Source organism: Bos indicus x Bos taurus, chromosome 5 (assembly GCF_003369695.1).
Source record: "Bos indicus x Bos taurus breed Angus x Brahman F1 hybrid chromosome 5, Bos_hybrid_MaternalHap_v2.0, whole genome shotgun sequence".
Classification (NCBI taxonomy): Eukaryota; Metazoa; Chordata; class Mammalia; order Artiodactyla; family Bovidae; genus Bos; species Bos indicus x Bos taurus.
Genome location: NC_040080.1, coordinates 7715093 through 7859271, shown reverse-complemented (window position 1 = coordinate 7859271; position 144179 = coordinate 7715093). Strand labels below are relative to the sequence as shown.

Genomic DNA, 144179 nt, shown 5'->3' with positions numbered 1-144179 from the left:
TGTTTAGCCAACACACATTTATGAGAGCTTCCTTTGGGCGGGACCCTCTGCCAGGCGCTGGGGGGCCTGAGGGGTCCTGGGGGAAGCTAGAAAGGTGACTGCTAACCACATTGCAGCCACAGGCGGGGGCAGGGTGGCTCTGGGGCCCCCAAGGAGCTCCTGATGCAGCCTGGAAGGCAGGGACACTGCCTAGAGAAACAGGCGAAGGACAAGCTCTGAAGTGGAGCTCAGGAATAGAACTTAAGTGCCCAAATGCAGGGGACACTGTCCTTCAGTCTGGAGGCCCCTGGGATGGACCTGGGCAGTTGTTCCCTGTCTGGAATCAAGTCCAGGTCTCCCTTGCAAGGGAGGCCTGGGCAACAGAGTGAATATTCTGTCCTTGAAACTACAGCTGGGAGGTGGAAAGCGTGCTCCCATTATAGAGAGGGGCAAACTGAGTCACAGGGCTGTGTTTGCACACTCCCCTAGATCACAGGTTGCCTTGGAGGTGGGAAATCAGGCTTGACTCTGCAGCACCCAGGGTAAAAAAGACATAAAAATTATCCACGGGTAGGGTATTTACTGGTACAGCAGTGTGATTTTATGTCATATGATCCAAATTTTATAAAATACACAGGTACATACACACTTACATTTTTTTAATTGACACTGGTAGACTACAAAATGTTAATAGTTGTTATTTCTAGGTTGTAGATTGCAGATGTTTTTAAAAGACTTTTTATCATGCTGAAATATGCTGGAATAGTATGGAAATATGCGAAAAATAAAATAGGATAATGAACCATTGTTGTTGTTCAGTTGCTCAGTCGTGTTCGACTCTTTGAGACCCCATGGACTGCAGCACGCCAGGCATCCCTGTCCTTCACCATCTCCCAGAGCCTGCTCAAACTCATGTCCACTGAGTCAGTGATGCCATCCAACCTTGTCGTCCTCTGTCATCCCCTTCTTCTCCTGCCTTCAATCCTTCCCAGCATCAGGGCCTTTCCTGATGAATAGGCTCTTCACATCAGGTGGCTTCAGCTTCAGCATCAGTCCTTCCAATGAATACTCAGGATTGATTTCCTTTAGGATGGACTGGTTTGATCTCCTTGCTGTGTAAGGGACTCTCAAGAATCTTCTCCAACACCACAGCTCAAAAGCATCAGTTCTTGGTGTTCAGCCTTATTTATGGTCCAACTCTCACATCTGTACATGACTACTGGAAAAACTATAGCTTTGACTATATCAACCTTTGTCAGCAAAGTGATGTCTCTGCTTTTTAATATGCTGTCTAGGTTTGTCAGTCGGTAGCTCAGTCGGTGAAGAGTCTGGTAGCTCAGTCGGTGAAGAGTCTGCTTGCAGTGCAGGAGACCCGGGTTCAATCCCTAAGTCAGGAGGATCCCCTGGAGAAGGAGATGGCAACCGACTCCAGTATTCTTGCCTGGAAAATCCCATGGCCAGAGGAGCCTGGCAGGCTACAGTCCACGGGGTCGCAAGAGTCAGACACGACTGAGCAACTAAACCACCACCAGGTTTGTCATAGCTTTTCTTCCAAGGAGCAAGCGTCTTTTAATTTCATGGCTGCAGTCACCATCTGCAGTGATTTTGGAGCCCCCCAAAAATAAAGTCTGCTACTGTTTCCACTGTCTCCCCGTCTATTTGCCATGAAGTGATGGGACTGGATGCCATGATCTTAGTTTTCTGAATATTGAGTTTTAAACCAACTTTTTCACTCTCCTCTTTCACTTTCATCAAGAGGCTCTTTAGTTCCTCTTCACTTTCTGCCATAAGGGGGGTGTCATCTGCATATCTAAGGTTATTGATATTTCTCCCTGCAATCTTGATTCCAGCTTGTGCTTCATCCAGCTCGGCATTTCTCATGATGTACTCTGCATGTAAGTTAAATAAGCAGGGTGACAATATACAGCCTTGATGCATTCCTTTCCCAATTTGGAACCAGTCCTTTTGTTCTATGTCTGGTTTTAACTGTTGCTTCTTGACCTGAATACTGGTTTCTCAGGAGGCAGGTATGATGGTCTGGTATTCCCATCTCTAAGAATTTTCCACAGTTTGTTGTGATCCACACAGTCAAAAGCTTTAGTGAACTGTTGTCAGCCCAGTAACCAACCACCCATGCCTGACCATGCTCCATCCACCCCTCTGTGATGTACTCCATGGCAGTAAATCCTATAGATCATATTATCTCTTCTCCAAATAGTTCAGTGTGTATCTCTCAAAAGAAGACCTTTAAATATATGTGTGTGTGTGTTAGTAGCTCAGTCGTGTCTGAGTCTTTGCGACTCTATGGACTGTAGCCTACCAGGCTCCTCTGTCCATTGGATTCTCCAGGTAAGACACTGAAGTGGGTTGCCATGCCCTCCTCCAGGGGATCTTCCTGACCCAGGAATCGAAATCGAATCTCCTGCATCTCCAGCATCGAAGGTGGATTCTTTACCGCTGAGCCACCTGGGATCCCCCCAAATATATGCACATATATATGGCAACCACGATACCATTACATCTAAGAAGATATACAATTATTCCTTAATATTATCAAATGGCCAGTCGGTGTTCAGATTTCCAACAGTGTCACATATGCATAGGTGTTTCCAATTTACAGCTGCTTTAAAGAAAATCAGGATGAAAATCATGACCGCTTTATGTAATTAGCTGATATACTGTTTAGGTATCTTTTATCTACAGTGTCCCCCTTCATCTCTTTTTATGTTCTTCCAAAACACATTATTTATCCTAAAATAGCTGACAGTTTGCTGATTGCATCTCTGCGGTCTAATTTAACAAATTTCTCTGTTCTTTGTATTTCTCGTAAAGGGATAGTTTCACCTAAAGCCTGATTCGATTCAAATTAGAGTTTTTTAGGCAAGACTAATTCAGAAGAGGTGTTGTGTGATTTCACTAGGAGGCAAAAAAATGTCTGGCTGTCTTCTTTGGTGTGACATGAGCAGCCTTGTCGTTCAGTGTTGAGGTCCCTAAATTCATGAGGAGTTGCAAGATGAAAATCATCTAATTGATCATTCTCTGGAATGATCAATTCCAGAATACCTCTGTGAAGTGAAATTCCTCTCACCACCTGTCTGATTCATCTGAGGTATAGATTTTAAAGGAAGGGCCTGAAAAACGCTTCAATCTCACCCTTTATTTACCAGTCTTCAAAATACTGAGTTTGTTCACCAGCATCCACCAAAGGCCTTTGGAAACCTCAACTCAGCTCCTGAGTCCTTTGTCTTTTTTTTTTTTTAGCAAAAACATATACATATGTATGGGTTTTTTTTAATATATATTTTTAAAATTTTATTTGCATATTTACTTTTGTCTGTGCTGAGTCTTCGTTGCTGTGAGAGCTCTTCTCCAGTTGCGGCGGTCCGGGGCTACTCTCTAGTCGCAGTGAACAGCCTTCTCATTGCGGAGAACGAGAAGCAGTGGCTTCTCTTACTGCGAGCACAGGCTCTAGGGTTTCAGCTGCACGGGCTTCAGCAGTTGCAGCTCGTGGGCTCGTAGTTGAGGTTCCTGGACTCCAGAACACAGGCTTAGTAGCTGCAGCTCCTGGAACTCCAGAACACAGGCTCAGTATATGTGGCACATGGGTTTAACTACTCCGAGGCATGTGGATCTTCTCAGATCAGGGATTAAACCTGTGTCTCTTGCACTGGCAGGTGGATTCTTGACCACTGAGCCATGAGAGAAGCCCATGTATGTATGGTTTTGTTTGTTTTGACTTTTTGGCCAAGCTGCATGTGGGATCAAACCACTGGACCACCAGAGAAGTCCCACACCCTGTAAGTCTTGATAGCCTCTTTGCTAGCTGGTGTTTCCAGATCTTCCAGAATTCTCTGGGGTTCAGATCTAGAATCAGCCACTCTCTAAGGAGTTCTGGTTCCTCTTGAAGGCTATCATGTTTAGAGACCATAAGCTGGGTCCTAGGGGTATAATTGGTTTCTTAAATTTTTTTCTCTTTTTACTTTTTATTTTGAAATAATTTTAGACATACAGAAAAGTTGCAAAAATAGCACCGAGAGTTCCCCTATATCCTCTTGCCCAGCTTCCTCTCAAGTTAACATCTTACATAACCACAGTATCATGATCAAAACCAAGAAAATACCATGGGGACAATACTATTAAATAAAATTAACTGCAGACTTTATTCAGATTTCAGCAATTTTTCCACCAATGTTCTCCCACCCCCACTCCATTTCTAGGATCCCATTGGATGGTACGTTAAATCTACCCATCATGTAACCTTAGTCTCCCCTCGCCCATAAGGGTCCCTCAGTCCTTCCTTACATAAATCGTGATCTTGACACTTTTGAAGGGTACTGGTCAAGTGTTTTGTAGAACGTCCTTCCCTTTGGGTTTATCTCATGTTTTTTCATCATTTGAGGGAGATTGTGCCTTCTGGGGAAGCATAACGGAAGAAGAGGCCTTCTTTTCACTACATTAGGGATACCTGATGTTCATATGTCTTCTTCCTGAGATATGCAGTTTAATCACTTGGTTAAGATGGTGTCTGCCATATTTTTCCACTGTTCAGTTATTATTTTTCTTTTTGTAGTTAATAAATACCTTTTAGACAACGCACACACGCTCCTCCTCCTTAAACTTTTCCCACTAATTTTCCATCCATCAGTGGATGCTGGCTGCCGTGAGTACTATTATGGTGTTCTAATGGTGAGCCCCTGTTTCCCTCATTCCTTCTCACTTATTAATTGGAATCCTTCTGTAAAACAGAGCTGTTCTTTCCTCTCCCATGTTTCCTCATTTATGTATTCATTTATTCATTCACCCACGTACATCAGTATGGATTTGTGGATATTTTATTCCATGAGTTATAATCCAGTTCTGTAGCTAGTATAATAGGCTTTGAATAAATGTTTCTGGAAGAAAGCAAGGCAAGCATGGAAAGAGAAAGAAGAAGAAATTGATAGGGAACTTGTCTTAATCACCTGTATGTAATAAACCTTCATCAGAACACAGCATACAGGTCAAGTAAAGTGTTCCAGTCCATCCGTGTGTGCTGGTCGGAGGGCCTGTTCTACAATGCAGGTATGAGTTGGCTGGGGGACACTGCACTGCCCTGGGAGCCCCTGGGAGGAGGGCTGTTTTTCTCTCTGTCCTCAGGACTCTGCCTGGCCAGGGCAGGTGTAGTGAATGCTGGTTCCTTTAGTTTGCCATCTCACTCAGAGTAAAAGCCTAAGGTCTTGCAAAGGTCTCAGAGTCTACGTACTCTGGGGCCCCCTTGTCCCTCCCCGCCTTTCTCCTCTCTGTCCCTCATTCGTCCGGTTCCACTTGCACTGGCTGTGCTCCCTGAGGCAGGCTCTCTGCACTGACCTGGCCTGCTCTCCCCCAGGTGTCGCTTGACCCTCTCCTCCGGCAGGTCTTCTCCCGGGAACTCCCCTGACCGCCCCCGACCCACCCCAAACTGCCACCTCTCTTCCCACACTGCCTCCCTCCTCCTGCCATTGCACTACATATTTTTTTCCTATTTGTTCTTTCCTTTTCTGTCTCCCTCCCCTTGGATCTAAGCGCCTGGAGGAGCAGGGGGACTGACTTCAGTGAGGCAATAGGAGGGGGGACAAATCAACACGGTGTGGAAGCCCTGAGGAGTGGTCAGGGAGGGCTTCTCGGAAGAGGAAGCCTCCAAGCCACGGAGCCAAGGGTTGTTCAGGTATTAGTGAGGTGAATGGAAGCGTGTCAGGAAGAGTCTTTTAGGAAACAGGTGAGACGGAGCAGGTCACTCGGGGTATGGTGGGTGCTGCAGACGGCTGGCACGGGGAACCTCAGCATGTGTGTGCACAGGGTCCCCCATGTGGCAGGTCGTGGAGCCCCTCGGGGTCCTGGGGGTGGGGGCAGTGGCAAGCAAACTCGCTCCTGCTGTCGCCAGGGAGACGGGAACGACTTGGGAGAAGGGAACGACTTGGGAGAAGGGAGAGGAGGTGGTCCTGAGGACAAGCTGTCTGCTCCACAGGAATATTCCTGGACCATTCTCGGGTGAGAAAAGCTAGGCAGCAAAAGCCAGACATCAGAGAGATTGAGGTGGAATGTGGGGCCCAGTTTTGCTAGAAAACATGGAATTTGGTCTTTATCCCCAGGAGAGAGAGCCACGGGGGCATTTTAAGCCTAGAAATGACACCATCCAACTTGTATTTTGGGAAAGATTCCATCTACTCCTTTCTGAAGAAGCCTCGACTCCACTCAACAATGTCTACTTTGCTTCTTTTTAGTAACCTTTCTTCCTTCACCATGAATCTCCTTGTCCCTAATTCCTACTGTTGTTGTTTTTTTAAGATTTTTTTCTTTAATGTGGACCATTTTTAAAGTCTTTATTGAATTTGTTACAATATTGCTTCTGTTTTCTGTTTTGGTTTCCTGGCCAAGGGATCTTAGCTCCTCAAGTGAAAGTGAAGGTCACTCAGTCATGTCCTGCTCTTTGTGAGCCCATGGACTGTATAGTCCATGGAATTCTCCAGGCCGGAATACTGGAGTGGGTAGCCTTTCCCTTCTCCAGGGGAATCTTCCTGACCCAGGGATCCAACCCAGGTCTCCCGCATTGTGGGCAGATTCTTTACCAGTTGAGCCACAAGGGAAGCCCAAGAATACTGGAGTGGGCAGTATTGAAGTGCCTATCCCTTCTCTAGCGGATCTTCCCGATCCAGGAATCGACCAGGGATCAAACCCAGAGCCCCCTGCACTGGAAGGGAAAGTCTTAATCACCGGACCACCAGAAGTCCCTCCCTTTCCCTAATTCCTGAGTACTGAATACTCGTGGCCTGGGTAGGAGACCCCAAAGCTTTCACCCTCTCTTTATTTTACTGGCTCCCACACTTGTCCTTCAGGTCCATTTTCTTGCTTTGCATTTATCGTAATTAATAACTTCATATTTGTGCTGAGTGTTTACATGTTTATGGGCTTCCCTGGTGGCTCAGACAGTAAAGAATCTGCCTACTAATGCAGGAGACCCAGGTTCGATCCCTGGGTCAGATCCCTGGGTCAGGAAGACCTCTTGGTAAGTTCTGGGCCACCAACCACTGTTTTGACTGTGGAGTACACACTTCCAATGGTTTTCAACATAATTTCAAGGTGTTAGGAAAGGCAATGGCACCCCACTCCAGTACTCTTGCTTGGAAAATCCCATGGACGGAGGAGCCTGGTAGGCTGCAGTCCATGGGGTCGCTGAGGGTCGGACACGACTGAGTGACTTCACTTTCACTTTTCACTTTCATGCATTGGAGAAGGAAATGGCAACCCACTCCAGTGTTCTTGCCTGGAGAATCCCAGGGACGGGGGAGCCTGGTGGGCTGCCGTCTATGGGGTCGCACAGAGTTGGACGTGACTGAAGTGACTCAGCAGCAGGAAGAATGCCTAACATCTATTGAGTGATTACCTTGTTACAGGCATCGTTCCCATCATAGGAGCAGAAACTCATTTCATCCTCACAACTGGCTTGTGAGGTCACACTATTTTATATTCTCATTTTACAGATTAAAAAAAAGTGAGACCTTACAGACTTAGAAAACAAACTTATGGTTGCCAGGGAGAAGGGATAGTTAGGGAGTTTGGGAAACCGCTATTCAAAATAGGTAGGTAACCAACCTGTGGCACCTACTACGTAGCACATGGAACTATTCAATCTTATATGCCAGCCTGGATGGGAAGAGGTTTGGGGGAGAATGGGTACATGTATATGTATGGCTGAGTCCCATGTATGACGGTCTCACCCAGTCCTCCCTTTTTACAAAGAAGACCTAGGCTGGAAGGTGTTATCTGGAATCTGGTCTGTCCTGGTAAGCCATGGTGGGGTAGCCAGGTTAGGACTAGGACAAAGTTGGGACTTCCCTGGCCGTCCAGTGCTTAGGCATCTGTGCTTCCATTGCAGGGGGCACGGGTTCGATCCCTGGTCCCTAAGATTCTGAATACCTTGAGGTGTGACCAAAAAAAAAAAAAAAAGAACCTGGACAAAGTTGTTACCTCTCCCTGTTGCCCTCAGTGGGCCCCACAGTCCATTGCCTGCAGTGTAATGTGTATGACACCCTCTGGGCTCCCACTCTGCCCAGCCCTCAAGCTTCCCCTCCCATCTCTCTGCCCATCACCCCGTTCCTCCCCTAGCTTCCCTTTTTCCTTCTGGGCATTTAGGGGACCCCTGAACCCAGCACGACTGGTCTTGATAATGGCTAATTGTTGGTGTTGCCTGCATTGCTAGACCACCAGCTCCAGGAGAAGAGGGGCAGGCCTACTTTGTGGAGCCCCCAATTCCCAGCACAGCCTCCAGCTAAGACATACATGTTGAGCAAATGGATGCTTGTAGTGGGAGAATAAGGGAGAAATTACTGCAGTGGTCAAGATGAAAATTAAAGTAGGTCTGTGCTACCTGCGTGTGTGGGTGTGCTCAGTCGCTCAGTCCTGTCTGACTCTTTGCGGTGCCATGGGACTGTTGCCCGCCAGGCTTTTCTGCAATTTTCCAGGCAGGAATACTGGAGAGGTTGCCATTTTCTACTCCAGAAGATCCTTTGTGACCCAGGGATCGAACCTGCATCTCTTGTGTCTCCTGCAGTGGCAGGTGGATTCCTTACCACTAGCACCATGTGGGAAGCCCGTGTGGTGGGGGCAGGGGTTGTCAGGAGAGGGAGAGGAACAAGCCCAGATGGGAAAGGATTTACAGAGCTAGAATCTAGATATTTCGTTTTTTTTGTTTGTTTGTTTGCTGCTGTTGTTTTTGATGTGGATCATTTTTAACGTCTTTACTGAATTTGTTACATATTGCTTCTGGTTTTTTCTTTTTTTATTGCTTCTGTTTTACGGTTTTGGGGTTTTTTTGGTGGGGGGGGTGCTGGCGGCTGGGAGGCACATGGGATCTCATCTCCCCTACCAGGGTTCAAACCTGCACTCCCTGCATTGGAAGGCGAAGTCTCAACCACTGGACCACCAGGGAAGTCCCACAGACGTTTGTTTTTAATGGTGAGAAAACATTATTGCCAGTCCACACCCTACTCATTCCAAAGGGGTAAATCACGGCAAATTATCTGGAGCCACTGAAGGCTTTTGAGTAGAAAAGCGATTGTTTCACAACAGGCACTGTTCTATATCAGGCATGTTTTATATCTTGTAAGTTGCCTCAGTCTGACACAGTCAAAGGGCCCCTCGTCTCTGGGCCCACCCTCTGAGGCTGGCCCCACTCGCTGCCCCGGAACCCTAGCAGGTGCGGCCACTGGAGTGCTGCCTGAACTTCCTGGGCGATATGTGTGCTGGTAAGGCTGATAGCCTATCGGCGACATCTGGGTTGCTGCGACAGGGCTCTTGTCATGCTAACAAGGTCATGCGTCCGCAGGTTCCCTCAGTTGCTGCTTCTCAGCCGCACTGAGAGGGAAAGAAAGCCAGCTTATCACCAGGTAGCCCATGGCCCCTGCAAGCCAGTGAGCAGAGAAAGGCCCACCTGTTGATCCTAAATTCAAATCATCCTGGAGCGAGACAACCTACAATTAAATCCCAGTGCTGACACTCTGCGTCCTCACAAGTTACTTGGTTCATTTCCCCAACTGTACGATGGCTATGTGAGGAGTAAATGAAATACACATGGAAAGCCTTTCGACATCCCTGGCAGGTGGTAAAGGTTAGTTAATATTAAATCCCATCCCTCCCATCCCTCCCATCCTCTATGGAAAAATCCGACAGGAAGCCCAGAGACCGCCTCACACAGCAGAACTGGGTGGCCTGAGGTGGGGGAGGGGCATACTGGCCCTCCTACTTGGCCTTCGGCAGTGCCCTGTGGCAAGGCCTAGGGCTCCCCGGATTCACAGCTCCCACCCTAGACCCGCCCTTGGTATTCTCTGTTGGGTGGAATGTAACCAGGTTAGGGTTATTTGCTTGAAGTGTGTCTTGGAAACTCACTGGAGCCCATGGGGACAGGCTGGTCCCATCTGCAGCCCCTTTGTTCACTTAATTCTTTTTTTTTTGGCTGTGCCAGGCCTTAATTATAGCATGAAAGATCTTTAACTGCAGCATGGGGGATCTACTTCCTTGACCAGGGATTGAACCCAGGACCCCCTGCATTGGGAGAGCAGAGTCTTAGCCACTGGATCACCATGGAAGTCCCTCATTCGCTTATTCTATTATTCATTTGCCTCAGCACACACTGTGCTGTGCTTCCCAGGTGGAGCCAGTGATACAGTCAATGCAGGAAAAGCAAGACACAGAGGTTCAATCCCTGGGTCGGAAAGACCCCCTAGAGTAGGAAATGGCAACCCACTCCAGTATTCTTGCCTGGGAAATATCATGGACAGAGGAGCCTAGCAGGCTACAGTCCATGGGGTCTTAAAGGGTCAGACATGGCTGAGCAATTGCACACACACACACACACACACACACATACACACACACTGTGCTGGACATTAGGGAGTCTGTGACGTCTAAGCTCCCTCTAGGGAGTCCTGTCTCCCTCTAGCAGCTCACAGTCTTTACAGAGGAATCAAAAGAGCCAAGAGGCAGCTTCGATCTGGCAGCATCCAGACCACTGGGCCCTGCCTGGCGATGCAGGTGTGGATGGTGGGAGCCCAGATGGAAGGCCCAGCTGAAGCCAGGCAGGGAAGTGAGAACTGGTTTGTTCTGCTGTATTGGAAAGCCTGCAGTGGGGTGGCTGGAGAATAGGTTAAAAATATGGCCCAGAGCCTCATAAACTTCCCTCCAAAATGTGGCAAAAGGCCTGCTCCCTGGGGTTGTGTGTGTTACTCACTCAGTCGTGTCTGACTCTTTTCGACCCCATGGTCTGTAGCTCACTAGGCTCCTCTGTCCATGGGATTTCCCAGGCAAGAATATTGGAGTGGGTTGCCATGTTCCTCCTCCAGGGGATCTTCTGGACCTAGGTATTGAACCCAGGTCTCCTGCTTGGCAAGCAGATTCTTTACCATCCGAGCCACCAGAGAAGCAAGAATGGAATTTGCTTTTTCCAGAAGATGGAGGGTCAGGATAGGTTAAAAAGGGAGAACTGGCAATCAGAGGGAAGGGTGCCTTGGATGATGGTCTGGGGACTAATGGAGACCCAGGCAGATGGGAGGGACACTGAGGGGTAGAATCAGTAGGACCTGGACCCTGGCTGACCTGACAGTCCTGCAAGCTTCCAGAATGGCAGCACAGGCCCCCGAACTGACTTCAGTCCCTGCATGGGGAATGCCAGGCCGCTCTGACAATGGAGTTGTGCAAGTCTGTGCAGCTCAGCTGAACAGGCGGAGCAGCCCATTGCCTCCAGAATCTGTCCCATGCCAGCATCCAGCTTTGGTGTGGCTGAACTACCCAAGTGATCCTTCCATGCCCCCTCATAGGAAAGCATGAACTCAGCACTTAGCATAGAACCTGGCACAGCACAGACACTCAGTAAATGGTAGGTGGGATTATTTATTAAGCCTCTGCAGGGAGCACTTGGGGCTTCCCTGGTGGCTCAGTGGTAAAGAACCTGCCTGCCAACGCAAGACACATGAGTTCAATCCCTGGATTGGGACGATCCTCTGGAGAAGGAAATGGCAACCCACTCCAGTATTCTTATCTGGGAAATTTCATGGACAGAGGAGCCTGTCAGGCTACAGACCATGGGGCCACAAAAGAGTTGGACAAGTCTTTCTTCCGTTCACTCAGTATTCACCTACTGAACAGTCTGGGGACAGGCCCTGAACAAGACCAGCTAAGGCGCTGTGTTGAAACTAACTGAGGGATGGCCTGAGGCCCTAAGCACTGCGGGATGGGGAAAAGCTGAGAAAAGGGGGTTCCTTCAGAACTCTTCCTAATGCAGAGGTGGCAAGAGAAAAGGATCTTTCAGCCTACTGAAGGGTCGGGGTCTGGCTTCTGAGAGTCTACACCTAGTATCTTATCTAGAAGCAGTGTTCAGGTCACATGGCCTTTCTAAAAACAGGCCAAGGGGCAAGCAAGTACTCTAAGTGGCTGGCACTACCTGGAGAGCCTAGGCCTGGCACACAGAAGGGCCCTGGGCTGGCTGACTTCTTGCAGCTTCAAGGGCCCACCTTCTGGCCGGAGGGAAAGTCTCCTTTATGGGCTTCTCCAGGCCCAGCCCGCTGCCTTTATCACTGCACCCTCCCGCCCAGCACGGGCTCGGTGCCAGAAGCCTCAGAATATTTAATGGGCTGTTGTGTGTCGGATTCTTTGCAACCCCCATGGACCGCAGCAGCCAGGCTTCCCTGTCCTTCACCATCTCCTGAAGTTTGCTCAAACACATTGAGTCGGTGATGCCATCCAACCCTCTGGTCCTCTGCCGACCTCTGTTTTAATGGGAAGTGAAAGTGAAAGTCGCTCAATCGTGTCTGACTCTTTGCGACCCCATGGACTATACAGTCCATGGAATTCTCCAGGCCAAGGAGTGGGTAGCCTTTCCCTTCTCCAGGAAATCTTCCTCCACCCAAGGATGGAACCCAGGTCTCCCGCATTGCAGGCGGATTCTTTCCCAGCTGAGCCACAAGGGAATTCCGTTTTAAGGGGAGGAAGGAGCCCAGACCTGTGTAAGTGGGTTTGCCCGGCAGAAGCGGAGGGGCGCTCGGCCCAGCCCTGCAGGTGGCGCGCACAAACGCCATTCCCATTAGACAGACCAGGAAGCCGAGGCCCAGAGAGGCCGCTTGCCGAGGTCACACGCAACCCGTGTGCCCGCGCTGCCTGCCGCTCGGGCCGCGTCCTGTCAATCCCGTCCCCAAGCCTGCGACCCCTGGCCCCCAACAGTGCAGTACCCGCCTCCTGCTCTGCGGGCTTTTTTTGACCCGGGCGCAACCCCGGGGCAGCCCCCCCCCCGCCACCTCCACTCCCACTAAGGCCCTGCCTGCCTGCCCGCCCAGGCCCTCCCACCCCCCGCCCAGCCGCGCCGCCTCGCTGTGGCCCCCAGGGCCGCGCACCTGCCTGGGGTGGGTGGCGGGGACCGGCACTTCCGGAGGCGGGGTAGGGGTGGCGGGGCCCGCGTCTACTTTTTAGCGATGAAGCCTCGGCTGTGGCCTCCCGGCTCCCGGGCGGGGAGCGGGGTGGGGGTGGGGTTGGGGGGAATCTGAAAAGGGAACTCGGACGCGAGAGCAAAACGGTGGCGGTTTCGTTCACCCAGATCCGGACACAAAGGCGCCCGCGGGCAGCTCGGCGCGGGCGGGCCGCCCCGAGACCCCGCGGCCGCCGGGGCCCCGGGGGCTTCCGCGGAGGAGGGAGACCCGGGCGGCGGCGGCCGGCTGGGTCCGGCCACACCCCGACACCTGGGCCCGGGGCGGAGAGAGCCGCGCCCTAGGGCTCCGCTCTTTCCAACCTTTGTTCTGGCTTCAGCGCGCGATCCCCGGGCCCCTCCACCCTGGCCGCAGGGCTCAGTGCGGACCTCGACCCTTAACCTTCGCTGATCCGCGGGCAGTCCCGCCGTCTCGGTCCCGGGCGGGGCGGGGGTGGGCGCGCGCGGGGTCCCGGCGGCTGCACGTGCCGGGCCTCAGGGGGCACGGAGCCCCGTTCTCGCCCCGCTGCCGCCCAGGTGTCCCGGCCGCTGGCACCGAATCGGGGGTTGGGAGCTGCGGAGGCGAGCCCACTGGAGCGCCCTGGACCCCTGCCCTGGTGGAGATTATAGACAGGATCAGGGCCACGCTGATAGTAGTTAGTGACTGTCAGCCCTCACTATATGGGTGAGATCACAGCCTCAAGGGCTGACCCGAAGAGCCGGGCGAGAGTTCCTGTCCTTAAAGTTACAGGAAAGTTGGTAATCTTGGATTTTTTGTTTAATCATATTATGGAGGATTTTTTTATCATAAGCGAAAGTCACGATGGTAAGATGAGTCCCCCAGGTGCGCAGCACTCAGATACAATTATAAGCAGGTGACCATCTGGTTCTGCCTGACCCTCACTCTCCACCCACGGCCCCGACCTGTCATTGTGAAACAGATCCTTGGCATCGGGTCAGATTTCAGTTGTGCCCCCTGAGACACTTACTGGCTTTTGATGAAAAGCCCTTTGTTTGTTTAGAAAACATTTAAAAAGCTGAATAGATTAAAACATTAAGGAGTGGAGATAAACATGAAGATAAAGGAGACTGAACAGAGGAAGGAGTGGAGAGACTGAAATGATGGGTGAAAGCCCAGGCCATGCTTCCCGGGGGTGGGGGGGGGCGGGGTGGGGGTGGGGTATTAAGTTCCCAAAGTGAGAGCTTGAGCAGAGAGGAGCCAGGGAGAAGAGGTGTGATTCCAATCGAAGGTAGAAGTGACTGGATTTGCTGATGGATTAGACAGAAGTCTTGAAGGAGAGAGGCTTCGAGGACGGGAAGCTAGAAGAATGGCAGTGCTTTGAACTGACTTGAGAAGACTAGGGGAAGATTTGGGGGAAACCAAAATGGAGTTTGGTATGTTACACCTGAGCTGCCATTGAGATATCCAAGTGGAGATACCATGGGGAGGTAGGTATTTAAAGAGAATTCCCAGGGATGAGAGCAGGGCTAGAGATTCCAAGAGTGGAGTTTTAACTACTGGACCACCAGGGAAGTCCCAAGGGCTAGAGATTTAAATCCGGAAGTTGAGAACTTGTGCTGCTGCTGTGTTGCTTCAGTCGTGTCCGACTCTGTGCGACCCCATAGACGGCAGCCCACCAGGCCTCCCGTCCCTGGGATTCTCCAGGCAAGAACACTGGAGTGGGTTGCCATTTCCTTCTCCAATGCATGAAACTGAAAAGTGAAAGTAGAGTCGCTCAGTCGTGTCCGACTCTAGCCACCCCATGGACTGCAGCCTACCAGGCTCCTCCATCCATGGGATTTTCTAGGCAAAAGTTCTGGAGTGGGGTGCCATTGCCTTCTCCCTGAGAACCTCTAGTGTATTTAAAATCACAGGACTGGAATAGATAGTGGCCAGTGAAGTTGGAGGGAAATCAGGAGAGTGGTCTCTCAGAAGTCAAGGGCAGAAAGCGTTCCAAAGAAAGAGAGAGGGATTGACAGTGTGGAATATCATGGAGAGGTCAAGGAAAAGGAGGACAAAGAAAAAGTGACCATTTAATCTCATAACTGGGACACCCTTGGTGAAGTTGGTGGGAGTAATTTCAAAAGTGCAACATAGTTGAAAGCCAAACCAGAGAGACCTGAGAGAACATGAGTGAGGGAGTGATTAATCTTTGGAGAAACTGTGATGTGAGCAGAAACTAGAGAAATGAGGCCAAAGGGAGCATAAGGTCAAGATACATTAAAACGAAATGACATTTTAGTACAGAGAATTTAAGACTTACTAGAGAGTAGAATAATATAATGAACCCATACCCGTCATCTAACATCTGTCTTTATCAACATACAATTTTGTTTCATCCATACCTGCCTAGTTACTTTAAAGCAAATCTTAGAATTCATTCTCTTTCAGTCATAAATGGACTTCAGTATGTATCTCTAACAGGGAAGGATTCAATCTTTCATAGTTAAGAACTTAGTTTTTTAACATAACTGCAAAATAATTTTCATATCTAAAAGCAATTAACAGTAATTCCTAAATAATTATCTAATAGCCAGTCACCAGTGTTCACACTTTCCTGATTATCCCATAAGTGATTTTCTAATAATTTGTGTGTTACAGTCAGGATACAAATAAATCCATATATTGCACTTGATTGATTTGTCTCTTAACCCTCTTTTAACCTACAACATTTCCTCTCCTTTAAAAATTTTTTAAGAAACCAGATCATTTGTATTTTAGAATTTTCCACACTGAGTTTTTCTACATTGGCTCTGTGGTAAAGAATCTGCCTGCCAATGCCAGAGACATAGGAAATGAGAGTTCAATCCTGGGTTGGGAAGATCCCCTGGAGAAGGAAATGGCAACCCACTCCAGTATTCTTGCCTGGAGAATCCCAGGGACAGAGGAACCTGGTGGTGCGTCCAGGAGGTTGCACATGACTTTGCAACTAAACAACAAAAGCAACATCTTTCTAATCGTGCTGGGAACTTCCTGATGCATCCCATAAAGCCTCGTTGTCTCTTGGTGATTGATCAGGTGTTTTCAGCCTGATCCTTCTATTATAAGTTCCCCATCAGCCTGTCACCCTACAACCCTAGTCATGAGTGTTCTTGAAAAAGCAATGGTGAAGAGAAATCCTCCCAAGGGGCAAAACTGGAGTAGTGTATGTCATTGTCTACAAGGTCTAGACTTGGGGATGACCTGAAATTAGACTTACAGGCCGTAACTAACAGAGACTTGAAGGGACAGGACTGGAAGACGAGTAACCAGAAAACTGCCACTGCTGAAGTCAATTTAGTCGTGTCCAACTCTGTGCAACACTATGGACTGCAGCCTGCCAGGCTCCTCTGTCCACAGGATTCTCTAGGCAGGAATACTGGAGTGGGTTGCCATGCCCTAACTCCGGGAGATCTTCCCAACCCAGGGATCAAACCCAGGTCTCCTGTATTGCAGGCCGAGTCTTTACCACTGAGCCAGCAGGGGAGTCCAACAGGAAAACTAGGGAAGAGCTATGTAGATGGGGGTGCTCAGAACAGGCAGTGTGGACCTATTTGTGTCATATTTGAATGCTCTTCACAGGATATCTGTTGCAGAGGAGGCTCTCAGTATTATCAAGTGGACAAAATGATACATTCTGCGGCTGTCAGTCAGCCTCTTTCCCTGGCCACCCTGGTTCAAGTGGGTCCATGTGGCGAGGATGAAGATAATATGCACAGCTAACAAGGCCCTCCCCTCAACAAGCTGCCCTGGCTTCTGCCATTCCTGAGTGTATAACCTCCCAAGCAGAGACCAGCACTCACCTCCCCAACCCTGCATGCCATCATCCCCCAGGGACTAGCCACTTGCTTGTAGGCTGGTTACGCTGGACCCCTTCCATCGTGTTGGCAGCAGTTTTCCTCTCTAGAAAAACATACATCCTGTCATCAGTGCTTCTCCCTGCATCACCGTCCATAGTCTCTTAGAATGCCTTTTGCACTTGCATAGTATTCCATGCAACATGTATTTCATAGTATTCCATTGCACATCCAATCAAGGGACTGGCTTCCTAGCAAAAGAACTGTAGGTGTGAGCACGCGTGCATAGAATTCAGTAGTGTTACTATGTACCCCACCACCTAGGGGCAGCTGGCCTGAAAGATGGTGGAGTGACCTACTGGAAGTTCTTTCCTGATGCTGGTTGAGAAGAACACCCTGAAAGGATGGGAGTCTGTCTTACACGTGCTTTCTTGCACGTGTGGTCAATACGTGGTGCTGTTTGAAGGTCTAGACAGGAGCAGCACCTCTCACTGTTAAACCTGCTCAGCTCCTTCTCCCACACCTTTAGCTTGATGGGAGGCCTTAGTTCCCAAAGAAGGAATTTGTCCTAATATTAGGGGACACGGCTATGGTTTCATTCAGTTGGAATCTGGATGTTTGGCACTTCCCATCTGGTAAAGAAAGAGGTTACTCTACTGGCTGGAGTGATTCACCTGAATTCTCAAAGCAAATTGTTACTTACAAATCCATCACATGCTCAGTTGTGTCCAACTGTTTGCCACCCCATGGACTGTAGCCTGCCAGGCCCTCTGTGCTTGGGATTTCCCAGCAAGAACATTGGAGTGGCTTGCCATTTCCTTCTCCAGGGGATCTTCACGACCCAGGGATCAAACCCATGTCTCCTGCATTACAGGCGGATTCTTTACTGCTTGAGCCATGGGGGAAGTATCGTTACTTAAAAAGGGGGCTACAAAACTGTGTCTGGAATCCCAAGGAATCTTCCTTCATTTTCTCTCAGTGAAGGGGAGGAGCCAGTCCTGCTGTCTCTGGTGGTTATGGTGAATCTAGGTGTTTAAGTTTCTCTTAAGGCATCTACTCAATGTCACATCCGGGCCTCAGAGCCTCACTCCTCTTTCTAGTCCCTAGCAGAGGAGACTTGCTGGGCTGCGAGTTCAGCCTTCTTTGTAACTCATAAATAAAATCTTGGATCTGATTTCCAGCACTGTCTGTCCTCTGGGTGCAGGAGATGAGGGTCTCTTTAGATGGTGACTTTCTGGCTTCCACATCATGCTCTGAGTTGATTATTGACTGACTTGAGCCAATTGTTTTCTTCCTTTTGGGTTCTTGTGGCAGTTAAAACAGCCAACTAGGGACCTCCCTAGTGATCCAGTGGCCAAGAGGCCGTGTTCCCAATGCAGGGGGCCCAGGTTCCATCCCTGGTGAGGGAACTAGATCTCACATGCTGCAGCTAAGACCCAGCGCAGCCAAACAAATAAATAAATATATTTTTTAAAAAGCCCCCAGATCCTTATAATCCCTGATCCTGGTGTTTTTCATGCAGTAGCATCGTTGCAGATGCCAATGCAGCATCTTCTACTGGTACTGCATCCCCATCAACCAAAGATGAGAGTCTCAGTCCTTGTGCTGGTCCAGCGTATTTGGGGTCATCTCCATCCCACTCACCATGAATAAGAGTCCTCATTGCCATCTGGCTGGCAAGTGATCCAATTCCAAAATCCCGTTCTGAGAGCTTACTTCCTAGAACCACTTCTGGTAACGTCTTACCTTAGATTTCATCAGATGCAGGTCCTTAGGCAAGAATCTGAGAGCAGGTAGCTTATTTTGAAAATGAAACCGGGAAGTCCCAGTAAATGGAGTGGAAAAGTAAGACAGGAAAGGTAAGGAAGCTGATGCCCAGGATGTGGTTGATATACAGGGTACATTAATGATAGGTTACCCCTGGGGGCTTTCCTGGTGACTCAGATGTTAAAGAATCTGTTTGCAATATGGGAGACCTGGTTCGATTCCTGGGTTGGGATGATCCCCTGGAGAAGGAAACGGCTATCCACTCCAATATTCTTGCCTGGAGAAATCCCATGGACAGAGGAGCCTGTTGGGCTACAGTCCACGGGGTTGCAGAGTCTGACACAACTGAGCGACTAACAACAGCACCACTGTGGGCAGCTAGAGATCATCACAGACTCCCTTTGGAAGTGGTGCAGAGCAGTCCTTGGGATGGTGCTACTCTGGATTAGGGAAGCACGCTATTTATCCACTAACTTCTACTTCCCATCCTTCAGGGCTGCTCCTGGAGTGTTAATTTCCTGGCACTTTCGTACTGCCCACATTCAGTCTGAGTAAGTTCCTGCGGCCCAAGAAAGTCCTTCAGGTAGAGAGTCTTTGGCGCTTGCACTGGGAAGCCTAGGGATGCAGAGGAATAATGGGTGCTTTGAGGAATTGGTGGAGGAGGAGGTGTGGTACTATCATGATGGCCTCATCGGAGTCCAAGCTCCATGGGCCCCTCCTCCAGGTGTCAGGTTCTCCAGCTCTAGCTCTTGCCTTTGTCCTCCGGGGCCCAAGGCAGGTGGTGGCCACCTGCAGTTACTGTCTCTGTGTTAACTCCAGCCTTGCCTTTTCAGTCCTACGATATGTGTTCAGGACTTCCCTGGTGGTACAGTGGATAAAAATTTGCCTGCCAATGCCAGGGACAGGGGTTCAATCCTTGGTCCAGGAAGGTTCCACATACCTCGCAACAAATTAGACTGTGTGCCACAACTACTGAGCTGGAGACCTAGAGCCTGGGAGCCTCAAATACTGAGCCCTGGCGCCAAAAGTACCAAAACTCATGTACCTAGAGCCTGTGCTCTGCTACAAGAGAAGCCACTGCAGTGAGAGGCTTGCACGCTGCAACAAAGAATAGCCCTTGCTTGCCTCAACTAAAGGAAGTCCAAAGAAGACCCAGCGCCACCATAGGTCAATAAAACATATTTAAAAAAATCTGTTTAACCAATTTCCCTCGTTAATTTCTCCCTGCTAAAACAGCTAGTTTTGTCTCTGTTCTCCTGCCTGGAAATGAACAAAGGAATTAATGAATGGAGAACACAGAGCAGCATGGTAAAGAACAGAGTGAGGGGGCAGCACACGACGCGAGTGTGCGCCCAGACCCTGTGTGCCAGCTGCCTTAGGGTTGTTGTTCAGTCGCCCAGTCGTGTCTGACTCTTTGTGACCCCATAAACTGCAGCACGCCAGGCTTCCCTGTCCTTCACATCCCTCTTGGAGCTCACTCAAATTCATGTCCATCGAGTCAGTGATGCCATCCAACCATCTCGTCCTCCGTCATCCCCTTCTCCAGAAGGAAACAGGTACAGTCAGTTCCCTATACATGAATCACAGGCTGTGGACTTTCAAAGATGCAAACGTGTGTGCCAGCCCCTGTATGCCAGCTGTCTACTGTACTACTGTACTTTTTGAGGTACTGTACTGTAAGATTAAAAATGTTTTCTTTATTTTTTGTGTTTGTTTTTTAATGAACATATGATTTGTGTGAAAAGTATTCTAAACCTTGTACAGTACTATAAAGCCAATTGTGTTAGTTGGGTACCTAGGCTAACTTTGTTGGAGTCATGAACAAATTGGACTTACAAACTCACTCTCGGAATGGAACTCATTCGTGTGTAGGGGACTTCTGTAAGAAAGTATTTGGGAAGCACCCAGGAAGCATCTGGGTTTCCCTACTGTCTCAGATGGTAAAGAATCCACCTGCAATGTGGGAGACCTGGGTTCGATCCCTGGGTTGGGAAGATCCCCTCGAGAAGGGAACAGCTATGCGCACTCCAGTATTCTGGCCTGGAGAATTCCATGGACAGAAGAGCCCATGGGGTTGCAAAGACCTGGACATGACTGAGAAGCTTTCACTTTCAGGCAGTGTCTTGGCTGTGCCTGGCGTGTGGATGGTTCCTGTTTTCCCTTCCTGTCTCTGTTTCATCTTCAGTTTTATTCTGCAAACATTCTCCTGACGGGCACAGTCCAGGCCCTGTGCTCAGAGGGGGCTGTGCAGGGATGTGAGTCTACCCTCTTTGTCAAAGGAAACCCCAATCTTATTGTCTGAATGTTGAGACTCGCTTGACCCTTCATGGATGTAGATTTTTCAGAATCTTGGTACATTCTCTGCTCTATTGATATTGATACTTCCCTGTGGCCTCAGACCTGCCATGTGGTTCCACCTGCCTGGAGCCTTCGCCTGTGATATTCCTGTGCCCGGGAATGTGGTTTCTCCTGTTCTTTCTTTCTGTCTCAACAAACTCCTGCCTCTCTTAAGACCTAACTGAACTATTCCATCTTCAGTCTCTGACTTCCCTGTATAGGACTGTTGCTTCCTCTTTGGAATTTACATATGCATACATACATCTATCATGGCCTGTATTACAAATCTTTTTTTTTTTAATCTGTTTTTTCTCCAGAGTCTGACCTCCTTTTGGGCCTCATTCATCCCTGTATCTTCATTCATCCTCACAACCATCTTTTTTGAGTCTCTGCCTATCCAGGGCGTGGGAGCAACTCAGTCAGTGTCTGTTGAAGGGATGAATGAACTGGTGAGCGGTTGCTACCCCACGGATGCTATGTTGCTAGGTGACAAGCTCTAGTGATGATTAGAGAGGAGGGGGTGATGCTGGTGCGTGAGATGAGAGTCTACACATCTTCCCGCAGAATCAGGGAAACTTTGTGGGTGGAATTTCCACACTTCAGCGCTGCCAGCGTGCCAGGGGTGAGGTTGGGCCTCCAAAAGTGATCTTGGAAAAAAAAAAAAAAGTGATCTTGGTTGTGCGTGGGGAGAGGAAGGACGGGGGAAGGAGTTGTGCTAGAATCTTTCTAGTGTGTAAGAGGCCATCTCTCCTGCACCCTTCAAGTTGAGAATCCCTGAATTAAAAGCTTTCTAAATAAGAGTAGTGAGGAAACCCAGGAGCGTGGGTTCAATACAAGAGTCTACACAGCTGCCTTCGAGGATCAGGAAGGAAAGGAGGAGCAAATGACTGAAGGCCAAGGAGGCTCATGCCTGGAGGGAGCCACTGCTGCTCAGCAAAGAGACAGTCACTAGGAAGAATTGTGGGCCCCAGGTTGCAAGATCTTCCAACTTTCCAGGAGAGGCCCCCAAGCCCAGGTTTTAATATGAGATTCCTTAAGTTTTCCATGTTAAAAGTAAATCTGGATTTCTCAAAGCCAGGAATTTTCAGACTCAGTCTCCCCCGGCCCAATACAACTCTTTTCTGTAAGCCCCAGCCTGGAGAACATGTTCCCAGGGGGCCTTTCCCCAGCATCACTGGCTCTTCTGTTCATTCAACACTAACTAAACCCCAGCTGGGTACCAGGAGCTGTGTCTGGTGCTGGAAACGCATGGGTGGAGGTGTCTCTGCTCTTGCCAACTTTCGTGAACCCCCACATTGCAGCGTCTTCCGTAACTCTGTTCTTCCTCGGATTTGTTGGTTTCCATGTCCACAATTGGCTCCCTCTCTCTTCTGTGAGTATCGTGAGAGCAGTAATAGCATTGCGTGCATCTCTGCAAGAGGACAATTTGTTGTTGTTGTTAGGTTGCTAAGCTGTGTCCTGGGACTTCCCAGGCAAGAACACTGGAGTGGGTTGCCATTTCTCATTCTTGTCCTGAGATCATCCACATAGAGAACTTAGCACACCGCCTGGCACATGGGCCTTCAAAAAAATATTAATTGTAGAAAAAAACATTAGCCAACGCTTATCATCATAATCCAAACACATATAATAAATATTAAAATGAAAATACTAACAGTATGCATGCGTGTGAAGTCGCTTCAGTTGTATCCAACTCTTTGCGGTCCAATGGATTGTAGCCGCCAAGCTCCTCTGTCCATGCAGATTCTCCAGGCAAGAATACTGGAGTGGGTTGCCATGCCCTCCTCCAGGGGATCTTCCCTACCCAGGGATCAAACCTTTGTCTCCAGAATCTACCTGCATTGCAAATGGGTTCTTTACCACTAACGCCACCTGAGAAGTCCACTAATAGTATAACAAGCAACAAAGGAAAGATAGCAACCCACCTATACTGAGTACTTATCACGAGTGTATCTTTATCATCCCCATTTTACAGATAAAAAGGATGAAGTTTAGAGGAAGACAATTAATATAGCCAAATTTCTACTAGTGAATTCACAAAGCCAGGTAATCTGGCTTTTCAGAACCGTGCTCTTAAGCACTGTGCTCTACTGATTCACTGATGTTGGGCATTTCACTGGAAATTCACTTCATTTGGGCATTTCACTGGGAATTCACTTCATTTGGGCATTTCATTTCACTTCACCAGGCTTCCCTGGTGGCTCAGACAGTAAAGAATCCGCCTGCAATGCAGGAGACCTGGGTTCGATCCCTGAGTTGGGAAGATCCCCTGGAGAAAGGAATGGCTACTCACTCCAGTATTCTTCCCTGGAGAATCCCATGGACAGAGCCTGGAGGGTTACAGTCAATGAGGTTGCAAGGAGTCCGACATGACTGAGCGATTAACACCTTTACTTCTTTCACTACTGATTCACTGAGGTTGGGCATTTCATTTATGCTAAGAATAATCAGTAACTCTGGCAGTTCTGATCACTGGTAACTCTGGATCCCAGTCAGAAAATATACCTGGCCCTCCTCTTGAGTTGGTGTAGAAACTGGGTGACCAGGTGAAGCCCAGGGGAGGTGTTCTCATAGCGTGGCTGGAAGCACAGGATGGGCAGGGCTCTCCTTTTCCTGACCCTGCTTGTCCCTATTTCTCCTCGAATGTGTGTCTCATTCCTCTGGCCATGGCCAGACCTCCATCTGGTGGGAAAGGCAGCTGCTGACAAACCCCAGCCCCCACCTTTGAAGGTCATAACCTGAAAGTGGAACCCTGTCCCTCCTGATGTCCCTAAGCAAATGGATGGGAAGGAACTGATTGGGCGAGACAGGGCTGCATGTTCCTCTGACCAGTCACTCCGGGTTGACATTGGGCACCTTCATTATCCAAACCCTGACTGCTGGACCCAGTCCCATAGTTAGGTGGCAGTCAAGGCCCTGGGCCATAAAGAAAGTTGAGTGCTGAAGAATTGATGCTTTTGAACTGTGGTGCTGGAGAAGACGAGAGACTCTTGGGCTGCCGAGAGATCAAACTAGTCAATCCTAAAGGGAATCAACCGTGATTATTCATTGGAAGGACTGATGCTGAAGCTGAAGCTCCAATACTTTGGCCACCTGATGGGAAGAGGTGACTCATTGGAAAAGACCATGTTGTTGGGAAAGATTGAAGGCAAAAGGAGAAGGCGGCAGAGGATGGAATGGTTAGATAGCATCAACAACTCAGTGAACATAAATTTAGCAAACTCTGGAAGATAGTGGAGGACAGGGAAGCCTGGCGTGTGCAGTCAAGGGGGTCACAAAGAGTTGGATACAACTTAGTGACTGAACAGCAACAACAAGTCCCTAGGAGTGACCATCCTGCCATGGGATGGGGTAGAGTCAGCCTCCCAGTGGAAAGAGAGATGCTTGGAAAACAAAAGCAGGCATCACTACAAGGAGGCAGGCAAATCACGGACTCATTTCAACACACGGCGGTTGGTACTGGGTTCTGAGTCTGAGTCCAGGAAGCTGGGGTTGAAGGAAGCTGGGCTGGCTGGCATAGCCTGGCACCTGGGGTAGCACAGCTGAGCAGTGACCCCCCCCTACTGTCCCCCATTCTCCCTGGAGACTCACCTCTCCCATGATTCCCTAGATTCTCCCTCTTGGTTGCAGGAAAAAGAGCCACAGATTGGATATGAGAACACTGGAGCTTGTATCTAGATCTGCACCCTGGCTGTGTGACCTCAGGCTGGTGGCACCAGCAAGGGAGGGACCTATTCAGCAGGCTGTGAAGAACAACACAGGAGTGAAGGATCCAGTGGTTAAGACTTCGCCTTCCAGTGCAGGGAGTGTGGGTTCTATCCCTGATCAGGGACCTAGGATCTCACATGTTTCCCAGCCAAAAAACCAGAGCATAAAACAAGTGATATTGTAACAAGTTCCATAAAGACTTTAAAAATGGTCCACATCAAGAAAAAAAAAATCTTAAAAAAAAGTTATTTATTTTTGGTTGTGCTGGGTCTTCATTGCTGAGCAAGGGCCTTCTCCAGTTGTAGCAAGCAGGCGCTACTCTTCCTTGCGGTGCCTGGGCTGCTTACTGCGGTGGCTTCTCTTGCTGTGGAGCCCAGGCTCTAGGTGGGCAGTCTCTGTAGTTGTGGCACACGAGTTTTGCTGCCCCACGAGGCATGTGGAATCTTCCCGGACTGGGGATCAAACTTGTGTCCCCTGCTTTGGCAGGCAGATTCTTATCCGCTGTACCACCAGGGAAGTCCAAGAAAAAAATCTTAAAAAAAAAAAAAAAAAAAAGAATGAAGGACCACTGCTTGGCTCACCACTGAGCCTCTCTGTGGACACACCTCCTCCTTCCCACGCCGGCCCTTCCCTCTGGTGATCTCTGCATTTGTCCAGTAGGCAAGGAGGAAGATAAGGGAGAAAGAACTGGACCTAGAAGTGTGAACCCAGACAGCCACTGGGTGGCCATTTCTATGTGCTTTTTTAAAGTAAAGAAGATTTAATGAAGGCTTCTCTGATAGCTCAGCTGGTAAATAATTTGCCTACAATGCAGGAGACCCCAGTTGGATTCCTAGATCAGGGAGAACCCCTGGAGAAGAGATAGACTACCTACTACAGTAAAAGCCAGCCTAGATGGGTGAGTATCAGGAGACTAAACTGCTGTGTGGTTGCCTTGGCAACCAAAGTTGATAGTGATAAAACCTCAGAGCCACAACACCAAGAAGCTGCAACGTACAACCTGTGTGCAGGTTGGAACAGTCAAGCGGTGTCCTGGGTGTTCTGGGTGGGAACCTCTGGGAAGGAGCTGGGTGATTTCCCTGGATATGAGGAGCTGGGGGTGCTGAGCATCCAGTCACCAGTACAGCAAAGAAATAACCCCACTTGCCAGCCCCGGCCTGTGCTCCAAGGGGCGGGTCACCTCACTCTGGAGTACTGGGGACTGACAGAATTTTGTCTGTCTTGGCTGAACCCATTCAGGTGTGTAGGCAAGAGTTCCAACTTGCCTAAAAGCAGAATTCCTGCCTAAAAGTGGGTCAGATGCCCTTGTGGGCTTGCTGTGTCACAAGGACCCGGGGCAATCCACTCTTTTGGTTTTCCCCTACCCCCACCCTCCCCACCCCTCCTCCCATTTTCTTCCTCAGAATTCCACTCCCCTCTGTCTCCCACCCTGGAAACTCTTCATCTCTTCAGCAGCTCTCCTCACTGCCTACTTTATAACTAAAAAAAAAAAATGCTCCGTAACATGGAAATAGGGAATCATCTATAATCACAACCAATTAATACAACAAGTTTTGGGTAGTGCTGGCTTACCTTATCCCCATAATTATCATTTAGATGTCGGTTCACAGAGCAGATGAACCTTAATCACCAGGGTGGGAAGCTCCTTTCAGATCTGTCTCCACCCACATCTGACATCAGTTCTGCTGTTTTATTCCAAAGCAAAAAGATCCTGCCTAGGCTAAATTCTGAGTTGGCTGTGCATGAGTGAAATCAATCAAGACTCTGCTATGTACTTTGAGGCCTTCCCTGGTGGCTCGGTGGTAAAGAATCTGCCTGTCAGTGCAGGAGACACAGGTTCAATCCCTGGGTTGGGAAGATCCCCTGGAGAAGGAAATGCATGGCAACCCACTTCAGTGTTCTTGCTTGGAAAATCCCATGGACAGAGGAGCTGGACACACGAGTGACGATGCAGGCAAAGTAAGATGCAACTTACAACATCAGTGTAAGAATTGAATTTAATTTAAGAATTTAATTTAATTTAAATACATTTGAAGAGTTTACTTATCAGAAATGATAAAGCAATAGATGCAACTGAAAGTTAACAATTAGAAAACAGCTGATTCCATAATAGGATAGCCACTATCTTGACAGCTTGCTAAGTAGCCATTGCAAGTGAGAGTCATAAAGACAATGTTGCAACATGAAAACCACTCCGGCTGCATTATGTGAAAAAGCAGAACTAGAAATTTCATGTACCCTTAGGACTGTTAGAACAACGCCTGGCAACCAGGAAGTACTCACTAAATGGTTGTTGTTGTTCAGTCACTAAGCCATGTCTGACTCTTTTGCGACCCCATGGACTGTAGCTTGTCAGGCGTCTATCTGTCCATGGAATTCTCCAGGCAAGGATACTGGAATGGGTTACCATTTCCTCCTCCAGGGGATATTTCCCGAACCAGGGATCAAACCTGAGTCTCCTGCATTAGCAGGTGGATTCTTTACCACTGAGCCACCTGGGAAACATCTACTATAATGGTAGATACTGTTAATAGGTTGTAACGGTGTCAAAGCATGTATGCTCCTGGAAGAGACCATGAAAGGAACACACAAAGTATAACTGATTTTTGTGCTGAAGGAGTGTGATTTTTTTTCACTCTACAAATGACATTCCCAAATAAAAATTTGATAATAAAAAGCCAACAACTCAATTTAAAATGGAGTTGAAAATTTTTTAAAAAAAGAATAGAGAAATGGACAGAGGATATGGACAGATGGTTCTCACAGTGAAAAAACAAATGATTCAAACAAATGAAAAAGTGTTCAGTCTGCCTAGAATAAGAGAAACATACATGATAATCAGCCTGACATACCCTTTTGAATTTATCAGATCGGCACCGTCCAAAGAATTTGAAAACACTGTGTCGCAAGAGTAGAGGGAAACAGGTGCTCTGGTACCTTGTTTATGAGATTGTAAGATGACACAGTTTAGGCTAGCAATTTGGCTATATTTAGTAAAATTCTAAGTGGATGAACCCTTGAGCCACCACTGCTTCCAGGAATTTATCCTATGATCTATGTACACTTTTGCCAAATAACATGAAAAATCTATATATTGCAGCATCGATCTAATATCAACTGATTAGAACCAGTCTAAATGTCCACTAATAGAGGATTTGCTTAAATAGTCCGTACAAAGGAGCACTCTATAGCCTTTAAAAGGCAGGGGTGTGGTTGGGCAGCAGCTAAGGGTATTCAAATGAACAGGGTTAGAGCTTCCCTGGTGGCTCAGATGGTAAAATGAACAGGGTTCACTGTGAGTTATGAAGTGATGGAACAAGGTGTAGAATGGTGTGTTCAGTGTGTTCCCTTCGTGTGAATAAGGAAAGCATGTTAATCACACACAGACTGGCTCCATAAAGATGCCCAGAAATCTCTGCAATGGTACCTGGGCTGGGGTGGGACAGAGTCCCTTAGAATGGGACTGACTTTGCAGCATATACTTTTTTTGGTAACTTTTTAAATTTGTAGCTTTTGTACATATAACCAATCCAAAAACTAAAGTAACACCATATTAATTTTTAAACATTGTTAGTATTCTTTTTTTAAAAAATCATGATCCACGAGAAGTTTTCTTAATCCAGGCTTGCAGAGATCACCTGGTTTGGTAGAATAGAAATTGAGGGGGTTTTGAGCTCCCTTTTCTGGTTCAGCCTCTGACTCAAAGGGTCTGGGTGAACAGTTTCATCCTGACTCTTCCTTTCTCATCAGCACAGCAGGGGAATTGGCTTCAGTAATCAATCAATTCCCTTTCACTCTATGAGTACCTTTGAAAATATCTTAGTGTTTACAAATAAGAAAATATCATTCACAATCATTTGTGAAAGCAAACATTCTATTAAAGTAAAATGTACAGGAAAGCACACAAATGGTAAGTGTCCAGCTAGGTGAATAGAGCGAACTTACACAGGTAATCATGGTGTTGGAGAAGACTCTTGAGAGTCCCTTGGAAACCAAGGAGATCAAACCAGTCAATCCTAAAGGAAATCAACCCTGAATACTCATTGGAAGGACTGATGCAGAAGCCAAATCTCCAATACTTTGGCCACCTGATGCGAAGAGCCGACTCATTGGAAAAGACCCCGATGCTGGGAAGGATTGAGGGCCGGAGGAGAAGGGAGCGACAGAGGATGAAATGGTTGGATGGCATCATCAACTCAATGGACATGAGTCTGGGTAAACTCCAGGAGTTGGTGATGGACAGGGGAGCCTGGCGTGTTGCAGTCCATGGGGTCTCTGTCAGACACGACTGAGCAACTGAACAACAGCAACAGCCCAGGTAATAACCTACTTCTGTGTGGACCACAGAACACCACTGACACCCCCAGAAACCCTGCCCAGTCACCACCAGTCACCAGGGCTACCGTCCTCCCCACCCCATAGATTCGTTTTGCCAGGGACAATTAAAAGCAAATCACCCCACCAGCCCAAACAACTCTTTCCATGTTTGCACTTTTCCTTTCAGTCGTTTCAAGACCTGAACAAGCAGGGCAGATTGCCAGAAGGTCCTGCCAACGACCCACGTGTGTTTCCACCACCTGCCAGTTTTTGCTGTGAGGAGTCTAATGGCAAATAATGGTTAACACTCTTCTCCTCTCCGCGGCCTATTACAATGTTCAAGGGAAAATGCCATTACAGACATTTCTAGACAAATCACACAGAAGCAAAGTAAACACGTGGATGAATGGTCTGGAATGCACTCTCATCAGATAATGGAAAAATCCAGGCTGTCTTCTGGTGCCCTGCACTAACATCGCCTGGGGCGTGTGTCCGAGTCCCCTGGGTGGTGGTCTCCCTGCCTCTGCCCGGTGGCCGTGGCGGGGAGCATATATTTGGGCGCATTTGTGGAATCCGCAGGATTAGCTGACTTCCTGTGTGCCCCAGGGTTCACCCGCCAGGACGCAGGCAAGATGCACAGGGCCTCTGGCTGGAAGACGCGTGTAGCCTCCCCGGACGTCCACTCTGCTTCCCCGTGTGCAGAGTCTGTGGTGTCAGAAGACCTCAGTGGATTCAAGGAAAGTTTGCCCAGCAAGCCTATAAAGCCGCCACCCTGGGCTTGAATGGAATGGCTTGGGGGAGGGGGTAAGGGGGAGTGTTTCTGAGCCTCTGCCTGCACCCACATCCCCACCCCCACCCCTGGCAGCCGCCCCGCGGATCGCTCTGGCTGGCTTGTGCCATCGGTGATTTATGGGCCTCGGGGCCCAGCTGTTGGCCGTGCACGCGGCAGCTGCTCAAGGTTAAGGGGGCCTTACTGAGGGACTCGCGTCACAGGATGGCTTCGGTGCAGTTGTTCCCTCCCGGGGTCAAGGTGGTGATCATGTTGCGGGTCTGGGAGCCAATACCGGAGGAGAGGCGACAGTCCCCCCACCCCGCAGGCAGGCACACATCCACCCCTCACCCAGCTCCAGCTAAGGCCCAGCCTCTACCCTTGGTCTCAATCTTCTCCGTGGCCCACTGATGCCAGGCTAGCAGAGCTGAGTGGTTGTCTAGGAGCAGGGAGTCCACTCCTTCAGGAACATCGTTAGTGGGAGTTGCTCCCGGTTGACCCTGACTGTCACCCAGCCTGGGCGTGCATCAGGGCAGGGGCTGAGAGCAGAAGGGAACAACCAGCTCTTCGTGAAGCCCGTACCGTGTCTGGGCCCCTCGCCAAATGCTTTCCTTGCATTTTCTCATCTATCTCCTGCAACAAGCCAGTGAGGTAGTTTTGACTCAGATGTCCCTGAACCTCCTGAAAACTGAGGTTCAAAGTGAAGGAAACGGGCCAAGATCACACAGCTAGCTGCCTGTCTCTGGACCCAGAGCTTTTAACAACTAAAGTGCTGTGTGTCAGGTGGTCTGCAGAGGGTACAGTATTTCATCTCCTCATCAACTCTAAAAGGCCAGCAGTACTAGCCCCATAAAATTAAAAGGTGCTTGCTCCTTGGAAGGAAAGCTATGACAAACCTAGACAGCGTATTAAAAGGCAGTTTGTCGACACGCGTCTGTCTAGTCTAAGCTCTGGTTTTTCCAGGAGTCATGTACGGTTGTGAGTTGGTCCGTAAAGAAGGCTGAGCGCCAAAGAATTGATGCTTTCGAACTGTGGTGCTGGAGAAGACTCTTGAGAGTCCCTCAGACAGCAAAGAGATCAAACCAGTCAATCCTAAAGGAAATCAACTTTGAATATACATTGGAAAGACTGATGCTGAGGCTGAAGCTCCAATACTTTGGCCACTTGATGCAAAGAGCCAACTCACTGAAAAGATGCTGGGAAAGATTAAGAGGAGGAGAAGAGGGAGACTGAGGATGAGATGGTTAGATAGTATCACTGACTCAATGCACATGAATTTGAGCGAACTCCAGGAGATAGTGGAGGACAGAGTTGCCTGGAGTGCTACAGTCCATGGGATCACAAAGAGTTGAATGTGATTTAGCAACTGAACAGCAGCTAGCCCCATCTGGGAGCTGAGGAGTCAGGTCTGCTGTCTTTCTAAGGTCACGTAGGCAATGAGCAGCCAGGCTGAAACTGCCCTAGTGCCCTTCTTCCTACCCCTTCACCTAACTCCATCCTCTACTGCTTCAGGGGGGCTTCAGAGGGGCCCATCATGGACTTTTTGCCAAAGAGGGCAGAGTCTGGGGTTAGCCCTACATCCTGCTTGCTCTTTCCTGCCCACTCGGCTGCCTGGGACATACTCGGCCCTTGCCCCTTCACAAAACACTCCTCTCCCTTGGCCCACATCACATGGGTATCTCCCACCCCGTTATCTGCTCCTATTTGGCCTTCTTTCCTGAACTCCCCTCCTCTCCTCTTTTCCAGCGAGGAAAGGTCCCAGGACTTGATCCCAAAGCTTCTTACCCGCCTACTCATCTCTCCAGTCAGATCTCTCCCGTCCCCATCTGTGGCCCAGTAACTTTCAATTTATTTCTCCTACTCCAGCCTCTCCTCTCAGGAGTCATGCCTGATTGCTTCCTTGCATTTTTTGAACTGTATTGAGATATAATTCACACACCATACCATTTGTTCACTTAGAGCGTACAATTCTATGAATTTCAATATATCCATGGAGTCGTGCAACCATCATCATATAGTCAATTTTAGAACATTTTTATCACCCCCTAAAGAAACCCCATACCCATTAACAGTCGCTCCCCACTTCCCCTCAACTTCAACAGGCCCTAGAAACTAATCTTATTTCTGTCTCTATGAATTTGCTTATTTCTGCACATTTCATAAAATGGGATCATTCATACAGGCAATTCCTTGGATGTCCAGTGGCTAGAACGCCACGCTTTCATTGCCAAGGACTTGGGTTCAATCCCTGGTTGGGGAACTAAAATCCTGCAAGCCAGTGGGGCAGCCAAAAAAAAAAAAAAAAAAAGGGATCATGCAATATGTGACATGCTGTGACTATAATGGTGATGTTTTATGCTTTCAAGTTTTATCCATGTTGTAGTATACATCAGTCCCTCCTTTTTAAAAGCCAAGTAATATTTCACTGTACGGGTGTATTGTATTTTCTCTATCCGTTCATCCAGTGATGGCCATTCATGTTGTTTCCACTATGTTTAACTTTTTGAAGAACCGCTTAGCTGTTTGCCACAGAACCGCATTATTTTACATTTCTACCAGCAGTGTATGAGGATTCCAAGTCCTCCACACCCTCACCAACACATGTCATTGTCTATCTTTGACTGCAGCCAACCTAGTGGAAGGACTATTCACTGGACTGACTGATGTTCCCTGTGAAGGACAGGGAACCCAGGCGTGCTGCAGTTCATGGCATCACAGAGTGGGACACGACTTAGTGACTCAACAAGAACAAACCTAGTGGATGGGAAGTGGGATCTTGTTGTGGTTTTGATTTGCATTTCCCTGATGGCTAATGATGTTGAAAATGTTCTCATGTATTTATTGTTGATTTATACATCTTTAGAGAAGTTATTTGTCCTTTTATTATTGAGTTGTAAATGCTCTTTACATATTCTGGATGAGAGTATCTTTTCACTTTCTTGATAGTTTTCCATAATGGCTGCACCAATTTATATCACCACTAACGATGTAGGAGGCTTCCCTTTTCTCCACACCCTCTCCAGCTTATATATAGATTTTTAAAATAATGGCCATTCAGACCAGTCTCACTCTGGCACCTTATTGTAGTTTTGATTTGCATTTCTCTAATAATTAAAAATATGTGGGTGTCCCTGATGGCTCCGTGGTAAACAATCCACCTACCAATGCTGGAGACACGAGTGCCGTCCCTAATCCAGGGAGATCCCACATGTTTGGAGCTACTAAGCCTGTGGGCCACAAGTATTGAACTTGTGCTCTCGAGTCCAGGAGCTGAAACTACTGAGCCCTCTAGCTGCAGATACTGAAGCCTGAGTGTCCTGGAGACCGTGCTTCGCAACTAGAGGACCCACTGCATTGAGAAGCCCTCACACTGCAGTTGGAAAGTGGTACTTGCTCCCCGCATCTAGAGAAAAGCCCAAGCAGCAACAAAGACCCAGAAGAGCCAAAGATAAATAAATAAATAAATAATCTGGAATGCTTCATGAATTTTTGTGTCATCCTTGCACTGGGGCCATGCAAATATTCTCTGTATCATTCCAATTTTAGTATATGTGCTGCTAAAGTGAGCACCTGGATGAACTTTTTTTCCTTGCCTGATTACCCTATCTAGAACCTCCAAAACAATGTTACATAGAAGTGATGATAGTGGACATTCTTGTCTTGTTCTTGATCTTAGGGGTATATCATGCAGTTCAGTTCAGTCGCTCAGTCGTGTCCAGCTCTTTGCGACCCTATGGACTGCAGCACACCAGGCCTCCCTGTCCATCACCAACTCCCAGAGCTCGCTCAAACTCATGTTCATCAAGTTGGTGATGCCATTCAACCATCTCATTCTCTGTCGTCCCTTTCTCCCACCTTCAATCTTTCCCAGCATCAGGGTCTTTTCCAATGAGTCAGCTCTTCGCATCAGGTGGCCAAAGTATTGGAGCTTCAGCTTCAGCATCAGTCCTTCCAATCAATATTCAGGACTGATTTCCTTTAGGATGGACTGGTTTGATCTCCTGGCAGTCCAAGGGACTCTCAAGAGTATTCTCCAACACCAGTTCAAAAGCATCAATTCTTTGGTGCTCAGCTTTCTTTATGGTCCAACTCTCACATCCATACTGGAAAAACCATAGCTTTGACTAGACGGACCTTTGTCAGCAAAGTAATGTCTCTGCTTTTTAATACGGTGTCTAGGTTGATCATAGCTTTCCTTCCAAGGAAAGAAAAGCTTTTCTTCCATCTTTTAATTTCATGGCTGTAGTCACCATCGGCAGTGATCATATACCATTCAGTCTTTCACAATTATGTTTGTAGTTAATTATGATGGGTTTTTCATAGATTATCTTTGTTAGGTTGTGAGAGTTACCGTCCATTCTTAGTTTGTTGAGTATTTTTATTATTAAACGTTGGATTTTGTCAGATGCTTTTTTCTGTATCTATCGAGATGATCATATGGTTTTTGTCATTTATTTTATCCATGTGCTATATTACATTAATTAATTTTCAAATCCCCAAGACCATCTTCAAGGTCAAGAAGACTCACAGGATTCAGTATGTAGTCATACTCACAGCTAAGTTTTATTATAGTGGAAGGATACAGCACAAAATCAGCAAAGAGAAACAGCATGTGGGGCAAAGTCCAGAGGAAACCAACACAAGCTTTCAGCGTGCTCTTCAAGTGGAAACATACCTAACACCTCCAACAAGTCCTGACAATGCGTGAGATGTTGTTTACCACAGAAACTCATTTGAAATTCAGCATCCAAGGTTTTAAATAAAGACCAGTCATTCAGGCATCCTTTGCCTAGCATGGACCAAAATTCCAGACTCTTAGAAGGAAAGGAGGTATTTAGTTAGCATAAACCACATTATTTGTATACACAGTATAGGCACAGTGAACTGCACTTACCAGTCCTGAAATTCCCATTTCCAGATGCCAGCCAAGGGCCCACCTTGCAAACCAGCATTTCTAAGGATAGCAGTCTTAAATTCCATGTGTTTACTCCTTTCTGCACAAGATATTAAACCAACCTTGTATTTCTGGAATAAATCCCACTTGATCATGGTGTATAATCCTGTTACATATTTTTTATTTTTATTTACTTATTTATTGAAATATAGCTGATTTACAATATTATGCTAATTTCTGCTGTACAGAAAGTGATTCAGTTATACACATATATTCATTCTTTCCTTTTCATATACTTTTGGGTTCATTTTGCTAGTATTTTGTTCAGGATTTTTGTGTCTAAATTTGTGAGGGTTATTGATCTGTAGGTTTCTTTTCTTGTGATGTATTTGCCTAGTTTTGATATCAGAGTAATACTGGCCTCATGCAACGATTGGGAAGTTTTCTCTCCTGTTTTTGGAAGAGTTGGCCCTTCTAGTCTTTGGAAGATTGATGTATTCATTTCCTTTTGCTGCTGTAACATGTTATCACAAACTTAGTGGCTTAAATTGACAAATGTATTCTTCTACAATTCTGGAGATTGAACATCCAAAAATCAAAAAGTGAGGGACTTCCCTGGCAGTCCAGTGGTTAAGACTTCCTACTTCCAATGTCATGGGTTTGACCCCTGGTCAGGGAACTAAGATCCCACACGCTGCAAGGCACGGCCAAAAGAGAATGAAGTTTTTAAAAAAGGTCCAAAAATTGAGGTGTAATGGGACTGCTTCCTTCTGGAGGCTCCAGGAAAGAATCTTTTTTTTTTTTTTTCCTTGCACAAATGTTCACACATTACTTTCTTTTTATTTATTTAGTTTTGGCTTTGCTGAGGCTTTGTTGCTGCACTGGAGCTTGCTTTAGCTGTCGCAAGTGGGGGCTACTCTTCGCTGAGGTGCATGGACTTCTCATTGCAGTGGCTTCTCTCGTTGCAGAGCACGGGCTCTACGTGCACGGGTTTCAGTAGTTTGGCACACGAGCTTAGTTCCTCTGCAGCACGTGGGAGCTTCCTGGATCAGGGATCGAACCCATGTCCCCCGCATTGCAGGTGGATTCTTATCCACTGCATCACCAGGGAAGCCCTCCAGGACAGAATCTTTCTGCTTCTTCCCTTTTCCAGCTTCTAGAAGCTGCTCATGGCTCTTTTCTCCATCATCACAGCCAGTTGAGTAGTAGCTTCTTTTCCAGACTCTTCTTCCCTCTGCTTCCTTCTTGACGTGGCATCCTAACCCTGACTCTTCCATCATCCCTCTTATAAGGACCTTTCTAATTACATCAGGCCTACTCAGAAAATCCGGGATCATCTCCTTATCTCTAGATTCTTGGCTGAATCACATCTGTAAAATTCCTTTTGTCATATAAATTAACATTCACAGGTTCTTTGAATTGCGACAGACAAGGGAATCTTTGGGGAGCCTTTATTCCACCTACCATAATTCTTCTTTGAATGTTTAGTCGAATTTGCCAGTGAAGCTATCTGAGACTGAACTTGTCTTTGTGGGACATTTAAAATTATTAATTGGATATCTTTATTTACAATAGGCGTACTCACATTTTCATCTTCTCCCTCTTTTTATTTTTTTTTTTAAGTCACATCCGACTCTTTGGGACCCCATGGACTGTACAGTTCATGGAATTCTCTAGGCCAGAATACTGGAGTGGGTAGCCTTTCACTTCTCCAGAGCATCTTCCCAACCCAGGGATAGAACCCAGGTATCCTGCATTTCAGGAGGATTCTTTACCAACTGAGCCACAAAGGAAGCCCAGGTTCTTCTTTTTTGGAATAACTGTATTTATTTTTGGTTGGCTGTGCTGGGCTTTGTTGCTTCACGGGCTTTCTCTTGTTGTGGCAAGCAGGGGCTACTCTTTGTTCCAGCACGTGAGCTTCTTACCGTGGCGGCTTCTCCTGTTGCAGAGCACGGGCTCTAGGGCACAGACTCCGTGGTTGTGGCACATAGGCTTAATTGCCCCGAGGCACATGGGATCCTCCCGGACGAGGGATCAAACTCGAGTCTTCTGCACTGGCAGGCAGCTTCTTTACCACTGAGCCGCTAGGGAAGTCCTTAGCTGCTTCTTCAGGGAGTTTCAATCGTCGTGCTTTTCTAGAATTTGCCCATTTGATCTAAATTATCTAATTTGTTGCAGTGCAGTTGCTCATAGTATTCTCCAGCTTTATGGATGTATAATTTACAAATGAAATTGTATACATTAAAGGCGTACAACACGATGATTTAACCTATGTATACTTTGTGAAATGACTACCACAGTCAAGTTAATTAACACATCCATTATCTCAGATAGTTACTTTTTTTGCATGTGTGTGGTGAGGATGAAAAAAAAAATTAAAACTTCTGGTTACTCAGTCATGTATAACTCTTTGCAACCTCACGCTCCTCTGACCCTGGAATTCTCCAGGCAGGAATACTGGAATGGACAGCCATTCCCTTCTCCAGGGGATCTTCCCGACCCAGGGGTCGAACCCGGGTCTCCTGAATTACAGGTAGATTCTTTACCATCTGAGCCATGAGGGAAGTCCAAAGTCTATTCTCTTAGCAAATTTCAAGTACACAGCATAATATTGGGCAGAGTTTCATTCTGTGCATTAGATCCCCAGGACTTAGTCATCTTATAACTGCAGATTAGTACCCTTTGAGCAGCATCTTCCCATATGGTATCCTCTTATAATCTTTCCTATTCCTTAAGTTTAGTTTAATGTCCCTTCTTTTAGTTGTGATTTTAGAAATTTTAATTTTCTTTTTCTCTGATCAGTCTAGCTAAAAGTGTATCACTTTTGTTGACCTTTTCAGAAACCTTTGGGTTTTATTGACGTTCACTCTTGTTTTTCTGCTCTTTAGTTCATTTGTTTTCTGCTCTAGTGTTTATTATTTCCTTCCTTCTCCTTCTTTTGGGTTTTATTTGCTCTTTTTTCTAGTTCCTTAGGGCGGAAGTTTAAGTACTTGATTTAAGATCTTTCTTTGTATTAAAACTAGGCATTTACAGTTATAAGTTGTGCCCTGAGCCCTGCTTCAGCTACATGTTGTGTAGGGGTTAAGGTCATAAGATCAGGACCCACTCCCTAGGTTGAAATTCAGCTCTGCAACTTATTAACCCTTGGCCTTAGGCAACAGCCTCATCTGTAAAATGATATAATATGATAGCAACTGCCTCATAGAATTGTTGTAAGGATTCTATATATATTAATATACTTAAAGGACATAAAACAATGCCCAGAAAATAGAAAGCACTTAATAAGTATAGCTAATATTATTTATTTAACAAATATGCATTGAATCACCACTATGTAGCAGTTTGGTTGTCATGAGAATGATAAACGAGACTAAGGTCCCACTCTCCTGATGCTTATGTTCCAGCTGGGAGAGACAGACAGTAAATTAATTAATTAGTTAATAATAATTTTTAGTCAATTAATTAATTAGTGTGCTAGAGATAAGCTGAGGAACTCTTTTAGATTGGGAAAAGTGGGTTAGGGAAAGTTATATCCAAATGAAATTTGTCAGGGACAGAATATGCCAAGCTGAGGAAAGGGCTCATGTAGAAGTCCCACAACAGGAACAAGAACGGATTGTTTGAGACCCCCTCAGGAAGGCCGGAGGCGGATAGAGGAAGAGTGGTTTCAGAAGAGGTCAATCTGGGACTTTAAATGACTTCATGGGATTCCAGAGTCTGGCTGTTCCGTAGTATTTTTGAATTTTTTGTTGAAGTTATAGTTGGTTTATAATGTCAGGCTTAATTTCTGCTGTACAGTAAAATGATTCATTTATATATGTATATATTCTTTTCATATTCATTTGCATTATGGTTTACCACAAGATATCGAATATAGGTCCCTGTATCTAGGACCTTGTTTATCCATCCTATATATAACAGTTTGCATCTGCTAATCCCAAGCTTCCAGTCCTTCCCTCCCCTCACCCCCTTGGCAGCCACAAGCCTGTTCTCTGTATCTGTAAGTCTGCTTCTGTGTCATAGATATGCTCCTTTGCGTTGTATTTTAGATTCCACACAGAAGTGATATCATACAGTATTTGTCTTTCTCTTCCTGACTTTTAAAATGTTCTCTTCTGAGTGGTTGTTTCCCAATTTGTTACTCTTACAACAATGCAGCACACAGGTTTGTCTCTGCATTCAGCAAGTTTCTAAGATAGATTCCAAAGGTAAAACGATTGGGTTGTATTACTTTTTAATTGGAAACAATGTTATTTAAAAAAATGAATAAATGAGGTACCATACAATGGGGAGTGGGACCCTCTAGGGGCACCACAGCACATTCTGGAAGATTGTCATGTGCTGAGAAGTTAAGCCTTCAGGTAGCAAAGAGCTACTGAATAATAAATTGTTGTTGATCACTTATTAAGTTTATTATGCACCTGGCACTCTGCTTCTTTACATGCAAATTCATATTTCATCCTTGTAAAAATACTCTGCTACAATACTATTGGTCTCCATCATTTTACAGCCAAGGAAACTGAGACGAGGTTAAAATAACTTGCCAGAAAAAGTGGTCCAGCTCATAGGCAGGGTAGTCTGGATTTGAATCTAGGAATCTTGATTCCACTTCTAAGTTTAAGCACTATGTCTGATGGTTGAAGAGTTGGGAATGGGTCAAAGGCAGACCAAAGTGAAGGTGTCTTCTAGCTATGTGAGAACAGCTCTGAGAGTTTTGAAAAAAAATCAATGGTTAAAAAAAAAATGAAATACTTGGTTACCACTCATGACTGAAGTGACTTAGCAGCAGCAGCAGCAGGATACCTTGAATCTACAAGTGAATCCTATTAGTTGCCTTATAATGAACGTGCTCTCTCCCTTTTTCCCCATTGTAATATCACTAAAAGGGCACACAGTCACCAGCATGAAAATAACATCTCTCAGGACTTCCCTGGTAGTACAGTGCATGGCAATCTACCTGCCAATGCAAGGAACACCAGTTAAATCCCTGGTCCAGGAAGACCCCACATGCTGTAGGGCAACTAAGCTCGTGCACCACAACTACTGAGCCCACGCTCTGGAGCCTGTGAGCTGCAACCACAGAAGTCCACATGCCTAGAACCTAGAACTCTACAAACAGGGAAGCTACCGCAATGAGAAGTTCATACCCCGCAGCAGGGAGTCGTCTGCACTTGCCGCAACTGGAGAAAGCCTGAAAGCAACAACGAAGATCCAGTGCAACCAAAAATAATAAATAAATAAAATTACAAAAAATAAATAAATAACATCTCTCACCCTCCTTGCACTAGATGTGACCATGTATCTAAACTCTTGCTGGTGAGCTATAAGTAGAAGTGTTATATGGCAGCTTCTAAGAACAGAAAATAAAACACTGCTGGGGCTCCCTTTGCCTGCTCCTCCATCTTTCCACAAACTTCTGCCTCGTCTGAAGATACTGAATTGGTGCTGAGGTAGGAGGCAGCAGGCCTCTGGACCTGACACCTGGTGTTTGTCAAGTAGAATAAAACCTAGCCTTTGGTCTCACCCAGACATCCCAAGGACAAAGCTCTGGCAAAAGCTGAGCTCTGCTAAAGAGGTCAGGTGCCCACTCCTGAGGTCAAGGAAGACCTCCCTGTCTGCACATGCACAGGAAGGCTTCTTGAGGGTCAAAAAGGGAGGGGGCCCCACCCCATAATAAATGTGGACATGCACTCACAGGCCTCTGCAGTGGGATCCATCTTAGCAAAAAGTTGTGCATGCATCTAGGTGTGAAGAAAGAAACAAGTTAATTGGCCAAAGCAATAAACAAAGACCCGGAAGGACTGTCCCATACAAATGATTTACATCACCTCTTTACTGCACTCCTCCTCACTCAGGGTGTCTGCACTTCCGTCCGGGTGTGCATTTCTGCCTGGTTTCTGACTTACTGTGCTCCTCCTCACTCAGGATGCCCCCCACTCCACTCTGGGCGTATGTCTCTGCCTAGTTTCTGACTTACCGCAGTCTCCCTCATTAGAAAGGATGTCCATACACTTTCTTTCTGAGTGTGTATCTCTGCTGTGCTTCTGAGTTGGATAAATAAACTGTTTTCCGGTGTGCTTTCCCATACATTGTGCTGTGTCTCTAATAATAAACTTTGTACCTGTTTTCACAGTTTTTGTCTCCTTGAAACAATCTTGCTTTCAAACTGGGGAAAGAGCCAGGGCCATTTTGCTTCTGGGCTCTAGCTCCTGGTGGTCTAGTGGCTAGAATTCCTGGTTTTCATTCATGCTACCCAGGTTCAAATTGCCATCTGTTGGATCATAGAAAAAGCAAGGAAATTCCAGAAAAACATCTACCTCTGCTTCATTGACTACATGAAAGTCTTTGACTATGTGGATCACAATAAATTGTGGAAAACTCTTAAAGAAATGGGAATACTAGACCACCTTACCTGCCTCCTGAGAAACCTGTGTGCAGGTCAAGAAGCAACAGTTAGAACTGGACATGGAACAGTGGACTGGTTCAAAATTGGAAAAGGTGTACATCAAGGCTGTATATTATCACCCTGATTATTTAACTTATATGCAGAGTACATCATGCAAAATGCTGGGCTGAAATCAAGATTGCCTGGAAAAATAACAACCTCAGATATATGGATGATACACTCTAATGGCAGAAAGTAAAGAGGACCTAAAGAGCCCCTTGATGAAGGTGAAAGAGGAGAGTGAAAACCTGGCTTAAAACTCAACATCCAAAAAACTGAGATCATGGCATCGGGCCCCATCACTTCAAGGCAAATAGATGGGGAAAAAGTGAAAACAGTGACATTTTATTTTCTTGGGTTCCAAAATCCAAAGACACAAAAATTAAAAGACCCTTACTCCTTGAAAGAAAAGCTATGACAAACCTAAACAGCTTATTAAAAAGCAAGGACATCACTTTGCCAACAAAGGTCTATATAGTCAAAGCTATGGTTTTTCCAGTAGTCATGAATGGATGTGAGAGTTGGACCATATAGAAGGCTAAGTGTAGAAGAATTGGTGCTTTTGAATTGTGATGCTGGAGAAGACTCCTGAGAGTCTGTTGGACTGCCAGGAGATCAAACCAGTCAATCTTAAAGGAAATCAGTCCTGAATATTCATTGGAAGGACTGATGGTGAAGCTGAGGCTCCAATAGTTTGGCCACCTGATGCGAAAAACTGACATTGGAACACTGGAAAAGACCCTGGTACTAAGAAAGATTGAGGGCAGGAGGAGAAGGGGGTGATAGAAGATGAGATGGTGGGATGGCATCACTGACTCAATGGGCATGAGTTTGAGCAAACTCCGGGAGCTAGTAAAGGACAGGAAATCCTGGTGTGGATTCATGGGGTCACAAAGAGTTGGACATGACTTAGTGACTGAACAACATCAACAGCCCAGGTTCAATTCCTGGGCAGGGAACCAAGATCTCCTTGAAGACCGCTCACTGCTCTCCCTCTGAGATCAGTGCCAGAGTCTGAAAGCCACCAGTTAGCCATGGAGGGTGAGCCAAGGCGCTGGAAGCAGCTGAGCAGGGAACTTTGTGGAGTGAAGCTTCTATTCCTGCCCTGAGCTGCAAGCATCTGATATTTTCTATTCTATTCTAACTTATTTAAAAAACAAAAAAACAAAAAAGTTGGCTGTGGCCCACTTGACATCACAACACACTAATGTTCCCAACAGGGCAGGAATACTGGAGAACTGGTAGAGAAAGTTCAGTCTTTGGGTGTGTTGGGTGCTGTTTGCTTTCAAGAGTTCTCAGAGAGCAGGACACAGAAGCGCTCCAGTCTTCAGCAGAGGTACAAAGGAATGTACTCTGCTGGCAGCCCCCAATCCAAATTGTCCAAAAGTTCCATAACACAGAGAAGATTCGGGGCTGAAAGAAGCCATCTGCTTTGGTATTTCAAACCTAAGCAATTACAAGGAGTGGCTTAAAGCAATGAGAGATAAGGCTAACTTTCCCCCAGAGGCCAGGAGCCTGAAGGCAAAAATGGGATTAAGGAATGTGCCTCCCCACCCTGTTTTAGAGGCTTTGAAAGTGGCGGCCATCAGGCTCAGCCCTGGGATTCACTTGTAGACCAAAACGCGTGCTTAGTTCCTCAATCGTGTCCAACTCTGCGACCCCATTAACTGTAGCCCCCAGCTCGTCTGTCCATGGGATTCTCCAGGCAAGAATACTGGAGTGGGTTGCTATTTCCGACTCCAGGGGATCTTCCCAACCCAGGGATCAAACCCACGTCTCCTGCAATGGCAGGCAGATTCTTTACCCCTGAGCCACCAGGGAAGCCCATAGACCAAAGTATCCAGGCCTAAAAGTTATATGTAGGTGAGCTCTTTGGCTGTGGTCACTTCCTTGCACAGGAAGCAAATAATCTGGAGCTGCTCAGAGAAAGAATTAAACAGTAGTTCCAAAAAAAAAAATAAATAAACAGTAGTTCCCACTCGTCCTCGGGGGACACGTTTCAAGACCAGCAGTGGGTGCCTAAAACCACAGATAGTACAGAACCCCATACATACTGTTATTTCTAGCATCACTACTCTTGATCTTTGGGGTCATTATGATGTGAAATGAGTAATCTGAACACAAGCACTGGGACATTGAAATAGTCTATCTGATCACCAAGAAGGGTGCTAAATGTCTTCTCCATGGGAAATATGTGCAGTGTGGATACACTGGACAAACGGATGACTCATGTCCCTGCAGGAGAGAGCTGGACGGGGCAAGATTTCATCACACTTCTCGGAACACTGTGCAATTTAAAACTTATGAATAGTTTGCTCTGGAGTTATCCAATTAATATTTTCTGATGGCGTTTGGCCCTGGCTAACTGAAATGGGGCAAATTGTAAGTGAAACTGAAACCGGGGATAAGAGGGGACTACTGTATTAGCAAAGAAACCACGAACTTGAGAACATCTGTGACTACTCAACCCTGAAGGAAACCCGCCTCAGCAGGAGGCAAGCACTGAAACTATGCGGCCTCAGTAAGCCACCTCCCCAGTGCCCACCTTCCTTGCGTCCTTGGAGAGTAATGGACATTTTCAGAACAGTCATTGTGATTATCTTGTTCTCACTCCACTTACGTGTGTCTGTGCTCGGTTGTATCCAACTCTTTGCCACCCCATGGACTGCAACCCACCAGGCTCCTCTGCCTCAAAAGATCTATTTCCAAACTCCCTCAAATGAGGCTCTGCACAGGACAGCCTTGCTGCATGGCAGCTGGATTTTCCCAGAGTAAACCATCCAAGGGAAAGGGAAAGTTAAGCCCACAAGACAGAAGCACCATCTTTTCATGAGCTAATCTTGAAAGTAACATTCTGCCACTTCTCCTGTATTATCTTCTCTGTACGCACATGCTCAGTCGCTCAGTCAGGTCCAACCCTTTTGTGACCCCATCGACTGCAGCCAGCCAAACTCCTCTGTCCATGATTTCCCAGGCAAGATTACTGGAGTGGCTTGCCATTTCCTTCTCCAGGGATCTTCCTGATCCAGGGATTGAACCTGCGTTTCCTGCATTGGCAGGCAGATACTTTACCACTGAACTACCTGGGAAGCCCCTCTTACTCCACTGCTGCTGCTGCTGCTGCTAAGTCGCTTCAGTCGTGTCTGACTCTGTGCGACCCCATAGACGGCAGCTCACCAGGCTCCCCGGTCCCTGGGACTCTCCAGGCAAGAACACTGGAGTGGGCTGCCATTTCCTTCTCCAATGCATGAAAGTGAAAAGTGAAAGTGAAGTTACTCAGTCGTGTCCGACGCCTAGCGACCCCATGGACTGCAGCCTACTAGGCTCCTCCGTCCATAGGATTTTCCAGGCAAGAGGACTGGAGTGGGGTGCCATTGCCTTCTCCACTAGTATATATTTAAAGATAGTTTGTCTTTTAGTTTTTAGGTTGCACCTTTATCTGAACCAGGACTTCCCTGGTGGCTCAGACGGTAAAGCATCTGCTCACAGTGTGGGAGACCTGGGTTTGATCCCTGGATTGGGAAGATCCTCTGGAGAAGGAAATGGCAACCCACTCTAGTACTCTTGCCTGGAAAATCCCATGGACAGAGGAGCCTGGTAGGCTACAGTCCATGGGGTCGCAGAGTCAGATGCGACTGAGTGACTAAACTTTAAAAACTTTTATCTGAACCCGATAGGTAGTTACAGACTTAGGTTATAGTTTGAGCTGGATACAGTGGGATTTGGAAGTTTCTTTATTGGGGAGCAGGTAAGTATGTTTTATAAGTGGAGAGAAAAATATATAGGGTGATGATTTAATTTACCATCCAAACTAGGACAATTTTTAAAAACTGTTTGTTTTTGAGGGGGGATTCAGGTTGAGCTGTGTGGAATGAGAAATCTTAGCTCCCCAGCCAGAGATCGAGCTTGTGCCACTGCCATGGGAGCGCAGACTCTTAATCATCAGAGTGCCAGCAAAGTCCCTCTCCAAAAAGCCATTTATTTTAATATTATTTATTCAGATGTTAATGTAATTGTGTGTGCATGTTTAATTTAATAGCACATATAAAAACTGTACACATTTAAAGTGTATGAATTAAAAAATTTTGACATATATAAACCATCATCACAATCAGGATAATGAACTTAGCCATCACCTCTTCCAAAGCTTCCTAGTGTTCCTTGGTGATCCTTCCCGCTTAACTTTCTTGTTCAGTCACTCTCAGTCATGTCTGACTCTTTGCAGCCCCATGGACTACAGCACTCCAGGCTTCTCTGTCCTTCACCATCTCTTAGAGTTTGCTCAAACTCATGTCCATTGAGTTGGTGATGCCATCCAACCATCCCATCCTCTGTCATCCCTTTCTCCGCCTTCAATCCTTCCCAGCATCAGGGTCTTTTCCAATGAGTCGGCTCTTCCCATCAGGTGGTCAAAGTGTTGGATACCTCTCTAGGCCACCACTGTATACTCCCACTATACAGTAATGTGCATTTTTTAGAGTGTATATAACTGCTATGTATGAATATGGCATATACTATTTTTTATAATTTTATTTATTTCATTGTTTATCTTATTTTTGTCTGCGCTGGGTCTTTGTTGCTTTGGGCGGGCTTTCTTTAGCTGTGGCAAACAGGGGCTGCTCTTGATTGCAATGCACAGGCTTCTCAGTGTGACAGCTTCTCTTGCTGTGGCACACAGCCTCTAGAGCTGGCGGGCTTCAGTAGTTGTGGCTCCCTGGCTTAGTTGCTCTGAGGCACGTGGAATCCTCCCAGATCAAGGACAGAACCCGTGACCCCTGCACTGGCAGGTAGATTCTTAACTGCTGTGCCACCAGCGAAGTCCCAGCATATACTACTTTACTGGCTTCTTTCACTCAATATAATCATTTTGAGATTCATCTATCTTATTGTAGGTATCATCAACATATTCCTTTTTTACTACCAAACACTATTCCATTGTATGGATATACCAGAGTTTGTTTATCCGTTAACCTCTTAATGTATGTTGGGGTTGTTTCCATTTGGGGGCTATTGCAAATAAAGCTGCTCTGAACTGCCATTATTTATAATGGAAATATATGCTTTCTTTTCTCTTAGGTAGATACCTTAAGCTTTTTTTTCACTTTTTAAAAACTGTGGCAAAATACACATAACATAAGATGCTTCATTTTAACAGTTTTTAAGTGTTCTGTGGCATTAAATACATTCACGTTATTGTGTTACCATCACTCTATACATTTCTAGAACCTCTTCATCATCCCAATAGAAACTCCTGTACCTGTGAAACGATAACTCTCATTTCTCCCACCTCTCAGCCCTGGTAACCACTTTCTGTCCTTATGAATTTGCCTATTCTGGGTAACTCGTATCAATGGAGTAATATAGGATCTGTCCTTTTGTGTCCGGTTTCTTGCACTTAACATAGTGTTTTCAAGGTTCCTCCATGTTGTAGCGTGTCTCAGTATTTCATTCTTTTTAACAGCTGAATAGTATTCCTTTGTAGGTATATTTCACGTTTGTTTATTCTTCAGTCTGTTGATGGACACTTGGTTGTTTCCACCTTTCGGCTATTGTGGATAATGCTTCTATGAGTATATATAGGTATCTGGTATATAGCTATCTGTTTGAGTTCCTACTTTCCGTTATTATTTTTTTAACTTATTTTTAATTAGAGGATAATTGCTTTACAATGTCGTATTGGTTTCTGCTGTATAAGAATGTGACTCAGTCTTAAGTGTATGTATATTCCCTTTCTCTTGAGCCTCTCCCCCACCTCCACCAACCCAGCCCTCTAGGTCATCCCAGAGCAGCAGGCTGAGTTCTCTGCGTTATGCAGCAACTTCCCACTGGCTATCTATTTTCACAAGGGAGTGTATATTTGTTAACGCTACTCTCCATTTGTGCCACCCTCTCCTGCCCCCACTGTGTCCTCAAGTCCATCTTCTATGTCTGTGCCTCTGTCCCTGCCCTACAAATAGGTTCATCAGTACCTTTTTCCTAGATTCTATATATATATATATGCACTAATATACAGTATTTGTTTTTCTCTTTCTAACTTACTTTTCTCTGTATGACAGTCTCTAGGTTCATCCACCTCATTTCAATGGACTCAAATTCATTCCTTTTTATGCCTGAGTAATATTCCATCGTATATATGTATCACAACTTCTTTATACAGTCATCTGTCGATGGACGTCTAGGTTGCTTCCTTGTCCTGGCTGTTGTAAATAGTGCTGCAGTGAACATTGGGGTACACGTGTCTTTTTGAATTATGGTTTTCTCAGGGTATATGCCCAACAGTGGGATTGCACGGTCACATGGTACTTTTATTCTTAGTTTTTTAAGGAATCTCCTTACTGTTCTCCATAATGGTTGTATCATTTGCATTCCCACCAATAGTACAAGACGGTTCCCTTTTCTCCACATCCTCTCTAGCATTTATTGTTTGTAGATTTTTTGATGAGGGCCAGAAGATCAGTGTGAGGTGTTACCTCATTGTAGTTTTGATTTGCATTTCTCTAATAATGAGCAATGTTGAGCATCTTTTCATGTGTTTGTTGGCCACCTGTATGACTTCTGGGGAGAAGTGTCTGATTAGCTCCTCTGCCCATTTTTTGATTGAGTTGTTTGTTTTTCTTTTTAATTCTTTGGGGTATATACCTAGAAGTAGAATTGCTGGATCACATCATTGGAACTACTGATGCTGAAGCTGAAGCTCCAATACTTTGGCCACCTAATGTGAGAAGCCAACTCATTGGAAAAGACCCTGATGCTGGGAAAGATCGAGGGTAGGAGGAGAAGAGGGTGACAGAGGGTGACATGGTTGGATAGCATCATCATCTACTCAATGGATATGAGTTTGAGCAAACTCCAAGAGATAGCGAAGGACAGGGAGGACCCGTGTGCTGCAGTTCATGGGGTTGCAAAGAGTTGGACATGACTTAGTGAATGAACCACAATGGCAATTTTATTTTTAACTTTTTGAGGAACCACCAAACTTTTCCCTTTTCTGCCCTTTTGAGTGAAAAGGAATTCTATTAATACACAGATAATCGTGTAAGCTGTGGCAATCCCATGCAAATTGGGATGTATGGTTGTCTTTTGTGTGTATAGACATACGGAAGAAATGTGGCAGAGAAAATTGTTTCCCTGTATATGTTCTCTGCTTGGCCTATAAAATTTAGGGGTGCATGTGGCTACTCAGAATGAAATCTATATTTCCAAGGCTGCCTTGTGACAAGGCATAACTGTGAAACTAAGTTCTGGCCAGTGGGATATGTAACAGCCGCTACAGTTTCCAGGGAGGGTTCTTACAGGAATCTCTTTCTCCTGACTGGGATGGAAATATCCTGGCTGCTAGATCTCAGAACAGAGATGATTAGGAAAGGAAGATGCACAAGGCAGTGAGATGGGGTTGAAGGAGGCTGGGTCTCTCATGCCCACTGGAATCCCTAATGCCAGCTGTGGACCATCTACCTCTGGACTTACACCAGGGGCAAAATTAAATTTTTGTTTGGTTTGAGGTTTTCTAATTCTAATTCTTCCAGGTATTCTCAGTAGCTAGTTATTGATTGTTTTAGTGCTTGAAATGTGATAGTTATGATCTTGGGGTTAAGTTGGTGGAAACCCAACCTTAAGTCTGACTTTCTTTGATTTGTTCAGCGCTAGACAATTTCAAGCTCCCTCACCCAATACACCTCCTCCTTCCTTTTCTTCTCAGCCCTGTGCTCCCCCTTCTGTGGCAAACAAAGCCCCTCAGCCTGGACCCTCACTTCCAGCAGCTTTCTCTCACTGGCAACCGGAGAAGCTGGCTGTGTCCCAGCAGCTATGGGAAAGAGGCTCCTCCGGGCCCCCTCACCTTCTACTCCCGGAGCTCTAACTCTGCAGTCTCCTCCTGCCAGCCCTTCACTGTTTGTCTCTTCAAGCCACCTCCCGCCACTGTTTACTCATCGAAAACTCGGCACCAGGGCCCCAGGCAGGGGCAGGCAGTGGAAAGCAAAGGGGTCAGAGAGCTGGGCTCATGGTTGACCTCGGGGTCTGAACTGCTGTCATGAGGAGCTTGGCATGAGATTTCTGGGGAAATCTTAGTCCCTAGCATCCCCTCCAGCTGTCCCACATACCCACTTCCCCTGCCTTTTGGAAGCATTCAGCCTCCCCATTTCTCCCCACCCTGAATTTCTTTCTCTTGGCCTCACCGTAAGCAGGCTGTTTTTGTCACTCTCTTGAACAATTTATTGTCTCTCCAGCCTCACCAGCATTTCTGACTCCTGTGCTCCTAACCCTCACCCCTGCCTCCTTGAAGGCAGGAGTCAGCAGACTTTCTGTAAAGGGCAAGACTGCAAATATCTTAGGCTTTGCTGTCCTTTTGCTGTCCCTTGTAGCAAGAAAGCAACCGTAGACAATAGGAAAATGAATAGGTGGGGCTGTGCTCCAATTGAATTTTATTTACAAAAACTGGCAGCTGGAAAAAACAAAACAAAACTGGCAGCTATTCTTTGCCAGCCCCTTCTCTAGGGCATTGTTCTGCCAGGAATCCCTGATTGTCTTCTGGATTTTTCATTTCTTTCCCTGTGTCAATTTCTTCTCCATATTCTATGAATATGTTCAAGTATCTGCCTCTCAATGGGAAAATAGCTGAAAGGGGAGAGAGGATGAGTCAAGGGTGAGGGAACACAGAACAGTCTGGGGCTGAATTTGAAGGAGAGAGCAAGAGATTGAAAGTGATTTCAATGAACATACATCAGGAGCAAGTCCTCGTAATGATTATATCTAAAGCATTAGAATAATAAGAAACTAGCCTTTTAACTAACTGAAGTAGTTTCCAGGGCCACACCAAAGAGAACCTAGATCATTGAGGATTAGCTTTGACTGGCAGAAATTGGAAAATCCAAAAAAAATGATGACTTAAACAAGATAAGAGTTACTCTTTCTCTAAATAAAAACTGAGAGACACACAGCCCATGGAGGGAACGGTTCCTCCACAATGACAGGACTCTGGCCCGCTCAGCCCTTTTACTGTGCCATTTACATCTTCCACTTCCAAGATCACCTCATAATACAAGGTGGCTGCTTGAGTTCCAGCAGTCATCTCTGTCTTCTAGCCAACAGGCAGAAGGAAAGGTAAACAATCACTGAGCACACCTTCCCCCCACACTCCATGGTGTGTGTGTGTACGTGTGCTAAGTCACTTCAGTTGTATCCGACTCTTTGCGACCCCATGGACTACAGCCCACCAGGATCCTCTGTCCATGGGATTCTCCAGGCAAGAATACTGGAGTGGGTTGCCATGCCCTACTCCAGGGATCTTCCCCACCCAGGTATCGAACCCGCGTCTCTCATATCTCCTACGCTGGGAAGCAGTTCTTTACCACTAGCGCCACCTGGGAAGCCCCACTCCAGTATGAGCGGCTTCTGTAATGACTTCCAGGTATCCCTGCCTCCCTGGACTTATTTATTCACTTCTGGGAAAGACATAGGAGACATGGGTTCAATCCCTGGGTCAGGAAGATCAGCTGGAGAAGGAAATGGCAACCCACTCCAGTATTCTTGCCTGGGAAATCTCACGGACAGAGGAGCCTGGTGGGCTACTGTTCATGGCATTGCGAAAGAGTTGGACATGACTGAGTGGCTGAGCACATGCACACAGAGAAGACAATACAGGAGACGTGGTAAAATGTTCCTTTCAAGATTAGTCCATGAAAAGATGGTGGTTCTGTGTTACGTGCTAGCTTTCTCTTTCCCTTGGATGGCTCACTCTGGGAAAATACAGCTGCCATGTTGCAAGGCTGTCCTGTGCAGAGCCTCATTGGAGGGAATTTGGAAATGCATCTTTCAAGGACTGCCGATAGCCACAGGAGTGAGCTCAAATGCAAATCCCCCACTACACACACCCACAGCAGGGTCTTGAGGTGATTGTCGCCCCAGCTGATACCTTGATCACATGAGAAAGAACCACCCAGCTAAGTTGCTTCTGGATCCCTAACCTGCAGAAACTTTAAGAAACAAATGTTTCTTGTTTCCAGGTTTGTAGCTTTGGGATAATTTTTAATGCAGCAATAGATAAAACATTCCCCTTTGAGAATACTTCCCAGAAGTGCCTTCACCAAGCATGTCTATAGATGATTGGTCAAAACTTGCTCCACGACCACATCCAGTTGCAAGTGGTGCTGGAAAACATAGTCTTTATGAGGAGAGTGGCAAATGTCCAGCTAAAAATTGAGACTTCTAAGTGAAGAAGGGGTATTGAGAACTACTGCCCATCCCTAGAACAATGACAGTGACCAGAGATATGGCTTGAGGTGATTACCTTCAATGAAAGTTGTGGAACGGATCACTGGAGAGAGGAATGAGTTGGCCATATTGGCTCAAACGAAACAATCTGGGAATGGGGTCAGATTCCCAAGGTTCTCAGGGGCTGAGTGGTGAGGGGGCAAACACCTGAACAAAACTGAGGCTCTGGTAGGAAGAAGGAAGGGTATGTGAATGCTGGGAAGTCGACCAACAGTGTTCTTGCAGACTGAATACTGTATAAGAGGGTGAAGATTGGTTTTCTTCCTTCTCACTTTCCATAGTCTCCTGTGGAGACACAGACAAAAGACTCTGCTACACATTTCGTCCAACAATTCCAGAGCCACTTTGTCCAGCCCAGCCCAGATCACCCCATGAGGCTGAGACGCACACATCCAACCGTCCACTGCCAACGGGGCACAGTCCATCCACAGGTCCCTCTATTGCAAGGTCCCTCTTCACTGATGGTGAAGGTCCCTCTTCACCATCAGTGTTAACTCACTAGGGCTGCCATGATGACATAGCACAGGTTGGGTGGCTTAAACAACGGAAATGCATTTTGGGGGGACTTCCCTGGCAGTCCAATGGTTAAGACTCCTCCATGCTTCCACTGCAGGGGGTTCAGGTTCAATCCCAGGTCGGGGAACTAAGATCCGGCCTGAAAAGAGAAAGAAAAAACAAAATGTATTTTCTCACTTCTGGAGTCTAGAAGTCCAAGATCAAGATGTCAGCAGGTTTGGTTTCTGCTGAGACCTCGCTCCTTGACTGGCAGATGGCTACCCTGAACTCTTTTTACAATACCACGTGACCACATGTATGGTTCTTCTTCTGTGTGCTCAGTCATTCGGTCATGTCTGACTCCTTGAGACCCCATGGACTTTAGCTCACCAGGCTCCTCTGTCCATGGGATGTTCTAGGCAAGAATACTGGAGAGGGGTGCCATTTCCTTCTTTTCCCACACCAACAACAAATTCTCCAGCTCTTGAGATACCAGCTGCTGCTGCTACTACTGCTAAGTTGCTTCAGTCGTGTCCAACTCTGTGGGACCCCATAGACGGCAGCCCACCAGGCTCCCCCATTCCTGGGGTTCTCCAGGCAAGAACACTGGAGTGGGTTGCCATTTCCGTCTCCAATGCAGGAAAGTGAAAAGTGAAAGTGAAGTCGCTCAGTCGTGTCCGACTCTTAGAGACCCCATAGACTGCAGCCCACCAGGCTCCTCCATCCATGGGATTTTCCAAGCAAGAGTACTGGAGTGGGGTGCCATTGCCTTCTCTGAGATACCAGCTGGGTGCCCAACAATTCAATCAATTCTGACACAAACTGCCCAGAATAGGCACCAGACCGTACAGGTTAGGGCTCAGTCTCACAAGACTGTCCCCTATTTCAGATGCCAATCACCATTCTCAGACTTCTCATATGTGTGTGTGTGTATATATATATATATATATATTTTTTTTTTTTTTTTCCCCCCTTAATCTTTTGACTGCACCACACAGCATGTGGGATCTTAGTTCCCTGACCAGGGATCGAACCTGCATTGACAGTGCTGAGTCTCAACACTGGACAGCCAGGGAAGTCCCAGGCTTCCCACACTTCTGACAGAGGCTCTAAATTAGGGGTTTCCATGACCCTCTCTTCCAGTGCAACTATTTCTTAAGATGGCTCACTCAGGAAGGCCGTTTCCTGACTATTCTCCATTATAAAGGACACACCTGAGGAACAGGGGATGAAGAGACACACCGGGCAGGCAGGATATGGGGGAGGGGGTGAAGCCTCCCAGCACGTCGATGCATTCCCCAACCTGGAAGCTCCATGCTGCTGCTGCTGCTAAGTCGCTTCAGTCGTGTCCGACTCTGTGTGACCCCATAGATGGCAGCCCACCAGGCTTCCCCGTCCCTGAGATTATCCAGGCAAGAACACTGGAGTGGGTTGCCATTAGGGTTTACGAAGATTCCGTCATGGAGGAATGATCAATCCAATCAGGCTCCTCCCTTCTTCCCAGAAGTGAGTGGGTAAAGATGGAGTTGAAAGTTCCATCTCTCTAATCCCAAGGCTTCCTCCTTTGGTAAGGAGCTTCCATCTTGAAGCTATCCAGGGGACCCACCAAGAGTCACCTCATTAGCATAAACTCCAGTATGATTGAAAGGGGCTTATTATGAATAACAAGACGCTCCTCTCACCCCCATCGCTCAGAAAATTACTAGGATTTTAGGAAGTCTTTGCCATGAAGTAGGGCATGTGTGCTAAGTCACTTCAGTCACGTCCCAGTCTTTGTGACCCCATAGACTGTAGCCCTCCAGGCTCCTCTGTCCGTGGGATTCTCCAGGCAAGAATACTAGAGTGGGTTGCCATTTCCTCTTCCCGGGGATCTTCCGGACCCAGGGATCGAACACACATCTCCTATGTCTCCTGCATTGGCAGGCGGGTACTTTACCAGTAATGCCACATAGGAAGCCCATAAAATGGGGACGAAAGACCAAATGTATATTCTTATATCATAACATCACAACCACCTTCTCCCTATGTCCTCACATGGTCTGTTTTCTGTGTGGTCCAATCACTGCTATCTGTTCCTCTTCTTATTAAACACCAGTCTTGCCTGGAAAATTCCATGGAACAAGAATCCTGGTGGGCTACACAGTCCATGGGGTTGTAAAGAGTCAGATATGACTGAGCTCACTTTCATTTACATACACATAGTGGATTAAGGGCCTCATTGTAGCTTAAACGCCTCTTTAAACATCTTATCTTTAAATAAGCTACATTCTGAGGTACTGGGCATTGGGACTTCATGAATTTGTGGGTGGGACATAACTGACCTTTAACATCATCTTGCTCCAGAAATCTTCCCTTTCATTCACACACGATTCATTCAACAAACTTATACTGGACATATATAGAGATGGCACTAAAAGCCTGCCCAGGGGTAGAGAATGGTATTAGAGGGCCAAGAACTAAGCCTTGGGGAGTGCAGCATTTTTTTTTTTTTTTAATTTTTGGCTGCACCACGTAGCTTGCAAGATCTTAGTTCCCTGACTAGGGCTCCTGTGCCCCTGGCAGTGAAAGGATGGAGTCCTAACCACTGAACCACCATGGAATTCCACTCAGCATTTTAAAGACAGAGGAGGGCCCAGAAAAGGAAACTAAGGAGGAGTGAAGGCTGCCCTTTCTGGCATGTGGATCTTCTCATTCTCTCCTCTGGCTCTTTGGCCCTTCCTCACTTTGAGCCCTGCTCCTGCCTCTTGGGGGGCTTCCCAAGTGGCGCTAATGGTAAAGAAACCGCCTGTTAATGAAGGAGACATAAAGAGACACAGGTTGGATCCCTGGATCAGGAAGATCCCCTGGAGAAGGGCATGGCAACCCACTCCAGTATTCTTGCCTGGAGAATCCCATGGACAAACGAGTCTGGTGGGCTGCAGTCCATGGGGTCACAAAGAGTCAGACACCATTGAATGCACACGCACCTCTTCCCCTTGGAACTCCCCATCCCTCCAGGCATGAGAGAAGCCCTTCTGGTGTCATATTTCAGTTGGATGTCAGTGCAGCCCTCTTGCGCTTGGGTGTTTACCACTTTCCAAGAGGATGATGCCCAGATGGGGGTAGAAATGGGGGTTGCCCTGTACTCTTAACAGGGATATAACATCTTAGGTGTTCAGTTTAAACTCGCATCAGCAGAAGCTGTAGCTGTTTCGCCCCTCAGTTCCCAAAAGGCAAACTGATCTTCCCACCACAGAATTCATTTCTTCTAACTCCACACTGTCCAGTCCAATGAAAAACACAATTTCCGGGACTTCCCTTGTGGTCCAGTGGCTAAGACTTTGAGCGCCCAATGCAGCGGGCCCAGGTTCGAACCCTGATCAGGGAACTAGATCCCATGTGCCACAACTAAAGATTCCTGCATGCCACAACTAAGACCCGGAGCAGCCAAATAAATAAATATTTTAAACAAACAAACAAGCACAATTTCTTCTGATAGATAAGATTTTGCTCTGTTCCCTAAGAAATGATAAAAATTCCTTGGGCTTTTTGTCTCCCAAATGCATTTGCTTTCCTCCTGGGGATTTTTTCCATAAAAATGTTATATGGTAATGCCTCCACCTGAGGTACCAGGGAAGGATAGCACTTTCTGGCATAAGTCTTCTCTGATTCCCAAATTCCTCCTCTAATCTAGGAAAGGTTTGGTTCCTTCTGCCACACTGTTGAAACCAGAGAAAGGGTAGGAGTTGTGTTCTGATGCTTTCTCTTTGCCCTGCAAGGTACAACGCAAGGCCATTTACTGAGAGTGAAAGAGGAAGGCAAAGAAGTACATAGTTCAGCGGAAAAAAAAAAAAAAAAAAAAGATTAGCAAGAGTCTTGTGAAGACCAGGAGAGAGAGCTGACCAGAGATGCTGGGTAATGTTCTCAGCAATGTTAGAAGGCCCAGGGAGACGGGTGACCCTGAATTTTAAGCCAGACCAGCCTGCCCATACCACGTACGGCTGCCTGGGTACATCGCTGCCTCCTCTCCCTGTCTCCTCTTCCTGGTTAATAATGCTACTGTCCCCTACCTGGAAACCTCAGCCCCACAAGGAGTCAGCCACTCAACCACCAAGCTTATAGATTCAATTGCTTACATATTCCTCACACCCATCCCCTCTGCAATGTTCTTTCATTGTGTACAACAAATTCTTCATTGGACTCCTACTTCTCTCCTTTCCATTACTCCAGCCAGCTATTACAGTAACTTTTCAGATGCCTTCCAAATTCTCAGAAATTTGGTGATGTCATTCTTTTATTTAAAGCCCACCATGGGTTCCCTGTCACAACCCTATCATCCGTGGGCTTCGTTCTCAGAGCAGTGCAAACCACCGGAGGGCTTTGAGCGTGACATGATTCAATTCACATGTTGGAAACGTCACTCTGGCTTTTACGTGGAGAATGGCTTTGATGGGGCGGGGGTGGGGGGGCGGTGGCGGGAAGAGCAGCTGCAGGAAAGGCCAGTGAGGACATCTTCTGATGCAGGTGAAGTGCTGGCTGAGGCCACATTGCTGGTGGTGGGGATAGAGATACAGGGAGAGATTTCAGCCCGGTGGTCCAGTGGTTAGGACTCCACGCTTTCACTGCCATGAGCCCAGGTTCAGTCCCTGGTTGGGGAACTAGGATCCCATAAGCTTCACAATGCCACCAAAAAATAAATGAATAAAATAAACTATAAAATAAACATGGTGGCTCAGTGGTAAAGAATCTGCCTGCCAATGCAGGAGACTCTGGTTCAATCCCTGGGTCAGGAAGAACCCCTAGAGAAGGAAATGACAACCCACTCCAGTATTCTTGACTGGAGAATTCTATGGATAGTGGAGCTGGTGGGCTATGGTCCACGGGGTCCCAGAGAGTCAGACACGACTGAGCAACTAAGCACGCACTTTGGTCTAAGCATGCCAATAAACTGGGTACAGATTCTGTGGGAGAGGGGGCTGTTAAGAAAGACCCTTTACTTTTGGAGATTCCAAAGTCCTTGTCTGGAGAAGGAAATGGCAACCCACTCCAGTACTCTTGCCTAGAAAATCCCATGGACAGAGGAGCCTGGTAGGCTACAGTCCATGGGGTCATGAAGAGTCGGACATGAATGAATGACTTCACTTTCACTTTTCACTTTCATGCATTGGAGAAGGAAATGGCAACCCACTCCAGTGTTCTTGTCTGGAGAATCCCAGGGACGGGGGAGCCTGGTGCGCTGCCGTCTATGGGGTCGCACAGAGTTGGACACGACTGAAGCGACTTAGCAGCAGCAGCAAGTCCTTGTCTTCTGCAGCACTTCACTCTTCCCCCAAGACGTGACTCTCAGTCTTGCCATTGCTCCACAGTCACTGCCAGCTCCTTAAAGGATATGATTCTTTAAGGCCCATGACCCTCTTCCACTCCAATTTTATTAGCTCTCTCTGGGAAAGCTCAGTTACCCCTTAGCTTCAACTCTTAACTATAGGTGACATTTTCCAAGTCTGCCTCTCCATTCTTGTTTATCATGTTGCAATCAGTCTTTCTGTAGGTGCCTCATTGAACATGCCCAAAACAGAACCTATTCTTTGACCCTCAATCATGCCCCATTTTCTGTGCTCTTGATCTCAATGCTTTCACCATCTCTCCAAATATTCCTCATTATCTACTAGAACATCATTATTGTCTTTCTCTCCTTAATCCATATATGCTGAGCCAACAAATTCCATGGTCCTTAAATACATTTGTCATTCAGTGTTTCTAGCCATTTCCAAAGTCACAGGTTTATTTCCATTCTGCATTATCTCTTGCTTGAACTATCTTACCTCCATGAACCACTTTCTCTAGCTTTTCCCTCTGGGTTTCTGTTGCTTAAAATTAGCATTTCCCTGGGATTGCTCCTCATGTGGCTTGGTCAAAGTTCAGGTGACGTCATCAGGAACCAGTCTCATATCTCCTCCATGCTCTGCTTCCTCCACGATGACTCTTCCTAGGTTCCATTCCCCCTGTGCCACAGATACTCTGGTCTTTCTCATTCAAGTCAGGAAGTAAGACCTAAAATTGAGCCTCACTGGCTCTGATTGGCCAGATTTGCATCATGAACCCCGTCTTGAACCAATGATTGTGTTCAAGAGTATAGAATGTTTTTATTGACTTAAGACTAGCTCACATGCTTCATCCTTGGTAAGGGGCTGGAAGAAGTTTCATCCAGAGCATCATGGTTGAAAGTAGGGGAAGAATGGTTCCCTTAAGGCAAAACCAGGGTACCATTATCTCAAGAAGGCAGACTGGATGCAGATCATCATCTACTGCAAGTTTCCTCTTCCTATATCCCTTTTCTTAGTGAGCAGTACCATCCTTAACCATCTGAGGGAATCCTTGGCACATTCCCCACATCCAGTCAAATCCCACCAAATGCCAAGATTCTAATCAACTTTTCCTTTCTTTCCCCAATGACAGGTTGCAATAAACTGTCTTATATGTTCATAGTCACTCATTCCTTCCAACCCATAACATGGAGCTTCCCAGGTGGCTCAGACGGTAAAGAACCTGCCTGCAATGCGGGAGACCCATGTTCAATCCCTAGATCTAGAAAGATCCCCTGGAAAAGGGAATGGCTACTCACACTAGCATTCCTGCATAGAGAATTCCATGGACAAAGGAACCTGGTGGGCTACAGCCCATGGGGTCGCAAAGAGTTGGACGCAACTGAGAGACTAATACTTTTTTTTTTTTTTTCCACCCTTCACATATCTCCCTGGCCTACTGCTTTGGATCTTGCCACTTGATCTGCTTTGGCCACTGGGATGTGAGTGTAGGCAACCTTTATCACAACTAAGTAGAGCTTTAAACCCAATCGTGTGGCTTGTCTGGGGGGCTTTTGCGCCAACACTCCACTATGAGAACATGTCTCAGAAGGTGGCTGTTCCTTCATCCTGGGTTCCAGGAAGAAAAGATTTGTGCGGCTGCATTTAGAAGGGGCTTCCTAGGTGGCGCTAGTGGTAAAGAACTAGTCTGCCAAGGCAAGAGGCGTAAGAGATGTGGGTTCGATCCCTGGGTCAGGAAGATCCCCTGGAGGAGACAATGGCAGCCCACTCCAGTATTCTTGCCTGGAGAATCCCATGGACAGAGGAACCTGGAAGGCTGCAGTCCATAGCGTTGCAAAGAGTCAGACAAGACTGAAGCCACTTAGTATGCACACATCTAGAGGAAAGATAGCTAAACTACAACCTTCGTGTTTCTTGAGCAAAAAATAAAGTGTATGTGGCCACATGCCATGAGATTTTAAAGTATTTGTTACGTAGCGTAACTTAGAGAAAGCTGAGTATTACATACACCTGAGTTTGAGTCCTTATCATTTCTACCAGGATCACCGCCAGCATTCCCCACTCCCACCGCAGCATCCTCCCCACCATCCTCCTTGCTGGTCATCTGGCCTCCTCCTGCCCATTCTCCACATTGCAGACACAGAGATCTTTCTAAAAGGCATATCTAATCACACGACCTCCCTGCTTACCTCCAAAGCCTCATTTTTCAGATAAAATTCAATCTCCTGGGAATTCCTTGGCAGTCCAGTGGTGAGGATTCCAAGATTCCACTGCCTGGGGCACAGATTCGATCCCTGGTCAGGGACCTAAAATCCCGCTGGCTGAGCAGCGTGGTAAAAAATTTTAATTTAATTTTAAAATTCAATCTCCTTTAAGCACACCCCAGTTTTTCAGGAGCTTATCCAGATCTTCAAGCTTACGCCTTCCCCATACAGGCACCCATTCCCCCAGTCTCACTGAATCCCAGTGAGGTTACTGCATGCAGCCACTCTGCTGGCTCTGCCTACCACGTTCTGCTCCTCGTTCACCTAGGTGTTGCTTAGTTGTTCATCAAGGTCTACCTCTACCCATATCTTCTTTGCCTTTTTTTGGGAGGAGGGGCCATGACTCACGGCTTGCGGGATCTCAGTTCCCCGACCAGGGATTAAACCTGGGCCATGGCAGTGAAAGCACCAAAGCCTAACCGCCAGACCACCAGGAAACCCCCAGCCATACTTTCTATTATGGAAGCCCCAGCCCACAGTGGAATTAGGTCTCTTCTCCTTCCTCTGTGCTCCCATAGCACAGTGTGCCCAACTACTCCTCTTACAGCGCGAGGTTCCCTAATCTCACTCCTTCCTGGCCCCAAAGTCCCACAAGGTCAAGGACAGCGTCTGGTTTACCTCTGTGTTCCCTGGGCTTGGTGATCCCTGGCACAAAGTGTGTGGTGATACTTGGAAGATGACTCAATAAAAACACATGAATATACGTGTCGGATTTTCTACGACCTATTTCTCCAAATCAGTCAATCTTCTACATTGCTGCCAGAGCTGTCTTCCAATAAACAAGATTTGTTCATGTGACTTCCTTGCTAAAAAAATTATTCGGGCTTGTCTTTGCTCTTACTTAACTTGTCCCAGTCTAATTTCATCCACTGTTTTGACCTCAGGCTGTATCCTCATGATGCTCAAATTTTCAGCCCAGAACTTTCTCCAGTTATATATATAAAACTGCCTATTGTACTTAACCTACTCAGGTAGGGTCTCACAGGAACCTCAAATTGGAAGAATCAGATGAACATTTTCTTTCTCGAAACTTCTTCCTCTCTTGTGTTTTCTCTCAATAAGTAGCATCATCGACCACTGAATTGCCCAAACCTGACATCTGGGAGTCGCCCTTAAGAAATGGGTTAAGGGCATGAACTTGGCAGCCAGATAAATGACTTCAGATGCTGGTTCTGCTGCTTAGTACCTAGGTGGCTTCAAGCAAGTTCCTTAACCTTCTTTAAATCTGTACATTCTCATCGTGGTAGACATACCTTCCCGATCACTAAGACCACTGAATGACAGAGTCATGCTGGGCAGGTAATACCACGTGGAAAGTCCTTACCAAATAGTAGCTTTTATTATTATACTGATCTTCTCTCTCCTTCTCCCTGTCATCCAGCCACTAAGTCTGGTGATTCTATTTTCTCAATCTCTGGAATTTGACCCATCCTCACTAGCCTCACTGCCACCCTCTCGGTCTAACCACCTGTCTTCTGTCATCTGATGATGGCAGAAGCTTCCTAACCAGTCTTCTGGACCCCACTTTTGTCCCCTTTCAATCCTTTCCTCACACTTCGACTGTGGCTTTTTCTGAAAACCAGCTCAGTTCATGTCAACTTCCGGCTGGGCCAAACTTCTCTCAGTTCCTCAAATGGCCAGAGCTCTCTGTTCTCCCTCCACAAATGCTGTTTCCTCTTCCGGGCCTGTGGTCTCCAGCTCCACAGGCTGGCCCCCTTGTCCTTCTGCTCCTCATGTAAACATCAGGCTGCCCACCTACAAGGCTCTCTTAGATGACCCTGCTCTGTGTCAGTTTCCTCCAAAGTGCCTCAATGTCCTATATTATAGCACTCATCACGTCACCATAAGGATGGCTTTAGTGACTGTCACCCCTCACTAGACCAGGAACTCCAAAGGTAAAATCTCTGTTTTGTTCAGCACGGTATCGCTAGGATTTAGCACAGGCCTGGCCCATAATTGGATCTCAGTACATTTTAAAATTATTTGGACTTTCCTGGTGGTACAGTGGATAAGAATTTGCCTGCCAATACACGGGACACGAGTCTGATCCCTGGACCGGGAAGATTCCACATGGCACGGAAGAACTACAAATCCCATGGGCCACAGCTACTGAGCCTGCGCCCTAGGGCCTATGAGCTGCAACTACTGAGTCCACGTGCTGAAACTACTGAAGCCCGCGCGCCTAGAGCCTGTGCTCTGCCAAGAGAGGCCACTGCAATTAGAAGCCCAGGCACCGCGACTAGAGAGTAGCCCTGCTTGCCACAACTAGAGAAAGCCCATGCACAGCAACAGAGACCCAGCACAGCCAAAAAATAATAAATAAAATAAAACTGTTTAACTTACATTTAATAGGTGAAATGTACACCTAGTAGAAAACCCAAAAGGTGCAAAGGGAGGTACAGTAAAAAATAAATCTCTTTTCGCCCTGATTACCCAATCATCACTATATCTATTTTCTTAAGGGTCCTTCCAAGATAGTCTGTGCAAATCCAAGCATATATGTACATACTGCAGGTGCAGTAGCATATTATATACAGTATTCTACACCTGGCTATTTTTCCTTTTCTTTTGTTCTTTCTTGTCTTTCGGCTACACTGCGCCACTTTCAAGATCTTAGTTCCCAGACCAGATCTTAGTTCCTAACCACTGGACCATCAGGGAATTCCCTGTATTTTTTTCTTAACAATGTATCTTAAAAGATATTCATTTTCAGCCTGTATAACTTAAAAAATAATCTGCATGTTCCTTTGTAAAGATGTATCTTAAATTACTGAAGCAGTCCCCAGCCCATAGGTATTTGTTTTCCATCTGTGCTATTATAAACAAAGTTACCCTGAAGATCTTTGAATGTATCATTTCACAGATAACTGAATCCATACCTTTCTCAACCTTAAAATGTGGTGACGTCACTAGAAACCCATCATAAGTTGAAAATATTGTAAGTCAAAAGTGCCTTTAGGGCTTCCCTGGTGGCTCAGTGGTAAAGAATCTGCCTGCCAATGCAGGAGACATGGGTTTGATCCCTGATCTTGGAAGACCCCACATGCGGAGAAGTAACTAAGCCCATGGGCCACAACTGCTGAACCCACGTGCAGCAACGATGGAAGCCTGTGTGCCTAGAGCCCGTGCTCTGCAGCAAGAGAAGCCACTGCAACGAGAAGCCTGCACACTGCAACTACAGTGTGACCCCCCCAGGGCTGCAACTGCAGAAGGCCCAAATGCAGCAACAAAGACCCAGCACAGCCATAAATAAGATAAATACAATGAATACATCTTTATAAAAAATGCACTTAATACTCCTTAAAAGCACATCAAGCTTAGCCAAGCCAACCTTAAACATGCTCAGAACACTTACATTAGCCTTCAGCTGGGCAAAACTATGCAACACAAAGCCTATTTAATAATGAAGTGTTGACTACCTCATGTCATTTTTGGAATACTGTACTGAAAGTGAAAAACAGAATGACCGTCTGGGTTCAGAATGATTGTAGCCATATCGGTAGTTAACCCTGGTGACCACGTTTACCCTGGGAGCTGTGGCTGCTGCCCTGACCAATATCCTGAGAGAGTTTTCTCCCAAACACCGCTAGCCTGGGAAAGACCCAAATTCAAAGTCTGAAGTATGCTTTCTGCTAAATGAACTTTGCTTTCACACCGTCCCAAGGTTGAACCACCAGAAGCTGGGGACTGTCTGTGTGTCATGGGGTAAATTCCTAGAAGTGAAACGGCTGGAGTCAAACCACACCTGCATTTCACAGTGTGCTAGATGTGCCACACTAGTCTTCAAGTTCACTAGTTTACACATCTGTGTGTAACGGACTGCTATATATCCTTCACATGCTTGTCAGCACAATATTACCAGACTCCTTGATCTCTGGCTAAGCTGGTAATAGCAAAAACAATGCCGTCATAGTTTTGTCATCTCTTTTTATAACTGAGGGTGAGCATCCCATGTGCAAAGTTAAAAGACAAATGACATAGTGGGAAATTACAAACCATCAATCAGACAAAGACAAACGAACCGACAGAAAACTGAACGAAAACTTGAACTGGGGATTTCTCTGATGCTCCAGTGGTCAGGACGCCCACACTTCCACTCTAGGGCACGGGTTCGTTCCCTGCTTGGGGAACTAGATCCCATATTCTGTGCAGAACAGCAAAAAGAAAAAAAACAGTGTAAAAATAAACAAAACTTGAACTGGCACTTCATAAAAGAAGATATCCAAATGGGCATTAAGGGAAATATGAATTAAAATCACAGCAAGACTGCATTGTATACTCACCCGAGTAGCTCAAATTAAGAAGTCTGACAATACCAAATGTCCCCGATGATGTGGAGAATAGGAACTCTCACAGTCTTCTGGCAGGAGTGTAAACTGATAAACTGCTCAGAAAAGCTGAAGATATGAATGCTTTATATCCCAGAAATTCTACTCTTGGCATCTATGTTCCTTGAGAAAGTCTCGCCCATGTGTACCAGATAAGTTATATAAAGGAATTTCGGGGCAAAACTGTTTCTACTAGGAAAAAAAAATGTAAAACCTTAACTATCCATTCTAGTAAAGTGGAAAATAAATTGTTTACTCATTTTTATGATTTTTTATAAAGATATTTTAATGTTTAATAATTAAAAATAAAAATATATAATATTTTGGAAAAAATAAATCTCCACAACAATGGAAAACCATACAGTAACAGAATGAAGGAATCACGGCTTCATGCATCCACATAGCTGGGTTGCATAAAAATGCAAGCTAAATAAGTCACAAAAGAAGAACATGACTCACCTTATATAAAGGTCAAAAACAGGTGGAGCTACACTTCTGTACAGCGTCTGAGGATGCAAACACAGAAGGAAAAACTACATTAAAAAGATAAAGAAGGGCTTCCATGGTTGCTCGGTGGTAAAGAATCCACCTGCCAATACAGGAGACATGGGTTCAATCCCTGATCTGGGAAGATCCCATACGACACAAAGCAACGAAGCCCGTGCGCCACATCTACTGAGCCTGTGCTCCAGAGACCAAGTGCCACAACTACTGAGTCCTCCGGCTCCAGAGACCGTGCTTTGCAATAAGAGATGCCACTGCAGTGAGAAGCCCAAGCACCGTAACTAGAGAGTAGCCCCCACTCACCGCAAATCGAGAAAAGCCCTGCCGAGATGCTGGCTTTATTTTACTTTACTGTGTGGGTGATAGTTCTGCAAGTGTTGGCTACGTCTTTAAAATGTACGTATATGTTTCATACACTCCTCTGTGGGTATGATAAAAAAATAAAAGAAGTTCAGAATGACATGTGTATAATACCACTTAATTAAAAAGAAAAAAGTTTTTAAAATATAAAGAAATAGACATTTATTTCCTCATCTATGCACTGATCAGCTCTGGGAGCTTATGGAAGAAACTGGTAACAAAGATCATCATTGGAATGAGGCAATGGGTCACTGAGAGGCAGAAGCAGGAAGAAAAAGATACTTCTGGGGACTTCCCTGGTGGTCCAGTGGCTAAGACCCCATGGTCCCAATGCAGGGGGCCCAGGTTTGATCCCTGATCAGGGAACTAGAACCCACATGCCTGAACTAAGACTCAGTACAGCCAAATAAATAAATATTTTTTGAAAAAAAAGAAGAAAAGATACCTTTCACAGTGTTAAATCATGTTAACATACTACTCACTTAAAAATACACTTGCATTAAAGAAAACAAGTTCTGTTGGTATTTTCTTTCTTGATCTATTACTACATAACAAGTAGCAAATTTAGTGGCTTTAAACAATACATACCTTTATTATCTCACAGTTTAGGTGGGTCCATCCTAAAGGAGATCAGTCCTGAGTGTTCATTGGAAGGACTGATGCTGAAGCTGAAACTCCAATACTTTGGCCACCTGATGTGAAGAGCTGACTCATTTGAAAAGACCCTGATGCTGGGAAAGATTGAAGACAGGAGGAGAAGGGGACAACAGAGGATGAGATAGTTGGATGGCATCACTGACTCAATGGACATGAGTTTGAGTAGACTCTGGGCGTTGGTGATGGACAGGGAGGCCTGGCGTGCTGCAGTCTGTAGGGTCACAAAGAGTCGGACATGACTGAGCGACTGAACTGAACTGAATTTAGGTGGGTCAGGAGTGCAGGCATAGCTTAGCTGAGTCCTTGACTCAGGGTCTCCCAGGGCTGCACAAGGACTGGGCAGTATTTTCACTGGGAGGCTCACATGGGGAAGAATCTATTTCCAAGCTCATTCAGATGGTTGGCAGAATTCATTTCTCAGTAGCTATATGACTGAGGGCCCCAGGTTTTTGTCCCAATTCCTTGAGACCACTTTGCCAGGTGGGCTTCCCAGCAGGGCTGCTCTAAATGCAGTCATAGGTAACACAGCATGTTTTGGGAGTGTCCTCCCATTATCTTTGCTGTATTCTACTGGTTACAAGTGAGTCATACATTCTGCCCACACTTAAGGGGAGGGAGTTACACCAAGGCATGGACACCAACCAGGAGGTGGGAATTACTGGGAGTCACCTTAGCGCTTGTCAGCCACAACTGTTTATTATTTGGGAAGATTTTTTCCCCCAATATTTTTCTATTTTATTTTTTCCCTTTATCTATTTGCAAGAGACCTGTGGATAAGTTAACCCTTTGTTTGCCACATGAAGTGCCAATTCAAATCATTTCTGATAAATTAATAAATGACTTCATGAATCTTCTATTTAGCTGGTAAAGAATATGCCTGCAACATGGGAGACCCGGATTCCATCCCTGGGTTGGAACGATCCCCTGGAAAAGGGAAAGGCTATCCACTCCAGTATTCTGGCCTGCAGAATTCCATGTGGTCCCAAAGAAACGGAGAGGACTGAGCAACTTTCACTTTCACACACTGTTAGCTCCGGCAAGAGTGACTTCACTGGGCCTTTGTAGAGTCTGTTTCCCTTACCTGGAAAGCTGAACTGGGTCAAGGCACAGAATTTGATTAAAATCCAAGGACAGGTGAGAAGATTGATTTGGGCCTGACTTGAAGTTTCTCTGACTTTGATTTATGTCAAGATGAACCAAAGAAATAGTGCCAAGAGGAACTTCCCTGGTGGTCCAGTGGCTAAGACTCTGTGCTCCAAAAGCAGGGGGCCTGGGTTCAATCCCTGGGCAGGGAATAAGATCCCCCATGCTGCAGCTAAAGATCCCTTATGTCACAACTAAGACCCAGCACAGCCATAAATAAATACATTTTAAAAAAGAAAAAGAAATAGTGCAAAGACAGTGTGTGCTGTGCCAGTTCTGGGCACTCTTCCCTTACCTGTGCCTGGACTACAGAGCCAAAAAGGAGTTGTTCAACTCTTTCACATAGGCCTCTTCCTTTTTAAACCACAAAAGCAAGGATAACACTCTGAATCATTCCAGATTCAGCTCCTAGGCTGTCTCCTAGAGGGACCTCACAACTTCCAGGCCAAGGTGGTCATACCATCAACCAGTTAGCCTTCACTGCAGAGAATTGTAATAGATCTATTATTAATATATTCACATTTCTAATTCTTTCACTCCATAGCAAGACCCTCCAAGGCAAGGATGGAATTTGCTTTTCATCTGTATGTCCAGCTGTCCACTGGAGATCTCCATACAGGTATCCCGCAAGCAGATCACCCTGTCCAAAGCTGAATTCACTTGATGCACCCTGCCCACTAAGTGTCTAGATAGCACCCAAGCCTCTTTCGTTGCATCTTTTTTCAAAATTTTTATTTATTTATTTTTGGATGTGCTGGGTCTTCGTTGCTGCTCAAGGGTTTTCTCTAGTTGCAGCAAGTGGAGGCTACTCTTCATGGTGGTGCCCAGGTTTCTCATGCAGTGATGTCTCTTGTTGCAGAGTATAGGCTCTAGGTGCTCGGGCTTCAATAGTTGCAGCACAAAGGCTCAGTAGTTGCAACTTGCTGGCTTTATGGTGCACGGGCTTCGGTAGTTGTGGCTCCCTAGCTCTACAGCTCAGGCTTAATAGTTGTGGTGCATGGGCTTAGTTCCTCCATGGCATGTGGAATCTCCCCAGACCAAGGATCGAACCCGTGTCCCCTGCATTGGCGGACAGATTCTTATCCACTGTACCACCAGGGAAGTCCTCATTGCATTTTGCATGTAGGTTGTAGTTTTCTGTTAACAAAACTATCTCTCCCATTAGATAGTGGGAAACTGGGGGCAGAAACCATATGAATTTTATTTATCTTTGTATCCCTGGAGCCCAGCCCAGACCTCCAGTGTAGGAGCTATTGAATAAATGGCCACTAAACTGAACTGGGTGTCTATATCTTCAGGCCCAGGTACCATACGGGTACCTGGGAAATGCTCAGGACATGTTTGTTCCATTAGATTCGAGGAAAGATGCTTCTCCGAGTCCTCTGCCCGCCCTCCTTCTCTAGCAGGCTTGGATTAATACTGAGAGCCAATAGTTTGTCACATAGCAACAATAGTAAAGAATGAGCTACTGCTGCAGAGAGCAGAAGCTTGCCTGCCGCAGAGAGCAGAGCTATTTTGAGATCCTTTAGGTAAAGTCACAGTCTGATAGGCCCACGCGTTGTGGCAAGTTACCCTCAGCTTAGGGGTACAAGGCACTGAAAACATCTTATTTGCATATCTGTCTCTTTTGCCATCCTTTGGAGCACCCTTTTAGAATATGAAGTACCACATTTTAGGTCATGGTTTTTCTTATTGTTCAGTCAATCAGCTTTTCACCTGCAATAATACTAACATATTTTAATATTCCACTGAATTACTGTACAGATGTGCTAATTTAGAGATCAAATGGCCACAAAACCCAAACAAAAAAGCAGGACTTAGGTCTCAGCCCAAACTTCTCGGCATGACACATGGGCCCTTTGTGGCCTGGCCAGGCCTACTTTTTCGGGATCTTCTCCTCCCTGGCTGTTCTCATTAGCATATGCTCCAGCCTTGGTGAGCAACCTCGAGGCACCAATGTGACAAGTGCTTTCGCTCATGAATTATCCATCTTTGTTTGCCTTGAGAGAGCCTCTATTGCTCTGTCCAGGAACTATTTACCTCCATGAGTTTCTTTCCAAATAGACGGTGTGCCCAGTGGACAGGAATAGTGGTTTTTCCCTTGTTGAAATCTACAGTATCCAGCAAAGTGCTGGGCACAGAGAAGAGGACCAGCAAAGGTTGGTTCAGGTATAAAGAATACAAGTTCTTCAGGTACCTTTCAGGCTCTGCTAGTCCACTTCAGTCCTGGTGGTGGGACACCATGCCTAATGACATGGACAATTATTACACATTCTATGGTTGTTTTTGTGGCCTTGGCAGTCTGTGTTCTTATTTTATAGAAAAGACATTGTGACTGTATGTTTACGTATACAACTGTCTTCTTCCTTTATTCATTCATTCATTCAACAAACACGCATTGGCTCTGAATTCTGTGGCAGTTCCTAGAAGCGGTGCTTCCCGCCCCAAAGGTTCAGTGGTAAGAAGCCTGTATGTGGGGTTGGAAGACCTACGGTCAAGCAAGCCTTGCCTTTGCCTCAGTTTGGGGTCCTGAACAGGACATTTCACTTGCCTTAGAGTCCTAGGTTCCTAGATCATCAGTGAATACAAACACTTATTCTCCTTCTGTTGTAATTGTAAATAATTTGGGTCAAGATATTCAAGATGCCAGGAGAGAGGAAGATAGACTGGCATCTTGATGGACAGGAAAAAAGAAACAAAAAAAGACCAAGTCCTTTTCAGGGCCAGAAAGTCCTCCTTGCTGCATTAGAACAGATGAGGGTGGGAAGGGAGACCTGCCCACCCAGACCAGATTCACAAGTCAATGATATCCATTCATTTGTTCAAGAAATTTGAGTTGAGTTCTTGCTTTCCCTTGTAGCTCAGTTGGTAAAAAATGTGCCGGCAATGCAGGAGACCCAGGTTCGATTTCTGGATCAGGAAGATCCCCTGGAGAAGGAAATGGCAACTCACTCCAGTATTCTGGCCTGGAGAATCCCATGGACAGAGGACCCTGGCAGGCTACAGTCCCTGGGGCTGCAAGAGTCGGACACGGCTTAGCGACTAAACCACCACTTGAGTTAGGAGCTGGGGAGAGAGAAATGGACCATATGGTCACCCTTCTCACTGTCACAGGGAAAGACCAACAAGGACTGTAACAGCATGTAATGTGGGGCAATTCAGAAGTATAGGATACTGGCCATGGAGGCCCTGGGAGGAGTCAGGGACTGGGGAGGACTTTAGTGGAAACGGGAGTGTAAGCTGAGATCTGAAGGGTGAATTGGCAATTCGGTGGGGAAAAGGGCTGAGGGTGGTGAGTGTTTCAGACAGAAATAACATTTGTATGACTGTCCCAGGCACAGAGAAACCATGGCTCAAACAGAACAGAAATAATTCCACTTGGCTGCAAGGAGGGAAGTTGAAAGGAATAAGACAGGTGGGCAAGAGCCATTTCCTGAACATGAAACTTTGCCCTCACGATAAAGAGGAACTATTGAAGGCTTTTGAAAAAACACTTTTGGGCTCTGATGTCATACACCACAGAAATTCATATTGCAGAATGAAAGCTCTCACTCTGACACTGGTAACAGTTCAGTGCATATTCACTCCCATTATTATCATTAATAACATTCGTAAACATAGAGCCATTCTTTACCTGCTGTCTTATCATTTTTTCCCTGTCCTTAGTAATATGGATATCTTTCTATGGTAGTACATATCTATCTACTAGTTTTTAAATGACCACATAATATCCCATTATTGTAAGGCTGTTTGATTGCTTTGTATTGTGGTAAAAAAAAAAAAAAATGTATATTCCCTGGTAGCTCAGTTGGTAAAGAATCTGCCTGCAGTGCAGGAGACCCAGTTTGATTCCTGGGTCGGAAAAATCTGCTGGAGAAGGGAGAGGCTACCCACTCCAGTATTCTTGGGCTTCACTTGTGGCTCAGCTGGTAAAGAATCCATCTGCAATGTGGGAGACCTGGGTTTGATCCCTGGGTTGGGAAGATCACCTGGAGAAGGGAAAGGCTATCCACTCCAGTATTCTGGCTTGGAGAATTCTATGGACTGTATAGCCCATGGGGTTGCAAAGAGCTGGACTCGACTGAGTGAATTTCACTTTTACTTTCCCCATCCCTCCTCCCCCCAGCCCCTGGCAATCTCCATTTTGCTTTCTGTCTTTATGCATTTGACTGCTCCAGGTACTTTATATAAGTGGAAACATATCCACAGCATTTTGTTTTGCTTTTTAAAACATTCACATAGAGATAGGCAATTGATTTGTTTCCCCCTTTTGGGTGAGGGATATTCTCATCTCTGTGTACTTGTATAATACATCCTAGAGGTACTGGAATTTTCAAAGTCTGTAAACATTTGGTATGAATCTAAACATTTATACCATGCTCTATCCCCACTAACAGTGTATGAAAGCCACGATTCTCCATATCCTTGCCAATTGTTGTTGTTATTTAGTTGTTAACTTGTGTTCGACTCTGTGACCCCGTGGACTGTAGCCCACCAGGCTCCTCTGTCCATGAAATTTCCCAGACAAGAATATAGAGTGGGTTGCCAGTTCCTCCTCCAGAGGAGCCTCCTGACCCAGGGATCAAACCTGCATGTTCTGTGTCTCTTGCATTGCAGGCAGATTCTTTACGTCTGAGACAGGGAAGCCCATCCTTGCCAAAATCGGCTATCACAAAAAAAATTTTTTTAAGAACAGATCTTATTAAATGAGTAATATAAAAAATGTGTTCTTGCAAATGTGGACAACATTTTACATATAGTATATCAATCGATAATTCCTTGTAATGGGTGTACAGTCACTTTCACCTCCCCGTGAGTGTTCACATTTGCAGGAGCAACCCAAGTTCGTGAACTGTTTTTCCCTTGATGACAAGTGCTTTGGAAAAAACTTTGTTGAGGCCACACCTGTAAGAGTTCGCTTTAATTTTTGTGAATAGGTGATACTTGCACGTGGTTCAACATCCTCAATTTGGAAGATAATTCAGGAAGTAGTATTCATAGGGCTTGATGACTTGGTGTGAGGAAGAAGGAACAGGGAAGAAGACTATGTGGATTCATGGATGGTGCCCAGATATCCATCCACAGATAGAGGGATCGTGGGGTTATTCGTAGGAATAAGAAACACAGAACACAAGGTATAGATCCTGGGGAAAGGGGGCAGGGGTGAACTAAGCTACAGTGCCAGGGGGTCACAGGGGTAGTATCTCAACCAGAGGCAACTGATGGATACACCCTGCGCTAACATCTATCTCCTCCTATTCTTGTGCCCATTATCTATGTGTGTTTGTGCTCACTCATGTCCAACTCTGCAACCCCATGGACCGTAGCTCACCAGGCTCCTCTGTCCATGGAATTCTCCAGGCAAGAATACTGGAGTGGGTTGCCATTTCCTCCTCAAGGAGATCTTCCCAACCCAGGGATTGAACCCTTGTCTCCTGCATCTCCCGCATTGACAGGTGGACTCTTTACCACTGAGCCACCTGGGAATCCCCAATATCTAGATGTCTCTTTTGGCAATCAGGGCATCTGGAAAGCTGAATTAGTGATCAGAGGGTTTCAAGGTGAACTGAGAATGTCTTAAAAGGCGTTGGATGACCCTGTGAGACACTTCCTTCTGACGACGGAGAAGTGAGTGTCGTAGCTCAGGAGCGCTAGCCAGGCCTGAGGTGCAGGCCTAATCACCTTACATGCAGTGATCTCATTTGCATTCTCCCAGCAACTCTCTGAATTAGGTAAGATCTCTTCCCTTTTAGAAGGAATGACCAGAAACTAAGGTGTACTGAGTACTTGCTGTATTCCAGGCACTGTGATAAACACCATTCATAAATTATCATGTTTCGTCTGTGAAACAGTAAAGTAAGTCTAATCAAGAAGTCCACTTTACCAACGAGGAACCAAGTCACACAGCTGCCAAGTGACAGAGTCAGGATTTAAACCCCATCCTGACTGACTTCTTACCTGCCTGTCTCTACTGCCTAGCGTGTGTCCCCCACTCTCCCACCACCCAGCTACCAGCAGGCAATTTCTTCTTTATGAATGTACTCTTCATTTACACATGGCACTCCACATTTGATTAGATTTTCATTTGATTAGGCTAGATATAATCCAAGCTGAAGATTCAATTCCTTGTTTTTGGAAACATGTGAAGTTTTCACCCTGATCGCATTTTGTGTGATAAAATTCCTTCAGTCACTCGCAACATGGCTGACTTCAGTGTCAGATTCTGGGTGAAGACCCAGAGGAGTCAATTGCCTGGAGAGAAGGGCGTCGAATCAGAATTCCCGGTTTACAGCAGAGCCTTCCCTTTGCCAGGTCCATGGCCCCTGACTACTCTCTGCAGAATTTTCCCCTGAGATGTTTCACAGGATCTTCTCTAATAGGTATTCCGTGGTATTTGGGGCTAGGTGGGCCAGGGACGTTTGAATGCTGTTTAGCCTCAAGCTGCACCATCTGCAAACAAGGCAAATCTTTCCCCAGAAGTCATGAACTCTTCAAAAAAAATCAGATGAGAAACCTTTCAGGAGGAAATGATGGGCAAAATTTCCAGGTGTTGTGCATATTTTTTCCCTCTGTCCTCTTTACTTTGAACGTGGATATAAACTACTAAAGAGAACTGAATTATTCCTGAAGGCCAGTTCTGACTGTAGCCCAACAAGGTGAATCCATCCTATAACAACTTTAAGGTAAGTTGGTACTGCCCTTTTCAATTTGCCTGCCTTTCTACTGCTGCTGCTGCTAAGTCGCTTCAGTCGTGTCCGACTCTGTGCGACCCCATAGACGCCAGCCCACCAGGTTCCCCCGTCCCTGGGATTCTCTAGGCAAGAACACTGGAGTGGGTTGCCATTTCCTTCTCCAATGCATGAAAGTGAAAAGTGAAAGTGAAGTCACTCAGTCGTGTCCGACTCTTAGAGACCCCATGGACTGCAGCCCACCAGGCTCCTCCATCCATGGGATTTTCCAGGCAAGAGTACTGGAGTGGGGTGCCATTGCCTTCTCCACCCTTTCTACTGCAGTTTGGGGTAAATAAGGCCTGAAGTCACAGGACGGAATTCATCCCTGTTGGCAACCTGAATTGCTTTATTAAGATTTTCACTTCTAGGTTCTTATTTATTCTCCTAGTTATTCATTTAAAAGGCAATAAACAACATCTACCGAGTCTGATGCTGGGAGGGATTGGGGGCAGGAGGAGAAGGGGATGACAGAGGATGAGATGGCTGGATGGCATCACTGACTCAATGGACATGAGTCTGAGTGAACTCCCGGAGTTGGTGATGGACAGGGAGGCCTGGCGTGCTGCGATTCATGGGGTTGCAAAGAGTCGGACAAGACTGAGCGACTGAACTGAACTGAACAAAAATCAAAGTAGACAGTAAGGAAACATCAACTAAGAAGCATGAGATCTGAAACATGTTTAAAAGCTTTTAACTATCTCCATAGAAACTGGTTTAGGGGTTTCTTTGGGGAGACCTTGCCATCAATTTACCCAAGGCCAAACACAGAGAAATCCTGTAACATGTAGGTACGAATGCTGGTGAGGCCTTCCTCTGCAAAACTGATGTCATAAACACATTTTATTTATATTCAAGCATTTTCCTCCATCATTTCCCCCATAATTACATTATCTTTAAAGCACTGCCTAAACATGGCCTTTTTTTTTTTTTTAAGCTGTTTTATCGAGAGCGAATTAAAAGAAACACCCTAAAATGTCATCAGGTCCTGGATGCGTTCAGAAAAATAATTCAACGCTCCTTTGGTGAGAGTGCCGCCTGGTAGGGGCATGTGCACACGTGGTGGGCAAGAAAAGAGTTTAGTAGATCTGGTCTTAAAAAATCTTCCCACTGCTGTGATTTTTGTTTCCTGATTATCAAAATAAAGTATGTTCATTGTCAAAAAAACCTAACATTAAAAGAAAAAGGAAACAACTCGTAGTTGGTGTGATTTTTGGATGGGAGCCCTGGGAAAGCGACGGAGAGGAACGCACGATCTGTGGCCTGGAATACTGGGCGGCAGGGTACCCCTGCCTAATAAATTAACAGGGCTGGGAAGACTGGCTTCCCAAGGGCCCCGGGCGCAGTGCCATCCCCAAGAAGCTCCTCTTCGGCCACCTGTGTGGCGACTTGTCGCCTTCCCTGAGTAGCTGCGCGGCCCCGTCACCCCGCCACCCAGTTCCCACCGATCTCCTACGCAAAGACCCAACCCAAGCACCTTCCCCCGTAAATGTCCACCGACTGAAAATAGATCCCAAGCCCGCCCCTGACCCCCCCCCCCCCTCCGCAATCCTCCCCTTTAAAGGGAGCCACCGGGTGACGCCGGGGGAGTTTGCGGAAGCGCCAACCGCGTTGGGGCCTTGGGCGGATCCCGTGATTGACCCGGCCCCGCCCCCCGGCTCCTCTTCCCCCATTGTGTGAGCGGCTCGGGCCCAGGCCCCGCCCCCTGCCACCTCCCTCCGGAGGCCCAACCCCTCCCCTTTTTTTCACCCCCCCCCCTTGGCTCATTTCCGGCCGCCGCTGCTACCGCTAGCCTGTAAGGAGGATTCGGCAGAGGGAAGAAACAACAGCCGCCATCTTGTTTGTGTGCTAGGCTTGGGGGGGAGAGAGGGCGAGAGGGAGCGGGCGAGAGTGGGCAAGCGGGACGCCGGGCTGAGTGCGAACTGCGGGAGCGAGAGTGCGGAGGGGAGCTGGGCCGGAGAGAGGCGGCAGGGGGCCGAGACAGTGGCAGGGGGCCCGGGGCGCACGGGCTGAGGCGACCCCCAGCCCCCTCCCGCCCGCACACACCCCCACCGCGGCCCCGGAGCCGGGCCGGCGTCGACGCCTAAGGGGGGACCATTACATAACCCCGCGCCCCGCGGCGCCTTCGCCCGCCGTCGAGGGCGGCCCCGAGCGGAGCCCCGGGGGGCGGGCGCTCCAGGCACCTGGCCGCCGAGGGTGGGGGCCGAAGCGGCGGCCGTATTTATTTTCCGCGGGAGGGGAGGGCGAAGGAGGAGAGAGCGCGGCGCGAGAGGAAGCCGCCTGCGCCGCTCGCCAGAAGCGGGGCCTCCTCGGTGGGCTCGGCGTCGGCGCGGGCAGGCGGCGCTGCTCAGCCCGGCCCCCCTCGGCCCTCTGGGCCGCCGAGCTCCGCGCCCGGCGTCCTCGCCGCGCCTCCGCTGCGCGATGTGAAGCGGCGGCGCCAGCCTGGCTCTCAGCTCGGGCGAGCTCTCTGCGGCCATTAGGGGCCGGTGCGGCGGTGGCGGCGCGGAGCGCGGCGGCAGCAGGAGGAGGAGGGTTCGGAGGGTGGGGGCTCAGGTCCGGGAGGGGGCACCGGGAGGAGGTGAGTGTCTCTTGTCGCCTCCTCCTCTCCCCGCTTTTCGCCCCCGCCTCCTTGTGGCGATGAGAAGGAGGAGGACAGCGCCGAGGAGGAAGAAGCTGATGGCGGCGGCGGAGCTCCGAGAGACCTCGGCTGGGCAGGGGCCGGCCGTGGCGGGCCGGGGACTGCGCCTCTAGAGTCGCGAGTTCTCCGGGATTCGCCGCAGCGGACGCGCTCGGCGCATTTGTGTGCCTGTGCCCTCCTCCGGGCCCAGGCCCGGCCCCTCGCACTTGCCCCTACCTTTTCTCTCGAGTCCACATCCCTCTTCAGCCACCGCGATCCGGCGGAGAGAAAAAGGAACTTCCCCCCACCCCCTTCGGGGGCCGGCGGAGCCCCCTAAGCCCACCCCCGGGATCCGGGCGGGGACCCCGGGCTGAAGAAGAGATTTCCCGAGGATTCTCCTTTTCCTCGCCCGTGTCTCCGAAAGAATTAAAAATGGCCGAGAATGTCGTGGAACCGGGGCCGCCTTCAGCCAAGCGGCCTAAACTCTCATCTCCGGCCCTCTCGGCGTCCGCCAGCGATGGCACAGGTTAGTCTCTGAAGCCCTGGCCTTCCACCTCCTCCTCAGTCTTTTCTGCTCGCTGCACCTTTATTCGTCCATATTTTCTTCTCTCTTCCTAGTTCTCTGCCTCTTGATTGATTTTAAAGGTGTTTGAATGAGCTGATCGAAGGCGTCCAGTAGCCGAACCATTTTCTTTGCTTCCTAAACATTCGTTGCCACACTAGGTCATATCGATGTGTGTTCTGGAATTAGGGCTCTTGAGTGGTGCTGTAAAAATGGCCTTTATTGTCGTTATCATGCAGTTTAATTTTGGAAATGCTAGTGCATTTGAGTTGTAAGGGCTTTTTTTTTTTTTTTTTTTTTTCCACTTTTAGTTGTAATTTGTGGTTAAGTGAGGAATTATGAATTCTTTCTTCCTGATCGTTACTTGTCCTGTTTCTTCTACTTTCTACTACTCTTCATGAATTCCATTTTGCATAAGATTTTCTGTTGAGGATGAAGGTGTAAAAATTCTTGGTTTTACTTGTTTGTGTGTGTGAGATCCAGGATTTCAGGCTTGATGTGAAGTTAAACGTCAAACTTGAAATTTGGTATGAATTATTTTACTAACCATTCCTAGCTCCCTCCGCCCCCTTATTTGCTTTAAAAATCAATATGGAGCGCAGTTCATTTTATCTCTCTCATTTCTTTGGTGCCAGACCAAAATGTCTGAAATTCTGGGGTTTTAGGTTGGAAGAGAGCAGAGGCATTTTCTTTGCAATTTGTAGTTACTTTCTCTCTGGGAAGAGTTGGGGGGTTAACTGATTCTATGGAGTTATATACTTGGAAATCAAGACTAGATATTGAAAGAGTCCCAATCAAGAACTGCCCACATAAACTGATCATAGAAGAATTTAAAATGTGTGTTAAGTTTTGTATTTGTGGGTTTTGTCTTTTTACATTTTAAACAATGTATGGGGATCCAGATTGCAGTTTAAAAAAACTTCAAATTTTTTACTTCACTCAGTTGTGGACCAGCCTTTTGTCAAGAGAAATGAGACTTGTATCATTCCCTTCTCAGAGTGAGTTTGGTGCTATCCTGATGGGCACCGACCTTCTCTTTGGCTTGTCATAGTTGTTTGAGGTGCCAGGATAATGAAGACGAAGAATGGCTGGCCATCTGACAGTCTACAAGATGTTCCCCTTTACTACGGAGCATCTCTTTAACACCCTGAGAAAACAGGCTCGACGTCATCCCTCCATCTGCCAGTGATAGTGCATAATGGAGTTAAATGTACCCTCTGAGTTTGTAGAGAACTTATAAGCGCGGTTCTAAGTAGGTTTCCTTTCAGTGGGTGAAAAGGTAAGGATATGGCAAAATGCTGTGGATTTTTTGCTTTTATAAGATGTATCCTGAGTTTAAGATAACCTGCAAAGATTGAGGATTTTTGCAGAGTTCCTCTGCTTCAGGCTTGTAACATTGACAGTACATGAACTTTGATCTGTCCTCATTCCTTGAAGTTTCTGTAGTCTTCAGGGATTATTTTTTTTAACCTGTTTTTTCCCTCAGAATTCCTACACGTATTGAGTATCGTATTCCTTTGCGCTTATTAAAATGTCGCTCGGGACGACTTTCACCTTAACTTTAGACTCATTTTCCACCTGTAGATTTGTGTGTTGTTTCTTTAGTTTTTGTGTACTGTGGTAGTTTTTGCTGATTAGTTTTTGTGTAATATGGTAATAGATTTGAGTTAGCCAGTGACTGGGGATATTGTAAAGAAAACTTTTTACCTGTACTATTTTGCCAATTCCTCATTTAAGCAGTTTAGTCTTGGGAGTACTGCAAGGCCTGAAAGGAGACTGCTCTGTTGTTCAGATACTTCTGTTCAGGTTGATCTGTGCACTTGGTAACTTTAACTTACTTTGGTAGTGTTTCACCTGACTTATACACAGAAACTGTTTTGCTACTTTAAATACCTGTGAATAATTGTAAGAGTACTAAATGTATCAAGTAGGTTTTTATATAAAAAAAAAATTTCCTCAACATTGAGATTTAACTCAGTCTTAGTATTAAGAGTTTATCTTAATTACTTTACTCTAAATTTTGTAGTGAAGATTGATTTTTGTACCCCTGCCCCGCCCCACTTAAGATTCTAATCCAGGAATTGTTTGGTATCTAATTTTTAATCCTAACCAGTCTGGATTTTTTGATTGGGGCTGGAGGAAGGATATACTGTCCCCCTGTGAACTTCACATTGGGCACCATTGTATTTCTATCGATTGATTGTTTTACATCCAGCACGGTGTAGTTTTAAGTTTGCAGATAACTTTAATAGAAACATTTCACTCTTTAAAACTTTACATTTTAAACTTGTAACTTCTGAATTTTTAGAGTTGCCACCCTAGGTAGTTTATAAATGTGAATGTAAATTATGCCTCAGTACTTACTGATTGATTTTATCTAGAACTGTTCAAAATGATCCCCGAATTCTAGACTCCAGAAACTTTTTTTAAATGGTTGAGGCTTGCAGTTTTAATAGTGTACGTGTACCTGCCAAGAGTGTTTGCATGTGCCAGTTTTATAGGGAAGAAAGTTGGAACACAATTGGGTTGACATGCTAAAGCATTACAAAACAGAATTAGTGCTTTAATCTCCAAATTTGAACTTCTAAGGTTATCCACTGATGCAGAATGAAAATGACTTATTTAATTCTCAGAGATTCTTCTAAAAGATTTTCCAGGTTGATTGTAGTAGCTTGAATTAAGTTCAAGTTTTACATGTCAAAATGAGGAGAAAGAGAACTACAGCTTTTGCATCTTTATGGTCTTGTCTCAATATTCGCACATGATCCATTGAAATTTTTACGTAACTTGGTATGGTTAGATCAGAATTATTTGAGAAATCAAATGACTTTCTGTCCTACCACATCTGTTACCGCCCTACATCATAAAAGCATTTGTAAAAAAAATTGTTTTGGTAAAATTATTGACCAGAATAGTTAATATGTAAGTCCTACAAATATTTCTTGAACCTGTTTTGGTAATACCTTGAGTGGCGGGAAAGATGGGGATGATGCGTTGCCTTCATTGCTCACTGGACGTGTTCTAGCACTGCTTTGTGTACATTGGATGCTGTATGGCCAGAGTCGGGAAAGAGGCATGACAGCATGATCTGGTGTGTTTAGTAGGCTCTTTCTGGTCTTGATACAGTTTTGTGGCTCTGCGTGTACTCTGTGTCAGAATTAGCTTGGATTTTATGCCCATTTTCATTTTGAAGGCAAAGGACAGCTATAGCTGCATTTGAACACTAGATTATGGTACGTAATGGATTTTTTGTGTGTGTGGCAAGGATTTTTTAAATGTCTGTTTTTTTCTCAGGACACCCTTGTGTCTTAGTGGTTTATCATCAAAGAAAATATTTTTGATTGGAGACTCTCCTTTCTAGCTCTTACACCGGTGATACTATGTTTTAATTTTATTTTGGGGGCATGAAGGTTTGCTTGAGAGTTCTGCTTCTGACGTTTTTGAGTTATGGCTGTTCAGTCCAGCAAAGTATTGCTGACCTTGTGTTAAGTTAAATTTCAAAACATTTTAAGTGCCTTAAACTCTGGCAATTGCTTATTCTTAAGACTTTGTAAGTTCATTTATAAGGCTCCCAGAAAGTTGTCTGTGGTTGATAGTAAGATAAGATGACGTTAAGTTGTAAATCTTGTGTGTGTTACAGTAGGGTTCCCTTTTTCAGCTAGAGTTCACATTATTTTGTGGAGGTAAGAAATGCATTGCCATGTCCAGCGATTGGATGAAGGGGAGGGAGGAAAGGGTTTCTGCCTTGGTTGCCTTTTGGCATTGTTTTCTGTTTTACTTTGCTTTTGAACCTTCTCCTTAGTCTGTTCTGTAAAACGGAGGGGAATTAAAACAAAAAGTTGAATATTAGTGCATAGTGGGTTTGTAAGAACAGTAAGCGGTAAATAGGAAAGAGAGTAGGAAGAATGTTGCAGATACAAGTGGGAGTGTAAAAAGCTTCTTCCTGGTATATTTACAAAAACAATTCAAGAGTTATTCTGCCAGTTCTTACACCCAAGAATTAATGGAAAAATAAGACATCTTGTTTGGTGTGATTTAAATTTTAAGGTTTCCTCCTTTGAGAATTTCTGAAGTTGATATTTTTTCCCCCCCGTATGGCAAGGCATTAAGAGAAATTAATGGGCAAGCTGAAACTTAAATTATGCCACGTGTAAAATATTTAAAACATTGGCTATTGCAGATGATTTTTTTTTAATTAGATGGATAGTAGTTTTCTTCTAAAATTTTAATGGGAAAATTTTTTATTACTGCTCAGTTCTTGAAAAAGATTTAAGAGAATAAATATTGAGCTTTTAAGGCCTATTCTGAACAATTTGGATATCATTTGTTTTTGAATGTACATTTTTTAAAATAAATGCCCCCAACGTCAATTAGGAGTAATTTAGTTGAGAATGTAAATTTTGACTAATAGGGAAAAAAGTGAAATGTACACTACTGGGAAAGTGAGTGGCTGAGAGAATGGGTTTTAGAGTCTAACTAGCGGAGTTCAAATCCCAGGCCTGCCTTTATTAACTGTGTGCCTTAGGCCAGTTACTTAATCTTTCTGTCTCAGCTTCCTCACCTGTAGTGCCCAATGTGTAGGATTGTGGTGAGGAGTAAATGAGAGTTCTCTTTATTAAATGCTTAGAGTAGAGACTTCCCTGGTGGGCCACTGGCTAAGACTCTGTGGTCCCAATGCAGGCAGCCTGGGTTCGATCCCTGGTTGGGGAACTAGATCCTACATGCTGCAGCTGAGACCAGGCACAGCCAAATAACTAAATGAAATAAATAAATATTAAAAACGCTTAGGGTGGTGCTTGCTGTAATATAGCATGAGCTTATTAAGTGTTAAGTGTTTTTAACCTTACTGCTAAATATACCCCACAAAAGCAGTTCTAGGTATGTTTTTTAATGGATATACAGATAGGTTGGCTAAAGATAATGAGAGAGTAGTCTTAAAAGTAAGGCTTATGGTGCAGAGTTAGCCTATACATCATCTACTCAAATGTGAAGTTTTTTGAGAATATAATATGGCAGCAGAGATTTAAGAGTATATATGTGTGTGTGTGTGTGTGTGTGTGTGTGTGTGTGTGTGTGTGTGTGTGTGTGTGTGTGTGTGTGTGTGTGTGTATACACACACACACATACACTGTCACATATTGAAGGCAGTTAAGAAAGATTGTTCTTACTGGAAATGCTCAAGGTAAGAATGTCTTTTTTTCTAAAGAATCGTGTGGTTGAGCATTTTTTATTTATCTGGATTTTAAAACTTTCTTAAAGGAGGAGGAAGAAAAGTAGAAGGAGCAGGGTACAGCTTTTCAGTATTTTTGGCCACACCCAATAAGAACTACAGTTTATATGGAGAACCAGAGACCCTGTCTCAGCAAGTGAACAAACAGTACTTATCCTGCTTATTTCTTGTGATCTACTCTGATATTTTCTGTTGCATTTTATTTTTTTAAAAAGTGGTGGTTGTGATCCACTACATTGATTTCATGACCCACCATGGCTTGTGGCTCATGACTAGTATTTGAAAAATACTAGTTTAAAAGAGTTGACAGTCTGCCAGTTAGTTGTCCTGTGTTGGACCAACATTTTCTGTGTGCCAGGCATTTATCCTCAGAATGAGGAATATTGTGGTAATCCAGAAAGTCATGGACCCTTCCTTCCTGGGGTTTGCAGATAAGGGGAGGAGAACAACATTCAAGTCTGATGGGGCCAGTATTGTATTTGGGAAGTACAGTGTACAGTGGGAGAAATGGGGGTACCTAACCTGTAGCTACTATTGCTCTGGTGGCTGTCTTTGAAGAAACTGGAATCTGATCTTGGGATTTGAAGGATAGACAGGGCTGCTAAGAGTGAACCCAGGTTAAGGAGAAGAGTCTGGTCTGTCAGGGAATCTTTGCATGTCATCTAGTTGGGGGACAGCAAGAAATATAACTGCATAAGTTAGCAAGGGGTCAGTCATACAGGACTTACTGGCGTTACTGCTTACTAGAGTTTAGACTTTCCATTTTAGCTTTTTTAAATGTATAGACAGAATTGTACCTTAGAGTCTAAGGCTTAGATGATTGACAAATGAGGAATGGTTTGGAAAGGAAAAGGAGAAAATAGGGAGACCAGTGAGATAACTGTTTCAGAATTCCAGCTGTGATGAGAGTGGCCCGGATTAGTAGATGAAAAGAAGTGAGGTTTGAGGGGGCATGGGTGGTCAGCAGAGCTTGGTGATTAATTAAATGTCAGGATATTGCCAGAGAGGGAAATTCCCAGATTTCAGGCTTGGACAGCAGGATTGATGAGGATGTCATTTACTGAGACAGCAAGCATAGGAAGAGATGTGTGTGGGTATGGATGGGGGAGGGGTTTTGATGAGTTAAATTTTGCACATTTTGAAGTTGTGCAATTCTCCTGAATTGAGTAGTCACTATTTTCATTTGGAAAACTTTTCATTTCAGCTAACAAACATTGACTGCCTACCGAGTTATAAGTGCTCGCACATAAAGATGAAGCAAGGTGCAGTGTCTGGTTTCAAAGCCTTTAGAATCTGCTGGAATTGGTATACATATCTACACAGTTTTCCCATAAGTTATACTCTGATACAAGTTGTTAAAATGGGTTAGATGAAGGCAGAGGATAGGGATTATTTCTTTCTTGACATGTACAGCTGCTATATTTATTTATTTTTGGCCACACTGGGTCTCTGTTGCTGCAGGCAGGCTTTCTCTCGTTGCAGGGAACGGGGGCTTCTCTGTCGGTGCACGGGCTTCTCTTGTTGGGAAACACAAGCTCTAGGTGCACGGGCTCAGTAGTTGGCTACTTGCTGGCTCTAGGTTGAGTGGGCTTCAGCCGTTGTGGCTCACAGACTCAGTAATCATGGCATGTGGGCTTAGTTGCTCCGAGGCATGTGGAATATTCCTGGACCAGGGATCGAACTTATGTCCCCTGCACTGGCAGGTGGATTCTTATCCACTGTGCCACCAGGTAAGTCCAGGGATTATTTTTGACAGAATGGGTTTGAAGTATTAGGGGAAAAACTTCATAGAGGAAATGTATATTTGAATAAGGGTAGGAGAGCATGACCTACCTTTTTTTAGAAGTAGGGAAAGTTGGGAATTTCCTGGCGGTCCAGTGGTTAGGACTCCTGCACTTTCACTGCCAAGGGCCTGGGTTCAGTCTCTCAGCAGGGAACTAAGATCCTGCAAACCGCATGGGCCAGTTAAAAAAAAAAAACAAAAAACAAGAAGTAGGGAAAGTTGGAATGGTATTTCAGGTGGAACAAACATAAGTGGTTTATATGTGACCGGAACACAGACTATATGGTGGAATGTTTTCATAGGCGACAGATGGGAAAGGATGTTAGGGTCCTATTTTGAAAAAGACAGAAATGTGCTAAGGAATTTGACATTTATCTCACCATCAGGATAAACATTTTATGAGAATAGTGGCATGGTCAGGGGAAGAGTAGTTCCAGAAGCCTTGTACGGAATCGGTAACAGCGACAGAACCTAATGGCTGGAAGACCTAGGGTTTGTCATTTATCTCTTGGACATGCACATATCTTTTGTCTTTGAGGGTTTTGGTAAGTTGTAATTTTCAAAGTGAATTGTTTATTTTCTTAAGATCCAAGTTTTGTTACCAGTTGTTTGTCATACATGTAGAAAATACAGCTGATTAAAAAAAGTCATGCTCCTCTTTTTCTTTACAGATGTACAGTTTCTAGGAGGCTTTTTTTTTTTTTTCTTTTTTAAGAAAAGAGTATGATAGCTTCTCTAGGAGTCCCCTAGGCATTCCCTTGGAACAAACTCCAATTAGGCAAACAAATCCAGCCCTCAGAGCAAAGCTTCTCTTAAGATGTTACTATACTCAAAATCAAGAAATGATCAGTGGTAGTTATGTTAGCATGCTGTTGAGGCTTAATATAAACATGTAATTGAGTTGATTGGTAAAGTGGGTATTTATTGAAATGAAAATAATAGTGTCCTCATCTTTTTAATTTCACACCAAGAAATATCATAAATATGTTAGGGTTAAGAATAAAACTTCAGGTCAGTCACTTTGCAAAGTATAGGTACACCTTTTGATGTCATGGTTGCAAGACTGTTAAGAATGCATATTTTGAAAATTAATACGTGCTTTTGCCTGTTGGCTTTCGAAATTCAGCACCAGCCAACATGCATAGCTGTATGATCCTATAAAACTTAATATTGATTATCGTCTTTGATCAAACTTGTATCTTACGAAACAGATGTTTCGTAAAGTAGTAGAAGTCTTACCTGTCTCTCCAGCATGGATTTTTTTTTTATATATATATAATTTTTGGCTGTGCTGGGTCTTTGTTGCTGCAAAGGCTTTTCTCTAGTCGCAATGTGTGGGCTTCTCATTGCAGTGACTTTTATTGCAGAGTACAGGCTCTGGGGTGCACATGCATGGGCTTCCGTAGCTGTGGCTCTTGGGCTCTTAGGGCACGGGCTCGGTAGTTGCAGTGCATGGGCTTAGTTGTGGGATCTTCCCAGATCAGGGATTGAACCCATGTCTCCTGTTTTGGCAGGCAGGTTCTTTACCACTGAGCCACCACGGAACACCCACTGTGAATATTTCATTACATTTTTTAGTGTTCCTTTAAGCTCAGTATTGTAGTTTTGAGTGTCTGTGATCTTTTCCTTGACAGGTGGGTTTTTATGGTTAGATTAATTCTGCTTCATCTACAGAGTATTAAAATACTTACGAATTACAGTACTGAATAGAAGTTACCTATCATGAAGTTTACAAAATTGCCTCGATTTTAAAGGCCAACATTGTGCTTTTTTAAGCACCCAAAACAGCTGAGTTAATTTAAGAATAGAAGTGCCCCAAACCATTAAGGAGAGATCTTTGTGAGATTGATAGTTTCATATCTAGCCAAACCGTTTTCAGAATTATTAAAGTTCTGTAGATTTGACTTTCATCTCCAATCCCTGTTTTTTTAAAACCTCAGCTCTCTGCCCACCTCGTCACTCACCTGGCTCCCCTTCAGTTTGCTGTGGCTCAGTTCCTCTCCACTCTTAACTTGTCCCGTTCCTACTCGTCCTCTGGCCCCACCACAGGGATGAAAGAAAGGTTTTGAGATCTGGATTGTACATTAATTTAAAGGCACTTTTAATATCACCAGGGAAGTCCTTTAATATCACAGAGAAAGCTAGCTTAAAGGAGTGGATGGATAGATTCTGTCTTTTGAGCAGATACTTGCAAATTGACTAGTTTTAGAATAATTTGTACAGGTATTTCGCTTAATGTACACAGTTTAAGAGAACTGAGTTTTTATTTGAATTCAGCTTACCTGAAGTACAAAAAATAAGCCTGTTTATTCAGCAAATAAAGTTTGAACTTTCTAAATGGGGAAAAAAATTAGTAAGTGCAAGAGATTCTCTTATGCAGTAGAATTAGATTTTGAGCCAACGTTATTTCAGTTTTGCATCCTAGTTTGTAGTTTTAAACTTTTCTTTATACTCAGACAATCCACTGTTTGGGATTATATTGTTAGTAATCCTAATTTTGAAAGTTATACTTCAGTTATATATTTCACAGTAGTGAATGTCTGCCCAATTTCTCAGCTAAGTATTTATTGTACAAGAGATGATACAGTTAAATCTGCTGTGAGGACCACAGAAATAGAGAAGACACCAAGGGTAATCTACAGAATCAGAATGTAAGAATGAAAGGGTGTTTTGACTCAACACTAGTTTCCTACATGTTCAGTCCAAATTCATTTTTGTTTAAATTGTCACATTTCTTATCCACGGTCCATTGGCTGAACCTAATGTATTATGCTAAGCTTTTCAAACCAGGTTAAAATCTGTCCTGTTCGGCTCATTTTGTGCCACCATGTTTGGACTGAATGTATACTCAGGTGAAGAAACATTATTTTTTACCACATCGCCTGGCATTTGGGATCTTACTTCCCCAACCCAGGGTTGAAACAAGCCCGCTGCAATGGAAGCGATGGACCATGGACCTCCAAGGAAGTCCCGAAGAAGCATTTTACTCAAAGTTCTTTTGTATTTGAGCATCTGAGAACTGTATATGGAAACCTGTCAATAAACTATTTGATAGAAGCAGCCTGCTGTTGATGTTGATCGGTTGATACTTTGAAAAGTAAGCAGGAAACATCTTACAGGATAAGACGTTCAAGTTGTTCGTGATACTATTCTACAGTGTTTGTCATGGGATACTTTAAAGGTAATGGGATAAATTTCAGATTTATACATTTCTAATCAAAGAAAAAGGGGAGTCAGCAAATTAAATATGTTAGAGGCTCACCTTAGTATCTAGAAAAAGTTCTCTCTGTCATTTACTATCTTAACTTCCTATTTCTCAGTCCACTGCAGTCTGGCTTATGCGCTTCACTGCTCTTAACTTAGACCACCAACTATCTCCTGTTATCTATATTCAGTGAATTCTCTCTCAAGCATGGAACACCACGAACATTGCCTTCTTGGAACCTGGTTTCCAGGACAGTATTCCTGGTAGATGGACTGGAGGAGGATGTTGAATTTTAGCATCCTTTGCTGGTAAGATCATTGTCCTTTAAATACGGGCATGTCCAGGTTATCCAAGAGAGTAACTTCAGAGTCATTCCTCTCTTTTTCTCTCCGTAACCCCCTAACTACAGTTAGAGAGTTCTTCTGGTAGACCTCTTTGATGCCCCTTTAGCAGCAGCCTCCTCACCAGTCTGCCTTACTCTAGACTTGTCTGTCGATTTATTTTTCATCTTCTTTGTCTGAGTGAGCTAGAGCATGAAGATTTGTTCATATCCTGAAAAGTGAAAGTGGCTCAGTCCTGTCTGACTCTTTGCGACCCCATGGGCTGTATTAAGTCCGTGAAATTCTTCAGGCCAGAACACTGGAATGGGTAGCCGTTCCCTTCTGCAGGGATCTTCCGCACCCAGGGATCGAACCAAGGTCTCCCACATTGCAGGCAGATTCTTTAACAGCTGAGCCATCAAGAAAGCCCAGGAATACTGGAGTCGGTAGCCTATCCCTTCTCCAGTGGATCTTCCCAACCCAGAAATTGAACCGGGGTCTCCTGCATTGCAGGTGAGTTCTTTACCAGCTGAGCTACCAGGGAAGCCCTTTATTCATGTCATATTTTGCTTAAAACTCTTCAGTTGGGAAATTCTTCTCTTTACAGTAAAAATCCCAAGGTATTAACGTTAAGGATCTTCTAGGTTGCTGCTTTTATTTGTTTAGCACGTAAATTTATTTATTTATATATTATATATATATATTTATATATTATTTATATATATATAAATATATATATATAAAAATAAATTTACGTGCTAAACAAATAAAAGCAGCAACCTAGAAGATCCTTAACGTTAATACCTTGGGATTTTTACTGTAAAGAGTATATATATATATATATATATATATATATAAATACGTATTTATTCAGCTGATCTGACTAATCCCTGTGAAGGGCAAGTTGAGATGGGGGCCTCAGAAGGTGATTTATTTGAACGTTTATATTTTTCCTTTCCTTGAACGAAAAGGAAGAAGCTGAGGAGCTTAGTAAGAGTCGTGGATTGAGGCTGGTCAGTATTGAGACCCACTGTTCAGTATTTGTTTAAATCCTGGCATTTAAATTTCTAATTATTTTTCCCTTGCACCTTCATACATACTACTTTTTGTTTGGGATTTGCTTTTCTACTAGTTGTAGATCATTGGGTTTTATTTCTGTTTATGACAAACTGGTTAAAGACATAATATCTCATTTTTAGTAATCTTTTTCCTATATGCTGCTCATGAACTTGCAACCAGGTTTTTTTCTGGGAAGCCCCTTGCAGAAGAACCTAATGGGGAAAGCTTGGAAGTTTGATTGTTAAAGTAAAACCCTCGTATTACATTTATTGAGCTTTAGTACTCCTAACCCTTTGGGGTTTCCCTGTTGGCTCAGTGGGTAAAGAGTCTGCCTGCAGTGTAGGAGAGACAGGTTTGATCCTTGGGTTGGGAGGATGCCTTGGAGAAGGAATTGGCAACCCACTCCAGTATTCTTAGCTGAAAAATCCCATGGACAGAGGAGCCTGGCAGGCTGCAGTACAAAGGGTCTCGAAGAGACAGATGCAACTGAGCACACCTCTTATCTTAACTCTACCAGTATAGAACTGATACAGTTTGGGTAATTTTTCTTAGTCTGTAAATATTTAAGTTTTTATTAAAAAATGTTTTCTCAGTTTAAAAATGTTCAGAAAAGTTATACTTCTCATAAGGTTGACTACTACTCTAAAACAACTGCTAAAAATGAAGTCTATTTGCTTACTTACATAGAACATTCAGCTGGAATCCAGGGGCTTTAATAGAGTCCCTATTCAGTAACAAAATAGTACAATCTCAGGGAAGCCGGTGATGGATCACTAACTGCACCTATAAAATGAGAGAATCAGTCATTTCTGATCTTGGGCCCTCCCTGGCAGGGACTGGGTTCTCTAAGAGGCCTGAGGAAAATGCATCTTCGCTCTCCCAATTCCTCCCCACCCCATGTGTGCTGTGCTCAGTCTCTCCAGTCATGTCTGACTCTTTTCGACCCTATGGACTGTAGCCCACCAGGCTCCTCTGTCCATGGGCTTCTCCAGGCAAGAATACTGGAGTGGGTTGCCATGCCCTCCTCCAGGGGATCTTCCCCACCCAGAGATTGAACCTGTGTCTCTTGAGTCTCCTGCATTGGCAGGTGGGTTCTTTACCACCAGCGCCACCTGGGAAGCCCAGTATGTTTCTGCTTTTATATTTTGTCTGTTTCCAAGTAAACACTACTAGGTGATCTGAGGATCCTTTGCTCAGTCCCACCTGGTATATAACTTTTAAAAGAGGGTTAATGAATTTACATGTTTTTTAATAGGCACATACATTTATATACTTTGGAATTTTACTTTTTTTGTTTTTAAATATGTAAGAACCATCTCGTTCTTTAAAAAAAAAACACCATTCATTCATGGGGGTAGAATAAGTAGCCTTTTGATAGAAGAGGTAACATGAGCTCAGTTGGAAAGTAATTGGTAAATTAAGTCAGCTTATAAGAATTAGGTTTTAAACCCCAGGTATTTGGACCCCTTGAACTGTGCTGTTAGGTACCAGTGATGGCTGATGGCATTTGGGAATCCTAAATGTGCAGAACTCTGAGGCACAATCAGACTAGCTCAGAACAGTCAGTGGTAATCAAATGAAATAGTAAGATCTGTTTAGTCGTGGGTCAAAGTAGATGCGACTCTCAAGCCTTCTTTGCTGTGCAGGCTTTTCCCTGACTTCGGTGAGCGGGGCTGTTCTGCTCGCAGTGCGCAGGCTTCTCACCTTCTTGGGGAGGACGGGCTGTAGGTGCGCAGGCTTCCTTAGTTGTGGCCTAGGGGCTTAGTTACCCTGTAGCATGTGGAATCTTCCCGGATTCAGGGATTGGCAGGCGGATTCTTTACCACTGAGCCACCAGGGAAGCCTGTGACACTCTAGCATAGTCTTCCAAATTTAATTAATTTAATCATTGAAAATAACAAGTTTTAAGGAAAGGTTAAGAGAACTTTTATAAATTTGTAAATCACCCAATCAGATATAAATATAGTGTGCAGTTCCAGAATTGCTGGAAACGTTTATTATCATATTCATTTATTGAGTATATGTGAGGTGCTATGGGAAATGTAAATGTTAAATGAGACCCTTACCTTTCAATACTTAAAATTTGGTAGAGAAGAGCACACAAATATTTAGCTATAACAACAGGTAGAAGATAGGAAGTACATAATTGAGGTTGTAACAGTGAAACATCTTAGAAAATAGGAGTACTTGAATCAGACTGAGTTGAAACCTGAGTGGATCTTTTGTAGTGATCACTGAATTAGGTCAATTGAAAATATAGGATTGCCATTAAAAGAATAACCCTATAACGATTGTCAAGGTCTACCAGCGTTAGCTTTCCTGTCTGCTTCACAGTGGAGCCTAACTTTGTAATGAGATGTTGAATATTTTGAAACAGTAACCAAGTGCAGCAGATTGGCTGTAGTACAGGTTAAGTTAAATCCTCAAGGTGAGGGCCTGGAATAAGGCTTCTGTATTACTGAAGTTGGTATCTCCTCAATACTACTTCTGAGATTCTTGGAGGATTAATGAGAATAATGTATTTATTGAGGAAATGTAGACAATATGACACATTGAAAATGCCTTATAAAAAGTTGTTTTTGTTATTATAAGCTAGTTATAAGCTAGTCTTACCTCCTAATAGAGTGATGATTCTATTGAATAATAGGTAACATTTTCATAGTTCTTAATATGTGCCAAGCACTACTATAAATACTTATATTGTCAAATTCTCACAAATAATCCATGAAGTGGCTACTTCTCCTGTTGTGGAAACTAGGTTCTTCTGTGTATACTTTAAAATAGTCTTGTCTGGTGATTTGAAAAATTGTTAGGTTGTTTTTTTTGTGGGGGGGTGGTGTTGCTTGGCATTTGGGATCTTAGTTCCCCAATCAGGGGTGGAACCAATGGCCCCTTGCAGTGGAAGCATAGACTTAACCACTGGACTGCCAGGGAAGTCCCCTGTTAAAATTTTGATTGGCCTTGCATTGAATCTATAGGTCAATATTGGGGAAGAGTTGATGTCTTTATGTAATATTGAAGATCTGTACCCATATGTTTTGTGATGTTACTCTGTTCATTTAGATGGTCTTTAGTTTCATAGTTCACGTGTATCTTCTAATACTATTGTCAGGTTCCCCCCCCCCCCCATTTCTTAAATTATTTCTAATCATTTTTTACTGATATACAGAAAATGCAATTTAATTTGCTAACCTCTTACTATTTCCACTTCTTTGCCTTGGAATTTCACTGTTGACAGGTGTATTGTTTGCATACAGTAAGTTATGTTTCTTCCTTTTCAGTCTTGACTCATGAATATTTCTTGTATTATTGCTTTGACTAGAGACTCCAGTTCAGCACTGAATAGAAATGGTTGTTTTGGGTATCTTTGTCTTGTTCTGATGCTAAAGAGGCTGTTTTTAATGTTGGTGCGTTATCCATAATTGCTGTCAGTTTTTAGGTTTTGGAAGAGCCTTTTTTATCAATTTAAGGAAGTTCTCATCAGTTGTGTGTGTGTGTGTGTGTGTGTTTTATCGGAGTGTTACTGATTTACACAGGCTTCCCTGGTGACTCAAGAGTCACCTGCCAACGCATGAGATGTGGGTTCAATACCTGGATGGGGAAGATACACTGGAGAAGGAGATGGCAACCCACTCCAGCATTCTTGGCTGGAAAATCCCACAGAGGAGCCTGGCAGGCTGCAGTCGATGGGGTAGCAAGAAGAGTCAGACACGACTACAGACGAGAGCATCGTTGATTTACACTGTTAGTTTCAAGTCTACAGCATGGTGATTCAGTTATATGTATATCTGTTCTTTTTCCCGTCGGGTTTTGATTGCTGTGGTTTTGTTTTAAAAATCGTGATTGGGTATTGACTTTTATCCAGTGCTTTTATTCCAGTCACTGAACCTAATGTTTTCTTTCTTCTCTGTTACTATGGTGAATATGCAAACCTCTCTTTCCTGGATTCCTGAGATGATCCCAACTTGATCATGAGATTACACCTTTAAGACACTGATAAATTTGGTTTGCTCTTTTTTAAGGATTCTTGCTTCTCTGTTCATGATTTTCTTTTCTTGTACTGGCCATGTGTGGTTTTTAGAGTATTTCTGTTTTCTAGAAGTATTTGTGTGAGGTTGAATTGTCTTTTCCTTGAAAGTTCAGTAGGACATGCCTGCAAAAATACTTATATTTGGTCTTTATGGGAAAATTAAGCAATGGTTCTTTGATAGTAATAGGAATATTCAGAGTTTCTCTGTTTCCTTTTAAACTTTTTAAGTGGAAGAATTCAATTTAATAGAAAAAAGAATTCCCATGTGCCTGTTACTTCAGGTTACTAATAATTTTGTCTCTTCCCCCACTCTGTTTTTTCTGCTGGAGTTTTAAAAGTAAATCCCAGGCTTCTTGTTTCACTAGAAATGCTTAAATATGTATCTCTTAGGATTTATTTCAATAACTATTCTGTTGTCGTACCCAACAAAATTAATGATTTTCTTAATATCCATTAATCAGTATTTGTGTTATCTTGATTCTCTTCTTAAAATGTATTTCCACAGTTGGGTTTGAATCAGGTATTCAAACGAGGTATTGTTGAATCTCTTGAGAACTTCTACCATTGACTTGTTGGAGATGCAGGGATATGTATAATTTCTTTTTGATTGAGGTTTATTGAGTGCTTAACAGGAATTCATTAGTTTTGTCACTTTTCCGTTTTTTCTTGGTATAAAATTGATTAGTAATGCCACTTTTTCTTTTTATTGTCTTTTCTCCTTAACTTTCCCAGAAGTTTATCTTTTATTACTCTCTTTGAAGAACTAACTTCTGGTTTTGTTAGTAACCTCTCCATTTTTCTTTTTTGTTGCATTGCTTTTTTATTTGATCATCTTTTTCTTACTATTTTTTTCAAATATCTTAGATATTTGTTGATTTCTAGCTGTATTTCCTTTAAGTTTTGAAATGTATTCTTATCATTATTCAACCAGGGGTTGAACCCAGTGAAAACCTGGAGTCCTAACCACTGGGCTGCCAGGGAATTCCCCATGTGTATATTTTAAATTTCTAAATAGGTAGAGATTATTTTTTCTTAAACACTAAACATATGCTGACGGTGGAATGTTTCCTTGTGTACTCCAGGGGGTCAGTAGAATGCAAAGCTGCTTAAAAGTTTGTATGATTCCAGTGTTGTGAATTATGTAAATAGAAGAAAATGAAAGAAATATATAATTAAGCAGTTGTCTTGAGTAGTGATGTCAGGTAAATTTTATTTGAAACCTTATTTATATTCCAAAACTAATCATGAGATACTTTATTTTTATGATGGAGGGGCACATGATTTTTCAGAAGGAAAGAGAATAATTCTGTACTCTAAATCACATCCTGAGATCCTGAGGTACAATTCAGTTCAACTAAAATATCACCCTTTGAGGAGTTGGTATGTAAGTAAGTAACTCATGTCATTCCCAGAGCTACAGTCTGGGTGCATAGGTGGGGTGAGGGGTGGGGGCGGGGGGAAAGACGGCAGGAGAGGAGGAAGAGAAAGAGACACACATGTGATTTCAGTGCCATGACAGAATGCAAAAGAACAGGAAGTTCACATAGAAGAAGAATTGTATTTAAGAACTGAGGGTAATTAGACCAAGAAGATCATTATTAAAGTGGTATCTTGTCTTTGGATGAATTATCTTTAATAGGATTATCAGTTGTAGATTGAACTATATTTACTTTTTAAATACCCAGTAGGGCCTTTTTTGTTTAAAATTAATTACTTTTGGCTGCGCTGGTTTTTCCTTCCTGCGAGCAGTCTTTCTCTGGCTGTGGTGCTGGAGCTCCTCATTGCAGTGGCCTCTCTCGTTGCTGAGCAGAGGCTCTAGGACACATGGGATCACTAGTTGTGGCACTTGGGCTCCTAGTTGTAGCTGGAATTCGTGTCCCCTGCACTGACAGGCAGATTCTTACCCGCTGGACCACCAAGGAAGTTCAGCAGTGTCCTTTTAATGTTAAAACTACTTGGAGAATTAAAACTCAACATCTCAGTCCTTCTATTTACATAACACTGGATGGAGGAGCCTGGTGGGCTGCAGTCCATGGGGTCGCTAAGAGACACGACTGAGCGACTTCACTTTCACCTTTCACTTTCATACATTGGAGAAGGAAATGGCAATCCACTCCAGTGCTCTTGCCTGAAGAATCCCAGGGACGGCGGAGCCTGGTGGGCTGCCATCTGTGGGGTAGCACAGAGTCAGACACGACTGAAGTGACATAGCAGCAGCAGCAATCATGTATACTTTTAAGCATATACTTATACGTATATGCTTTAAGCATACTTTCATTCTACTGTCCCCCTGGAGTACACAAGGAAACATGCCACCATCAGCATATAATGAATTAATACTGTCAACAACCAGGGACAGTTTTGCACTTCCAAGGCACATTTGGTGATATCTGGAGACATTTTTTATTGTCACAAATTGGTTAGAGGTACTACTAGCATTAAAAGGAGAGACCAGGGATTTGCTGAGTATAGTGCACAGGACAATTTTTCCTTCCTCCCAAGCAGAATTATCTAGCCTAGAATGTTCAATAGTGCCAAGACAAGGAACCCTAGGTTAATCTATAATCTTCGCATCTTCTTTTTGGCACGGGGGTAGGGCAGAGATGGAGTGGTGATGGTTCGTAGGTTAGTGAAGGAACTAGACGCATGGTTTCATATCTTACTCAGCTAGATTTTGGTTAAGGAGAACTATTCTGTGGTTTGAAGTCAGGTGAACACAACTTCATTCAGCTTTGTGGCAGGCGCTGTGTGATAGCAGTTAGAGGTAAGCAGCTCCTCTCTTTCTGGAGCTTACCCTGAGTGGTCTACAAAGAGCAGGTCTTTTTCTTTATATCAGTTGTCTTTTTTATAATTATTATATTTTTAGTCTTTTGTTTCATTCTGAATTAAGTTTGTGTATAGATTCTGGATTTAGTCTGTGTATAGATTAGTTATTTTAACCCCTTGTAAGAAATTCTGGAATAGTAAACAATTTTAATTGTATATCTTTTTCATGACTGTCAATACAAACTTTCAGCAACTTGTAATGTATATCACACTAATATGTATTCTTCTTTGGTTTTATTTTAGGTACAGTTTATAAATGTTTAAACTTGTTGGCATGATAGTACTCTTTTATATATATTTTCTATGTGCACACACACACAAACATGTAAAATAAAACTTTAGTGTAACATGAAAAACTAATACAAACAGTATTCCATGGGGTGAGGTTTAGAGATGATATTTAATGCTGATCAAGAACAAGTATAGAGAAATCTGTAATTTTGACTGTCATACTTTAACCTTTATCTTTCCTCTTTGTTTTTAGATTTTGGCTCTCTGTTTGACTTGGAGCACGACTTACCAGATGAATTAATCAACTCTACAGAATTGGGACTAACCAATGGTGGTGATATTAGTCAGCTTCAGACAAGTCTTGGCATAGTACAAGATGCAGCCTCTAAACATAAACAGCTGTCAGAATTGCTACGGTCTGGTAGTTCCCCTAACCTCAATATGGGGGTTGGTGGCCCAGGCCAAGGCATGGCCAGCCAAGCCCAACAGAACAGTCCTGGATTAGGTTTGATAAATAGCATGGTCAAAAGCCCAATGGCCCAGGCAGGCTTGACTTCTCCCAACATGGGGATGGGCACTAGTGGGCCAAATCAGGGCCCCACGCCGTCTGCAACAGGTGTGATGAGCAGTCCCGTCAGTCAGCCTGCCATGGGAATGAACACGGGGATGAACGCTGGCATGAGTCCCGGCATGCTGACTGCCGGCAATGGACAAGGGATGATGCCTAATCAAGTCATGAACGGTTCAATTGGAGCAGGCCGGGGGCGACCGAATATGCAGTACCCGAACCCAGGCATGGGAAGTGCTGGCAACTTAATGACTGAGCCGCTGCAGCAAGGCTCTCCCCAGATGGGGGGACAGACGGGACTGAGAGGCCCCCAGCCTCTCAAGGTGAGTGCAGTTTCGGTTTGTGTGCCCTGTCAGTGTATTTCTGAGTGTTCCAGGGGTGGAGGAGGAGGGCCTGAGGTCATTTATTCTTTACTGTTCATGTTTACTCTTCTTATATTATGTAGCATCTCCCACATATTATATGCCAGGGATCTATTGTCACAAATTTTATACTGCTCTTACATTAAATGTAAGTGATAAATTTATTTTAACAACTTTGAGTACCTTCACAGTTTGTTTCAAATGATTGCCAGCTAATTCCTGTTCCCTGTGACACAAGTATTAGAATATTTTCATCTCATTTTAGCCTTCATAGCCTCCCTTAAAACACAGTTTTGAGAGAGCTGGCATTATACTATCTTCAGATAGATTTCATTTGTTCCCATTGCTTGGAATGTCCCTGGTTTTTAAGAGATGTGTTATTTTTTTTCCTTATTGGTTGATGGATATTAAGATGCGTTTTTGTTTAGTCACTTAAGTTGTGTCCCACTCTTGTGACCCATGGAGTCCAACCTGCCAGGCTCCTCTGTGCATGGGATTTTCTAGGCAAGAAAATGGGAGTGGGTTGCCATTTCCTTCTCCAGGAGATCTTTCCGACCCAAGGATCTAACCCACGTCTCTTGCGTTGCAGGCAGGTTCTTTACCACTGACCACCTGGGAAACCCTAAGATGCCATTAAGCCCCAACCAACGTCCCAGGTGTTCTAATTAACCTGATCTTGGCTGTTATTTGAAAGACTTTTCTCTTTTAAAAAGCCTACTTTCTTAGCCTTATCAAGTAGAGAATGTTAAATACATTTTAAAATACATTTAAATATGTACTCTGTGTAATTAAAATTTTATCAGTGTATATTTGATGTTTATTCCTCCATATTTTTCCTGCACATTTCATTCCTTTTTCTTGAAATGGCATCACACTACAGTTGCCAGTCTCTGACATGTAATTATTCCTAAGTTCTTGTTGAATGAAAGAGATGGCTTCACTTGTAAGGTGATATTAGAGGTGGGAGAGATTTTCACATTGAGTTAGGAGCAAGCATGCTCTGTAAGAGGAGTAATTTGAGCAACATTAGGACTTGTGTATTCCTGAGAATCATGATGGTGAGGGTTCTAGAGTGAAAGTAAAACGTGGATGAATTGGGAGCGGGAACCCTGAGGGCACGCAGATAAATGAAAGCCCTTAAATATATGTGTGTGGGGGTGTGTGTGTGTGTGTATATATTTTATAGCTACAGGGTAAAAAATACAGACAACTTAGGAAAGGGTTCTGTTTGGGGTCAGCTGCCTACTCGAGGCTCTCCCTTTCCGGCACTGTCATGTTGTGTGTTGGTGTGGCTTACTTAAAATATTTGGAATGAGAAAGAACAAGAAGGTAGAGTATTAAGTACCTCTTCTGGATTCTGGGGATATGCCTGTTAGGAGTCCCTGCCCTCCTGATGTTTGTATGGGGCAGGGATGGTACACCTTACGCCTTCACTGACCCAGCAAATATTTACTGAGTTGTGGCTTTGATGCTGAAGCTAGAGCAGTGGATAAACTCACTTCAGGGAACTTACTTTCTAGGCTACACATAAGATGTAAATTAATAGTATTCCAGGTAGTGCTGTGAAGAAAAATAAGAAAAGGTTCATTAGGAGAATGCCTAGGTTGAGAGTGGATCACTGTTGTATTTATAATCTGAATCACACATTTCTACATCAGCATTGTTTCAGGTTGGATATATAGCGAGTAAATTAATCAGACAAAAAAATCCTTGGCTCTGTGGAGCCTATATTTGCATGGGGAGGGGTAATTCAAATATAAAGATTCTATTACTAAAATATTTGTTTTAAGTGAATACCACCTATATGAGTACTGAACCCATAAAGTTTAAAAGTAAGAGTATTAAGTATAAGGCAGAGAGGAAGAATCCATGCTGAGAGAGAAAAAGACAAGTCTTTATGCCAAATCCTGATGGATTTTAAAGGAGACTCTTTCTCCAAATTTGCAATCTTGATGGGTGTGGTTTTAGGTGTGCTGTATCAATTTGAAAAATAGTCCCTATGGGGAGGTGAGGCCCCTGAATTAAGTGTAAGAGTCATAGGAATGAGTATGGAAAATGTTTAGGATTAGATGTCTTTTCGCTTCTGAAAGATCCCTAGTCTTCCTTGTTTATCATTGTACATACCACCCTGCCACCGCCTCTCCCACCCACCACCAATTGACACAGTGCTTGGGGAATGACTGGATATAGATGTATTTATCAAATCCATTAGGTAGACCAGGTCAGGATGTAGTTTAATTTTGTTTTTATTATTTGGGGATTCATGGAGTGTGTGCATTACTGTTGATGCATGCAAGTCTTATTAAGGGATTTTGTTTCTTAAATATTCCTGAACTGTTCACGTTGTTGTGTTCTGGGCGCTGGTTTTTGTTTGTCATGTGTGTTACCATCGTGTGTTTTATGTGTTCCTGTGTTCCCTAAGTTTCTGTTTTTAATGCATCGGACGCTAAGAAACAACCTGTAGAGTCAGATTTATTTTTAAAGAAAGATAAAATACTCCCCTGCGGTCCTCTGGTTTTAGTTGCCTGGAACTGACTGTGGCTTCCTGGTCCTCTGCCTTTTCAGTTGAGGTGGAGATCTGTATCACTGTGGTCCAGGTAGGTGGTACGTAGTTGGACATCTGGATCACATTAGCTGTAGGGAAGGGAACAAGATGAGATAACTCACTACAGTGTAGCAGAAATTAAGTACAGTATATTCCCTTCCTGTTATACTTAGTGAGAGAGTAGAGGGGGTTGAATAAATAGAAACGATAGGGGTGAGGGGGTTGGTTGTGTTTATTTTCTAACACAAAACTCTGAGGGAGATGGCACACAGAAAGCCTGAGGGCCTTTGTTGGTCACGGTGACCACAAGTGTTAGGAATGAATTATCGCCATCTGACCAGCAGTTAGTGCAGTCTGTATATTTGAGACCAGGGTCTGCTAGAGTGAACTTGGAATTTCCAGGTTATGCATTGTGATTGAGGAAACAAGCAGTGTCAGAAATTGTTGAAACTTGGTGAGAGCAATCAAGGTGATGTCTGTGTGAACAAATGTGTGAAGGACCGAACTCTACGAGGATGTACTTGATAAAGACATTATGCATCTAAACAAGAGACGTGAAGGCATCTTACTAGTGCCAGGGTTTTGTTTATATAAATTGTGGACTCTTAAATGGCTTTCGTTTTACATATACCGTGGATTTCCATGCTAATAAGAAACACAAGTGAAATCCAACTCCCCCAAGTGTAGGCGAGCACACTGTTGGAACTGTTAGTGTAAATATCAGTACTTTAAAAGCAACATGTAGCAGCAGTGCTCCCAGCCCCATTTGGAACTACCAGAAGAAACTGAAACTTTTCACGTAAGCCTGTTTTTGTATTTGGTTATCCCTACATTTTCACTGGTCAGATTCACATAGGAAATTCCAGTTATCGGAGACCAAATACGTTTTTACTCTGGCTGCATCCCACTGAGGCTGCCTGTTTTTTTATGCTTTCACCGGAACGATGCCACTTCCTCAGTCTCATTCCCTATTATCATCCCTGCCTCTTTGTGAATTTAGTATTTTATTTCCTTTACAGGTTAGCATTCAGGAGCCAAAAAATAGGGAAGGAAGGTGTGCCACTCACTGCCTAGTTATAGGGAAAGGGAAAAGCTGAAGCAGATATTGGAGATTCAAGAAACATGATGCTCTCGGGTTTGCAAGTAAATGGGTAAGGGAGATAAGTAGTACTTCTGCCATGGAGAAGTAGTCAAGTTCTCATGAAGATAATGAAAGGTCTGGTATACCATCATTTTTTTCCCCCTTATGAGTAGAAAAAAGTGAGGACAGATGGCAAGAAAACCTGTTAGATGTAGTCTACAAAAGCTGCGTTCAGGGACTTGAATTAAGACAGTGACAGTGGGCACGGATGCATGGGACTGGGCGGCTAGAGGTAGAATTTGAAGGACCCTTTGATAGATTGGATCTGTCCAAGAAAGGTGAGAAATCTGGCATGACTCCTCTAGCATCCTTAGTTTGTATCCTGAGTGCTTGGAAGTAGGCAGTGATTGACTTACATGGGGGTCTTATGTGGAAGAATAGAGTTGTGAGTTGCATCATTGTTATCAATAAAACATTTGGCTTTTGAATAATTAATGCTGTGTTCTTTAAGCTACAGTATGATGGCTCCACACAGACTTACATAAAGACAGGGAAATACTTTTTTTTAAAGCCATGCTCTGCAGCATATGGGATCTTAGTTCTCCGACCAGGGATCCAACCTGTGTGCCCTGCAGTGGAGGTGCAGATTCCTAACCACTGGACTGCCAGGGAAGTCCCTGAACTTCCTTTTTAAAGTACATAGGGATTACGAATATACTCAGATTACTTTAAGAGCCAAGGAGGCAATTTAATAAAGCAGCTAGGTCTAAGATATCAAGAAATGCAGGCTTTAAAGTTTATGCGCTGTATCTAGGTAATTCAGATTCAAAAAAATTTTAAATCACTGTTCTACTGTGTCCCTAAATTTAAAAAAAGACATATCCCCCAAACTACCAGTTTTCTACCTTGTTTTTGGTATTTGTTTGTTTGTTTTTTTTAACCCAGCCACTCCACACAGCATTTGGGATCCTAGTTCCCTGACTTCAAACCCATGCCCCCTACACGGGAAGCACAGAGTCTTAACCACTGGACAATAAGGGAAGTCCCCTCCCCCACTCCTTTTTTTTTTTTAATGCTGGAATAAGCATTCAAATGCTTTGGTATATCAAGTTCTCTAATATATTTAAGGATTAGATGGTTTATTGAGTTGAATTTGTTAAGTTATAGTTTGCACGTTAAATGAAAGTTATTTAGTCATTGAAAGTGGAGATGAATGGCAAAACCTGCTTAGTAGGTATAGCTAAATGAAGACACATTTTTAGTAACATCTCATTTACAGGCAATACCTCTAAATTCACTGTACCTCAGGCCCCTAGTCTTTTTATATATGGAGAATTTCTTTTAGAATTGTCTTTGTAAATTAGGAAGTGGAAAAGGAAGGGAAATAGTATGTCCTGTTAGTGTGGGGAATAAGATGTAATTTCTTTTCTGTTTCTTGTTCTTAGATGGGAATGATGAACAACCCTAATCCTTACGGTTCACCATACACTCAGAATTCTGGACAGCAGATGGGAGCCAGTGGCCTTGGTCTCCAGATTCCGACAAAGTCTGTACTACCAAATAGCTTATCTCCATTTGCAATGGACAAAAAGGCTGTTCCTGGTGGAGGAATGCCCAATATGGTGGGTAGTAATCTGTCTGCAGATTTGTTTTCCATCTGACACTTGAGGAAAAGAAATGCGTTTGGGACTTCCCTGGTGGTCCTGTGGTTAAGACTCTGTGCCTCCAGTGCAGGGGGCGGGGGTTCCATCCCTGGTTGGGGAACTAAGATCCCAAATGCCATGCATGCTTGGTGCAGCCAAAAGATTTTTTTTTTTTTTAAAGAATTCTGTTAAACTTTTATGTTTTCTGTTCTGCTATAAAGCACAACACTAGGATTTAATGGGATGGTCCCTGTGATCAAGGAAGCTTATGCCTGCCTTCCATTTCACATGGTGTTTTTTTACTTGGGTATTGATCAGTAAAGCTGTTAGCCCAAACAGAAGCAAGTGGGGCTGCCACAATGAAAGTTTTGGGGTCCTGCCATATTCAACTCCTTGTATATGCAGTTCTTTCTATAGGATAGGAAAGTGGAACCTTTTTCCTCTTCGGTCAGTCATCTGGATATCTATTGATTTATATCTGGTACTGTTAGACAGAAGTAACTTCTCCCTCTCAAAGTTACACATTTTTAACAGTGACTGTTATGGAAAAATCTCCAACTCTTCTAACATTGCTGTTTTTCTAAAGTAAAACTATCTCTAGTTGTAAATGTGTCACATAGTCCATGTGTGTCTTCAAAAATTGTACTGTAGGAATTTTATTTCTTTTTCAGATATTTTAGGTTTTTTGCTTTATGTCCCATAGTCACTGAATGCCTGTATTTCAGATACTCTGCTAAGTACTGGAGACAAAAGATTAACACGTTTCTCTGTCTCCAGAAATGTTTACTTTTCTATAGGACAAGACGAATTTTGTCCAGAGTTTACAAAAACTAGTTTTTCACCCACCTGAAAGGCCCCTGCCAGGTCTTCTGAGAAGCTCTTCACTGTTTCAAAACCTAACTTGAACATGCCTTTCACAACAGATTCCTTTATTTTCCCCCTTGCATTGGACTTTACCATGTCCTCTTTGTTTTACTCTATGTTACACATACTTTGATTATATTACTTGTTAATATAGTAATAGTAATTTATTTTCTTGTTAAATTAAGCTTCTTGATGGTAGAAGCCATCGTTTATTTATCTTAGAATCCCCTGTGTTAAAAAATTGGGTCTGGCACCTAGTAGATGACATGTCGTTAAAGGTTTTCATTGAAAATCTCCAGGTCCGTATTTATTCAGGAGGTAGCACCCAGTGACCCCTAACATTGAATGTGTCTTTACTGTTGTACCCCTTAGGGCCAGCAGCAGGCCCCACAGGTCCAGCAGCCAGGCATGGTGGCTCCGGTGGCCCAGGGGATGGGTTCTGGGGCACATACGGCTGATCCGGAGAAGCGCAAGCTCATCCAGCAGCAGCTTGTCCTCCTCCTGCACGCTCACAAGTGCCAGCGCCGGGAGCAGGCCAACGGGGAGGTGAGGCAGTGCAACCTTCCCCACTGTCGAACCATGAAGAACGTCCTAAACCACATGACACACTGCCAGTCGGGCAAGTCCTGCCAAGGTGAGTGGGCTCAGAGGTTTTTTGTGCTCCGCAGTCAATATTTATTTATAGTCAGAGCTGATCACATTTTCTCTCCCCTGAGACTCCTTACTGATAATGCCTTACTCTATGTTATGATCAAATTCAGTATCATTTTGTGCGTATCTAGAGATATGGTAGTAGAGGAAGTTTTAGAGACTTCTCTTTTGCAAGGGACTTTTATTTGCCCCAGCATAGCTTTAAATATTGAGAGTTTGCTGTCATGTAGGCAAATACTAAAAAGAATGTTACCCAACTTAATATAATTATAGAGCCATTAGGAATCTGTATTTTTATTGAAGCATAGTAGCTTCACGATGTTGTGTTTGTTTCTGCTGTACAGCAAAGTGAATGTTATACATATTCATATATCCATTCTCTTTTAGATTTTTTTCGCATGTAAGTCATTAGAAAGTATTGAGTAAAGTTTCCTGTGCTATACAGTAGATTCTTACTAGTTATCCGTTTTATAGAGTATAGTAGTATATATATGTCCTTCCCTATCTCCCAATTTTTCCACCTCCCCTGCCCAGTAACTAGAAGTTTTTTTTTACATCTCTGACTCTCTTTCTGTTTTGTAAATAAATTCATTTGTACCCTTTTTTGGGGGGAAGGTTGCACTGGGTCTTTATTGCTGCATGCAGGCCGCAGGGGCTACTCCCTGTGGTGGCTTCTCTTGTTGCGGAGCACAGGCTCTAGGAACTCAGGCTTCAGTGGTTGCGGCTCTCGGGGCCTAGAGCTCGAGGGTTCAGAAGTTGTGGCACACAGGCTTAGTTGCTCTGTGGCGTGTGGAATCTTCCTGGACCAGAGTACTCTTGCATTGGCAGGCAGATTCCTATCCACTGAGCCACCAGGGAAGCCCTGTACCACCACCACCCCCTTTTATTTTTTTAAGAGAAATCTGTATTTTAAAGATTTTTCTCACACAGTGTTGTGGTCAAAAATAGAGGCTCTGGAAATCAGACTGCTTGAGTTTGAATCCCACTTGGGGTGCTCTGTGACTTTGTTCAAATCACTTAACCAGTTTTTGCCTATTTTCTCAACTGTAAAATTTGAGGATTAATAACTACCCTTTAGGGGGTGTTAGGAAGATGCATTAATAACATTTGTAGCACTCATTATATGGTTGATAAGTTAGCTAATAATAATGTAAAAAATCACTTTTCTTATCAGTGGCACACTGTGCATCTTCTCGACAAATCATTTCCCACTGGAAGAATTGTACAAGGCATGATTGTCCTGTGTGTCTCCCCCTGAAAAACGCTGGAGATAAGAGAAATCAACAGTGTAAGTGATGAAATCTTTTGAAACTTTTATATCAAAGTATTCTTAGACTCTTCCCCGGTGCAATTTGGTGAGATTTAACATACTTCTTGATTATATGAAGTTCCTGTGACTGCCAGTGCTGTCATACTAGATTATTTCCACTTACCACAAACTTCATAATAATAAGGTTAGAACTGAAGTGTTTATTACTTAAAATAAGATCCAGAAAGATCATTGCTTTGACATTGGGCAGATTATTACTCTTCTCTACCTGTGATGTAAATATTTAGATAATTTGAAATTAATGTTAAAGAAAAGTTTGAGGTTATTTTTAGAAGCCTGGGGTTGATGAGCTTTTCTTAGAGAAAAAGTATCAAAAGTAGAAAGTGCAGCCACCAAGTCTCATTTAGGATTTAAAATTGAAAGGTGGCATTTAGGATTGAAAGATAAATTTGGAACTGCATATAGCATATTTTTAAAAGGAATGAAATTCCATAAATGAGTAAATAAATCATAGATATCCTAGTAGAGAATTAGGACTAGGAAATAGTTCACCAGGAGGAGGAAATACCCAAAAGTTCCCTATTAAATTAAGTAATGAAATAAAATACCATTTCTCTCCTGTCACGCTGTCATGCATTCTTCATGGGAACATTGATAACAGCTTGTGGGAAGGCTTTTGGGTATTTTGGATCAAAAGTTTTTCATGCCAGTGATGCCCTTTGACCAATCAGTTCTATGCTTAGAAATTTAAGGAAATAATGGGAAACAAGATGCATGTATTTCATAATCACACAACAGTATTTTTGTGTTTAAAACTCAGACATGATAGTATTTCCTGTCTCAGCATCTTTAATGTTGTAATACTCTTTCTTCTGTTTTCCCTAGCAATTTTGACTGGAGCACCAGTTGGACTTGGCAGTACTAGCTCTCTAGGGGTGGGTCAACAGTCCACTCCCAGCCTAAGCACTGTCAGTCAGATTGATCCCAGCTCTATAGAAAGAGCCTATGCAGCCCTTGGACTGCCCTATCAAGTAAATCAGATGCCGACCCAGCCCCAGGTGCAAGCGAAGAATCAGCAGAACCAGCAGTCTGGGCAGTCTCCCCAAGGGATGCGGCCCATGAGCAACATGAGTAAGTCTGTGTCCTCCTCGTCATGGCAGAGTTGCAAGTTAGCTTCTTGGATTTCTTTTTTACCTTTCTGAGTCTTTTTTTTTTTTTTTAATTTTGATCTCTTCTACTGTTTTTGGGGGGAGCATTGTGCTGGGTCTTCATTGCTGTACATAGATTTCCTTTAGTTGCAGCAAGCAGGGGCTACTCTTCGCTGTGGTGGGCAGCCTTCCTGCAGTGACTTCTCTTGTCACGAAGCACAGGCTCTAGGCTTGCGAGCTCAGTAGTTGTGGCGCAGGGGCTCAGTAACTGGTTGTCCCTACTTTTGAGACATCTCTAGTGTGGATGAGCAAGTAAGTGAACAAATAGACAAAACAGCAGGATCTCTACTGCATATTTCAGGTAGTAGAAATTCTGTAGCAGAGAGGGGAAAGAGGGAGCCACTCCTGGAACTCCGCATTAGAGCTTTTCTCTGTAAGGCCCCCATGACCCTGTTTAACCACATGCTTAATCTTCTGATTACTATTGGATTCACTTAATGTATAAAGATTTTGTTGGGGCTTAGAAAAAAATATATGTTCTCCTAAGGCTTAAGATTCTCCCTAGGGCTAAAAATATTACATGTTTTCTCCTTGATTATTAGGTGCTTTGAATTTTTCTTTTGTTCATTTTTTTTTTCTTTCTGACTTACTCTCTGCCAGTGCCAGTGGTGTTTTTATCCCTACATTTTTGTATCTCAAGTGAATGCTCACTCTTAGGGTCCTAAATACAAATCTGTGTAAAGGTATCTTTCTCAAGTTAGATTGAGCCATTACTTGCAATCAGTGCCAAAGATTAAATGAACCTGGATACTTTGGAGGGAATGTCTTTTTTCGTATGCCATCAGAAGGCAGTAAAATAAGCAAATCAGTAATAGTATAATCACTTTTTTCTTTACCTTAATACTGTTACCACCAGTGAAACAAATCTGTGTTAAGGATGTGTAGTTTTCTTAAAAATGAATATTTCATAGTGACAGATAAGCCACTACCAGCAACTGCATTTCAGAGCCTGCCTTGATGCTGTTAGGAGAGTTCTGCCTAACGATTTGGGAAGCGTGATGAAAGAAGACAATAGGATTTTTATTAGACACTGTTGAGAAATCCAGTCAATTATTTGCATTTTAGGGAGGAGTTTTGTTTTCTTATTTTTAACTAAATATCTTGAAGGATATATTAATAAAATTGTTAATCAAAAAATTTTAACCACATGAAAATCTGGTTTAGTATAAATATTGCCATTGATGGTTTTCTTTGTTTTAAAGAAGTAATATTCATTAAATCATTAATTTAAAAAGTGATAGGAATACATAGAGCTATTCAAGCCAGTTTGAAGGAGTAGTCAATTTAAAATGTGTAATGCAAATACTGTCTTTAATTCTCCTCCCTGGGGATCATCATCCTTAGCTTTCTTAGGTTCTTACATAGATGGTGCTTATGAAAACACGTGCATGTGTTAAGTTCGGTTCCCTAAACAATTTTAGTTCTAGTTTTTTGCTCCTTTTGACACCATTACTCTTATGTTTATCCATACATATGTGAGTATAACTGTAAGATGGAATAGCAAGTGGAAATCTAAGTTGGTGAAAATGTGTGTACATTTTTTTTTTTCATTTGTTTAACGGTTACCAGATAGCTTTCCAAAGAGTGGATCAGTTTACACACCTATGAATTTTCAGAGAAATGCTGCTTTTCCCAAACCTTTCTCAACATTTTGTATTCTCAAACTTTAAGGGAATTCATAGGAATTCCCTGATGGTCTAATGATTAGGACTCCATGCTTCCACTGCAGGGGGCACAGGTTCAACCCCTGGTTCAGGGAACTAAGGTCCCCACAAGCCCAGTGGCCCCCCAAAAAAAAGTTTGTGGAATTTCATACGTGAAAAAAAATTATATGTTTTTCATGTATATTTTTTAAGCCATTGTATTTCTTTTTTTATGTAAATTGTTCTTTTCTTCTTCATGTTTTTCTTACTATGCTATAAAGGAACTTTGTGTAGTAGCCTTTATATATGTGTTGCTGATTATATTGCAAATAATTATCATATATAATATTAGCATTTTCCCCCCCAGATTTGTCATCTGTCTCTTGATTTGGTTTATGGTGATTATTTTACTTGTTACTAATTACTGTTACATTTCTAAATATCCTTAAAACTTCTGTTTTGGGTCTTTTGAATGGACAAAAAATTCTTGTAATGTTTTATTCTAGTACTTTCATAGTTTTTCCTCTTCCTTTCTTTTTATCCTTAATTTTTGTTGTTTTTGTTATCATTTTTTGGTATTTAAAATACCGTCTCTTGCTTTTTGTTTTGATGTAGGTGCTAGTCCTATGGGAGTAAATGGAGGTGTAGGGGTTCAACCGTCGAATCTTCTTTCTGACTCGATGTTGCATTCAGCCATAAATTCTCAAAAGTAAGTTTTAATCTTGGCTTGTGCCCTTTGTCAGATTTCAGACTCTTGTTAGAGCTCCTTATTTGAGCTTTTTAAGTTTACTTGATTTGACAATATCCTTGGTGAATGATGACAAATTATGTGTTTTCTTTAGGCTCTGTATAATCTCTTTAGAAATTATATCAAGTATTTGGGGTAACTGACACCTGTACAAATACAGTAGGAAGTTAACAAATGCAGCTGCTTAAAAAGCGAGTTTGCTTTATCCCAATGCTAGCAGTTAGTCCATCGCCCAGTGGATTCTTGGGTAAGCTGTGTCAAAATGACAGCTCAGTCTTGTAACACAAGACTCAGTCTTTTAAACACAAGGTTATCAGCCACCCCTCTACACAGTGAAATGTTGTGTGTTTTAATTGTTTCCCCTCACAAGTACAAATACATATATACCATTTCCCCCAGATTTATGTGTAAATAGACTTGTCATAGTGTATTGGCCCTATTGCAGTCATCACTGTTAGCTCTACTTAAATTGAGAGCCTCTTTTTCCTACTACCCTTCTTTGCTAAAACTGTTTCACTCCTTCTTAAAGCCCAATGATGAGTGACAATGGCAGTGTGGCCTCTCTGGGTCCTATGCCAACAGCAGCTCAACCATCCAGTACTGGAATTCGGAAGCAATGGCATGAAGATATTACTCAGGATCTTCGAAATCATCTTGTCCACAAACTGTAAGCTTGTTGGCATGTCTTATTCATAAGGAGTTATAAGGTCAATCTGCCAGGCACTTAAACATGAGAAATTACTGATTTTTCTATAGCCTGGTTGCTACTGATACTTCTCCTGTGGCTTTCCTGCTTCTATTCTCTGCTTCTCAACTTTTTCTCCATTATTTCTTAGGTGTCTTTTAGCTTTTAACCATGTGTGAGGATTCTGTCTAGTGACAATAATCAATATATATTAAAGATTATTCATTTTATTAATCATTTCCTTTACAAAGTTAATATTTTAAAAGAAAAACTAGGTTTTAACTGAGATCATTAGAATAGTAGTGGCAACACAGCCTTCTGTTATCCTTGGTAAAATTTTTATTATCTTGACAAATTGAATCTGTTTGGGTGGCCTCTCTGGTCTTCTGGTCTTCTAAATGTGTACATAGCAATTACTTGTGAAATACCTGTGCACTGTTTTTTGTGAAGTTAATGTATGCCAGGCACACTGCCTCACAAACACTGTCTTGTTGGATGAAAGAGGCGTAAGGCATATAGAATGGTAAAATGTAATATACCCGATACCCTAAAAATTGAGCTTTGCCCTCACTGGTTACAGAGCTTATACTTCAACAAAATGCAGCACTTTTTTTTTTTCTTGGAAGAATCAGGTTTTTTTTTTTGTTTTTTGTTTTCATTTCCCCTCTACTTAATAGAGAGATCTCCAGTTCATCCAGTTTTTTTTATTACCTTGAAACAGGGTAGTCTGTCTTGTTTTCTTAGTTTATTTTTATGTTACATTAGCTTATCAGTTATACTTGAGCTTCATTTAGGAATTCTCAAATGATAGCACCAGAAATGGAATTTGACACAAAGAAAAAACAGATTATTTTTAATACAATGAATTAATAGGGAATAACCAAAACAAACTTATCTTGTGATCAAATTGTTTAGAAACTTAATAGAAACGGTAGGTTATTTGGGATTGATCATCTGACTTGATGTTAATATTATATGCTTGAGAACTTTTTACTAACTCGGATTTCCATTTATTTCTTCTCCACCTGGTGCCTTCAGGAAAGTTAGTGCCAGGCATTTTGGGGAATTGCTAGAGAGTAAAAGACATTGAATTTAGCAGAATTTTCTTTGCATTTTTGCTCCCTTCACTTCAAGTTTTTGATCTTTTAAGATTTTGTAGAGACTATTAGGTTTTATTTTACTAAGCTGAGTGCAAGAGTAGAAGGATCTTAAGGCTTTTGCTACATGATGCTATAGTAAAGGTCAGGTTTTCTCACTTCCCTTTATGCAGATAGCACAGTTTTTTCTTTTTTTTTTTGCCTTACATTAGAGTCATAGGGACCAGAGTATTTCCATGGAGTCATTTCTTATATTCTGATCAGGAAAACCCTTTGATTTGATTAATACAGACACTTCTTTTGGTCAGTAATTTATGTTTGAACACATCTCAAGCCTTATTTTAAAATTTTACCCAAAGTATTCATTGTATAAAAATGAGAAAATACTAACCAGGAAAATATTTAAAATACTGTGTGTTTCTATGATGAGAAAAAAAAGCTGACGTGATATAATAGTGGTAGGATTTTATATTCCTAGCGTTCAAGCCATATTTCCCACTCCGGATCCTGCTGCTTTAAAAGACAGACGGATGGAAAACCTAGTTGCATATGCCCGGAAAGTGGAAGGGGACATGTATGAATCGGCAAACAATCGAGTGAGCATCTGTTTTTTCTATTTAAAGCAAAAGGGGACCTCTTCTGGTTGTTTATTTTTGTTCCTCTGTGTTGCATGTACACAGAACACTATACCTCAGAGGACACCCTTTAGCCATTCTGTCCTGTAATGCACTGTGGAGTTGCGATAACAAAACACTTTTCTTAAAGTGTATGTCAAGAATCTTGCATTTTTCCTCTTAATACAGCGCACTCATGTGGCACTTTATCTGGGTTGTCCTTCTGGCAGCTAAAAAGTGGTTGAGCTGTTACCATGCTCCGTGCTATTTTCACTGGAATATGGTGGTGAATCAGCTGCTCAGTATCTTCATCTCAAGTAGTATTTCTGTATCAGTTGAACTTTCTTCTCTAAATTGGCACTTCTTTAAGAAGTAGCATATTCTTGGCACATGTTGGGAATTGTACTTTGAGAAGTCATGCCTTACTGTGTATATTCATTATATAGCAATTTTTTACTGATCATTTTAAATGTGAGCTCATATTTGGAATGATCTAAGAAAATAGATTAGAATGCTTCTTTTCCCTTTTCATTTCTGCCTTTTTTAAATGAAGCAAATATTTGCTCTTAGTTCGTTTTTTCTGTTACCTGATGGTAGTTCATCTTTTTTCCTCATCTCTACTTAACAAAATTCAAAAAGGCGGAATACTACCACCTGCTAGCTGAGAAGATCTATAAGATTCAGAAGGAACTAGAAGAAAAGCGAAGGACTAGACTACAGAAACAGAACATGCTACCAAGTGCTGCAAGCATGGTGCCAGTTATGAACACAGGGCCTAACATGGGGCAGCCACAACCAGGAATGACTTCTAGTAAGTGCTTTTTATGTATTTTTAGGAGAAACTGAAATAAAATGGTTTCTAACCAAATTCACTAATTTGCATTAGCTTATGTTACTATTCTGGAGCTTTCAAATGACTATTGCCTTTTCAAAGAACTTAGTTTGTTCTCTAGTAAAAACAGTAAACAGTGTATTGAAGATTCCTAGATTTGCTACTTGTCTTAACAATATGGCATCATTTTTAGTGCCAAAGGTATTCTTCTCTCATAGTGACACCTAGGAACTGATAGCCCATGGGTTTTTACTGACTTGCATGTGGCAGGCAGCCAGTTGATGTAGACTCAGCAGGCAAGCACCTTATTGGCTTCGATACATCCTAAACAGTATCAGATTACTTACCTTGTCACACTTTCTTCTTGACCCAGTATGTTCATAGCCTAAGAACTGTTTAAATGATGTGTGAACGGCTGTGATGGGGAAAACCTGTGTTTTTTTTAAGTCAGGAAAAGCTGGCTACCTGTAAGTATGCCAACTGAGCCAGCAGGTACCAACCTTTAGGCCACTGGTGGATGGTGAGTGGGCTGAGAAATTGACACCCCACAGGTCTTGAAGTAGTCAGGTGGAGAGCTTTCAGCAGCCTCATGTGTTAACTGTGGTGTGCTGGATACATTTTCTCATTGGACCATGATGGTGAAAAGAATTGAGAACAGCATTTCTGGCAGAGAGAACAGCATGCACGGAGGCCCCACTAGCAAGGGAAAATTGCAGGTGTGTGGGTTTGGGTTGGTTTTTTTGTTTTGGTTTTTTTTTTTGAGTAGGTAGAACAATTGTTTGGAAACAAAGTCAAGATTGGGTTGAGGATACTGCTTCAGTGCTGATAGTTTGAATTAGAGCAGTACCTATGATATAGAGACAAGTGGATAAGTTTGAGATATTTGAGTGTGCTACAATTTACTTGACTTCTTCAGAAATTGGAGCCAAGTTTAAAGTTTGTCAGGTATTAAATTGTAGTCTGTATTTTAAAATACAAACAATGGTTCTAGTGTAGGCAGGAACAAATACTAGTGGAACTGAGTAGCCCTAAGTGCGTGTTTATGGAATGAAATCCCTCTTATCCCATACACAGAAATCAATTGTAGAAGAATCCAAAATTTTGTTTTTAACCATAAACATAACTAATGAGCAAACCAGGGGAACCAAGCGAACCACCTTTCATAAAAAAGGTGATTTTAGACCATATAGATTTTAATCATTCTTAATTATTTCTATTTTTGTATTTAAGAGGTACATGATATATAGTTCAATATAATATGTATATTATTTAAAGTCAGTGTTCACAGTGGACATGTATACATCAAAACACATTATTGGGGGTACACAATCAAAATCGGTCACTGGACAAAATCTGTGGCTCTTGTCTATAGAGAGATTCTTTTTACCAGTGAAATAATCAGGCTTAATCAAATGACAGCATATTAAATACTATATTCGTCTTTTTAAATATAAGATCTCACATTATTTCCTGTCAACAGCAAAAGCACCCTGGTTCATATAGAAATGGACTAAAACCATTTTGAGGTATTTTCTTGTACTGCAGAAAAGCATTTTCTTCAGATTCCTCTCTGGTTCAAACCTTTATTCTTTTGATAGACTGAATTCTGTAAGTTACTACTCTTATTTAAATGGGAACAGCTGGCTGAAAGGTGCGTTTCTAACCATCTCTCTGTTCTGCTCTAGATGGCCCTCTCCCTGATCCATCTATGATCCGCGGCAGTGTGCCAAACCAGATGATGCCTCGGGTAACTCCACAGCCTGGTAAGGTTTTTGTTTTTTAACAGAATTCCTAGTGTATTACAAGCTTAAAATTGTCACCTTGATTCCTGCTGCCACTCAGCAGCAGGTATCACGATTGTCTACTTGAGAAATCAGAAAGCCTTTTAGATTAGGAGCCCAGGGAGGGGGGAAATGTGAAGAGCAGGTTGACTGGCAGGTGTAGGAGCACAAGGTACAAACGATCACGCATTCATTCAAAAACAACTAGCCAAGATGAGGTTTATTCCATCCAAATTTGGTTGAGACCATACATTAATTAACAGTGCCTTTCTGTAGCTGTTGGGAATGAAACAGAGATTCTTTCACAGTTGGAAGCAGGTTCCTTTATTTGTCCTGATAAAATGACATAGAATTGTAAAGAAGAACTCTCTTATTCTCCAGTCACACGGTGTTCAGGTTTAGTATTTGTACTGATTACAGGTTTGAATCAGTTTGGCCAGATGAGTATGCCTCAGCCCCCTATTGGACCCCGGCAAAACTCTCCTCTTCAGCACCATGTACAGTTAGCTCAAACTGGAACACTTAACCCGGTAAGTTTGACCTCTGGGTCATCTTTTTGCCCTTTACTTGACCTTTTTGAAGTTCCTTTTCTCTGAGACAACAAATTCTAACACTAGCTTAAACAGCTAACTATATGCAATTAGTTCTTAATGCTGTTGTTTTTTGGGGTTTTTTGTTTTGTTTTTCGTTTTGTGTAGAATTCTGTTGTATTTAGCCCTTATCACAGACATGATTAAATGATTAAAACTAAACCATATACCACAATTAGACAGTATTCTTAATTTTCACTTACCTCTGTTTACCTATATTTGTTGTTTTTAGAAATTTATCCTATAGAAATAATTCCTGAGATACTGAAAGGATATAATTTGAAGAAAATTCATATTAAGGGTGGTATATTATATAATGTGTTTTAGAAAATGGCCATAGCCTGAATGTATATTAAGGGATTCATTATGGTTAAATTATGGTACATCTGTAAATTGGAATGCTTCATAAGTGTTAATTTCAGAACTTATATGATGGCATGAAAGCTGTTTACAGCTTTAATTGGGAAAAGCATGTGTCTAAAGTATATAGGATACTGTACAGTTAAGAACTCTCTCTGGATTATAACATATAAAATAAACACTAAAAGAAAGATTTGCTTCCAAATACTGTTCATATCTAGTCACAGTACTAGAAAGCTTGTAACAGCACCCAGTCAGCACTGCCTAGAGTCTCACTCAGCGTTGAGTAGTCTGCACACTTGGACAGAGTCCTCTCTCTTCTGTAATGCCTATCGTCCCCAAACACAGAGCCTGCCCAGGGAGGAACCTGTTAAGGGTGATGGAGGGGCAGTTGTTTGGTTCTCAAGAGTGGAGAAGAGGGACTCTGAGCACCTCATTCCTCCTTACACAGATTCTAAACCTGTCATCCACCTTTCCATGTTGGCCCCCAGCCCTTACCCTACCTCTCAGAGTTAGTACTATCAGTCATTGGGCCTTTTTGGAGTTGTCTCTCGCCTCTGGTCTGCTGTGTTTAATGAGGGGTTTTATTTTTCATTTTAATCTATGAGACAAGTGCCTTTCTTAGATTATGAAGTTTTGGGCCTTTGGTATCCATAATTACTCATTTTAGAGTCTTACAGCTTGTGCTTTAATAATACCTACATAAGCAAAAACCTCATGAAACTGATTTGCTCTTCTCACTTATAAAACAAGCAGTGTATAAAGACAGTTACCTCTGTACCTCGGTCTAGATGCGTGTGTGTAACTTCTTTAGAGTGGGCTTTAGGGTAAGTAGTGAGGCTGTTCTCTGTTATCTTGGCATGAGTGTCTGCTGCTCTCATGCCACTTTCTTCTTGTTCTTCCCCACCCTCCCATAGCAGGGCCAGAGCAATTAATTGGTGATTCCAGCCTTAGTAGAATAACTAAAATGAAGCAACTTGGTGCTCTGTGTTTTGTTTTTTGTGTGTGTGTGTGTACAGCCTATGGGCTACGGGCCTCGCATGCAGCAGCCTTCCAGCCAGAGCCAGTTTCTTCCTCAGACTCAATTCTCAACACAGGGAATGAATGTAACAAATATGCCTTTGGCTCCGTCTGGCGGTCAAGCACCAGTGTCTCAAGTATGTCTCACAGATGATTATTCTAAATTTGTGCAATTCTTGAAGCTTCTCTTGATGTAGGTTTTTACAGAGAAGGGCAGCAAAATTAAGCTTTTAATAAAAATAGTTATGGACATAGTATTCTGAACATGAAGTGATGACTCTGTGATACACCAGTGGTATTCCTTGCTAATAAGTAAGAAAAAAGTGACTGTGGTTTGTTTGCTCAGTTGTGTCCAATTCTTTGTGACCCCATGGACTATATCCCACCAGGTTTCTCTGTCTGGGATTTTCCAGGCAAGAATACTGGAGTGGGTTGCCATCTCCTTATCCAGGGGATCTTCCCCACCCAGGGACTGAACCTGGGTCTCCTGGATTGCAGGTGGATTCTTTACCAACTGAGCTACCAGGAAGCCCAAGTAAGAAGGAGATTAGATTTTAAAGAAAACCATTTTAGCCAGTTTTTAAAACCGTGAACTCTTTAAAAATGGTATCTTACTGAGTGCTATAAAGCAGAAGAGAGAGCTTTGGCTGAAGAGAGCATTGGACAGCTAGAAAACAACATGTTCACCTGTCCCATGCCCCCACAGCACCTGAGACATCTACCTAACTAAGTACTGTGTACTGGTTGGATTTTCCAAAGACAGGCCCCCAGTAATCGGGTTTTTGACACATTTTGAAATGGAGACATTCACTGCTGATTTCTGTTAAATGTATGTAGCCTGCCTATGTAAATACTTCTTTGACTGTGTTCTGAATTGCATCTTGTTTTGTTTCTCCTTTTAACAGGCACAGATGTCCAGTTCTTCCTGTCCTGTGAACTCTCCTATAATGCCTCCTGGGTCTCAAGGGAGCCACATTCACTGTCCCCCTCTCCCTCAACCAGCTCTGCATCAGAACTCACCCTCACCCGTACCTAGTCGCACCCCCACCCCTCACCACACTCCCCCTAGCATAGGGGCTCAGCAGCCACCAGCAACAGCAATCCCAGCCCCTGTTCCTACGCCTCCAGCCATGCCACCTGGCCCACAGTCCCAGGTTCTCCATCCGCCTCCAAGACAGACGCCTACGCCGCCACCAACACAACTTCCTCCCCAAGTGCAGCCTTCGCTTCCTGCTGCTCCCTCAGTCGACCAGGCGCAGCAGCAGCCTCTGTCCCAGCAAAGCACAGCAGCCTCTGTGCCCACCCCGACGGCACCCCTGCTGCCTCCGCAGCCGGCAACTCCAGTAAGCAGAGTCTGGGCTTTCAGCAGAACCATGTCAGCTGTGCTGTAGTTTTACACTACTTCAATGCGGTTTCTTTTTTTTTTTTATTTTTTTAAGCTGGGAGGTGGGTGGGGGTGGTGAGCTTGCAGGATCTTAGTTCCCTGAGCAGGCATCCAACCTGGGCCCTTGGCAGTGAAAGCGCCGAGTCCGTATCACTGGACCTCGGGGGAATTTCCTCTGCCATGTCTGTTCTCTGTCATTTCTTCTCTCGTTGTCGCCTCCTCAGACTGGAACCTCTTACGTTTACGGACTTTTGCTGTCATACCTCACATAGAAGGACCTCAAAGATTTTGTTTAGATCTTATGTTGACCGCGGTCATGTTGTATTCAGAGGCTTGAAAGCATGTAAGGGGAGAAGAGCGACCAGACGTTTAATACTACACGTGAATTTTACAGATATTTAAAGAGTCTTTTCAAACAGCCTGAACTGCTGTGCTCAAGAGCAAATGAACAAAATCACTGATTTATGAATGTCTGTGGTACTAGCCAAAGTTAGAAAATTCATGAGAAGGTGTTTCATAAGGGCCTGAAACACTCCTTGCAAAAGATGTGTTACCTGTGTAGCAGAGATCCAGATGTCCACCTGACAGTTGATCCTTATTAACAGAACTCTGCGTGTCACTGTTCAAACTTTCTACATGATCGCTGATACTAACACTTCAGTTCTCTGTCCTGTTGGCAAACTGAGAAGTGCTGTGAGTCATCGCTACTTCTTAATACATTGTTCATGTGTGACTGGTTCATCTTAGCCTCTGATACGTAAGAAAAGGCAGGATGCAAAAAGGCATCTTTATTCTGTGTAGGACAGATTCTGAAAATACTGACTTCCCATTAAGAGGTATGTTATTGGAAGACTTAGGAAAAATAGAGATTGTTAGTTATCCATTAGAATGTGATGACTCAAAACAGCTGCTCATGGTGGGTATTTATTATATTCTCCCAACTTGGACATATGAAACTTTTTCTAAGGAGAGTTAAAACTAAAAGATTGCCCATCAGTCATTCTTATTTTCTTTCCATTTTTCTATAAACATGAGCTCCTCTGGGGCAGTCCTTTCTGAAACCTCCCTCCCAGGCACTGTCACAGAATGGTACTGGAGAAACAGTTGTTGACTCTTATGTCTACAACCAGCCAACTGATATTTGTTAGTCCTCAGTCTACTTTTCTTAAGCAACATTTACTTCAGGGGGGCCAACTAGGTAGAGTAAGTGAAAGCACCATGCGTGTACATGCGTGCTAAATCACTTCAGCCGTGTCTGACTCTCTGCAACCCTATGAACTGTGGCCCACCAGCTCCTCTGTCCACAGGGATTCTCCAGGCAAGAATACTGGAGTGGGTTGCTATGCCCTCCTCCTCCAGGGCATCTTCCCCACCCAGGGATCTAATATGTTTCCTGCATTGCAGGCAGTTTTTTACTAGCCCCAAAACACCATAAATGGGTGTAATGACATTAGCTTAGAAATAGGTGGTTATGCTGCCATCTTGTCATATAGCCTAAACTCTGGTTTTGTAATAGACGGACTTTTTTTTTTTCTCTCCCCCGCCCTTTTCTACCCAGCTTTCCCAGCCAGCTGTAAGCATCGAAGGGCAGGTATCAAACCCTCCATCCACTAGTAGCACGGAAGTGAATTCTCAGACCATTCCTGAGAAGCAGCCTTCACAGGAAGTAAAAATGGAGCCTAAAATGGAAGTGGAGGCACCAGAACCAGCAGATACTCAGCCGGAGGATATTCCAGAGGTGAGAGGAGGGTAGTTACCACCTTTTTGGGTTAGGAACGTGTTACAGGAAAGGACTCTGATAATTAGGTCTCATTTTACTGATTTCCGTATGAGAAGGGGTCTTGACCTCCATTCACAGGGGAGAGTAAATAAGATAATGATGGGACTGCTACTCAGTTACATGACTTTGGAATACCAGAAATTCCTACCTTGCCTTCTAGACTAAAGCAGAAGACTGTAAAGTAGAACCTACAGAAACCGAAGAGAGAGGCACTGAATTAAAAACTGAGACAAAAGAGGAAGAAGACCAGCCAAGTACTTCAGCGACCCAGTCATCTCCAGCCCCAGGACAGTCAAAGAAGAAGAGTAAGTTTCTTAGTCTCTGGGTTCGTGGAGGCAGAGGGAAAACTAAAGACTTCAGTAGAGCGAGATTGGGCTTCTTGGGCCTTGGAATTGAACTCTCATGTGATTTCATTAAGCTTGGCGCCCTGGGCCTGGTCTTCATTATTACTAATGTTGGAGAAGGAATTTTCTTTCCTTTAAGTGTATTTGCTTCCAGCAGTCGCTGGGTGGCAAACAACTTCTCAGAACTCTTTCAGAGGACAGAAATTATTAAATAATAGTCTGGATCAAAATGCAGGAAATAACAGCAGTAATAATATTCTTTGTTTTCTTTGTTAACTGCTGTGCACCAGGCACTGTACCACAAGCTTTCTGGTCTCGTCTGAGAACCGCACAGCCCCTCTGTGAGTAAGGTCCCTGACCCCTGTTTCACAGTCGGGAAAACCGAGGCTCAGCAAGGTCCAGTAACTTATCCCAGCTCTCTTAGTCCAGGCAGGCTGATTCAGAGTCTCTGCTCTGAACCATGCTACTGAATGGTAATGAGGCAAGCAAGTCTGCTTAAGCAGAAAGTGTTTAACAGGTCCCATGGAAGTTAATTTACTAGCTAGTTTAGGACTAGAACTTCTATGGCTCTAGTGACCCCTTCAGTGTCACAGGTGGTAGGACTTACCTTAGAGGGGGTCTGCTAGCTCCTGAGATGATATATATGAAAGTGTTCCATGAATACAATGCACCTTCAAATGATGGGGCTAAAAAATTATTTAAAAATAAGGTTGTTGGGACTTCTTGGTGGTCCACTGTCAAGACTCCTTGCTTCCACTGCAGGAGATATGGAGTTCGATCCCTTGTTGGGGAACTAAGATCCTGCTAAAAAATAAATAAAAATAAAGTTTTATATATGGAGATGTGATTTTGATGTAGGCTGCAACAGACCCAGTCTTACTATTAGGAATTAATATTTAAAACAGCTAATCTCACAAATTTGCTCAAATTCTGTTTATTTTGAACACAGCAAAATATTAATATATTAAGAGACAAGCTTCTCCCATCTATTTGTTTGAATTTTTCATGGCAGCCCCCACCACGTGGTGAAAAAATACTCAAGTACTGACAGATATACCATCTTGAAGATGAAATTAATTTGTAAATAGAAGAAATAAGTCTCTGCTCACAGTGATGGACCCTGAATGGCCAGCTTCTTAAATGGAGTGTAAATTAATTCCATTTGGCGCACACCAGCAAATCTTCCTGACTTTTGGGAAACATACTGAGAACACATTTGAACATAATTTGATAACTGAATATACATCATTCTGGTGATAACAATTTAGGTTTTTTTTTTTTTTTAAGAATTAAAACTAACATTTGCCATTGAAACAGTAAATATGTCTACTGCTGAAGCTCTAAAACATCAAACATTTTAACGAAGGACTCTTGGCCTTCATTGGTTCTGATTCCTTTGGTGATAAGACAATACCAGGTCTAATTTCTGACTTGTTATACTCTGATATTGTGAAGAGGGGGCTTCTTTCTCTTCTTGCTTGACAGCATCCCCTGCCCATCGTATCATTTGGAATATGCTGACAAAGTCTTTTCATAAATTTTTGGAGCACTTAGGATTCTCTTGCTACTTGGTCAAGACTAAGTGAGTTTCTGACTAAGAAATTTAACTGAGTCATGACGGGTATTTAAAGATGACTAGACAGGGTGTTTTAAAGGATCTGTCTGAACCAGAAAATAGAAACACCCTTAGTGATCTTTGATGGGGACAACGTAGGGAATTTTGTGTATACCTCAAGACCCTTGAGGTATATGTTATAGTTTCGACTTGAACTTTTTCTCCTCTTTCTCTTAGTTGGTAACTAATTTCTAATATACTCTTTTTCAGTTTTCAAACCTGAAGAGTTACGACAGGCACTGATGTCAACACTGGAGGCACTTTACCGACAGGATCCGGAATCCCTTCCCTTCCGTCAGCCTGTGGACCCTCAGCTTCTAGGAATCCCTGTAAGTATGTGGGTGCTACTTCTCATTTCTCTTACAATCTGGTAACAGCTTTTTTTTAAAGATGGAATTCACGTATTATACAAACTGCCCATTTAAGTGTACAATTTTATGGTTTTTTGTATTAACAGAACTGTGCGACTATCACCACAGTCAGTTTTGGATCATTTTTCATCATCCCAAAAAAGAAACTGTGTCCATAAGCAGTCACTTCCCTTCCTGCCCACAGTCCCCCTACTCCCAACCAGCTGTTGGTCTGCTCTCAGTCTCTGGTTTGTCTTTTCTGGACATTTCATCAAATGGAGCCTTGTAGTATGTGGCTCTTTGTGACAGGGTTCTTTTCATTTAACATAAAGTTTTCAAAATTTGTCTATATTGTAGCACAATCAGTACTTGATTCTTTATGGCCCACCAGTGTTTGTGTGGATATACATACGTTCTCTCTGCCCACTCATTAGTCAGTAGTTACTTGGGTTTTTTATACTTTTTGGCTGTTGAAGATAGCATGCCTATGAATGTTTACGTACAAATTTGTGTGTGTGTGTCTTTTTTTTTCTCTTGGGTATATATCTAAAAATGGGACTGCTGGCTCATATGCTTTATTTTTATCAGTTGAGCAGCAGTAGTTTCATGATAGAAAAGATAGACCCAAAGTAGCTTCATCTGCTTTTACTTTTTTTTTTTTTTTTGCTTTTAAAGTTGCCTTTATACACCAGACTACTGGCAAGTTTCATTTGAGGATTTTAAGTGGTGTTGGATAAGGCATTGGAGTGCTTCAAGGGGTAAAAATTGGTTGGAATCTTTTGTTTTTTTCCCCTCTGTTTTTTTGTTTTGTTTTGTTTTGTTTTTTAGAGTACAGGTCTGTGAAGTTTCAGAGCAAAGTTTTTTGTTTTGTTTTGTTTTGTTTTTTTAATTTTATTTTATTTTTAAACTTTACATAATTGTGTTAGTTTTGCCAAATATCAAAACGTCCCCTCTGTTTTTATAGATGATCTTAGTTTCATCTGTAGGCCCCATCTAGTACTAAAATGCTAAGGGTCTTTGACTTCTTGGTTTTTAAGTTGATCACACACATACTATAACAAAGTGTGTGGAATTGCTCCGATAGACCATTAGCTTGCTACTAGAAAGTCTAGGATTGAAGGCAAAAGGAGAACAGGGCGACTGAAGATGGGAAGGTTAGATAGCATCACTGACTCAATGGATATGAGTTTGAGCAAACTCCAGGAGATAGTGAAGGACAGAGGAGCCTGGTGTACTGCAATCCACGGAGTCGCAAAGAGTCAGACACAACCGAGCAACTGAACAATAAGAAGCTCGAGAATAGTTGTTAGTCTCTCTGCCCCTGTCTGCTTAGTATGTCTATAGACTGATGATTTAAGGAAGTGTTGGGGGACTTCCTGGTAGTCCAGTGACTTAAGAATCAACCTTGCAATGCAGGGGATTTGGGTTCAGTCCCCAGTTGGGGAACTAAAATCCCACATGCTGTGGCGCAACCAGGCTTGAGTGCTCTGGAGCCCGCATTATACAACTCGGGAGCCTATGTGCCGCAAGGACAGGTCCCGCATGCCACAACTAAGACCCGATGCAGCCAAATAAACAAAAATATATTTTAAATAAATAAAGATGTGATGGGCATCAGTCATTTATTTGGACAGACACATCAAAGATTCAGCATTGCCTAGAAAATGTCAAATGGTTATACTGTGGACCTTGAATATACTGAGGTTTTTGGTAATGTTGTTTGGTGTCACTTGTCCTTCTAGGATTACTTTGATATTGTGAAGAGCCCTATGGATCTTTCTACCATCAAGAGGAAGTTAGACACTGGACAGTATCAGGAGCCCTGGCAGTATGTGGATGACATTTGGCTCATGTTCAACAATGCTTGGTTATATAATCGGAAAACATCACGGGTGTACAAATACTGCTCCAAGCTGTCTGAGGTCTTCGAACAAGAAATTGACCCTGTCATGCAAAGCCTTGGATACTGTTGTGGCAGAAAGGTAGGAAATTTTTGCACAGATAAGAATTACAGTGAAAACTTGACCAGTTAGAATCCTTGGATCATCAGGTTTTAAGTTCATCTTGAGTTAGGGACTTGGTCATTTTTGCCTGCGGGGCACTGTGCCTGGCATGTGCTAGTTCCCCTGTGCGTGCCAATTCACACTGAGCTGTTTGTGCCCTCTTCAGTTGTTTGGCAACTGGTGGAGAAGTAACAGCTATTAAGCTTACCTCAGAGTGGTGGAATAATACAGTAGTAAACTGGAGTAGTTTTAGTTCGGTGAACTGTCTTGGAATCTGAAATTGCCTATCGTGAGAGACATAATGAGGACTAAGGCTTAAGTTCTCTTTCTGATTTGCCAGTGTAAATATTTTAGCTTGCCCTTCAAACCATATTCACCAAATGGTTTCTCTTGCAGTTGGAGTTCTCTCCACAGACACTCTGTTGCTATGGCAAACAGTTATGCACAATCCCTCGTGATGCCACTTACTACAGTTATCAGAACAGGTAAGCTTGACCTGTGTGGACCAAGGTCACAGTGTCCGCGTGTCCAGGGAGTGCATGCGGATGGACCAGCACACATACAGTCATGGTTTGTGTGTGGCTTGCTTGAACACAGCTGTACAGCACAAGTTCTGGTCTTTGCATTCTGCCGTTGCAAAATTGCATGATTTTCTAGTAGAAAGGAGCCTTGGGTCAGTTGTCTGGGCCCGTATTTTTATAAGCCAGGAACCCAAGGCATGAAGAAGTCAAGCAACTTTATGAGTTGGTAGCATTCATGGGATTATGTCCCAGGCTCCACATTCTTTTCCCACTGTCTTTTTATAGCTTACCACAGCCTCTGGCAAAACAGAAAATTGTCAAACTAATTGGTCTATCTCTCTGTGAAATTCCCAAATCTACCCAGAAAACTTTTAACCAGAAATTTGTTAGCCAGCTGTATCTTTTAGGAAATAATTCCCTTTTTGTGTGCAATGGATTCCTCAGTTTTTCTTGGAGCATATAAAATCAGAGGATCCCAGGGTACTTGCTTTTTTCTCTGTTAAGTACATCAAAAGGAGCACCTCCAAAAACAGCTCGGTACCGGCCTGTTCCTTACAAGATGCACATGACCGTGGATGGTGTGCTTTTAACAAGTTAGACACTTCGGCCTTTTCTCCTGCTAAAGTAAGGACTGTAGTCACACAGACTGCATTCATTAATCATGATTTGTCTCTTATTTTGTGAAATCAGTCAGCAGTGTACCTGGCATGGGGTGTTGACTTGGGGCTCTAAGACAGTGTAAGAGCATGGCTGGACAGTCAGTACTTTGATAAAGCAGCCCCATGGTGATGGCTTTTTGCTGAACTTGTGCACTACAGCTGTATTTCTAGCTTTGAAAAAGTCACTTAAACTTTTTGTTTTATTTACAAAAAGTTAGGTGTGTTCTCCTAATGCTTTGTAGTGGTAAGAATCCACAGTTTTTTATTCATGAAAACCTAGGAAAAAATGGGTCTCAAGTTGTTATTAGCACCTTACATTCAAAAAAAGCAAGTGACAGCTGGCATGCTATAGTCTCATGCTATCATCTTGGCGTTTATATACCATTTTTGGATTTTAAACACCAGTCTACAGCGCTTGCAGTCTTTGTACCAAGGAATATGTAATCACGTGTCTGCACATACCACTGCCTTTCATTTCCCTCTCAAACTAGGTGGCTACAATCAGTATTTAACTGCTTGTGCAGACTTTTTATTGTACACTGTGGTTTCCTTGGGATCAAAGAGAAATTGGTGTTTTTTGTTTTTTTCAGACCAAAATTGTTTTTAGATGATTATTTCCTAGTACTGTGTTCATAGTGGATTTTTGTTTATCCTATCTTTGATTATTTGTATCAAGTAGCATTAATTACTCAAATGAAAGGGTATAGGTCTGTGTGAGGCTTGTTTATTTGCTGTAATCATTTGCTACTTGTGATCCCATTGAGATATTTAATGCTAATCTGTGCTTTGCCTTGGCTTTCTGCTTTGTGTTGTCTTGTCTTGCTTTTATGTTTTTTGTTGCCCTGCAATCCCTCATTTCTTCGTTTGTTTTGTGTTTTTTTTTTTCTCCTCATGCTTGTCGTTGTCTGCACTTGGCTTTGATTGCAAAAACCAAAACCCAAACTGTGGTGCCCATAAATCTGCATCATTGAATGTTCTTGTCGCCGTTGATGACCTGCTCTCTGCTCCCGTCCCCCTCCTTGGCCTGCTGTGATTGGTGGCTTCGTTGCTTGGCTTGGGCTGTGTTGTGTGAACGGAACAGTTCACCCCAGTATGGCCTTCTTGCCGACAGGTATCATTTCTGTGAGAAGTGTTTCAATGAAATCCAAGGGGAGAGCGTTTCTTTGGGGGATGACCCTTCCCAACCTCAAACGTAAGTAACTATTATTTTAGAAAGTACTGTCTTTTCAGTTTGTCGTCAGATGATCGTGCTCAGGCTTCTAAGTGGTCTTGGATTTTGTTGTCCAGGATGGTATAGCCACAGGTAGCTATTTAAATGGAAATTAAAATAAATAAGATTTAAAATGTCTAATTTCGGTTGCTCAGTAGACGTTTGTGGCTCGTGACTGCCATATTGGTCAGCATAGATGGAGAACATTTTGATCACAGCATAAGTTCTCTCGGTACTGATTTAGCGGGGTACAGCAGTACTGGATGGTCATAGATTCCTTCTACAAGGAAATAGCTTCTCCCAAAAAGTGCAAGTGTGGAGTGCAAGGTAACTTCATCATTAATTGTTTTGAGTTTGAGGAGAATTGAACAAATAACCACCATACAGCCTTCTCATAAAGGTTAATAATACCAAAATCCTTAGAATCATGTGTATCATAATATCATTAGGGATTTAGGAGGTTGTGAGAATGACTTATTTTAAAGAGACTTGGTTGGACTTCTGCAATCCACAAGCTCTTGTGGTTCGGTAAATGCCAAAAAAATTTTTTAAACATTGCCTAAACTGCCTCTAATCTCTTAAGATTCAAACCGTCAAATTTTAACTGTTTTAGGAAGAAAGAACTATTTGGTGTCCTTTAAATATTCTTCAGCTTCTCTTCTGATTTAACCTACAATACACAAGCAATTCAGAATATTTCCCATAGCAATTCAGAATTGTTATGTTACTAGTAAAAACAGGGCTTCTGAGAAAAACTTGGTGTCTTCAAATTGGATTTTGAAGTTGTACTTTTCCTTCAGTCACCACTGACATATAAAATGGTGGGGTCTGGTACTGGTTTGGGTCCCCTTGAGCCTTGAGATTTTCTAACTCTTGGCTAACCAGGGAAGTCAGGTCTAGGTAGATTTCCCTGATGCAAAAAAGGGAGGCATCCTTACCACAAGTTTTGTACCTTAGGACAGCAGGTCTCTGACTTTGAAGTGTGTAGGAACCCCTCTTCCAGTTCTGCAGTTGGCAATGAGCCTGAGAGTGTGCGTTACTGACAAGTTCCCAGGTCCATCCAGGCTGATAGTCTTCCAGACGCACTTTGGGTAGCAATATCTTAGGGCACGTAGCGATGAATCTGGAGTCTGTAACTAGGAGAAAACAGTTTCAATGGGGAAATCGCTTCATTTTTATGAGGAAGAATCACAGTAGTCAAAGTTAGGTCCCTAACTTTAAAAACTTTAAAATTTTTTTAAGTTTGTTGTAGGTGGCCTCCTGTGTTTGTGAGACTGAGACTATGAGCAGAGTAGTAGGCTAGATTTCAGGATAGGAGGCCATGTGAAAAATTTTTAATGAACCCTTTTTTTTTTTTCCTTTTTTGACTAATCCCATCAGTAACCTGAACTATGTATTCTTAATGCTGAAATTTTTTATTAATATAAAAAGTTGCTTGATTGGACTGTCCTAAAAAATGCCTTTTTTTTTTTTCCAATAGTGGTTTAGCTCCCTCTATACGCACTGTCTTTCATACTGCTAGACTGAGCTGTCTAGAAACATTAAACTATTCAAAGGTATAAATACATAACACTAAGAGTAGTAGGCAAGATTTTAAAAGGAAAAGAAAAAAGTACAAATTCATTTTTAGGTCTTACTGGGTTGTCCTGTTAGTGGGAACAGATTTACTATAAAGTCATTTCCCAAAACATAGGCATGTAAACGTGTGTTTTGTGGGAGCTTAGAATGTACTACTTGTATCCTTGATATAGTCTTAGATTTAAATAATCTCCTTACAGGGTGGGGTTTTTGTCATTTGGTTATTAGAACAATAGTCAACTTGCTAATCTTCTTGTGTTGCTTTTTCTTATTGTATCCTTTTCTTTCCTTAGTACAATAAATAAAGAACAATTTTCAAAGAGAAAAAATGACACTCTGGATCCTGAACTGTAAGTAGTTCCCCTTGAGTAGTACACTTTCATTGTCCTTCTTCCTGTCATTCTCTTGGTTTGTGCAGCCAGTGTGGTGATGCTATTATTCTTGGGCTAAATCTGTAACCTACATCTAGCAGGAAAGGTAGAAATGTAAAAAATTGAGGTTATGGTTTACATTTGCATTTCATTAACCCTCCCTAGTGTTTTGGTGCTTTCGAGGCTCACGTGAAGCACCAGGCTACCTCTGCTCAGTGCCGTTATTCCAACTTTGTCCTCTGTGTGTTCCAACCGTTTCGTAATCGCCTCCTTTATTGTGACACCTTTCAGAGGTACAGAGATGTACTGGTACTAGACATTCCTGGAATGGACAGGATGGTGTCAGACTCGGAGGTTTAAGCAGCAGTCATTTTTTCTATCACTTTTTACTCCATAAAATGACTGAATTTAACTGTGTTTGAGATTCGCTCTGTTACACTAAAGAGCTTTTAAAAACACTATTACTTCAATTCTTTGGACATGATCTTGGCCATCTTTTGAATTGTCAGAAAACGAGAAATACCGGCAGTTTTCATTTGGTTCAAGTTTTGGATTTAACTCGACGTTTTGCCTTTGCAGGTTTGTTGAGTGTACAGAGTGTGGGAGAAAGATGCATCAGATCTGTGTCCTCCATCACGAGATCATCTGGCCATCGGGGTGAGGCATCAGTATTTTCCCCAGACTTTGTTGCGAACTTTAGCAAGTTTTTGTCATCTTTGCAATGATTGTATTTTATCGTCAAAATTAATTCCTCTTAGAATTATTCTCTGGATTGGGAAAAGGTCATTAAAATTCAGTTTTGAAACAGTAATGAACCTGGAATCCAGAACAGTCCTTCTCTTATTGCATCGGTTAGTCCATGTATAAACATTTCTCTCTGCTGGTTCACAGTTTCTAAATTCTTTGGTGGTCATTGCGCATCAAAAGTAAACATAGAGGATTCATCAGTAGAGGTAACAGAAATCTGTAGCACCTAGAAACTAGAAAGGAAGTGTTAGACACAACTAAGTGTTGGTCACTTGCTCACGTCCAGCTCTCTGTGACCCCATGGACTGTAGCCCACTAGGCTCCTGTGTCCATGGGATTTTCTAGGCAAGGATACTGGAGTGGGTTGCTGTTTGCTTCTCCAGGATATCTTCCCAACCCAGGGACAGAGCACAACTCTCCCACATTGCAGGTAGACTTCCCTGACTGAGCCACAGGAAAGCCCTTAAAGTGTTAGTTGTGTCAACTAAACTTGACAGATTTTGAATGTTGCTAATATTGCAGTAGACAGACTAGATGATGTCAATAATGGAGAACGCCAAAACGACGACTTTGTTTCTGCCTCCAAGAGAACATTAAAGTGAGATTGTATACTGAATGGTGGCCCTGGTTAGTCTGGATTATTTAAAGTCTTTTGGGCAGTTGGATAACAGGTAACATGGGTGTTCCCCCCTGCAAGGCAGAGATGCATGAAAATGATGAGATACAGACTTCAGTGAGCTAGATACACTTGGGCCTCTTGTTTTGTTTCTTGAGTATTCTCCACATATCTCCCCAGGCTGCCTATCATCAGTGCCTCTCACGGAAATACGTGGATTTTTGTCCACTGTGACACTGCCAAGTGTTTACTGCCACGGCTGCCTCTTGCTCTCCAGGAATGAGGCTGCTCCCAGCTCCCTTCAAGGGAAGGGTTGGGGAGGGGATGTCTGTGCATTAAGTGACTCTCATCAAGATGGGAGCTCTACTCTCTCTGCTTTTTTCCTGGACTAACCTGATGCTAGTTTAGAGTTTATGGGGGAAAAGGAGGCTAAATAACAAAATTTTCAGAAAAAAAAAAAACTAAGGAAAATAGTAGTAGATTTCTAAAGGCTTGTCTTTAGATAGGTTTCTCTCCTTAATTACAGAGGATGTGAGGATCACGAGACTTGCAGTGATCCTTGCAACTGAAGGTCAGCCAGCTGGTTGACGAGTACTTTTGTGGTGTCGTTTTTCTGAAAATTCTACTTATGCACACATCCTTATGTAATTTCAGGAACAAAGAGAATGTACATATAAAATCTATTCATGCTGCTTTCAAAATGTCCCTTTTTATATTCCCACCTGTAACATATACACTTTTGCTAATGTGATTGGCCAAAAAACAAAAATTTCTGCTTTAATCTGTGATCTTCACCATCTTTGCACATGTAAGCTAGTTTATACGCTCTTCATATCTTCTACCTATTTATCTTTTTTCTCTTAATGTTTTCTGAAAGCTCTTTGTATATTGGTTGTATTTCTCCCAGGTTGTTTTTTTATTTTCAACTTTATGCATACATAAGATAGATTCTGTAGAGTGCGTTATTTGAAATGCTTCTCTAAGTTGTTTAAACAAAGTCTTGGTTTACATTTTAGATTTGTCTGTGATGGTTGTTTAAAGAAGACTGCACGAACTAGAAAAGAAAATAAGTTTTCTGCTAAAAGTAAGTTCCTTGCTTACACGTAAATTTTGGGAAAACTTTGCTTGAAACATAGTTAAAAATTAACATCCATAATGAATTATTTTGTTTCAACATTATTTTAGATATTTAACCAAACTAAACAACAAATAAGTTTTCCATGATGTACTTGAAGTTGAACTGTAGTATCCTTTTTGGTGTGAAGTTACTTACACCTAATAATGTGTGAAAAAGAGCAGATGTATTTTTCTTGTTCCAACACATTTCCTGATAGAGGCCAGAATTGCCATCCCGTGAGTGATTCCCTCAGTTTTGTGTAGGGTCTGCATTTAGTCCTGTGTGATCTTTTCAGTTGGCTGGGGGTGGCAGTAGTTTTAGTTCTGGAGATAGATGCCTGTGCAGTTTTTTGCTGTTCGGTGGTGGTGTTGTTGAGTCCATCTCTTTGCAACCCCTTGAACTGCAGCACGCCAGGCTCTCCTGTACTCCACTGTCTCCCAGAGTTTGCTCAAATTGATGGCCGTTGAGTCAGTGATAATCTTGCTAGTATTGAAAAGGCAGAAATGAGATATGGTATTGAAATTTGACTGATAGTAATAAATGTGCACCTTGGTTTCTCCTGAACTTGTAACTTGTAAATTCCTAGGACTGCCATCTACCAGGCTTGGGACATTTCTGGAGAATCGTGTGAATGAGTTTCTGAGGCGACAAAATCACCCTGAGTCAGGAGAGGTCACTGTTCGAGTAGTTCATGCTTCTGACAAAACTGTGGAAGTCAAACCAGGCATGAAAGCAAGGTATCTAGTTATTTCCCCCTTCTCTGTGGATCCACAATTGCTCACACATAGTTACTGTTGATGATTCTAATCTGAATGAAATGTTGTACTTCTTCCCTCCACTATGAATTGTATAGATTTGTAGATAGTGGAGAGATGGCAGAATCCTTTCCATATCGAACCAAAGCGCTCTTTGCCTTCGAAGAGATCGATGGTGTTGACTTGTGCTTCTTTGGTATGCACGTTCAAGAGTATGGCTCTGACTGCCCTCCGCCCAACCAGAGGTAGGACTTTCCTGTGGTTACTTTGTAATTTGTGTGGAAGTTTGAAATTACAATAAGGTGAACAAGCATAGTGGATAAGAAAATGTTTGATGTGCTTCTTTTGGAAATGCAAGTTCTCAAGTGTGTAGTACAGAAGTGAAATAAAAAAAAATAGAAAATACTGCTCTTTCATATTCATAACAACAGGGAAAGAGATATGAATGGCAGCCTAAAATATGACTTTTCAGAAAATGCACTTAAATCTAGGTTGTGTCGAGTACCTTCTTGAGATTCTACTACAAATGAAGTAGAATATGGTGTAGAATTCTCCACATAGTATAAAGGCCAGAATAAGAGTCTGCCAGAATGTATTTGGACTGCTCAGTAGTGACTAATTATGCTGTATCTCAGGCCCTCTAGGTGCTGAGATGGTAATAGGGCCACAGACCCACAAAACTCCCTGATGAGCTCATGATCTAGTCATTTACCTAAATAACTGTAATATTGTGTGATAAACATTAAAAATGACAAGGCGAGCCAAGGGCACAGAGAAGAGAGATGTCTTTAGCCACATCGTCAGAAACTCATTATGCAACTTGACCTGGCTTCTTTCTCATTTGATACAGGAGAGTATACATATCATACCTCGATAGTGTTCACTTCTTCCGTCCTAAATGCTTGAGGACTGCCGTCTATCATGAAATCCTAATTGGATATTTGGAATATGTCAAGAAATTAGGGTAAGCATAAAAACAAATGCTAGTTTTAAAAACAACTTGTTTAAGCTGATTAGTTTTAAACTGATCACCACTGTGGTATTTTGGTGAGATACAGTACATGCAAATATGTAACTTTGGTTTTTTCTCCTCTACTTTGGTTTTCATCTGGCAGAACTATAATTTAGAGACCCTTTGAAATTGTTGGCTTTGCCATGGGAAAGAAATGGGTATTGTGATGCTAGTTGGAACCCACCCCAAATTACTTTATTTTGTTCAATTAAGCCGTTTGATACAGTTTGATTTGAAGAGCCAGAACTTTAAACTGCACTTGGTCCTTTCACACCTCTAAGTGTCAAAACCAAAATCACACTAAGGTCTGAAGATACAAAACTCCTTCGTAGTGGTTCCTTACCTTCAAGGTATATATATGCTTGAGAATGTTTAGCACCTCACCTTGCAGGTTATTCCTCCTGATGGTTTGCATTTCATTTAACTCTCTTGCCGACATGGATTGACTTTCCTTTGCATTGTAGCTTTTGTTTGATCTTTAAATGGAAATTGGGGATTTTTTTGATCCAGGGTTATGCCTAGTTCTGGCGTAGATCACACACTTCATGTTATCTTGGAGAATCGTTAGTTTCTGTACTGATTCCTCTTTGTGGTTTAAAGTGTAGCATTCTTTCTAGAATGGATGATCTTTCTCTTCAGTATTCCTTCTGTCTGTGTTGTTAGATACACAACAGGGCATATTTGGGCGTGTCCGCCAAGTGAAGGAGACGACTACATCTTCCATTGCCACCCCCCTGACCAGAAGATACCCAAGCCCAAGCGACTGCAGGAGTGGTACAAAAAGATGCTCGACAAAGCTGTGTCCGAGCGAATCGTCCATGATTATAAGGTCAGGACAGGGATGGCAGCACCGTTGCTCGACTAGTCCTGCTGCTCTGTATTCGGCTTGTTTTACTACCTTAACAAAAATCTTGTGTTTCTTCTCATTCTTCCATGTAATTTAAAACAACCATTTGTGACTGTAGGATGTCTCATAATAAGAAACTTGAACTGTTAAATTTTTTACCTGTTTTTATTTATGGGGAGGGAAAACATGAGCTGCTGCTGCTGCTAAGTCGCTTCAGTTGTGTCGACTCTATTCGACCCCATAGATGGCAGCCCACCAGGCTCCCCTGTCCCTGGGATTCTCCAGGCAAGAATCTGGAGTGGTTGCCATTTCCTTCTCCATGAACTGGTATTGTCCTAATAAGCAGCCCAGAAAATCGTTCTTAGCTATATGGTTTCCAGTATCTGTAACTGGGATTTTTCTGAACATACTTCTCAGTAGAAACTGCCAATATTTCTAGGATTTTTGCAAGGCCAGCGCGCCTCCCATCACACCGCATTCTGTCTCAGAAGTGCTGGAGGCATGGGTGTGAGTGCTGCTGCCTCTGCCTTTGTTCCCGACAGAGGCATTTGTCACTTGGTTACATAAAGGCAGATAATCTCCCCGTCCTCAAGGGTAGAGGAAAGAGGAAGCCAGAAATACTGACTTCAGACCAGACCTTTCCCTGTTGGTGACACTGTCTCCCCAGGCACCAGGCTTGGGCACAAAATCCCTGCTGTCTTGCACAAAATCCCTGCTGTCTTCCAGAAGACAAATCTGGTTCTTTGCATTTCTTGAATCCATTAGCTGTGACTCTGCTGCTATATAATAAACACTTCCCCCTCCCCCCCCCCCCCCCCAAAAATAGACATTGCTGTTTGTTCTTGGATATTTTCACAGGACATTTTAAAACAAGCTACTGAAGATCGATTGACAAGCGCGAAGGAATTGCCTTACTTTGAGGGTGATTTCTGGCCCAACGTCCTGGAAGAGAGCATTAAGGAACTGGAACAGGAGGAGGAGGAGCGGAAGCGGGAGGAGAACACCAGCAACGAGAGCACAGATGTGAGCACTCTGCGTTTCCCTTTTCCGCCTCTGCCTCCGCTCATATGACCCAGACGTGAGCTGAAGCTTTCACCGGGCCCTGAAGCTCCAGCTGTCTAAATTGGGCAGGCGGGGAATATTGGTATAGATAAGTTACTATGGTTCTAGTTTAGAGATTTTAAGCCCTTTTTGCACCAGCTGCTACTGCTAAGTTACTTCAGTCATGTCTGACTCTGTGCGACCCCATAGACGGCAGCCTACCAGGCTCCCCCGTCCCTGGGATTCTCCAGACAAGAACACTGGAGTGGGTTGCCATTTCCTTCTCCAATGCAGAAAAGTGAAAGTGAAGTCGCTCAGTCGTGTCCGACTCTTAGCGACCCCATGGACTGCAGCCTACCAGGCTCCTCCATCCATGGGATTTTCCAGGCAAGAGTACTGGAGTGGGGTGCCATTGCACCAGAGCTCATTTTTAAATGGAATCTTAGATTTCTAGTAATGGAAACCCTGGAGAACAGAACATTACCTGTCTAGAACACGAGGTTGATAAACTGTTTCTGCAAAAGTCTGAATGTTTCAGGCCTTATATTGTCTCCAGCACATTCTTTTTTTCTTCTTTAAACAATCGTTTAAATGTAAAAACTATCATTCTTAGCCGTACAAAAAACAGATCTGGGCCAGAGTTTACCAGTCCCCCCAACAGAAGTTGCCTTATAGCAGGTCACCTGAGGAGTTTTTCCTTGTCATTTATTTCCCTGCAGTATGTTTCGGTTGCCCTTGCTGAGCCTGAACTACTGAAGTCACCCTTAGTCTAAGAACTCTTTACAGCCTGCAGTTTAGATTCCTCGATTGAATGTTTTTCAAGGGTTTTCTTTTTTTTTTAATAGTAGGTCCATGAAATTTTAGAAAGTGAGTCGAAGGAAATAGAGCCAGGGCCTTTGGCTCCCTGCTCCCATGTACATACACTTCACTACCTGTTGCTCACTCCTCTCCATCCTCAGATTTGGTATGGCCTGGCTCCACCTGAGGTGTCTCCCGGTCCGCAGCTTCCGCTGGCCAAGGAGCTAAGGCTGCTGTTGCCTAATGAAAAGATAGAAGAGAGATTTTCAGTGAGAGAAAATTAATGCAAAAACATTAGTAAACCTTAGTTTACTGTAAACAACAGCTTTAAAAATAGAGGAGCAATGAAGAGAAAGCAGCTGTTAGAAGGTTATGATCTGTTCCTCCATTAGAAACTTGTTCTTAACAGTTATTAACAAATAACTGTTCCAAACTTCTAAACAGTCTGTTAACAAAGAGTTATTAACATTTTCTTGTTCTCTTATGGTAACCTGCAGGTGACAAAGGGAGACAGCAAAAATGCTAAAAAGAAAAACAACAAGAAAACTAGCAAAAACAAGAGCAGCCTGAGTCGTGGCAATAAGAAGAAGCCAGGCATGCCTAACGTATCCAACGACCTCTCACAGAAATTGTATGCCACCATGGAGAAGCACAAAGAGGTAAGGGGACAGCCGAAGAGCAGGAAAACCAAGGCCAGGGTCCTCCAGAACTGCCCACCGTAGTTGGTATCTATGATGTGAGCACCAGATCATATGAAACTCAGAAGGAAGGAAATCATTTGAGGGAGAAGAAAGCAAAGAGAGGGCGGTGAGAACAGGAAATGGTAAGGTGTCTTACTTGGATTTGTAGCTGTTACAAAGCTATATGGTGTTGGGAAAAGTGTAAGCACAGTTTGTCTGACCCTATTGTTTGTAACCGTTTCATGTTTGTGTTTCTGTCCATTGTTCAGAAGATCGGCTTGTTGGATATTTTTTGGGTATCTTTGTGGTCTTGCTTTAGACCAAAGCCCCTTAGAACTCTATTTGGCCATTCAAGTTTGTAATGGAACTTTGGCAAAACGAATGAATGTTTTGCCTAACTGAAAGGGAATTGGCAAATGGAGAGAATTGAAGAAAAGTTAAACTTTGATATATGCATTTGTGAATGCCTTCACAGCAAAGTTAAAACTTTGAATTATTTCAATATTTATATTGGTTATTTGTTGTTTGGGAATATAACTGAGTATGTTGGGTTTTTTTCCCCTTCGACATTATTGTTGGTAAGATGAGGCGTGTTGAAGATGTTGCTTTGTTTAAACATCTGTTTATCTCCATGTTCAGACATCAGGTTCTTACAGGAAGAGGCTATTAATGTGGAGAGGGAACTGATGGTTTGACTTTAGGTGTGGAACCCTGAAATAACAGCCATTAGGAAAGGCCCTTAGAGTATGTTGTAGTCGGTATGACTTCAGTTGTAGATATATCATCTGAAGAATTTGTGGGTAGTAGTCTCCTGTTAGGAGTTAGAATCTAATTGTAATCATTTTATTAAATTTAGGTGTTGTTTTAGCTCTAGGGTGACATTCAGCAGAGTCAGTCACGATGGCTGTTATTGGAGGTTGGCCATAGTGAAGGTTTCCTAGGGAGTCACCAGGTGGTTTGATCTGCCCCCACTTGTTAGATACAGTACTTCCCTGTGTGTGATTGCATTTTCACAACACTCCTCACTCTATGAATGCTTGCTTTGAGCCGCAGTAGCAAACCCAGTATCACAGATCCCCCCTTGAGCTTTTAACTCTGGCTTTGATGCGTCTTTACTCAGTGTGGATGCTCTTGTCCTGTGTTGTTTTCTGGCACGCGCAGTCTTAGTCCCACGTCCCGTCTCCCGCTCTCACCCGGGGCCGAACCCATGCCCTGCAGTGGAGTGCAGTGTTTACCAGTGGGCCACCGAGAAAGTCACTGTGTTCTTTTCCTAGACTCTTGTTCTGTGCCAACATTGCTGCCCAGATATATAACAAATATTACTGCCAGTTTGCACAGATTTTCAGCCTCAAAAAAACTGACAGGATATAGTGGGCAATACAGCAGTTACAAGTTCTTGATGTCTTGAAGGTTCCATTTTACATTTTATTACAGAAATAACAGCAGCTTCCTCTTGCAGCCTTTATACCAGTGGTTATGGGAAACAGTGGTTGTATTGTGTTTTTAAACTTCAACAAAAAATTTTTGTTTCTGTAGCAAGGAAAAAGATTTTTTTTTTCTTTTTTCCTTCCAAACTTACAGGAAAGTTCTACAGAAGATGCCCTCCTGTTGCCTTCAGCTAGATTCATCAGTTAACGTTCTGCTACATTTTATTTCAGTAAGCTCCTTCTAAGACAGAGGACACGTTCTGCATAAGCGTGCTGTGACTTCACACTCGGGAAACCTCACCCCTGTAGCCACCTCCCATCTGCTCCTCTGCTCCATGTTGAGTTGCCGTGTCTCAGTTCCTAGCTTTATTTTCTTTCATGACATGGGCATTTTGCGAAGACTCCAGGCCAATTGCTTTGTAGAATATCTATCCATTTGGGTTTTTCTGATTTGTTGCCTTATAATTAGAGTCAGGTTAAACCATAGATTGCATTTTAAAAGTTGACCTCTTTGAAGCAGAATGTCCCCTGTATGGCCCTGTGTCTGACCATTCTTCTTTTGAAGAATTACTGAATGAGGTAGAAAACATAAGATGTAGATGTTTTAGGCCCATTGTAGTCAGTTTCAAAAAAGAGAACAAATGCGTGAAGCAGGAGAACGAGGGCAGTATCGTGTAACCTTGCGGAGTGGTCACAAAACGAAGCCAGGCATCCCAGCCCCCCAGGTGCACAGCCTGGCCCAGCTGTCTGCAGTACTCTAGTTCCAGAGTCCAGAGGAGACTGTCTGTTTTGCAGGTCTTCTTTGTGATCCGTCTCATCGCTGGCCCTGCCGCCAACTCCCTGCCTCCCATAGTTGACCCCGACCCCCTCATCCCCTGTGACCTGATGGATGGGCGGGATGCCTTTCTCACCCTTGCAAGGGACAAGCACCTGGAGTTCTCGTCGTTGCGAAGAGCCCAGTGGTCCACCATGTGCATGCTGGTGGAGCTGCACACCCAGAGCCAGGACCGCTTTGTCTACACCTGCAACGAGTGCAAGCACCACGTGGAGACACGCTGGCACTGCACCGTGTGTGAGGTCGGTCCCTTGGCGGGGAGGGCTGGGGGTTCCAGGTACCTGGGAGGTGGTTCAGAGGTGGTACTGGCCTGAGGGCAGGCTCCGGGGCCAGTGTGAGGACCAGAACAGGCCAGGTGGGGCCTGGTGTCAGATTTGAGTGGTTGGGCTAAAGAAGCTTTCTCTAAACTAGGGCTTTTTAGCCCAAGCAGGATGTGTAAATGCCTTTGAATGGCTTGAATCCTGGAGTGTTGACCTGCGCCTCTGTTTTCCCCAGGATTATGACTTGTGTATCACCTGCTACAACACTAAAAACCACGACCACAAGATGGAGAAGCTCGGGCTGGGGCTTGATGACGAGAGCAACAACCAGCAGGCTGCCGCCACGCAGAGCCCGGGAGACTCCCGCCGCCTGAGCATCCAGCGCTGCATCCAGTCGCTGGTGCACGCCTGCCAGTGCCGCAACGCCAACTGCTCGCTGCCGTCCTGCCAGAAGATGAAGCGGGTGGTGCAGCACACCAAGGGCTGCAAGCGCAAGACCAACGGCGGCTGCCCCATCTGCAAACAGCTCATCGCCCTGTGCTGCTACCATGCCAAGCACTGCCAGGAGAACAAGTGCCCCGTGCCCTTCTGCCTCAACATCAAGCAGAAGCTCCGGCAGCAGCAGCTGCAGCACCGGCTCCAGCAGGCCCAGATGCTGCGCAGGAGGATGGCCAGCATGCAGCGGACTGGTGTGGTGGGGCAGCAGCAGGGCCTGCCCTCCCCTACCCCTGCCACCCCCACCACGCCGACGGGCCAGCAGCCCACCACCCCGCAGACACCCCAGCCCCCACCCCCCTCTCAGCCCCAGCCCACACCTCCCAACAACATGCCGCCCTACTTGCCCAGGACTCAAGCTGCTGGCCCAGTGTCCCAGGGCAAGGCAGCAGGCCAGGTGACGCCCCCGACCCCTCCTCAGACTGCTCAGCCCCCACTTCCGGGACCCCCACCTGCAGCAGTGGAGGTGGCCATGCAGATTCAGAGGGCAGCCGAGACGCAACGCCAGATGGCCCACGTGCAAATCTTTCAGCGGCCGATCCAGCACCAGATGCCGCAGATGACTCCCATGGCCCCTATGGGTATGAACCCGCCCCCCATGGCCAGAGGGCCTGGTGGGCATTTGGAGCCAGGGATGGGGCCCACTGGCATGCAGCAGCAACCCCCATGGGCCCAGGGAGGACTGCCCCAGCCCCAGCAGCTGCAGTCCGGGATGCCCCGGCCAGCCATGATGTCGGTGTCACAGCACGGGCAGCCCCTGAACATGCCTCCCCAGCCGGGCCTGGGCCAGGTAGGTGTGAGCCCTCTCAAGCCAGGCACTGTGTCTCAACAAGCCTTACAGAACCTCCTGCGGACTCTCAGGTCTCCCAGCTCCCCCCTGCAGCAGCAACAGGTGCTCAGTATCCTTCATGCCAACCCCCAGCTATTGGCTGCGTTCATCAAACAGCGGGCTGCCAAGTACGCCAACTCCAACCCGCAGCCCCTCCCCGGGCAGCCGGGCCTGCAGCCCCCCGCTATGCCAGGTCAGCAGGGGGTCCACTCCAGCCCCGCCATGCAGAACTTGAACCCCATGCAGGCAGGTGTCCCGAGGGCTGGCCTGCCCCAGCAGCCCACGCAGCAGCAGCAGCTCCCGCCACCCATGGGCGGGATGAGCCCACAGGCTCAGCAGATGAACATGAATCACAGCACCATGCCCTCGCAATTCCGAGACATCTTGAGGCGACAGCAGATGATGCAGCAGCAGCAGCAGGGAGCGGGGCCAGGGATGGGCCCGGGGCTGGCCAACCACAACCAGTTCCAGCCTCCCCAGGGCGTGGGCTACCCTGCCCCGCAGCAGCAGCCGCCACCGCGAATGCAGCATCACATGCAGCAGATACCACAAGGGAGCATGGGACAGATGGGCCAGCTCCCGCAGGCCCTGGGAGCAGAGGCGGGAGCCAGTCTGCAGGCCTACCAGCAGCGGCTCCTTCAGCAACAGATGGGCTCGCCGGCCCAGCCCAACCCCATGAGCCCCCAGCAGCACATGCTCCCGAGTCAGGCTCAGTCCCCGCACCTCCAAGGCCAGCAGATCCCGTCTCTCTCCAATCAAGTGCGATCTCCCCAGCCTGTCCCTTCTCCGCGGCCTCAGTCCCAGCCCCCCCACTCCAGCCCTTCCCCACGGATGCAGCCTCAGCCTTCTCCACACCACGTCTCCCCACAGACCAGTTCTCCACATCCTGGACTGGTCGCTGCCCAGGGCAACCCCATGGAACAAGGGCATTTTGCCAGCCCGGACCAGAATTCGATGCTCTCTCAGCTCGCTAGCAATCCAGGCATGGCAAACCTCCATGGTGCGAGCGCCACGGACCTGGGACTCGGCACCGACAACTCAGACTTGAATTCAAACCTCTCACAGAGTACACTAGACATACACTAGAGACACCTTGTAGTATTTTGGGAGCAAAAAAAAAATTATTTTCTCTTAAGACTTTTTGTACTGCAAACAATTTTTTTGAATCTTTCTTAGCCTAAGAGACAATTTTCCTTGGAACACATAAGAACTGTGCAGTAGCTGTTTGTGGTTTCGAGCAAACATGCGAGATGAACCTGAGGGGTGATAGAATACAAAGAATATATTTTTGTTAATGGCTGGTTACCACCAGCCTGTTTTTTTTCCCTTGTGTGTTTGGTTCAAGTGTGCACTGGGAGGAGGCTGAGGTCTGTGAAGCCAACCACATGCTCCTGCCTTGCACCTCCAATAGGTTTTATTATTTTTTTTAAATTAATGAAAATATGTAATATTAATAGTTATTATTTACTGGTGCAGATGGTTGACATTTTTCCCTATTTTCCTCACTTTATGAAAGAGTTAAAAAAGAACATTTCTAAAACCAGAGGACAAAAGGGGTTAATGTTACTTTAAAATTCATTCTATATATATATAAATATATATAAATATATATTAAAATACCAATTTTTTTTCTCTGGGTGCAAAGACGTTCATTCTTTTAAAAATGTTTAAAAAAAGAAAAAAAAAAAAAAACCCCTTTGCTCCCCTCAAGTCAACTTTTGTGCTCCAGAAAATTTTCTATTCCGTAAGTCTGATCGTAAAAACTTCAAGTATTAAAGTAATTTGTACATGTAGAGAGAAAAATGACTTTTTTCAAAATATACAGGGGCAGCTGCCAAATTGATGTATTATATATATTGTGGTTCTGTTTCTTGAAAGAATTTTTTTCGTTATTTTTACATCTAACAAAGGAAAAAATTAAAAAGAGGGTAAGAAACGATTCCAGTGGGATGATTTTAACACGCAGAATGTCCCTGGGGTTTCTTCTGTGCTTGCTTTCTTCCTCCTTACCCTGCCCCCACCCCACACACACACACACTTTCTGTAAAACTTGAAAATAGAAAGCAAAAACCCTCAACTTGTAAATCATGCGATTAAAATTGATTACTTATGAACTTTGGATCACTGTATAGACTGTTAAATTTGATTTCTTATTACCTATTGTTAAATAAACCGTGTGAGACAGACCCCTGATTTTGTTTTACTTCTTGCGGTTGCATCTCTGTGTTGGAAACCATCGGTTTAAATGCCTGACATCTGGGATTTCGGGCGGAAGGTGAGAGCACTGGCTTAACAGCCCTCCCTAACTACTACGTGAAGTGATTTTGTGATAAGATAGATTTTGATAAATTCATCCAAAATTTTGGAAAAAGACTTGCCAGGGAAAAAGACAAGCACCAGCTAAACATTAATTGTATCCATTTGAATTGATACAAGCCTTTATCAGCTTGATACAGCTCCTTCTCTGTGGTCCCCTATGTATGACCGCATGGTCGTCATTCAGTCACCCTCATCTTAAAGGAGTAAGAATGACCACCTAAGAGGAGTCATACCTGCTGAAGTCACAAGTAGCTCCACTGGAAGCTGGGGCAACAATACAGCCCTGTTCTCTGTGAAACACTTTATTTTGCTGACTGCCAGCCAAGAAGTCCTGGGGGGATGAGGCTGTAGGAAAAGACACTCTGGAAATAAAACCCACAATGGGAAGGCTGAGAGAGACTAGCACAGAGTATGGTACTGAGATGGGTGTTGAAGAACAGAAGGGGAACCGGCCCTTCCTCTACAGAATATTACATCCACTGTGGACAAGCTTGAAAAGTCAGAAGGACCCTGGAGTGAGCTGCTCTGGCAGCATTTGGCAGGTCTTCCTTGTTACTCTAATAGAGCTTTAATTTACATTGACTCGATCATCTGCTAAAGGCTAAGGAAAGAAGACCCTCTTCAAGTACCTTAATTCAAACTCCTGTTTGGCCTTTCCACTAGTTTACTTGGTCTCAGCAAAAATAACCAGTATGTCCATGTGAGGTGGACCAGCACACTCAAGCACCCACCCCGGAAAATGTTAGCCAGTGTCCACCTGCCTCAGGTCAGTGGTCCAGCAGACATACACGCAGCGCCTACGTTCTGTGCCAGGCCGGACAACACACGTGGATGCGGTGCAGCTTTGCCCTCAGGCTAGCCAGCTAGTGATCTAGAAGAAACGACAGAATGATGCTTAAACAAGATAAAGTGGAAAGTCTTAAGCATTGTAAGCAGGGAACAGAGGAAGTAGGAGTAAAAGCTTCTGGCTATTGGGAAGTTTCTGGGGAGGACAGCACTTAAACTTTCCTTTGTGGGGACTATCCACAGCTTTGTGGGGGAGATGGATGGGATCCAAAGGAGAGAGGTGAGGACGGTCTCCGCCCCTGAAGAGAAGAGTCAGTTCCTACTGGGAAAAAAACAGCTTCAGGTCCCCATGACAGACCAGAGAGAAGATGTGAGTGCCTGTTACAGAAAGGTCCCCAGTGTGGTCCCCACAACTAGAGACCCAGGGTAGATCTGAGCGCCCAACAAGGAAGATACTTAGAATTCCATCCATTTCCAAGCAGTGGATTCCCAGCCTAGGTAACCCTAGCCTCTGGCCAAATACAGCTGGATTGAAGTGTTAACATTCGCAATTTTGCAAGGAGGAAGTGGGGACAGAAATAATTAAATGGGGAGGAGGACACAAGCTGTCCTCGCCCAGGCCAGAGGCAGTGCTAGGGAGAGGAAAGATTGAATTAATACACAGCCAGGGATACAAGAAGGTGATTCCAGTGTTTCTGTGTATTGAAAATTACCACAATCAAAAGGTCTAAAAGGAGCCCCAAGTTTCCAATTGGGCTGTTTCTCGGACATCAGTCTAGGAAATGGGTGCAGCAGTGTCCAGGTGCTTTTTCATTTACTAGCTCACTGAATCCTCAAAACCAGCTCCAAAAGCTGACAAATGAGAAGACTGCAGCTTGGGTGTGTGCGCAAGGTCCTACAGCCAGAGCGAGCCAAAGGCTGCTGGACTCCAGCCCTGCCTTCCCCGGCATCCTTTCTCTCACTGCAGAGAAGCCCCGGTGACGGCTGACGACACAGGGCTGTATTCCAAACAAATCCAAAACACAGACTAAAAACTGAAGGGACAAAAACTAAGGAATAATAAACTTAAGTTCCAGGGTTCTCCAACCAGGGAACCTGATCTCTAGACAGTTTCCCGAAGTGTTAAGTTCAGGACGTAGTCATGCTGTTCAAGGAGCGCACAGGCCAGCATCAAAAAGGATAAAATGTTTAAGAATAAATTTAACAAAAGACATGCACAATTGTACACTGAAAACTACAGAACATCACTGAAAGAAATGAAAGACCTAAAGAAATAAAAGGACATCCTTGTTCATGGATCAGAAGACTGGGAAGACCACATATTGTTAAGAAAGTGCGGACATACCTCGTTCTATTGTGCCTCACTTTATTGCACTTTGCAGATACTCACTTTTTTTTTACAAGCAAGATTTGTGTAATCCCTACATCAAGCAAGTCTACCAACGCCAGTTTTCCAATGATATTTGCTCACTTCATTTCTGTGTCACATTTTGGTAATTCTCCCAATATTTCAAACTTTTTCATTATTATATTTGCTATAGCAAATAGAAGGGGGGAAAGCAGAAGCAGTAACATTTTATTTTCTTCGGTTCCAAAATCACTGCAGACAATGGTGACTGCAGCCATGAAATTTAAAAGATGCTTGCTCCTTGGAAGGAAAGCTATGACAAACGGTATTAAAAAGCAAAGACGTCTCTTTGCCAACAAAGGCCTGTACAGTCAAAGCTGTGGTTCTTCCAGCAGTCATGTATGGATGTGAGAGCTGGACCGTAAGGAAGGCTGAGCACCAAAGAATTGATGCTTTTGAATTGTGGTGCTGGAGAAGACTCTTTGAGAGTCCTGTGGACAGCATGGAGACCAAATGAGTCAATCTGAAAGGAAATCAACTCTGAATATCCATTGGAAGGACTGATGCTGAGACTGAAGCTGAAGCTCCAAACTTTGGCCACCTGATGCAAAGAGCCGACTCACTGGAAAAGACCCTGATGCTGGAAAAGACTGAAGGCAAAAGGAGAAGGGGTGGCAGAGGATGAGATGGTTAGATAGCACTGCTGCCTCAAGGGACATGAGTTTGAGCAAACCCCGGGAGACAGTGAAGGACAGAGGAGCCTGGCGTGCTGTAGTCCATGGGGTAGCAAAGAGTTGGACACGACTTAGCAACTAAAGCGGAGAAGGCAATGGCACCCCACTCCAGTACTTTTGCCTGGAGAGTCTCATGGATGGAGGAGCCTGGTAGGCTGCAGTCCATGGGGTCGCTAAGAGTCAGACACGACTAAGCGACTTCACTTTCACTTTTCACTTTCATGCATTGGAGAAGGAAATGGCAACCCACTCCAGTGTTCTTGCCTGGATAATCCCGGGGATGGGGGAGCCTGGTGGGCTGCCGTCTATGGGGTCACACAGAGTCGGACACGACTGAAGTGACTTAGCAGTAGTAGTAGTAGCGACTAAAGAACAAAATGGTGATCTATGATCAGTGGTCTTTGATGTTACTATTAAAATTGTCTTGGGAAACTAAGAACTATGCCCATCTAAGATGGTGAACTGAATCCATAAATGTGCGTGGTCTGACTGCTCCACTGACTGGCCATCCCCTCATCTCTCTCCCTCTCCTCAGGCCTCCCCATTCCTTGAGACAAAACAATACTGAAACTGGGCCAATTAATAACCCTATGATGGCCTCTAAATGTTCAGGTGAAAGGAAGAGTCACACATCTCTCCCTTTAAAGCAAAAGCCAGAAATGATGGAGCTTAGTGAGCAAGATATGTCAAAAGCTAAGATTGGGCTGAAAGCTGGCCTCTTTCACCAAACAGATTAAGTTGTGAGCACAAAGGAAAAATACTTGAGGGAACTTAACATTGCTACTCCAATGAACACATAAATGATAAGACAGCAAAACAGCCTTACTGTTGATGTGGAAAACAAACTTTTAGTGATCTGGAAAGAAGATCAAACCAGCCCCAACAGTCCCTTAAGCCAAAGCCTAATCCAGAGAAGGCCCTGCCTCTTTAATCTAGGAAGGCTGAGAGAGGTGATGAACCTGCAGAAGAAAAATCTGAGGCCAGCAGAGACCGGTTCATGAGATTTAAGAAACCACATCCGTGACACAGAAGTACGAGGTGAAATACCAAGTGCTGATGAAGAAGCTGCAGCAAGCTGTCCAGAAGATCTAGCTAAGATAATTAACAGCAGTGGTTGCACCAAACATTTTCGATGCAGATAAAACAAATGAAGATGTGAAGAGCTGACTCATTAGAAAAGACCCTGATGCTGGAAAAGACTGAAGGCGGGAGGAGAAGGGGACAACAGAGGATGAGATGGTTGGATGGCATCACCGACTCAATGGACATGAGTTTGAGTAAACTC

The 144179-nt window shown here is 44.0% G+C and overlaps 1 protein-coding gene, 2 long non-coding RNA genes and 1 other non-coding gene across 8 annotated transcripts; 1 reads left to right on the top strand and 3 right to left on the bottom strand.

Moving 5' to 3' along the window:
• Positions 1–33081: 33081 nt before the first annotated feature.
• On the bottom strand, positions 33082–33188 carry LOC113893902. The gene has a single exon (XR_003511414.1). It is a non-coding gene; the product is annotated as a U6 spliceosomal RNA (small nuclear RNA).
• Positions 33189–50959: 17771 nt separating this feature from the next.
• Positions 50960–51830, bottom strand: LOC113892184. The gene is made up of 2 exons (XR_003510989.1): positions 51243–51830; positions 50960–51102 (listed from the first exon to the last, which is right to left on the bottom strand). It is a non-coding gene; the product is annotated as an uncharacterized LOC113892184 (long non-coding RNA).
• A 10-nt stretch (positions 51831–51840) lies between these two features.
• On the bottom strand, positions 51841–75949 carry LOC113892183. 5 transcript variants are annotated; one of them, XR_003510988.1, is made up of 3 exons: positions 75863–75949; positions 63311–64122; positions 51841–51881 (listed from the first exon to the last, which is right to left on the bottom strand). It is a non-coding gene; the product is annotated as an uncharacterized LOC113892183 (long non-coding RNA). The 5 variants fall into 5 exon arrangements; XR_003510986.1 differs by lacking the exon at positions 51841–51881 and adding an exon at positions 59131–59345; XR_003510985.1 differs by lacking the exons at positions 51841–51881; positions 75863–75949 and adding exons at positions 64424–64541; positions 65069–65109 and having other exon boundaries at positions 63199–64122.
• A 108-nt stretch (positions 75950–76057) lies between these two features.
• On the top strand, positions 76058–139894 carry EP300 (E1A binding protein p300). Its single transcript, XM_027540695.1, has 31 exons — positions 76058–76151; positions 95125–95762; positions 100873–101049; positions 102307–102568; positions 103760–103873; positions 104741–104986; positions 107322–107415; positions 107984–108121; positions 109715–109832; positions 110490–110661; positions 112368–112445; positions 112884–112993; positions 114433–114570; positions 115339–115776; positions 117376–117555; positions 117758–117902; positions 119767–119885; positions 121649–121888; positions 122306–122394; positions 124201–124281; positions 126171–126227; positions 126828–126905; positions 128628–128695; positions 129315–129465; positions 129582–129728; positions 130334–130447; positions 131159–131324; positions 132201–132365; positions 133679–133840; positions 136084–136365; positions 136619–139894. The coding sequence occupies exons 1-31, from the start codon at positions 76058–76060 to the stop codon at positions 138791–138793; spliced, it is 7236 nt and encodes a 2411-aa protein (XP_027396496.1). The 3' UTR covers positions 138794–139894.
• The last annotated feature ends 4285 nt before the right edge of the window (positions 139895–144179 follow it).

Coding starts and splice junctions, on each gene's coding strand:
- EP300 (XM_027540695.1), top strand. CDS start 76,058: ATGGCCGAGAATGTCGTGGAACCGGGGCCGCCTTCAGCCAAGCGGCCT. Junction 107,416..107,983: donor TCAGCCATAAATTCTCAAAA/GTAAGTTTTAAT, acceptor TCCTTCTTAAAG/CCCAATGATGAGTGACAATG. Junction 130,448..131,158: donor GAATATGTCAAGAAATTAGG/GTAAGCATAAAA, acceptor CTGTGTTGTTAG/ATACACAACAGGGCATATTT.